The 144,179-nt window shown below is 48.3% G+C and overlaps 4 protein-coding genes across 6 annotated transcripts; 1 reads left to right on the forward strand and 3 right to left on the reverse strand.

Annotated features, from left to right (window-relative positions):
* Positions 1-31,877: 31,877 nt before the first annotated feature.
* Positions 31,878-39,274, reverse strand: LOC133342292 (reticulon-4 receptor-like 2). 2 transcript variants are annotated; one of them, XR_009755110.1, is made up of 4 exons: positions 38,028-39,274; positions 36,186-36,884; positions 33,383-34,405; positions 31,878-33,350 (listed from the first exon to the last, which is right to left on the reverse strand). XR_009755110.1 is itself a non-coding variant. In XM_061551365.1 (3 exons), the coding sequence occupies exons 1-3, from the start codon at positions 38,467-38,469 to the stop codon at positions 34,173-34,175; spliced, it is 1,374 nt and encodes a 457-aa protein (XP_061407349.1). In that variant the 5' UTR covers positions 38,470-39,274; the 3' UTR covers positions 31,878-34,172. The 2 variants fall into 2 exon arrangements, 1 of the variants encoding a protein (XP_061407349.1); XM_061551365.1 differs by having other exon boundaries at positions 31,878-34,405.
* Positions 39,275-39,852: 578 nt separating this feature from the next.
* RPAP1 (RNA polymerase II associated protein 1) lies at positions 39,853-78,000 on the reverse strand. The gene is given in 30 exon segments (XM_061551322.1): positions 39,853-40,282; positions 41,391-41,447; positions 43,183-43,359; positions 43,988-44,439; positions 45,632-45,975; positions 46,784-46,926; positions 47,252-47,398; positions 48,552-48,747; positions 49,906-50,015; positions 50,595-50,799; positions 52,076-52,264; positions 52,671-52,828; positions 53,457-53,639; positions 53,641-53,694; positions 54,782-54,916; positions 55,744-55,761; positions 55,763-55,954; positions 56,827-56,994; positions 57,945-58,046; positions 59,653-59,751; positions 62,241-62,359; positions 66,733-66,850; positions 66,852-67,075; positions 68,457-68,612; positions 71,204-71,360; positions 72,896-72,988; positions 74,540-74,715; positions 75,522-75,733; positions 77,098-77,185; positions 77,885-78,000. Coding segments are annotated over 28 exon segments (4,473 nt in total). The 5' UTR covers positions 75,706-75,733; positions 77,098-77,185; positions 77,885-78,000; the 3' UTR covers positions 39,853-40,165.
* A 5,752-nt stretch (positions 78,001-83,752) lies between these two features.
* On the reverse strand, positions 83,753-111,889 carry LOC133342289 (transmembrane protein 151B-like). 2 transcript variants are annotated; one of them, XM_061551360.1, is made up of 3 exons: positions 111,740-111,889; positions 86,512-86,952; positions 83,753-84,890 (listed from the first exon to the last, which is right to left on the reverse strand). In XM_061551360.1, exons 1-3 carry the CDS (start codon positions 111,797-111,799, stop codon positions 83,793-83,795), a joined length of 1,599 nt encoding a protein of 532 aa, XP_061407344.1. In that variant the 5' UTR covers positions 111,800-111,889; the 3' UTR covers positions 83,753-83,792. The 2 variants fall into 2 exon arrangements, with proteins under 2 accessions (XP_061407344.1, XP_061407343.1); XM_061551359.1 differs by having other exon boundaries at positions 86,512-86,955.
* A 15,566-nt stretch (positions 111,890-127,455) lies between these two features.
* On the forward strand, positions 127,456-134,582 carry LOC133342301 (NF-kappa-B inhibitor alpha-like). The gene is made up of 6 exons (XM_061551383.1): positions 127,456-127,998; positions 130,775-130,880; positions 131,245-131,461; positions 131,784-131,872; positions 132,325-132,573; positions 133,153-134,582. Exons 1-6 carry the CDS (start codon positions 127,712-127,714, stop codon positions 133,183-133,185), a joined length of 981 nt encoding a protein of 326 aa, XP_061407367.1. The 5' UTR covers positions 127,456-127,711; the 3' UTR covers positions 133,186-134,582.
* The last annotated feature ends 9,597 nt before the right edge of the window (positions 134,583-144,179 follow it).

Here is a 144,179-nt window from a genome sequence, read left to right on the forward strand (position 1 = left end):
AATATGATCAAAGGTGGCCAAATAACCTCCCGTGACCTGCACGGAGCAGGTAGGCCCTCATATTCTTAGGTTTTTTTCGGTAAAGTCACGTAGGTAAAACATTAAAATTGATACAGCTGTCGGGCTGTGACGGTTCCACCTGAAGACGGAAGCTTGTGTTGCTTCCGAAACGTCGTGATTTTTATTTAATTTTACTTTTATTAATTTTAATGTTTTACCTACGTGACTTTACCGAAAAAACCTAAGAATATGAATCATTGCAGTCACGAAAGCTTCAAATCTAGGTAGGCCCTCGCCCACTGGTGGGCCGACACAAAGCGCTGTAACTCTAGATGGACATTGCTGTGCGAGGAGGAGGAGACATAGTGACGTTCAGGCGCGCTACGGAGATGAAATGAAAAAAACACATTCCTGCGGAGTGAGCTGGTAGGAACGTTGGGTTGCTCGGTCAATGGCCAGGGTCAACGGCGGCGTGGTGTATTCCGAAAAAATGCCGGCTGTGAGGGTGGGCACAAGCCGGCGTGAGTAGGTTAAACGTTGAGTTTTATAAGGGCACCACGGGGTGACCAGCCCCTCCCCACCCAGCCCTACCCCTCCCAGCCTCCACCCAGCCCCACCCTCCCCACCCAGCCCCTCCTCATCCTTTCCTTTCCACCCAGCCCCTCCCCACCCTCCCCACCCAGCCCCTCCTCACCCATCCCCACCCCTCCCATTTTTGTATGCACGACAGACGGACGGACACAATAATCCCCTGTGGGCTGGTGGAACCAGGTGGTTCCTACCACTAAAAACTTGCTTGTTAAATGTGCTTATTTATCCTGGAGGGCCACACTGAGTCGTATAGGACTGTTTTCCAGGAGGGTCCCGTATTGGGTTTTAATTGTAAGGTCTTTTCAGACAATCTCTGAGTGTATATTATACCAGTGGGAGGAACCCGTAGCACCCAGAGAATCCCCACGTGCAACACTCTATCCCCATACAGTTGGAAACAGATGTCGATTAGTCCACTTGCTGTACTGCCTTCTGCTGGCGAGCTAGGATATGGCAACTCGACGCCCATTGGAAGGGAGTTTCACAACATAAATGCGTACATTTCGATTTAAAGCTTTCGTGACTGCAGGGATTCATCTTCTTGGTTCTTTCGGTAAAGTCACGTTTTTATTATTTTATTCTTTTCCTTCTACGTGACTTTACCGAAAGAATCAAGAAGAAGAAAAACATAAATGCGATCTACCAACCCTCGCCTCCACAGTGTGGGGTTACAAGCCAACTGCATCGCCGCTACTGTTTGCCGTAGAGAAAACTGTTAGTATTTGAATGCCAAGAGGATATTTGACCGACGCCAGCAAGGATTATGAACAGAGTAAGTGCATGGATAGGAAATTATTTGGAAAAAATTGGGGGGGGGGGGGGGGGGCGGGGACCACAGCACCGGTATCCGGTGGTGACCTCTTGATGACATCTGTCGTGCTGATGAGCAGCACGAAAGTGCTGACAAGCGACACGGAACGGGGGGCAACCCAGTGGAGGTCGCCGTCTTGGCCCCAATACGACAATGCAGGCGTCTCTCTCAGTGCGACCACAGTCGCCAATCTCAAGCTACAAACTGCATCGTGGCACCGCCGCGCGCTCGCATCACTCGCCGACAGCGTTTCAGAGATTGACCACGGCTGCTCACGGAGCCGTCTGCCGGCTCGCTCAGCAGCCTCGGCGTGGACATGGAAACGTCGGCGGTCAACTCCCCACCGTACGAAACAATGACTCGGAAATTCGAATTTCAGCACTTGTCAGCAGAGGCGGCGGGTGGCTGGGGCGAACGTGGCCGTGGCTCTCTCCACAAACACCTGAGCCAGCTCGAGTTCCCGCACGCGGCCCACACGGCAACAAACCTCCCGGGCTCGGCGAGACAGCGCGAGGTCACCACGAGTGGAGCACGTGGTGGGCTGACGCGATCGGTGAACCCGCGCCGTGCTCGGATTCATCCGCGTGCCACGTGCTCTGCTGCCAGAAACCTTGTGCTCTCTCGTTTTAGGACATTTACATTTTAAAGAAGTTGACATCACATGCATTGAATTTATTTTTAAGGTTATTTCCACCCCGAGATTGTTTTCTCCAAGCCCTAGGCCTTGTAAGGAAGTAAGAGTGCTGAAATCCAATAAGCCCCCAGCTCGGTCTTATTATAAGCATCGTATATAATCACACAGATCGAACTGCACATCGAAGAGGGAAAGTTATTCGCTCCACATCCCACATATTTAATTTGGGAAAACTATCTCTTGACGCTCCGGTCATTTGAGTGATCGCTGTTGTAAAATGTCTCGGAATTGTACCGTGATAACCTATTAGTGCTGATGATTGCCTCAGCTGTGCTGCTGGAGGTAAGGGAGGCCCAGTGCTTGGCACTGTGCCCTGTGTGTGAGCAGACAGAACAATGAAGTCATCGCCGGCACGCATGCCGTCTTGTCTTGCCGCAGCGTGCCACTGAGGCTGCGTGCTGCACCACAGGCAGCGGTGCAGCGGTGGCAGTGGTGAATAATCCCCATGACTAGCATGGTGTGAGAAGGACTTCATCCAGCAGTGGATAAACAAACGATTGCACCTTGTTTTATATCTATAGTACTATATACTGCATCATATGCAGCACAACATTCTAGATTTGAAGCTTTCGTGACTGCAAGGATTCATATTCTTAGGTTTTTTCGGTAAAGTCACGTAGGTAAAACATTAAAATTAATAAAAGTAAAATAAAATAAAAATCACGACGTTTCCACCTGAAGATGATCTTCCGCTCAGAATCTTCCGTCTTCAGGTGGAAGCTTGTGTTGCCTCCGAAACGTCGTGATTTGTATTTTATTTTACTTTTATTAATTTTAATGTTTTACCTACGTGACTTTACCGAAAAAACCTAAGAATATGCAGCACAACAGTTTAATAATAACAATGCTAATTATTTATTTTGTGGTATGGTGGTGTGTAGTGACGACACTTGTGTTTCACAGCAAGAAGCAGCTACAACACCTGGCAAGCCCCGGCTGGTGGTTTCCCATCCCAATACAAAGCAGACTCAACCAGCTTAGCTCTTGAGATTCAAGGGGACCAATTGTATATGAACACTGGGTTAGTAGGTGGAAGGCAAGGTCATTCGCAAGATGATCTTCTACTCAGAATCTTGAAAGAAGGACGTGCTTAGGGCTGAGATGGGCTATACTGAAGACGCAACTATATGGCAATGAATGTGGCGCGTGAAGTATGCACAGCTAATAAAGAGATTCCTGTTTCTTCTGCAAATAACCACCGATTTCACTCAGGTGGTGAGATGTGAGCCAAAGCTCATCACAAACTTGAAAGACTTTGCAGAAGCACCGATGCATTTTTTATTAAATCTGGCATTTGCTGCTCTCTGTGTCCTGCGACGGAATGTTACAGCAAAGAGCTTAACTTTTCATGTGCACTAATTCTGTTTCTCATTCCACACAGAAAACATAAACAAACCCGAGTCTCATATCTGTAGAAGCGGAAAGCTGACGAACTCATAAGTTTTGAGTTTTCTTTGCTGCGCATCTTGAGTTGCCGAAACTTTGTGCCAGGGAACTGTTTCAATCCCCAGTGCAGGAACACTGTGCACCAAATCACACAGCATCACACAGCATCACACAGCATCACATAGCATCACACAGCACCAAATCACACAGCATCACACAGCATCACACAGCACCAAATCACACAGCATCACACAGCATCACACAGCATCACACAGCATCACATAGCATCACACAGCACCAAATCACACAGCATCACACAGCACCAAATCACACAGCACCAAATCACACAGCATCACACAGCATCACATCACACAGCATCACACAGCATCACACAGCTCCATTAAACATGGGCTTCATGTGCAGCAAGCATGATAGTTTCCATTTTTCTTTATAGATGTAGAATTAAACACATGCCACGGTGTAATTGTGGCCATGCAAGCTATGGAACGTCCCGTATAGTAACCGACTGTTGTCTGCACTCCATCAACTCGACAATAGAAAAACGACGCGAACTTTCTCTTGAAGCCCTCTTGTTGTGGCGAACATATCTCGTCATCGGCATTTAGCTCCCGAACATCTTGCTGCCATACGCAATCATAGAATGGTGGCTTCAAGTCAGTTGCAAATCGCTGCATTAAAAAGTAAACGTGTGATCCGGGCGGTTGGGTGGCAAATTGGTAACACTTTGTGCCTCACAACAAGAAGGATCGGGGCCCCTCCGTCTATGTGTGGAGTTTGTGTGTTCTCCCCCTGTTCTGCAGAGATTGTGTGAGTGTGTGGAGTTTGTGTGTTCTCCCCCTGTTCTGCAGAGAGTGTGTGAGTGTATGGAGTTTGTGTGTTCTCCCCCTGTTCTGCAGAGTGTGTGTGAGTGTATGGAGTTTGTGTGTTCTCCCCCTGTTCTGCAGAGTGAGTGTGAGTGTATGGAGTTTGTGTGTTCTCCTCCTGTTCTGCAGAGTGTGTGTGAGTGTATGGAGTTTGTGTGTTCTCCCCCTGTTCTGCAGAGTGAGTGTATGGAGTTTGTGTGTTCTCCCCCTGTTCTACAGAGTGAGTGTGAGTGTGTGGAGTTTGTGTGTTCTCCCCCTGTTCTGCAGAGTGAGTGAATGGTGTTTGTGTGTTCTCCCCCTGTTCTGTAGAGTGTGAGTGAGTGAATGGTGTTTGTGTGTTCTCCCCCTGTTCTGTAGAGTGTGAGTGAGTGAATGGTGTTTGTGTGTTCTCCCCCTGTTCTGTAGAGTGTGTGAGTGTATGGAGTTTGTGTGTTCTCCCCCTGTTCTGCAGAGTGAGTGTGAGTGTATGGAGTTTGTGTGTTCTCCCCCTGTTCTGCAGAGTGTGTGTGAGTGTATGGAGTTTGTGTGTTCTCCCCCTGTTCTGCAGAGTGTGTGAGTGTATGGAGTTTGTGTGTTCTCCCCCTGTTCTGCAGAGTGTGTGTGAGTGTATGGAGTTTGTGTGTTCTCCCCCTGTTCTGCAGAGTGTGTGTGAGTGTATGGAGTTTGTGTGTTCTCCCCCTGTTCTGCAGAGTGAGTGTGAGTGTATGGAGTTTGTGTGTTCTCCTCTTGTTCTGCAGAGTGAGTGTGAGTGTATGGAGTTTGTGTGTTCTCCCCCTGTTCTGCGTGGATTTTCTCCAGGCTCTCTGGTTTCCTGTCATATCTAAACATACAACGTAATTGTTGTGAGCCAAACATCCCAATGTAGCAGGATCCTCCTTAGATATCGCCTTCAAACGCTGCACTGTTATTATTTTATTATTGCGATTGAGCTTGTTTTACCCAGTAAATCCTCACCGAGTCTCAAGACTCCTTTTCAGAAGGATCCTGTCAGGTTTCTGTGGTCGGGGCCGATATTGCTGCTGCGTGTAATCCCAACTGAGTAGAGTAATTTCCAGGATTTTTTTTAATATTGGGCGGTTTAGCCACGACTTTTTTAAAATTAAACTATGAGAGGAAACCTTAGAACCAGTAAGAATCCAATTGGAGAACTCTACGCAGGAAGGTTCTAAATTCAGTAATCGAACCCAGGCATTTATTGATGTAAAGGCATGAGTGTTACCACTGCACCACCCTGCCACCCAGTGTTTTGTTCTAGGTGGTAAAGAATTATCATTATGTCATCTTCATTTAATCCAAACACCCACACTCACAAGTGTGGTTTTCTACTTCTGACGATAAGAATCAACAACAACAGCAGCAGCAGATGTGTGGGTCCCTGCCCAGCTGGTCTGCTTCCGGACACACACTGGGATGCTGGAAGTATTAAAGGAATTAAAATAATTCTTCATTGGCTGGGGAGTTGGGGATTGTCCAGCAGTGCCTTTATGCTGAAACGTGGCAAACAATGTCGCATTTCAGCCTCCGATTGGCAGCTTGCGGTGAAAAAAAAACATTGGCACTTCACATCGCTGAATAGAAATAAATGAATCATCGATTTTTTTTTTTACTCATTGCCAATGGCGAGAATGTCAGCTTCTAAAAATATTTCTTTTGGTGAGAAGGTCTCGAAGAATTTTTCTTTGCAAAATTAGAGAAACCTCATTTGTTGACAAGAAGGCACCACGCGGTGTTTTGTATTGGGCGCCACGATGCCATTGAATGGAACGCACCGATGCATGCCCTGAGCCTTGCGTAAACATTCCCACCACACGTGCCCTGCTTCCTTGCAGCAAAGTTCAGCTGCGAGGAAATTCCCACCATCACCGTTAAAACTATTTGCGCAAGTGGTTGTGACTCCCGGCTACTCCTCATATTTGCCAGTCTTGGAAAACGAAATATCAATCAATGGGCCACGGCAGAAATTGGTACCACCTAATGTGTTCAAATATTTTGTACACATTTATTTACATGACCAACAACTGTGGACGATGTGACAACCCTCTCATTTCAAACGGTTATCACACAATTCACTGTAACTGGCCACACGAAGAAATTGGAACCACGAAAGTGTTGCCAAGCTCATGGACTATCGGCACTGCCAAAATTCGGGTACACGTGCAGCACGCGCGGCTTGGCCAGTGTCGCGTCGCCATGTGCCACGTGGATGTCGCCGCAGCAGAGATATTCGCTTGCGCGTCATATCAAATGGCTGAGGGCGTGGGCAGCAGCAGCAGACGGAATTCTACTGGGAAAACGCACTTACACTAATCGGCAAATCAGCCACACGCCCGGTGAATTAGTGGACTTTTAAATGGGTTAGCATTTTTTATTTAATATTTCCATTTGCCCAAGAAAGCATTTCTGAGCATTGAGACTATTTTCTAGGCGTACCCTGCATTTTAATGTTTGGCCAGTTTCGTTGATGAACGTTTGGGTTAATGAGAGGGCAAGCCTTAAAGCGCCACACAAACGGATTCAAGAATCCATCGTTGTATTGCATAACCTCACAACTTTACAGTCTAAGCCTACAACATCTGGTATTCTATGGCATTCTCCCATCTAAGTACGAACTAGGCTCCATCCAACTTAGCTTCTGAGATCCATAAAATCTGGGCACATTCAGGGCGATCTGGTTAGAAATTCAGTAATCAGCCAACATCTGATCCTGCTGATGCCATTTGTCTTAATTAAAAAAACGTAATGACTTGATTATGAATCATGAGCATTAAACAGATGCATCTGCATATGTTAATGTAATTAGCATACAGTGGAATTCTGTCAATTTATTTGTGGAATATTGTTCTGGGAATAGAACGTGTGTTTATGAGCGGGCTCCTGATAGCGCAGTTGTGGCACAGTGGTTCATGATCTGCACTTCAATCCCAGCAACCCACGTTCAACTTCCGAACACGCTATATCTGAACCTGCCCCGGGCCCGTCGTAGGTCAACGCAAGACAACTTGCTAACCTGGTGCATAACAATAGGGTTGCCACCTGTCCGAGTCAAACCCAGAAGGTTGGTGACCCTCCGAACATCATTTAACCTTGACAGCGAGGGAATTGGCATCTGTTACGAGGTGCCAAGAATGTATTTGCATTGAGATCTGGTGACAGGTGTGTTGAACGTTATCCCAGTGGATAACACGATTTGGATAGAGCTAGGCAGAGTAGAAAATATGTCCGGGTTTGCTCTGTGGAACAGGTGACAACCCTCGCCAAGTATCAGAAAACATCAGCATTGGTGAGACAAATGCGACTGGTGTGGCGTTGTACCAGCCTGAATTGGCCACACTGGGCTGAATACACGATAAGGAAAGCTCGTCATGGATTACCACGCGGTTAATTTGGAGCATAACCACAACATTGCCAAGCATGGCCACTTTGATGATGTGACATTTAGAACACACTCGTTGCCAGCTGAGCTGTAAAAAGAACGCATCTGTCATTAAAATGATATGAAGGGACACTGTCAAAGTAATTTGGCGGAAAAAGTAATTTCGGTTGATGCATTAGACTTGGATTCGCAGATCAGACCAGACACCTGAATTTAGTCTCGCTCTGGTCCCGTTTATGTTATTAGTAAAAGTCGGGCGATTGTATTCAAGTCATGCTTAGAGAAGGAGGAGAGAAAATTAATTTGTGTCAGGAACATACATTTCAACAGCGCGCGCTATGAATGCAATCTCCCCAAGGTCAATTAAGCACGCGCACTCACACGCAGGCGTTTACCTGCAACTCGCATCCAATCGCCATCTGTCCGCGTGCCGTTACATAACAGCACGGCATCTCTCGCGCAAAGAAAGAGGTTTTATTGCAGCCAAATACTCAATTAGCTCAGTCAACGTCGGCTGTGAGGTCCCGTGATGCGGCATGCATGACATTGCTTGATGTTCTCGTACAGTCGAAGTACCCCAGCGACAGGATTGTTATTTGTGTAATAAAAGGACTCGAACACTTCTTTCTGTCTTCGTGTCTTTATTCAGGTTCACGTCTTTACCCACACGGCACTCTGTTATAACTCCTGTATTTGTAGCCCCGGCTATTCACTGCTATTATAGCTTCCTCACCCCTCTGACTCTCTGCTTCATCTACTGTGACCTCCTCCCTGCAGACTTGCTGCTACCCCTATGTGCAGACCCTCTGGCTGTCACTGTATGCAGACCCGCTGCCCACTCTCTCTGTGCAGCCCCGCTGCTGACTGCAGCCTCCTCGCTGCTTCGGGTCGGTCACCGCTGGCCAACGGTGCCGATCCTCGCTCCCCCCGTGTTCGTGGCGATCTCGCCACACCCCGCTTCGCCCTTCGTGGCCTTCCTCTGTTTCTGGTTCCCCGTCACTTCCCCTGCTCTTCCGGTTCCCCTCCTTCTATACTCAACCCCTCTCCCCCCACGTGACCTAACTCCTCCCCCCCTGACGGCACCTCAGAAGGGCCGTTTACAACCGCATTACATCACCCTCCCCCCTAAAGAAAATCCAGCCGACCTCGGCTGAATTGCAACCTGAAAAGCAATGCGGGTGTAAAGGGCCAACACGCAAAAAGACACGAAGCATTGAAGAACATTATAACAATAACACAACACAACACAATCTAACGAAACGTGAGGGATTTCGAGCGAGTACGGGTAGCCGGGCCGTCCCGGACGGTCGGCGGCCCACCCGCCGAGCGGGAACGTGGAAGGGTTTTAGGGGCGACGGGCGCAAGTTCTTCCGTCGCCATTGGAGGCCCGCCACTGTCCCGCTCGCGTCCAGAAACATCCCGTACTCGCGTCCGCGGAGGGATAGGAAGAGCTGCAGGTCCCGTGGGTTCTGCGGCTCCGGTCGGCGTCCCACAAGCGGAAGGTCCTCCTCCCTGCGCTGTCACGGCCGGCTTGTCTGTGAAGGGTACGACAGGCGCTCTCGCAAGGTCAGCAGACACAGGCAAGGGCGAGTCGGCAGCAACAGACCCCGGCAAGGCAACTTGGGGAGATGACGCATCCGGCCGTGGGGCAATGTATGGCTTCAACCGGGACGTGTGCACGAACCAACGCCGTGCACCAACCTGAACACGCGCCGACTGTGGGTTAGGAACCTCAATGAGGCGGACCGGACCCTGCCAAGGTCGATGTAATTTAGGAGATGTACCTGGCCGCACCTGTGGGCAATGAAGCCAGGCCAGGTCCCCCTTTTTCCAGGGACACTCCCCCTTTGAACGTCGGGCACACCGCTCATTCCTGGCCTGAGCCTTGGCAGTAGCCATGCGGGCATTTTCCCTCGCCTCAGCGACACGCCGAACGTTGTCCTTAATATACTCAGGAAGAGGCTTAACAGGCCCCCTCGCACCGGTTCCCAACTGGTCATGAATCGGCGGCACGTTCTCACGGCCGTACATAAGGAAAAACGGCGAGTATCCAGTAGCCGCGTGCGGCGTCATGCGATACGCCGAAAGCACCCCAGGGATATGCAAATCCCAATCAGATTGGTTTTCCCCGACTGTATGGCACAGCATGGCGGACAGAGTCCGATTCAACCGTTCCACCATACCATCCGTTTGCGGGTGGTAGGGGGACGTCCGTACCTTTTTAGTTCCAAGAGCCGCACACACCTCCCCCAACAATTTAGACGAAAAGTTACGTCCCTGATCCGTAAGGAGCCTCTCCGGAGCCCCTTTGTCCATTACATACCCAAATAGAAAGGCGTCCGTGATAGACGCCGCTGACTGGTCAGGCAAGGGCCAGGCCATCGGCCAGCGAGAGAGGTACTCCACCCCCACCAGTAAATACTTATTCCCTTTAGCTGATGGCGGAAAGGGTCCCAAAATATCTAACGCCACCAACTCATTAACCCGAGATACTTTAATCGATTGTATCGGCGGAACATATGGATGTTTAGGCGGCTTACGGCGGGCACAATCGGGACACGCGCGAACGTGACCGACGACATCCGTCGTCATGCCGTGCCAATAATAGTCTCGTTGCAGCGTCAATAGGGTTTTCTGCACCCCCAGGTGTAAAAGTGTGTCACAGTGCAAAGATCGAATCAACTCATAGCGCAATGACGCAGGCACAACGAGACGCCAGTGTTCCTGTATCCCTTCCCTCCACATCAGTAACCCATCTCGGAGAGCAGTTTCCGAATTACCACCCGCACCGACTTCCTTACCCGCCTTCTCCGTTCGTTTCCGTAACGACACCAAAGAATCGTCCAACATTTGCTCCCGAATCCACACAGACCTTGGAAGACGCAAAATCCCGTCAGCCGGTCCCCCTTCAACCGGTCCCGGTGTAAGCGGAGGTTCGAGAACATCCACTGCCCGCGCGACAGGTTGAGGGGGGGGCTGAGCCGGTCCACACCTATGCGTCCCCGACGCACACGCACAAGGGGATTGTTGCGGCAACCTGGACAGTGCGTCCGCGTTAGCGTGACGCACACCCTTCCGATGGTGAATTTGGAAGGAGAATTCTTGCAACGTGTCCAGCCATCTCGCCAATTGTCCGGATGGCTGGTCCATCTTAAGAGCGTACTGCAAGGCCGCATGGTCCGTTCGGACAATAAACGACCGACCGTACAGATACGGTCGAAATTGGCGGAGAAAATACACAATAGCCAAAAGTTCCCTGCGAGTGACGCAGTAACGAGTTTCCGCGGGAGACAAAACCCGACTCCCGTACGCCACCACACGCTCAACACCACCTTTTGACTGGGACAACACCGCCCCAATCCCGGTGTCACTCGCATCAGTATCCAGAATGAAGGGATGTTCAAAATCCGGATAATCCAACGTCGGCGCAGTAGCCAGTAGGTCGCGCAGGCTCCGAAACGCCGCCTCCTCCGGCGGTCCCCACACAAATTTGTGCCCCTTCCCAGTAAGGAGATGCAAAGGCCTGGCGATAGTAGCGAAATTCGGAACAAACCTCCGGTAATATGAGGCGAACCCCAAAAACCGACGCACATCACCCACCGTGACGGGGGTTGCCCAATCCCGGACACACGCAGTTTTCTCTGGATCCGTGGCCACCCCGTCCGCACTAACAATATGTCCCAAGTATCGAACGGAACGTTGCAGTAGATGACATTTCTTAGGCTTGAATTTCAAATTAGCAGAACGCATTCTGGCAAAAACGGCCTCCAACCGCAATAAATGCTCATCAAATGTGCGGCTGAAGACAATAATATCATCTAAATAAATGAGACATGTCTCCCACTGCAACCCCGTCAATACCAACTCCATCAATCTCTGAAAGGTGGCAGGGGCTGCATTCAACCCCATCGGCAGACAGTTAAATTGGAACAACCCCTGCGGCGTACGGAACGCTGTCTTTTCCCGCGAGGGCTCGTCAAGGGGAAGCTGCCAGAAGCCCGAAGAGAGATCTAGCGTTGAAAAAAACTTAGCCCCTGACAAGGCGTCGAGAGAATCGTCCATACGCGGCAGGGGATACGCATCTGCCACCGACACTTTATTTAACTTCCGAAAATCCACACAAAATCGTAATTTACCATCTTTCTTTTTAACCAACACGACAGGCGCACCCCACGGGCTATTAGACGGAGATATAATATCCGCTTTCAACATGTCTTCCACTGCCCCTCGAACGTGCTCACGCTCAGCCGGACTCATCCGACGCGAGTTCAAGCGGATAGGGGCCGCGTCCCCCGTTTCGATGTGATGAGAGAGCAGCGAGGTGCGTCCCAAGTCCAAATCGTCCGAGCTAAACACATCGGAATAGCTCGCTAATAATTTATGAATCGCACAACGCTGCTCAGCGGAAAGGGCCGAATTTTCCGCACATAATTCGGCGATCCAACGATCGTCCACCCCTCCGTCGTGTGAAACACCACCCACCAGCCCCCCGTCCGGAATGTCACTCTGAGCCGTAAACGCCGTAGTGGCGTGTGCCACAACGGTACCAGCCGGCACACACACGCTTTCAGAAGTCGCATTTAACACCTGCAAAAACGGGCGCTGATCCGGACGGACAATGGTTTGCGCCCCCACCAGTGCCAATCCGCCCGTAACAGCGGCGGACGGCGACAGCAAAATTCCACAAGCACTCTGCCGACCCGGAACCGGCTTCCGGTATCGTAGGGGAATGAGCATCTGCGAGCCAGGTGGAATATCAACTGAAACTTCCGATAACGCCTGCACCTGGGCAACCGGAGCCGGTCGCCCCCAGGTGGACTGTAAAAACGCCAATTTGCGGCCCCCTGGCAGTTCAATGCAATTTTCATTGATTCTAATTAAAATGGGCATCTTAGCCAAAAAATCCGTGCCCAACAAGCAAGGAACCGCCAGGGACCTCGAAATTAACACAACGCCCGAGGCCGAGACCCCCCCGATAGAAATATTAGCGTCCACCTGTCCCACGATGCCCATACTACCCCCGTTCGCAGCGATGCAGGAAGCGTAAGCCGGCCTCACGGCCCCCGGTGGGATGTTCAAAAGATGGAATATGACATCCGAAATAATGGTCGCGGACGCCCCGGAATCCACCAAAATACGCACGTCCACCCCTTGGATCGACCCCGGTACAGTGGACGAACCTGTAGCGGCCGCGACAACCCGCCGAGCCAACTTACGCCACTGCGTTATCGAGCGACAAGGCGCAGATACTGGCCTCCCATATTTTAGAACATCCGCGTCGCACAACAACGGCGATGAGTGAGGTGTCAGGCCTTGCCGGGTGTCTGGTGCGCACCGACTTGCCTGTGCCGGAGGGTCTTTCTTTGGGACGTCCGCGATCGAGGCCTCCTGCTGGGGCGGCCCCGGAACCCGGGCCCAGCAGTCCCTGGCATAGTGGCCCCGACGGCCGCAGCGGAAACAGTCGACGTCGGGTCGGCGCGCAGCAGGCACCCCGTCCCGACGTGGCCGCGCCGGCGGCGGAGCCCGCGGCCCCGGCTCGCTTCGAGCCGGCCACGGAGTGGAGGCGGCCGACAGCTCCTTTGGGCCGGTCGCATCCGGCACGTACACGGCCTTTGTAGGGTCCCACCCTACGGCCCCCCCATCGACGACAGGACCGCCCGTCCACGCCGTGACTTGTTTCCAGCGGCGGAGATTGAACTGGGCGTCCAAACACTTAGCCGCGGTCCGGGACGTGAGTTTCTCGTGACCGCAAGCCGGCATAGGAATGCCCAGATCCCGGGATAACTCCAACATCTTCCCCAAGATGAGAGGTTCCAGCAGGTCAGGCTCCGTCTCCGGGTAAGCGGCCATCGCGAGTTCCAGCACGGCGCCCCTGTACGCTACAGGCGACTCCTCCGGTGCGCGTTGCCGCTGCACGAAGCGGCGATGGGCGTCATCCGGTGGCTCGTACGCGTCCGCCATTTCGTCGAACACTCCACGCAATGTTTTCTTCTTCGCAGCTTTTATAGAGCGAAAAAAACGAACAGACTCATCGTCAAGGAGAGTCGGAAGCACCTCCAGCGCCTCGGCGTCCGTCCACCTTGCCGTTCGTACCGCCGCCAAAAATCGACAAGCGAACGCACTCCAATCGCCCCCGATGGAGAACTCCTTAACAGTTGTAAGGTGACGACTGCGGCTCCTTGGCCTGCTTCCGTCCGTCACCGACTCTTCCGGCGGCAAGTTCAGCAAGGCGTCGCAACGCGGTGTCGCCAAGATGGCGGACGATCTTCGTGGCGGCCCCAAGATGGCGGCTTCCCGCCTTCCGTGGTGCGCCACGCCCAAGATGGCGTCTTCACGCCGCGTGGTCGATGGCGGCGCCATCGAAGACGACCCGGGCTCCTGCCGATCACCACCATCACCTTCCAACGCCGCCCTTGGCGTGACAAGGTCACACAACTCCGTGATGACGGTTTTTAGGGTCGCCAGTTGCTCCGCCATCCGGGTCCATCTTAAATCTTCGTCCTTCAACGCAGATGGGTCGGGCGCAGCGGCAACCTCCTCCACACCCGGGCCCTCACGGATCTCTCCCTCCGCCGAAGTGAAGCCGACCTCAGGAGGAAGATCGTCGTCGTCCGATGATGAAGCCGACGCCGGAGATGGGATATTCTTCTTCCTCAGTTGTTTCGCCATGCCGTTTCACTTCTGACTCCAGTGTAATAAAAGGACTCGAACACTTCTTTCTGTCTTCGTGTCTTTATTCAGGTTCACGTCTTTACCCACACGGCACTCTGTTATAACTCCTGTATTTGTAGCCCCGGCTATTCACTGCTATTATAGCTTCCTCACCCCTCTGACTCTCTGCTTCATCTACTGTGACCTCCTCCCTGCAGACTTGCTGCTACCCCTATGTGCAGACCCTCTGGCTGTCACTGTATGCAGACCCGCTGCCCACTCTCTCTGTGCAGCCCCGCTGCTGACTGCAGCCTCCTCGCTGCTTCGGGTCGGTCACCGCTGGCCAACGGTGCCGATCCTCGCTCCCCCCGTGTTCGTGGCGATCTCGCCACACCCCGCTTCGCCCTTCGTGGCCTTCCTCTGTTTCTGGTTCCCCGTCACTTCCCCTGCTCTTCCGGTTCCCCTCCTTCTATACTCAACCCCTCTCCCCCCACGTGACCTAACTCCTCCCCCCCTGACGGCACCTCAGAAGGGCCGTTTACAACCGCATTACATTTGTAAAGAAGTAAGAATGTTACGAATGCTGCGCACAAGTCTCACCGCGAGGTGTTGGAATTCTACACACTTTCTGTTTCACTCTCCGTTGAATAAAATCCGAACCTTCCCCGTTCACGTGATGTGCAGAGTCCTGCCTTTGTGCCCGCTGCTCTCCGCTCTGCACGTGTGGAGTCACTCGGTAACATTATTAAAAAAATGCACGCAGCCCTTGTGCTCACGCATCACTCGATCAAACAAAACAATGTCAATGCAATTGCCGGTAAGTGGATTATTTGCAATTGCTAAATATCACGAGCGTGAAAATAGTTTGTGTTAAAACAGAAGATATGTAAGTTATACACTTTTACACGGCTTGGAGGGCAGCTGTAATGGTGGTGCAATGGGCGCCGATTCGATCACTGGTGTAAGTGGGTAGCGTGTGGTGGGGTAAAGTGTCGGTACGTCCATCTTTTCCAACACGCCTGGCCAGCGTGAAAGAGGAGGAAAAACACCGTCTAAGATTTCACTCTAGCGGAGGGCCCTCCCGCCAGCAGCAACCGCGTGAACGAGCAATTGCAGGGCGGTAGCCTTACCTTTGACCCCGTGTGACGGCGTGAACTTATCGTGAGATACGTGGGGGGCCAGCCGCTGGCTCTGCTGGGAGACGCTGGCGAGCGGCAGGGCTGCCTCGGTCTGTGGAGGTGAAGGTGCCACCTCATGGGCAGCTGACAGGCTCCAGGACACATTTGTGGGTCTTTTCGGCCGGCTTCTGAACGTGGAAAGCTCTGCGCAGTAACCCGTTCCTTGTTCGAGCACTTCAATAAATGCAAACACACAATATACTGCATTGGAACCTCCTTTGCCAGTAGCAAAATATGATAATTGTTTTTTAACCCTTTTATCTGGCAACAAAACTGACACCTTTTTTTACAAGGAGTCATGTTTGCATTGACCACAATACCTGTGGTCGGAATGCAAACAAAAAACACAACTCTGATAATGTATGCACTGTCCTTGAAATTGATTGGTCCACACCCGAGACAGCTTTTCTGAGAGCCTTTTGGCGTCATCTGGTCCAATACCAAGTGAGACTAGGCTCTAATAAAAGCTGTCTCGGGTGTGGACCAATCAATTTCAAGGACAGTGCATACATTATCAGAGTTGTGTTTTTTGTTTGCATTCCGACCGCAGGTATTGTGGTCAATGCAAACATGACTCCTTGTTAAAAAAAATGTGTCAATTTTGTTGCCAGATAAAAGGGTAAAAAACCAATTAACACAATATACTACTGACTGTTCATAGCAGACAAAAAGAGCCAAAGTGATTTCCTGCTCAAATGAGCATTGAGACAGTTCTTGACTCATGTCTGCAGCCCTGGGGCAGTGTAAAAGTTCTCCATTACTATGGCCGGGGCGAGTCTATCCATGGTAAACTCGCTGTTGATGTACTCGCAACGCAACAATAATTTAATCAGTTACATATGGATGATTGGCTGCGTAAACCCCCAACCTGATGAAGACCGCTTGTGTTGCGATCGAAACGTCGTGGTTTTTTTTGCTTTCATTATTTTCAATTTATTATTTTTATTATTTTTATTTCCCCAACCAGGAGTCGAACTCGCAACCGATTGCGAGCCGCTCGCTCTACTGCTGAGCGACTTGGCCGATTAAAGTCAAACTACGCGGAAAAATACGAACAAATCTTCATTGCCGCGCCAAAAGACCTGCACAGGTAATATATGTCCACAGGAGAGTGAATAGACCAGAACCTGCTCTGAAACAAAACAGCTGCCCCAGTCAGTCTGAATGGCACCACGTGTGCACGATCCGAGTAGGCAAGGGTGAAGCGAGCACGTCGTGATGGTGTGAAGTGGCGTCTGCCCGCAGGCTTTGGCCGCTAACGGGTTCGTGCCTGCAGCTCCTGTTAACCCTTCAGCCGATTGACTGCCCTGAAGCAGTGGAAATTCCACATTCCTATGGCAGGTAAAGTCAGGGTCAACGTGATATCCTGCTCAAATGGGCATTGGCGTAATGCTCATCACCTTTTTTTATATCCCGGAGGTAAATGTGGAAATGACACACGTCTATGGCAGGGGTGAGTCAGTTCATAGGGAGACCACTGTTGAGTTTTAGCAGTGTCATGATTTCACCCCCCCCCCCCCCCGATACACCGTACCATTGTAATTCCCATCATCTTGTACTGTCGTTGTGGGGACAAATGTAAGGGCTACCTGGGGCTACTAGCGTCGCAAACGTATCGTATCCAACGCGTACAAATATCTAAACATGTTATGTTACGCGCGGTTCTTACACGTGTATCCTGAGTTTAAGAACCGATATGAAGTCTACGAATCAACGGGTCGTTTACTCCCCGTCTGAACTTCCCACCAAGGGACGATCATTTCATTGACCGCAGAGTTCCGAATGACCGTGTTGACCCACGGCGGCCGCGGTTTGAACTCGCAACCTTCTCACGGCGAGCCGCGGAGTGGCCGCTCAGCGAGATCATTATCTAATTACGACACCGCCCGCGCAAATGCACGTTCGTTGTGGAGAATAACACTGGTCAACAAAAAAAAAACTTTTTTTTCTGGCCTGGACTTTTGCAGCTGTTTTAGACTAATCTCAGGGTGCTGATTCCAAATCTGATCTCAGATTTGCTCTATCACATCTCATTTTTATGCTATCGACATACCCCATTTTCATTGATTTTACTCGAAATTAACTATGTCACTTATGATTGCAAGTTGTTGCGAGTCAGTGACTGCTTTAGTGTTAAAATATGGTGCTGTATTTTTAGGATAGTGTGTTTATAATATCATTTTATGTAGATATCCACGTTTATTTAATATTTTTCTTCTGCAGTTTTTATTAAACTACAATTTTTGATATCTCAAACAACCTGATGTGATAGACAAAAACTGATGCCAGATTTGGAATCAGCACCCCAAAATTACCTTGTGACCGTTGGAATACCTTATGCCAGAAAAAGTGTGTTGACCAGTGTAATGGTTACCGCTCGCCAGCAAGCCGGCTTTCCAGGAGCCGTCACAGCAGACGTGCGACAAGAGGCAGGAGGAGCCGTCACACGAGCAGCCATTAAGGGAGAGGCTCTTCCAGCCATGGCTATAATCAAGAGGCCCTCATTAGTTCGTGTGCCCACCCCTGCCCTTTGAGTAATACTCACGGATATTTATGAAGGCAATTATTGCACCACAGATACCATCATTTCCATGCTCACCTGAACCAAAATTACAACACTACAAATTATCTCCTTACGCCGAGTAACGCCTAACCATTTACACATTTAAATAGCCAAGCGAGTGTTCCAAAACAAGCATTAGAAGGGAGTTTTCAGGAGGCACTGGAGGCATAGCTCTATTGCAAGAGGGCACCGGTCGTGGCAGCCGTGTGCCAGGCGCTCGGTTGGGAGAAGAAGGATACCAGGCAGCCCCCCCGCGGGCCCGGGGACCGGACGGCAATGACCACGGGCAGCCCTGGCAGAGAGCAGAGGTCGCAACCGGGTACCCGATACCTGTACCCTACCCGATACCCGGCTACCCGTTTGCGACCCTGGTGCGGCCGGGTACGGGTAGGCCGTGAGTCACTGGTGGGTAACTGTTTGTCACTCATTTCCCAACATCTTGTCTCTTCTCACAATTCAAGTTCCTAGAATCAACCCACCCGCGCCTGCAACATGGCTTCATCCCAGAGGTCGCAATCAGGTACCCGATACCCGTACCCTACCCGTACCCGGTCGGGTACGGGTAGGGTACGGGTACGGCCGGGTACGGGTACGGGTGCCCGTTTGCGACCCTGGTGCGGCCGGGTACGGGTCAAGCCGCTCTTCCTCCTACAACCCAGCTTAAATATACGCTGCCAAGCCTGGTGGTGTTCATTCAGACGCTGTCTTTCTGACAGACCTGTTCTTCACCTGAGGACGGCTGCTTGCGTTGTGGCCGAAACGTCGTGAGAATTATTTTATTATGTTTTATGTTTATTATTTTATTATTTCCATTCTACGTGACTTTACCGAAAGAACCAAGAAGGTGAATCAAAACCCGTTTGTGACCTCTGGCAGAGAGTTACCCTAACCCAGCAGCCCGTTCTGGACTCGTGCCAAATGCAGCCACACACTCGCACACGGAACGAACACTCGTGAAATGTACAAACGGCGAATTGCTTTGGGTAATTTGCCATTCATTGCGCGATGATTGTAATCGAGATACAGAAACGATAACGACGTCAATGATAATTTATCCAGAAAAGCCTCTCCGTGTGTCAAGGCGTGTTTGTCAGCAGGGGTCCTGCTACATTTGAATGTTTGGCTATGAATTCCCTTGATGAGAATTTGGCTTCATGTGGGAGGAGCTGCAGAACCCGGAGAAAACTCTCACATTGAGGGGGGTCACGTTCAACAATGCCAACTCCTAGCAATCTTCTAGCCCAACACTTACTACACCCGACGTACAGATGGCTAACCCTGGTGGTCGCCCCTCCGAGTAATAACCGTGCTCTATCAACGCCGCTCAACGCAAAGCCTGAGACTCTGACATTGTACGCAAGCTTCGTGTGAATGTGCAGCGTGCGTGTTGCGGGAGCAGCCAGACGATATGGGTACGTGATGCACACAGAGGCAATGCTTGTGAAGTGCGCGCTCGCGCACCTCACAAGCAGACGCAATTTCCGCAGAAACCCACATCTCGCCTGGGTGGGGACGGCAAATAATGAGTTGTAGAAAGAAAGCGATGCCTTGAGATACAATAATGATAACCAAGCCATCATATCTGTGAGTGTGGGCAAGGTATCTCAACGAAGCCACACTCAAAGTGCAACAGGTCACGTATTCATCGAGAGAAGCACCGTGGGTTTACACTGCACCTCCTTCTGTACACCGGACGTTTATAGGACTCACGATTTATTAAAACATCCCGTGACATTCAAGCAGCGGAATTGCGTAAACAGGAAGTACTGCAGCGCCGGGTTCCTCTGTCGAGAGCACGACCCTACGAAAAACAATACAAATTGCCAACGATCCAAATCTTGTCCCATTTTTTTTACGTAAAAAAAAATAAGCGTGGGGGTGCTGATTCAATCTGTTTCGGCGGTTTTGGTGGCGAATGCTAATTTGCGCTGTGAAATAAGTCTTGACGTTGCCTTGCGAATGTGACGGCGACAGTTCAGCAGACTCCTTCGAGGTGCCTTGCAGCGCTAATCAAGCTTGCACGCGGAGTTTTGGGCGCTGCGTAATTGTCCCTGGAGAGCTTTTGGCAATGAGCGCTGGCAGGGCCCACTGCACTTGCTTCACATTTGCCTCGCAGCGAGCGCGAGCGATGGGAAGGCGAGCTGCCAAATGTCACACGCAGCAGCAGCGGCAGCGGCAGCGGCGGCATCATCATCTTCCCCGACGCGATACACTTCAGTGAAGCCGTCTCTGCGTGATGCAGACAAACGCCGAAATTATTGATGAGCGTCAAACCGCGGCATAAAATTCGTTCCGTATTTTGCCGGTTCAGCGCATAGGGTCGCTTGCGTGTCCCGTTCAAGTGGGCCTCTAGTTCCGATCGTTTCACGCACCGCGGCAGCGAACGCACCACAATCAACCACGCATTAAAGCAATGTTCACGGCACGGTGTTAAAAACCCAACAGCCGTTAAATAAAACATCCAAGCAATAATTTTTTAATGTCGTCCGCAAACATCGTATGCAACACGCATTCGCTCCGCCGCACGCGCAGAAAGACCTCGCGAGCGGCTTGGGCAATGGCTAAATATAAATGTATGTACCGTCTAACGAGGGACAATCCCTGTATTTCTGGAGACAGATGCCCAGGTATTCCAACCAAGTACACCCTTTGTAGAGCCGTGAAGGGGTCGAGGGAAAATTAAAGGGCACGGCAGCCGATAGTTTATTGACACACCAGGAGTTAATTTCGCTCCATTGTAAACGTCCCTGTTACCGGCAAAATTGATACCCACGCTTGGTCGCTCTTCTGTGACCTTTGCGATCCGTCTGCGTACTTTTCAGAGACCAGACCGTTTGTCGTGCAAAGGACCCATTTCCTAGGTGCCCGCCTTCCTCTCCCCCTGCTTCTCATCATCACAATTTCCAGGACTTGTCCCTATTATCTTTACGGCATGATGATTTAAAATTATTGCAACTATCATCCAGACTTTTGGAGGCAGGGTTGGTGGATGACGCACACGACGAGTTCGGACGTGCGAACTCGCCGTGTGATTGACACTCAAGATCAATGGCTAAATGCGTTGATGCCATCACACCTCACTGCCAAAGCCTTCTCCCCCGTCGCCAGATCTCGCAGATGCCGCACAGGAGACGGCACGAGCTCCGAGATGGGCCCCCGGTAGCATGGCACAGCGCCAACCCATAGGGTGGCCACAACACACAGCTAAGGCTCTCTGATGTCAAAGGGCCCATTCCAGCTTAGCTCTCTTCCACCCCCTGTCCAAAATTCCCTCCCTCCCCCCGGCCAGCTGTGCTGTCGACTCTTTGACCCAGTTCAAGACGGTACTTTTTTCCGTCTGCCTATGACTGTCAGCCTTCCTCCCTATGAAATAATAAGGCCAGTGTTGATGCACATCTTTAGATGTTATCACGTTTAACCCGCTATGCAAATACAAACTATATTGTAGAGTACAGAAAGTAGGTTGCGGAGCAGCCTGTCAGCGGTGACTTTAAATCCCCCATTTGCACATTTTTTTTTATTCTCCCCGGGCAGTCCGATTTCCTCCCCATGTGCGAACAGTCACGGAGAGCGACGATCCTGGCACCGGTTGTGACCGCGGCCACCCTGGCGAGGGGGTGCGGAATGCCAGCGTGGGATTGACACGCTCAGCGCCAGCTTCCACTACCTCAGGGTGAAGGTGCGAAACGCCGCGGGCACGCCGGGCGCTGAATCGAAGTTGCTGCTAATTGCAGAAATGTAATTATTGCAGTGCAAATGGAAGAACAATAATTACATTCGAGATATTTTTTTTTTATATTGTGAAAGAAAAAAAAAACATCTTACACAAAAAAGATAATTATGCAGGAAAATTACAGTCGATGGACAATCTCCATTCACGGCATTCATGAGCGCCGGGGAGCGCGCTGCCGATGGGCACGCCTTTGTTGCTGCTACGCTGCATGCCAAACCACCTTTAGTCCTTCCCCCAATGTGTTTTTTTGTATGTAAATACCAACGTGAATAGGTGTGCGCGCATTACACTCGAGTCAAAAAGTCCGAGTGATCTCCCGCTGCTCACATCAGCATTGAGGTAGTCCTCAATGCTGGGAATTCACCATTCCTATGGCAGGGGTGAGTCTATCCACGGGACGATCATTGCTGACTTAAACACAAAATGGTACTTATTATAACCATCCCAGAGGGATAATGGGATGAGTTAATCCCCAACCAGGAGTTGAACACGCAACCATCCGATTTGCGAGCTGCTCACTCTACTGCTGAGCGACAAGTCCGTACGCGAGGTAGGACACTAAAATGTATTCGATGTCTGCAGGAGTGAATCTGCACAATATAAATAAGCGGTTAATCAAAGGCTATGGGGTTCTTCACGAAATACATATTTACTTATTGAGAAAATACTGGATAAAGAAGGCATGTCAGCCAAAACGTTTAAATCCTGGTTTCCTCTCTGCTTATTCAAATCCTGTAAGTGCATTAATGCACGCTCGTATCCGATGTGTAAGGTGCTGCATTTCCTGAACGACATTAACGAGTCTTAGTGGATTCCTGCCAACAAAAGCATGGGGCAGCATTGCCTACTGAGCCAGTGGTGAAAATCCACATTCGTATGGCGGGTGCAAGTTTATTCGAAATAAACTGTCGGTGGCTTCCCACAAATTGGTACAGCCTAAACACAAATGTGCACTCTCAAATCCATCCCAGAGCCTCACCTGACTCCCCTGTTCTATATTTCAGCCGTTTGTCAATCCACTCCTCGACGAACGCCTCCCCACAACACGTCAGTCATGGGGGTGGTTTGAGCATACTTCACCACGCTGGTCTCTGCAGGTTGGGGAAGAAGATACCCAGTGCTGATTGCGATGTCACGTGCCGCTGATGTTAACCGAGCCCAGGTCGCAACGTTCCCAGCGCAGTGCACAAACCACGAAGCAATCACTCCCCCCGGCTGGATTATAAATGGATCAAATATTTGGACCTTGGGAAAATAATCCGCGAGTGGGTTGGAGGCATATTTCTCAGGCAGTGGGTTTCACCTCAATGTTAAGTGCAAGGGCTTTGAAATAATTAGCTCTGGCTCGGCAGAGAACCTTCCGTTTCGCTGCGTCAATGAATGCTTTGCAGCGCTTGAGCCTCCACCGCGTCTCCTTGCAGCGATCCGTCGCCGTCTTGTTCAGGCTCCTCAGTTCACCATCGGTCCAAGCAAAACAAAAAATACATCTTCATTTTTGGTTGGAGTACGCTCAGCGGCCCGGAAATTATAAAAGAAAGCCACTGCATACTTTGTGGGGAGATTTCACGGCTTGCGCGGATGGATCCGTCACGTGGTATATTTTGACGGCCAGCGTATCGCGCGGCTCTCGGCGTGGTTCGTAATCTTTTACGATTTTAACGTGGCTTTTCTTTTGATCTTGACATTTTTACAAGCCGACGTTTATACCTTTGCATCTCTAATGAGGTATTCTGTCGAAACAAATTTACGGTAGCATCTACAGTTCCTGCTTAAACTTTGAACGGCCCGGCCAGACCAGAGATTTCAATAATTTTCCATTAAGATTCTCACACAGCTGGGGTTATTGTGACACGCAGCTCTGTTTCACCACCTTAATTATAATGCATACAAATCGAAGCGCCGTTTTTCTGTAGACAATCCTTCAACATAAAAAAAAGTATAAAAGGCAAATCTTCATCAAGGCTGCCACGTTCCTAGAGGGTGTTGAAACAAATGGATGCCCCTCGTGCTCACGTCAATCTCAGAGCCGTATTTCTATCGCAGCGTAATGCAATATTTACGCTGCGATGTAAATATGCAATGTGGCTTCATTTCCAGCAATTAAAATGAAGAGGCAGGGGATTTACACTGGGTGCCCAACACAGCAGCGACGACCCCGTACGGCGGGTTCTCTTGTCCTGATGACACTGCAGAAGCTAGTAACCATTTCCTCGGCAACCAGCGAATATTAATAAGTATTACTAGGCTTTCATAATGAGCACATTCGAAGTTTGAAAAAGTATGTTGTGTTTGCACACCGCAGCCCCCACAATTGCATTGCACGTGTTGTCGGCACCCTGTCACGACAAGAAAATGTTCCCATTTGCAATTCACAGGCAGAAGTTTACCACGTTGTGTTAGAGAACAGCCCCGAATTATAACGTCACAAAACTGCTTCTGAAGGCCTTTCAAATGGCACATTTATCCACACTTGGGGCACATCTTGAATGTATGCCCTGTAAACAGTCTTCATTGCACATCGATGCCAACAAAATATATTTAATTATCCGAGCTGGTATGAGCCAAATTGATTGAAAAAGCGAATTTTATGACTTCTTTTCACGCGGTAATTGGTGACCAGGCTGAGACCATCAACTCGGGGCACTTGATCCATATGGTGTAATCATAGGCGGCTGACATCCGGATGTAAATACCGCACGTCAGCAGTGCCGGCTCAGTGGTCTGACCCCTGGGCCACCCGATTGTTATTGTTTTCTTGATAGTTTCATTTCATGTAATGCCACTGTAGGGTTATATACTGTGATTACGGACCGCACGAGTGTAAAACAAACCAGTGTATTATTTTTCTGGACAAATTATCTCCCTGAGACGTTGAAAATCACTGAAGGGGGTTTTGAGTTAAGTCCTGCTAAGGCACAATTCGGAACGCGCCTCAATAAATCTGTTTGGAGGTCACGAGCAATGATTTTGTGGACAAGAAAAGCACAAAACGTGATCCTCTGGGAGCCCATTCAACGGGCAAGATCAGATTCTGCTCTTTAAGCTCAAAGCTTACTCCTTTTGCATGGGTAGTCACTGCTAACAATATATATAGGCTCAGAAATCCCCGTTGTTCATATGGTCTGTCTTAAAACTGTTATATAAAACGTCTATATAATGTTAAAGAAGAAAACCATTTTAAAATTAAAATTGGCTCTTTGAAAAAAAAGCGTAGAAATGATTTGTATTAAGTGGTACTTGACAGTGACATGACATTTTCTGTAGCCATATCTATCCCCAGCAGTAAGGTTATGCTTCAATATCCTCAATTATAAATTCTCCTTGCACTTTGAGGCTTTTTCATAACGATGACTCTAAGCCAGGAGTGGGTTTGACACTTTGATGGGACATGGACCACATTTTAGTGCTTCACCAAGTGTGATAATTTTTCAAGCTTCTAATGATTCAATCAAGGCCCACTTCTGCCAATGGCCGGTGCCAGATTCAACTCGGAGGCTTCTCGTCGCTGATAACTGTGACGACCAAACCCAGCGAGATGATTGTATACGTCTCCTCCGAGGCCACGCTCCAAGCAAGCAACTCTACCGTTCAAGTCAAAATATGACGTCGTCTAATGCAATTGACGAATACCTTTAAACAACCATGAATTATATAATGAGCAAACTCGATGGCTTGCATATGTTTTACTCATGCATACTCTTGTTCGTGTACTGTCTGGCAGTTTCCCAGTGGTATTTATAGAGTCAAATGGAACGGAATCTTCGGACTGTCGAAAAAATCAAGACATGTCCATTAAGAGATTGAGATTTGGATTGCAGACGTGGCCTTGGGAAGATCGTTCGTCGACTGATGCAGACACATCGGCCATTTATAAAAGTGGGAATTCCCACCATGGGAATAAAATGAGACATTGGATATTTCAGTCTTCAGTAAACCTGGTCGCATGACGGTCGCAGCATCTGCTTCGGCAATGAATTGCGGCAGTGGAAATGTCTGTGGTTGTTTGAGGGTCACCCAATGCTTTGCTCCACGTCCTGCAGCAATGGCATCAGTCATGGCACGGAAAAAGCACACGTGGCTAACGCTACCTGCTTCAAGCTATGAGTTAAGAGGCTGATATAATAAATAACCTTCACCACGTAGGACGAATGCTCCCACGGTGACATGGCACTCTTAATAGGTTTAGAACGATACAATTTAAAACATGGTCACATACATTCGATGTCAAACTGCAGAGATTTTTTTACAATTCATCTCCTTCGTGGCGACACGGACATTCAGTGAACCGTCACGATTCAGGACTGCGAATTGAATCCAGAATCATCTCTATTTTAGGCTCCTTGGGTCTCTCTCATTCACTTCATGATGCTAAGTGTATACAATTTGCATATGTAGTGAATGATAATAATCAATAATATGTGGATTGTTGTATTCATGTAATGTGCGGATGAGAATACATTTAATTGATGATTTGACACTCAGGAAATTGAGTCTCAAGGCTCTTTTTCACGACGATCCTGCCACGTTTTAGCAATGGGAGGCTATATCGCTATGTGTAATCTAAATTGTGCAATTTGAAGGAATATCTTCAGCATTGGGATATTTGGCCAATACCAATTACAATGTATATATTGATCATCAGCAGCTTTCCTCCGACCTTATATAACCTCTAGTTGCAGCAGTTCTTTCTCACCTGATGACGGTTGCTTGTGTTGCGACCGAAACGTCGTGATTTATTATTCTTCTACCTACGTGACTTTACCGAAAGAACCAAAGAATATAAAAATCTATATATTCTCTTTAGCTATGGGAGAAATGCAGAGAACCCTGATGAAACCCACGTAGAACAGATGTCAGCTGTGACTCAGTCCCTGCAAACGTCTCTGAGATTCACTCTGCATCTCCCGAAGCTCTTGACTTGATATCAAACTTAACGTCACACTGCGAACTGCTGTTATTCTCCAATACAACATCGTGATTTTGACATTTAATGACGCCAAATGTTTGTGTTTGTCAGTACCAGTTGTCACCTTCAATGTAGCAAAACTAAATGAGTGCGGATGGTATTTACAAATAGCTCACAATGACAACTCGCACACGTTCCCCCCTGCAACACAACCTTCCCCTCGCAATCGATAAAACTTAACACCGTCAAAACAGGCCACCCCGATCTCGTACCATCACCTCCCTCGACCACCATCAACCTTCAAGAGCCAACACGAGTGTCATGAGCCCTCTCTCAAAGCAGCTGCTCTAAATCTTGATCACTCATTTCCTGTTGCACGTCAGAAATTGGAGGAATCTCGTCTCATTTAGGCGCCGCGACAATCTCGATGACGTCTGCAGTACACGCTCACTCAGACCCCCCCGGCAGGGCCAATTTTATTCCAGCTGACCTTCATTTTCGATCAAACTCCATTTGTCCGCTCCTCCTCCAAGACCGAAAACACTTGCGGGCTGAGTCCATCTTCAAATGAGCGGAATGCTGTGATACGTTTTCAAATTGCTCTCCAATCTTTGCCCGGCCCCATTATCCACAACACATTGCGAGTGCTGCTGCACAAGATGCCAGGAGTCAATGCGGTTTGCATGCAATCACGCCTCGTGCTTGCTCAACCCAAACGCCTCCGACACGCCGCGTTACAAGCTCCGCCGTGACAACAGGAAGGCAGGATGTGGAAACCCAGTGGCAAGGATTTGCATGGCTCCCATCAAAGCCTTTGATGCCCTCGACCACCAGCCTTCCACGGCTCATCTCAAACGTGCAAAAGCAGCGCTTATTTAAATCCCTTCACACGGCTGTCACGTGCCTTTTTTTGCACATAACGCCGGGGGTTTATTTAAGCCCCTAAACCGGACTGCCATTGTCTGTGTATATTTTGCAGTAATTTTGACGTTTGAATTTTGTTCAATTTTTGTCCGGTCATAATTTAAGACCATGATTCTCAATGAAATGCTAATCATGTCACGCAACACTATCCGCACCTTGCAAGCCAATGTTTAATTGCAGCACAAGAACAATCTATGCCAGTAAGTACTTTTGCCAACAACAGATCGCCCATGTCTAACCGGTAACTCTGCCAGATCTACCGTGATTATGGAAATTCTACACGGAGGATGGTCAGCGCAGCGGATACTCTGCCTCCTCTCCACGTAAAACACCTACAGTATCTTCTTGGTTCTTTCGGTAAAGTCACGTAGAATGGAAATAATAAAATAATAAAAATAAAACATAATAAACGTAGAATGGAAATAATAAAATAATAAAAAATACACTTAATAAATAATGAAATATATAATTACTTTTGTTATGCATTCTTTTTATTACTTTATTATTTCCATTCTACGTGACTTTACCGAAAGAACCAAGAAGATGAATCCCTGCAGTCACGAAAGCTTTAAATCGAAATACCTACAGTATTTACACATCCCGTCCGTGACACAACCTTTCGGTGTGCACAATTTCAGAAACATTGGTTCAACACAAGTAAATTTCGTTTTGGACATTCATTGTCGAATCAACAGTCAGCCTTGCTTAAACCAATGCTGGTGAAGGGGCCGATATTTATATTCTTGGGTCTTTCGGTAAAGTCACGTAGATGGTTAAAAGAAAATAACAAAAACTAAGACGTTTAGATCACAACGCAAGCGATCGTAATGTTTCCTCCTGATGACGATCGCTTGTGTGGTAATCGAAACGTCGTAGTTTTTGGTCATTATCTTTGAACCATCTACGTGACTTTACCGAAAAACCCAAGAAAATGAATTCCTGCAGTCACGAAAGATTTAAGTCAGATATTTATCGGCAAGGACCCCCGTGGTAGATACGGCTCTTCGTTCAACATCGCTGGCTTGCGTATTCCTCAGTAAAAAGAAGCGTACATTCTGCAGAATCTTTTCGGGAAAGGTGTCCTATTCCAAATCTGCAACATTTATGCATCAAGAAAAGCAGCGCTCCCCCGTGACCCTCCGCCACCCACTCGCCTGCCAGTGGAGGCACTGGGGGATAATCTGGCGCGTGCGGCGACTGGCGTGCGCTAAGTGAAGCGATAAGACAGCTCCACTAATCACGCACCCCCCAGGACCAGAGTCATCGGGCGGTTCGAGACACAGTCAGCTGGCCCAGAGCGCAACAGACTTTGAAGCACGAGGCCATCACGCCAGCTGCCTCGCCTGCTGTACGGCAGATGTCACCTCCGTGACTCGGACCGGAGCAGCGGACATGAACCTGGAGCTGCCCTCGCTAACACGGGAGGTCTCTGCGTTGCTGCCAGGGAGAAGACGTAGGGTTACCACCTCTCCGGGTTTGTCCCGGACAGTCCGACGATTGGTATATCGTGTTCGGGTGACAGGAAATTATTTGTGCTGAGATCTGCTGGAATTGTGCTGAGACGTATTACAGGATACTACACAGTTCTGATAGACCTAGGCTGAAAGAACAATATATCCGGGTTTGGTCTGCAGTGGACATGGTGGCAGACCGAAGGACACGGAGAAAAGTAGCGTCGTGAGAAATGTACGCGCAGCAACCTGAGAACGATTGTTTAAGGGCGCTTTGTAAATGTCAATTATCATCATCATCAAATGAGGCACGCGTGACGTCCGTCACACTCTGCACGAGCCTGCGGGATCGATTGCTAAACGACGCCCCACATCACAATGCATCCGCGACATGCGCCCTCACGCTAACGACGTCCCGGGTTTCATCTTCTTGGTTCTTTCGTAAAGTCACGTAGAATGGAAATAATAAAATAATACAAATAAAACATAATAAAATAATTCCCACGACGTTTCGGCCACAACGCTAGCAGCCGTTCTCAGGTGACTGTCTTCCCGACAGACCTGTTCTTCACCTGAGGACGGCTGCTTGCGTTGTGGCCGAAACGTCGTGAGAATTATTTAATGTTTTATTAAAATTATTTAATTATTTCCATTCTACGTGACTTTACCGAAAGAACCAAGAAGATGAATCCCTGCAGTCACGAAAACTTTAAATCGAAATTTAGACGTCCCGGGTGTTTAGTAGTGTAGTGATATCGCTGGATGGCACCACGCTGTAAGTGCAGTGCCGGCCCTACAGGACAGGGTGTGTGGGTGCCGACCGAAGGATGAGGTTGTGTGAGGCCATGGCACTTTGGTTGACCCGGGAGGACACGTGACTGGTACTGGTAAGAACCTCCTGGTTACACCAGCTCACAGGGGATTATTCTGTCCGTACGTCCGTCCGTCGTGCAGGGAGGGGCTGGGTGGGGAGGGAGGGGATGGGTGGGGAGGGGAGGGTGGGGAGGGGCTGGGTGGGGAGGGGCTGGGTGGGGAGGGTAGGGCTATACTCAACGTTTAACCTACTCACGCCGGCTTGTGCCCGCCCTCACATTCGGGCATATTTGTGGAATACACCACGCCGCCGTTGACCCTGGCCATTGACCGAGCAACTCAACATTCCTACCAGCTCCCTCCGCAGGAATGTGTTTAAGTTGACAGAGGGGCCCCAAGAGGGGGCTAGGGGGGGTCACGTGATTGGGACCCAGCTCCTTCCCGAGGATTCTAGAAGGTGGACGTGGCCAAGGGCGGAGCCGGCCACACCACGGAGAATATAAGCAGGGTCCCGAGAGAGACCAGGGTAGTTGTTCATCCTGGAAGAAACCCTTCGTCTACGATCTCCGTTCAACGAGTCTCCAACACGTGGACCCGAGCCGAAGTCGTTGGTCCCGGTCCGTAGTAGCAGTTACGTTGTAATTAATATAGTTAGCTGGGTGGTCACCACCGTAGGTTGTTATTCTGTTAAGGGGAAGCTACCCCGTGTGTTGGAACTGAATAAAAATGTGTTGCCTCCAAGTCTACGTCTGCGACTCAGTTGAACCCGTTACAGCAGTACTCTAGAAACATTTAGTAGCCTAAGCAGCGCTGAACCTGGATAGTCTTCGGATGTGTGACCACCACGCACGAACAGGTTGCCATAGTGGTGGGCTATGTGATGGGCATTAGAGGGCAATTCAGCAAAATATCTTGGCAGGTACTTGACTTCGATACTCCAAGGTCTATATGCTCCCTGCCGTCACCAACCTGCACTCACCAGAGTAGGCCTGCACGGCGTGGGGGAGGCCCTCGTCCAGTCGTAGATCGACACGACAGCCAATACGTGGACATCTCATTCATAAAAGCGGCTTAACGTTACACCCCAATCAACGGAACCATTTGGGCCGAGTCTAGATGTTGTGTGAGGTTAGTCACCATAACAGATGAAGCTCCCAGTAGCCTGGCACATTGCTGATGTCAATGTGCACCCTTTCAGAAATTCAAATAAAAAAAATAACATGTCCTGCATTCTGTAACTAATACTGTACCACGACCACAATAAAATGCATTCAGCACCTTTAAATCGGGAACAGAGATGACAGTCAACCGTAGTTTAACAGCATTTTTTTTTAAATAGCAGGCGCGGCACACAATGCATAATTTAAACGTTATTTTTTGAGACACGGACACCGTGACGTGGGCATCAACAAAGAATCACAGGGATTTCTATAAATGTGTGAACCTCACTCGTCGCCAAATTTACAGTCAACCGGCAGGGCTGTGCAAGATATCCAATTAAACCTGCACACTTATGTTTTTAATATTTAATGGCAATTTAACGATAAGCCATTTTATTATTTAAATATTGCCTTCCCTTCAAAGTATGTAATGCAGCATTATTCCCAATCCAGCACCAGTTTGTGAAAAATGCAGGGTTCCTCCGGAGTTCTCGCCTGCATGCCAAAACTATTCATCACTTCGAGCCAGAGGTGACCCCTTTGAGAAGTCCACGTGGATGTCTGCAGCCTGTAACCACTCTCCCATGCTCATTACCGACAAAACAATACAACTCTTGTGCTGCATTATATAACCGTCAGTGTGCGAATTATATAACGAGAATAATGTGCGCAGAGAGAAGTATCGCAATAATGCCTGAATACAAACAGCACAGCGTTTTTTTGAAAAAAAATATGGAGATTTTATTACACAATCAAGGGGGCGAAGTGTTAAACTCTTACAGAAAGATGTACTTCCGATTGAACATCCGCACGTGCAAAGGGTCTTACGGGTTACACCGATCGGCTGGATCCACGGTGGCCACAATCATCGGCAGGACATGCCCACGAGAATCGAGGCAATTTGTGCTGTGGCCAGAGGTGAAGGGCTACGGCCCTCGCAGGCGCACACCTAGGCAGGCCGTCCCACACAGCCTTGACGCTTCATTAATGAAAAAAATTAACACGTAAACACAAAGTTTATCACATAAATCCTTTATATGCGTGGCAGCTAGAGTCCTCTCGTCCTCTGGCTTGAGATAGCTGCCACCTATGGGTCAGATGATTGCCTGCCACCATTAAGCAATTGGTAATTAAATATTTAAAAAAAATTCCTAAAAAGTGTAAAGTTATGGAAAAAAACTTTCACGAAAATAAATTGTCACGCACAACGAGTCTGTGTGCAAAATGTCAGCTCGATTGGATCACGGGAAGTGGGTTAAAAAACGACCTGAAAGATTTGCACGGGCGTAAGCGCGCAAGCAAGCAAGCGAGTGAACTTAATATAAAGGATTTAAAAAGAAAACACTTTCAAGTGGCTCTCTGGAGCACCGTACCGCACTCGAGTGATATCACTGCCGTGCCTTTGTATCACCGATGATGCGAGTCAGCCACGGCGAGCCTGGCGGGCACTTCCACAGTCACTTGAATGTGTTTCATCATTAGCCACGTTTCAGAGTGCCCAGACGGTCTGGAACGCGCCACCGACGTGTTTATCCACAAGAAGACACTCTTTGCTCTTTGGGTTCGGTCTTTGGGTGGCAGGGTAGTGCAGTGGTAATGCTCGTGCCACGCAGCAAGAAGGGCCTGGGTTCTATTCCTGACTTAGGCATCTTTCAATGTGGAGTTTTAATGATCTCCCCCTGTTCTGCATCGGTTTCCTCTGTGTTCTCCGATTTCCTCCCATAACTAAAAATCTGTACAATGGAGCCGATATTGACCAAACATCCCAATGCTAAAAATACCTGCAAATTACTCAATTGAGATTAAACAGCAACATTTCCCTCCCCTAAAAAACTTGGCACAACCGTCCTGAAAGAGAGCATTGAGACTCACTTAGCCCTTCCCGGGTAAACAAGCAGAAGAATAATAATAATAAAAAGCCTTCTTTTGAATACAGAGTATTTCAAATATATAAAATTCTGGTGAATACAGTTACAGATGTGATTTTCAAAAATATTTATTTTAGTAAATGTAAATAAACGATAAATATAGTTAGCATTAATAATCATGTCCATCTTCTTGAAGTGTTTATTTTTTTAAAAAGCCAATTTAATTACACGTTCGCTATCTGTGTCAAATCCGGAATTGAAGAAATGTTAATTTGAACCCTCTCAGAGCAGAGCATCAGCCCGTGTTCGAGAACGGTCCACAAAAAGGGATATCACAGAACTAGTTCTGAGTACAGAGAGGGGCCTTCAAATGGCCCCTCTCTGTACGAGAGGCACTGCACGCTATCACACGCCCTGCTTAACAGATTCTCGTTATGTGGCAGCCACACTCAGATGTTTTATTCTGGGAGCTGGATTTTACCAAACAAGTGAAAAACCAAATTTTGATATAATGGATCTGGGTACAGTCATTGCTAACAATCCTGACACCATCAACTCACTACATTTGACAATCTGGTTTAATCACAGACGGCTGACACCCATTTCAAACTCAGGAATCAGCGGTGCTGGCTCAGTGCTGATCTGAAACACCCGGCCACCTCGAGAAGTGTTGCATTTTATTTGACAGATGGTGGTGCCATTATTTTTCCTATGACTGACTCTACAAAATAAATGTGCCCATTGTTTCCGTACTATATCTTGATGTTGTGTCGCATATATATGCTAAGGGGTGGCTCGCGAAATAATTTAATGTTACTGTGGACACATGAGGCTTACCACTTCAAAACAGTCTGCAAAACGATATTTATCCATCACTACACGCAGCCTAGTAGCACTAATCGGGCACTTGAGGGGAATATTTATGACCTGGCAACAACGCTGCGTGTATCGTTTCTTCTGCCACTGCAAGGGCCTCCCAACACTCGGGCAACACGCGTGTTCCCGTTAAAATTATTATTGGATAACGCTACCTTGTGTGCCGATGCGTGGCCCGCCAAAGGTATTTGAAAGTCCTATTCGGCCGGCGCAGGGTGTGAAAGCTTCCCCAGCCCTGCGCTATAAAACTCCACTACGTATCAGACGGTCCTCTGCTACGGTGACCCGGAGCCGTGCTGCTCGGCGGATTTTAGCCGCGTCGCGCGGGCAGACGGGTACGCGGAGCCGAGCGGTTGCGCTCGCATCCCAGCGCCGACGGTGACAGCGCGTGGAGGCTCCGGCCCCGAACGCCGGGGGGTGCGGCGCACACGAGCGACGAGTTGGGGAAGAGGCGCACGCGCGAGTTCAGCAGCCAGCCCAGCAGCGGTTTCGCGGAGCAGTCGCAGCGCCACGGGTTGTCGTGCAGGAAGACTTGCTGCAGCCCTGCAAGGTGCGCACAGCAGCAACACAACAACGACAGCCGCCATTCGCCACAAGCGTCGCCACGTCGTTTGTTGCCAGGCGAGGTGAGCTTTAGGCCACGTGAAATGTGGAAGGCTGGCAGATCACGAGATTGCGATGGGTGACAGATACACCACCTGCGCTGCCCACTGTGGCAACAGCGGCACACAGACACACGCAGTTGAGCAAGCAACCGACTTTACACCAATCCTTCTAAGCCATCATCATGATCAACAGCAAGGGTCAACCCACTGCTGGATAAAGGCCTCTCGTAGCTGTTACCACCTCTAATGGTGCTATGATGTGACAATCCACCTAGCACTTGCATATGAGTGGATATCATAATTGCTCCATCAATCTGCGTAGATTGTCTCATGCATGTGTTCCTCTTTATATCAATATAATTCCAAGCATGCATCTCTCCATGCTTCTTTGAGCATTTTGTCCCATTTTATTCCATAACCATGCTTCTTAACCACGTGTCGTATGAACCGATTTAAAACGTTCCTCTAAGGACAAAACATTCCTATTGCATGGAGGTAGCTGCTTAGACTTTCTTTCTCCATTCTATTCAAGTCCCATCCAGTCCTCGCATCTCATTCCACTACGGCCTTCCACAATTCTTTCTAGATGTGAAGCTATTCCACAATTCTCCCACCTCACCCTCGGTCTCCCTCTACTCCTGCCCTGCGCCGGTGGCATCTCCAAAGCCCTGCCGATTGCCCACCATCAGCACCACAAGCTGTCGACGTGCAATTGCACTGTCCTCTCTTGAGATGTTTTGAGACATTGCTCAAAACATTTCCCCTGCTGTCGTACGCTTACACTATGGAGAAGGCGGCATTTTCATATCAAAGAAGATACGCTGATTTCATACAATCTACTTAAATGACCAATCCAGGGAAATGTTGATTCCGGTTATTTATTTGGCATAAAGTACTGCCAACCCCAAAGCTTGAGAATGTTTATTTTTGTATGTTTTAGTCAGAGCGGTCTCACTAGTCTATTGCTTTCTGTGAATGGGGCTGGGGGTTAATGACACTGACAACTTGAGCCAAACCAACTCGAAAATAAACTTCAGGACTTTGAATACGGAAACCTTGTGCAGAAACAAATTGAATGCGATGGGGTTTTTTTGTGCAGTCATTGGTGACCGGGCCGAGACCTTCAGCCCATTGCAATTGAGAACACTTTTTAACCACAGGCAGCTGAAACTGAGATGCCAACAGTACTTGTCTAAACAGTCTGTTACAGGCTACATGTGGGATCTTTGTCATTATCCTTAGTATGTTTGTATACGCGTGGTCATTACGTGTTTGCTGTGTGTCACTGGACACCCTCTGGTCACCATTGCAATTGAGACGTTCCATCTCAAAGAACTTTCCAAGTAACACATTTTTCGATTTAAAGCTTTCGTGACTGCAGGGATTCATCTTCTTGGTTCTTTCGGTAAAGTCACGTAGAAGGGAAATAATAAAAAAATAAAAATAAAACATAATAAAATACAATTCTCACGACGTTTCGGCCACAACACAAGCAGCCGTCCTCAGGTGAAGAACAGGTCTGTCGGGAAGACAGCGTCTGAATGAAACATGTCGTGAGAATTATTTAATTGGTTTATTTTTATTATTTTATTATTTCCCTTCTACGTGACTTTACCGAAAGAACCAAGAAGATAACACATTTTTATTACAGGTAATCGCGATAATGAGAAGCCGCTGCTCCCGGACACGGTGTTTTCTGTGGGGGTGCGCGCTCTAACCGGACAGTCGCGCCAGCGCGCCGGCGTCCAGCGTGGCGAGGCAGTTCCCGCTCAGCGCCAGCTGTGTGAGTCGCGGCGTGTGGCGGAACGCGGCCGGCGCCACGTGGCGCAGGCGGTTGTTACTGAGGTAGAGCTGCGTGAGAACGGCCAGGCCACGCAGCGCCTCCCCGCCCACGCCCGCGAGCCGGTTGTTGTCGAGCACCAGCATGTCGAGCCGGCGCAAGCCCGCGAAGAGGCCGGGCGGCACTGCGCTCAGTCGGTTCCCGCCCAGGTTGAGCAGCTCCAGCCGGCGCAGGCCACGCAGCGCGAGCGGGGAGGCGCGCGCGACGCGGTTGTACGCCAGGTCCAGCACGCGCAGGCGCGGCGCGTGCCGGAAGAGCAGCGCCGGCAGGCGTGACACGTTGTTCAGCGGCATGTCCAGGTCGGTGAGGTTGCCCAGGCCACGGAGGGCATCGGGCTGCAGCGAGAGGATCTGATTCTTGCCGATGAGGAGGTAGCGCAACGAGACGAGGTTCCGGAAGACGCCGGCGGGCAGCTCCCCGAGCTGGTTGTCGTAGAAGTTGAGGGTCACGAGTTTTGCGGTCCCGGCGAAGGCGTCCGGGTGCAGCTCTCTCAGCCGGTTGTGCTCCAGGTTGAGGCTGCGGAGGTTCGGGATCTTTCTCAGCGTCCCCGCGCCCAGGCGCCCGATCTTGTTCTGGCCTTCGTCATGGTCACCATTGCCACAGGGGGGAGCGAGCGTGAGCGAAACGATGAGGCTGGCAGGCAACGTGCCTTCAACACCGCCGTCTACATAAACCGATGTGTAATTACATGCCACATTTACTTAACGTCTTTAATTACCAAAGTGAGTTAAATGGGCACTTGGTATTAAATTATGCTACGTGGAATAAATGTGTAGTGCCTCCAATTATGTGTAACAAAATGTGGCTTTAAATCTGTGTAAAGTCTAACTACATTATCATTAATTTAACAGTATTAGATTTTGCACAGCTGCCAAATCGCAATATTTGGCAAGGGCGCGACAACGTTGATTCAAACAACTTTATTGCGCGGCACCGTAACCGAATTACAAACGACTTATTGGATGATCTTTTGGGACAAGAATCTGGCAATGAAGTTAACATCACCTGCATATTATGCAACATTTCAGATTTTCTGTAAGTATAAGAATTCAGCAAAAAATCTGGTCCTACATAAATTCCACAAAAAGTAAAAACAGATAACGTGTTTTAATCAACGTTCTAAATGCTGCGTCACCCCTTATCCATTATGAAACTGCTACTTGTAACACATTAAACCATACAAGTTCTTCCCCATATTTTCATTCGTCTTCAGAGTTAATTTGCTACTGTTGTAAAGCATCTTCAGATGTAGTTCCATTGAGGCACTACATAAAACGAAGCGTAAAATGCTACCGTCCACATATTTCATGACCCGTTTGCCTGCACTAACTGCCCTAGGTATTCATACTCTGGTGTGTTAACCAATGACCCTAAGAATAAAGTTTACGATCCATGCTAAGACATGGATCGTAAACACGGACACTGGCAAATGAATATGCAACAAAATCCGAAAAATGCACAAAGCAGAGACGCATACTTAGAATTCCACAGAAATCCAGAACTAGGAGCACATAATATACATACACAAGTGAAAGTGGTCATATTTCTGCTAAGAAAAGTGGGCTTAGGCAGACCAAATAGTGAGAATGAAGGCCAGCGATCAAGACTAACGATGGCAACCAAGAGGACATCCACCGAGCAGCAACAGCGACGAATTGCGACCGTCAGGTAACAAACTCGAGCAAGCCCTGCATTGTGAGAAGCGGGCAAGAAGCCTCACCCATGTTGAGCACTGCGGTGGCTCGTGGCAGCGCCGCCGGCACCGCGGTGAGCCCCTGCGTCTTGCACTCGACCTGCAGGCCCGGCCGGTTGGCGCGCGGTGAGCACTGGCACGCGGACGGGCAGTCCGCCGCCCCGGCTGCTGCACACAGACCCAGCGCCAGCAGCGCCATCGCCGGCACAGCGACCTCCGGCTTCCCACACGGGGGTCGCGCGCGCCCCACGCACGATCGTGGCTTCCCCATTCTCCTCCCGCTCGCAGGAATGCCCCGACACTGACCCACCAAGCCGGTAATCGAGTCCACGGATGAGTGTATTTGCGTTAATCTAAAAATTAACCATCGCTTTGCACGCTTGAGCGTGCATCTGTTCTTCGGAGCTATTCGCTTTGGACTAAGAGCAAAGAAGATCTGAGGGCTGGCAGATCGGCCGAGTATAAACATACCTCACACGGGGTACGATCACAGTTTGCCGATGGCGGTATTTGTTTCGGTGTCTTGACAGGCCAGCCGGTGCGCATGCCTCCACATTCCCCGGCAATAGTGAGCGCATTGTACGAGCATTGCACAGCTCGGGGAAAAGGCATCATCCATTACGCTTAAATGAGCTGGCGTATACAGCCTCTGCGCCTCTGAGGAAAGGTTAGCGGCTCATCGCCGTCAACAACAAATCATGACGGCACATGGCTGGGAACACAATCCTGAAATGTGGAACTATGAATACCACTGTAAAGTTTTCTAACTTTGGACACAAACAAGAAATGAAACATTAAATAAAGGACTTAGACAAAGTCTTCCCTTGTAATGAAACATTGATAATTAAATTATTCACATGTAGGGGTGAGCGGTGGTGCAGTGCTTCAAGCATTGCCCTACGAACCAGGCGATTCCCAGCCATGGCTGTATGTTGAACTTCTTTCGCACCGTACGTAGCCAATGGTGCTTATCGGAGATGCGATAACGTCGGGTGGCGAGTGATATCCCAAATGGTTCTTGGCCCTCCTTCACCAACCCAAACCAGTGTGGTGTTCAAACAATTCCCACACTAACAGTGCAGCGTAGGAAGGCCTTCATCCAGCAGTGGATTGACAATGGGCTGAAAATATATTTTTATATTTATTCTTGTTGGTGGCTCATATAGATTTGCGAAACATCCAAACCCAGTGTGTTGTGAGGTAGCTCAGAGATAGCAGTATGCGAAGTAGGTTTATAAACCGATCTATTTGGATCTCTGATATCCATATTCTTGGGTTTTTTCCGGTAAAGTCACGTAGGTTAAAAATAAAAATTAAAATCACGTTATTTAATTTTAAATTTTTACCTACGTGACTTTACCGAAAAAACCCAAGAATCCTTGCAGTCAAATCTAGAACTCTGATATCCATTTGTGGGTGAACTTTTTCCAGCAACTCCGGTTTCTTCCTTCCAGCAAAACACTCCGGCAGAGGGATGTGTCAAACATCCCAATGCAAGACCCTCCTGAAAAAGTCTTAAGAAGACTGAAGATTTCCGAAATAAACTATGGCCCGATTATGATAAACAAGAAAATGTATTTGATCACATGATGCACACACCGAGTGCTTTCGGTGTTAACATTTGAGTGAACGTAGGCTGCAGATACAACGATAACTATCGTCTAAAGGGCCCCGAGCGAAAACTGACTTGAAAATGCCAATTAAAATAAAGTGCCGCAATAATTAATGAAAGCTCTGTTCCTACCAGGTCTGACACAAAAAGGAGGTGGTGAAATTATTTTACCTTCAAGTGTTTGAATGGGTGTGAACATGCGCACGTCACTTACATTGAACAACGCACATCATGAAGTGCTGAGGAAACACTAAAATAGTTTATTATTTTAAGCACAGGAAATAGGTGCAGCCGTTTAAACTCAGTCGTTAACTTTTAGCAATTTTTTTTGGCAGGTTCTAAGAACAACGTCCACACAAAACATACAAAAGTAGGTTACAATAAAGCCGCCGTACAATTTTCCATTCTTGCTCGGATTGCTCTCTTCCAGGGGGTGCAAGATCAAACTAAATCTCAGTGGTTTCTTTCAGTCTGCGTGTTTATAAATACTCGCACCTCAAACATGCATTCTAATGTAAAGTTCACATTTCTTGATGCAGTTTCCCATCGTCGATCACAGGATGCTTTGTAGCCACTTGTGCCGGATAGGTGGCAGCTGCTCGTACAGATCAAAGCCCAGGCCATCGGAGGCATTGGGGAGCTTGTAGAGAAGCAGGTGGCTTCGCAGAACCTGCACAAAGCACAGAAAGAGAGGACATTCAGCAATGTCCTTCATCTCCACTACCGCTCTCAAATGTGTTTGGTCAACCCTGCCCCAGCTCAAGGTACTCAGCAATTACACATTCCTGCGGAGGGAGCTGGTAGGAACGTTGGTTTGCTCGGTCAATGGCCAGGGTCAACGGTGGCGTGGTGTATTCCGCAAATATGTCCGACTGTGAGGGCGGGCACAAGCCGGCGTGAGTAGGTTAAACGTTGAGTTTTATAAGGGCACCACGGGGTGACCAGCCCTTCCCCACCCAGCCCCACCCAGCCCCTCCCCACCCTCCCCACCCAGCCCCTCCCCACCCTCCCCACCCAGCCCCTCCCCACCCTCCCCACCCAGCCCCTCCCCACCCTCCCCATCCAGCCCCTCCCCACCCTCCCCTCCCCACCTTGCCCCACCCTACCCACCCAGTCCCTCCCTCTCCTCCCCACCCAGCCCCTCCCTCCCCACTCAACCCCTACCTGCACGACAGACGGACGAACACAATAATCCCCTGTGGGCTGGTGTAACCAGGAGGTTCCTACCAGTATTACAACTATTTCGCTGCTTCCAGCAGAAGGCATCCCTCGTCAAGTGAAACGCTTTGATTGTTATTCCAATGGGACACAGGGTGATTGTAACGTCTCATGCTGGTTTTAGAGTAATGTGTCTTCACGACAAATAAGGCTGTACATTTTAAATGGAGGAAAACAACAAGTCTCATTATTTCCTAACTTTACGCTTGGATGCCCTTCATTACAGTCATACTTTGTAGTCGATCTTGAAACGTTTGCCTAATTTTTTGCACCACTGAAGGCTGACTGGAACGTTTAGCATAACAAACGCTAATGGTTCCAAAAACCTGAGCAATTCGTACTCGTGAAACCTACTCAAAGTGGTCACCACCTCTGTCAATCCAGTAGTGGATTGACGAAGCGTTGTCAATTATTTTAGTTCGCATTAGTTTATCTGAACACATACTTTTACCAGCAATATGGTTTTCTTGCCTTGTTTTGTTAGGAGTGTCATCTGAGAGTATTAGCTAAGATGGTTAAACCAGGTGGTGAGATACATTACAACTCAAAATTAATCTTACCTTATCTTGAAGTGCATTAATTTGCCTCAACATGCGCTTCTTCATTTTCAGAACGTCCTTTGGAAAAAACAGAACGATGGAGACAATGTCGTAAATGCTAATCGGGTAATAGTGCTGAAAGGAATACAGCACGATGACGAGCAGAACATTTAATTTGAGCGAGGTGCAATTCCACACATCCGCTAAACGCTTGCAAAAACAAATGGGCTTTTCCTTGCATTACCAAAAATACCACCCAGCTCCCCAGGAACGTGCCACCCATTGTCACATTCAGCCCTGCCACGTGGGGTCTCATTATTGCATTCAAGTGACACGGCAATCACAGCCCACAATGCCAGGCACCACGTGACACCACTCTCACGACTTATGTCCTTGCAGAACACAACCCACGAATCAACAGAAGAAACATCAACCAAATGCCACCTTCGTTTTCAAAAGAATTCAAGTTGAAGCTGTTTCCCCACTCAAACCAGCATGGCTCGTAGCTCACCTGTCGTTTACAATCATGTGCTAGTGGTGAAAATTCCACATTCCTATGGCAGGAAAGAGACTATCCAGTGGGCAATCACTGTCAACTTCCTGCAAACTGGTACCAATTTTAGTGACCCCAAAGCTGGCTCTGTCGGTCAAGCGAGGTCGTGGTAATTTATTTTGTTTAAACAGATTAGAAGTCAAGTGACCAGGACAATCTCTTCATTGGAACCTCATTTGCCAGAAAAAAATATAATTGTTTTTTACCCTTCTATCAGGCAACAAAACTGACACCTTTTTTTTTTTTACAAGGAATCATGTTTGCATAGACCACAATACCTGCAGTCATAATGCAAACAAAAAACATAACTCTGATAATGTATGCACTGTCCTTGAAGTTGATTGGTCCACACCCGAGGCAGCTTTTCTTAGAGCCTAGTCTCACATGGGTTGGAACAGATAGAAGGGTAAAAAAACAATTATCATATTTTTGACTGGCAAATGAGGTTCCAATGATGTAAATGCTTACCCCGAGCTCTCATACTCTGATGGTGAATTGTCTTTGAGTTGTGCGCCATTTGGCGTCATCTGGTCCAACCCATGTGAGACTAGGCTCTAAGGAAAGCTGTCTCGGGTGTGGACCAATCAACTTCAAGGACAGTGCATACATTATCAGTTATGTTTTTGTTTGCATTATGACTGCAGGTATTGTGGTCTATGCAAACATGACTCCTTGTAAAAAAAGGTGTCAGTTTTGTTGCCAGGACAATCTCATTTGCAACAGTGACCTCGGTCACCAAAATGACAAAAGCAGAACAAATAATAAACAAGCAACTGTATCACAAGAGGAATTTAAAATATTGCAAATGTAATTCCCGACAGCGCTGGCAGTTTACCTCCAGATCGAACACCATCTGGAGCATAATCTGAACCTGCCGTTTGTATATTTCGCACCTCCAATTAGCACAGTTGGCTATGTACGGCGCAAACGACGTTCAGCAGTAGAGTGAGAGACTCGCCATAGAAATGTTGCCCGTTCAAAATCCCGGTTGGGGGTTGACTCAGCCCATCATCTCAGAGGAGTGGATAAAAATAAATACCACTTTGTGGGAAAGTCAACAGCAGTCGACCTATGGGGGAGTCTCGCTCCTGCCATATATCTCACCAGCTCAGGGCTGTAAACGGCAGATGAGCACCACCTCAATGCTCAACTGAAAAGCAGGAAATCGCTTTGACTTTCGAGTTCTTTGTAGCAAAGATCACAAAGACGGGAGTAGAGGGCCGACGGAGTTTTGGCGACGCTGCCCGTACACGTACTCACCTGGTCGCCGTGCTCCTGCGAGAAGATGAAGGCGTTGATGTGATGCAGCGCCACGGCATAGAGGACAGGGCACCAGGCGGTGCGCAGCGAGCCCATCACCAGCGTGCGGAAGTAGAGCCGCAGGAGCCCTACGTGCGTCTCCGCCGGCTCGGTGTAGCGCCCCAGGCCCACAGGGAACTGCGCACACACGGGCGGCGTGAGCTCTCCCGCCAACCACGGTACACGCAGCAACGATTTCCTTGCATTCATTCACAAATACACTTACAACACGCACGATTTGAAAAAAAAAATTTGCGTTATAAAGTTTCTAGTCGTTGTTTAACCGATATATATTTTAATAATCTAATTTTAATTGTTTACCATTTCTGACATAATTACAGGTGTTAAAATGTTCAAACACCAAATAGATACCAATTACAAAGGCATCAATGTCTGCGTAGCCACACGTACTTGTGGTAAAAACTACAAACACATTTTTTAATAGTGTATTCACTGTCCTTATTCAATAAATTGGTAAAACGGTCCCATAGCCATTTGTTTATTCTGTAATGCAATGGAACAAAGCTGTTATACACAAAAAACTTACTTAAATAATAATAGTAAGGATATGCACTTCATCTCCCCAGCAAAGCCTCAACGATTCTCAAGATTTGAGTGTCAAGACTTTTTGAGGAGGGTGCTTGACTACGACAATTGGCAAGCGCCATACAAGAGATAAAGTGATCAATTCACAAATTAAATAATCAGCCTGAACAGTGACAATTGACTGAATCGTCACGTCGTTGCGCGCAGCCGGAGCGGCCACCTGCTTGATGGGCACGCCGAGCGAGCGCAGCGCCCCCTCGTGCTCCCCGAACAGCGCCAGCTTGAGCCGGACGTCGAAGCGGCGCTGCAGCGGCAGCAGCACGAAGGCCCCGAAGAGAGCGTCGCCGAACGACGTGGCCTCGAACTGCTCGAGCAGCTCCACGTACAGGTCGTAGAAGGCCGGCACGCCGGCGACGGGCCCATCGAGCCGCAGGACGTCGAGCGCACGGGGGCGGCAGTAGAGGCTCAGCAGGGCGGCCAGCCCCGCGCGCACCGGCGGCTCCAGGAAGAGGCTCCCGTCCTCCGCCAGGAACACGCACGTCAGGCGGCACAACTTGGCGGCGGCGGAGATGCCGGCCAGCGTCCCGTGGCGCCACGTCTCCAGTAGCAGCAGCCAGCGCAGCGCGGCCACGCTGGTGGCCCTGGGGTCCACGGGAACAGCGGAGGCGTCCGCTGGATAAATGTGGCGACAATTAAAGTGTTTAAAAATGAACGCGAGACTTAATGTTCTTTTACAGAAGTAGAGGACGTGGGCTGTTTAACTGCCTGTGAAAGCGTTATTTGCCAGTGTGACATGTAGTGCATGGTCAAAGTTAAATACACCGTGACATCATTATCAAAAGTGTACTGATGTTATAGCTCATATCTCATGATGAAACCACAACTCCAAAACCAAATAACTGATTAATGTGCATTATACAGCTACGTTCATCCATATCTCCGATGCCACAGAGGGAATAGTTTTCATTGGGCCCTAACTTGACAAAGTCTAGGATACTATCCACATTGACGACAGAATATTCTCGCTCAGAGGATTAAAACACATTCCTGCGGAGGGAGCTGGTAGGAACGTTGGGTTGCTCAGTCAATGGCCAGGGTCAACGGGCGGCGTGGTGTATTCTGCAAATATGCCCGACTGTGAGGGCGGGCACAAGCCAGCGTGAGTTAAACGTTGAGTTTTATAAGGGCACCACGGGGTGACCAGCCCCTCCCCACCCAGCCCCACCCTCCCCACCCAGCCCCTCCCCACCCAGCCCCTCCCCACCCAGCCCCTCCCTACCCTCCCCACCCGCCCCTCCCCACCCAGCCCCACCCTCCCCACCCAACCCCTCCCAACCCCACCCCACCCTCCCCTCCCCACCCAGCCCCTCCCTCCCCACCCAGCCCCTCCCTGCACGACGGACGGACACAATAATCCCCTGTGGGCTGGTGTAACCAGGAGGTTCCTACCAGTAACAAAAGGATCTGTTTGACATGCAACGAGCATCTCTACAGCACTTCATGTGAGAAGGCACGCCACCTAGCGTCCCACACAGGCAACTGCGGGACCTCAGCAGCGGTGCCGTCACCGTCACCGTCCACAGTACGTTCTCGAAGAAGGGGCGAGATCGGAGATGTATGAACGGAAACGTTATTGTCTCGCGACCTGATGTCGGAAGTACAATTGTTGAATGGGAAGAAAGGAGAGTGGTGACACTGCTTAGGTAGTAGTGCACAAGTACAATAACACTACTAAACACCTTCATCAGTAACAATGGTCCTTCTCCATTTGCTATGAGAAAGGGCCACCGCCTGAAACTAACAAATGAAAAAAAACTATCAAAATAATCACCTAAACTATAATAACCAACTTTTCCATGCATACCTGAAGTACTGCCAGAGGTGGGCTGGCCTGATGCTTGGTACAGCCGCACCAGAGGCAGGAAAGCCCAGTCCGCAGGGTAGAGAGGGCCCTGCATGGGCGGGAGGAGCAGAGACGCAACGTGCTTGGTCTGGCCGAGGTATCGTGCCTGTGACCTCTCCAACGCCTTCTCCTCTCCCCCGAGCAGCAATGCGAGGTAGCAGGCCCTAATCCCTGCCAGATCCTTCCAGGCTGCGGTCAGGAGCTCGCCGCCACCTTGGCTGCCGAGGGGCTCATGGCCTCGGTCCTCCTTCAGCGACAGCATGGCCTCCATGTCAGCAGCTTCTGGACCACCCACCCTGCCTTCCCTTCAGATAGAACATTCACGAAGCATCAAGGAGAAATCTTGATGACACGGCCAAAGTATGTCACCTTCGTGATTTGACCCATTAGTGGCGATGGAGAAATCGGCATATTCTTGCTCTGCCCAAAATTAACTCATCAACTCCATGCACACATACTCAGCGGTGACCAAGCCAAACCACAAGGCTATTGGGCCTGTGAGAGTCCAATATATACATGTGCATATGAGTTTTATGACCAAAGCATAAATTGGTACCACCTCAGTTGGCACAACTTTAGCAGCAACTTTTTCTTTATATAGCCAGTACGAGTATATTTTGACAACCCACTCATTTAAAAACATCATCACTAAGTTCACTTTTTGAGGCCATGTAAATAAATGCACCGGTTATTGTGGAGGTCACGACAAACCACGGACTTTAACAAGGCCCTGCAATTTCTTGCGCACACCATGGCTGACGGGAGGGCCTCCACAAGAGGTGTCCCTAGAGAGCCCTCTAAGAGAGTTTTTGGCCTACTCTTCCAAGCTGGCCAGACATCTTGGAAGAGGTGGGAGTACCCAGACTTTAGCCGAGTGGACACAGGTAGGAGGATTTAACAAGCTTGTCCATCTTTTCATGTGCCGTGCCGGGGGAGGTCAAACCATCAACCTCTGTATCGCAAGTCCAGTGTGCCAACCATTGCACCACGGCAGCATCTCCGTGCGCATTAGTAGCACTCTTAAAACTTTCGCCACCTTCAGTTGTTTAGAAGAAAAGACCATCTGTTGTGGGAAGCACGGACTATACGCGAGCGGGAGGGTTGGTGACCCACGGGGTGAAGTCGGGATTGAAGAGGATCCCTGACAGCAGCTGCTGCGCCAGGTGCTCGCTGCCTGGCAGGAGGCGTCCGACGAGCGCCAGCGCCACCATGTGGCAGAGCGGGGCGACGCGGCGCGCGGCCTCGCTGAACGACACCTGCGTCGCACAACAACGACAACAACAGGGGCGGCAGCCGCCGATCGCCACTAAGCGAGGGTGACATCAGCACAACGCTGGTGCCAAGCTAGCTGCACATCAAGGATGGGCGAAGCGTCGAATGTTCGTTGCATCGTACATGTACGCGCGCTCACTGCACGGCGCTGCGACGAGGTAATTGAAACCGCGATGCGCCTTAACCTCCCTTGGGGGTAAAGGGCCCTGGGTGGCCTGGCGTGGAATGGAAACTTGTAGGTGACACGCATCCTGTGTTGAGCTTGCGCCTGATGAGACATCTTTAAAAATGTGAGCGGCGCGGACTCACCGCCATGCGCGCCAGCTCCAGCGTCAGGAAGAGCAGGTGGTGCTCGTGGCGCAGGAGCCAGGCCGAGGCGTGCGTGATGCTCGCTGCGCCGTCGCAGCTCGCAGCCAGGTATTCCTGCAGAGCCGCGCTCTCCAGCAGCACCGCAAACTACGGGGGGTGAGGGGGGTATAGAGCCAGCCACACACGCATCCGCAGATTCAAATCCATGCCAAACATGGGTATTTATCCCTATTGCTGCGTGTAATCCCAATTGAGTAATTTGCAAGAAAATGTTCAGTATTTGGATGTTTGGTCAACAACTGTTACATTGAATGCTCTTTAGCTACGGGAGCAAATCAGAGAAACTGGAGAAAACCCCATGCGCAACAGGGGAGAACACAAAACGTCTCCACAGAAAGGCATCTTGAGTTTGGAATCCAACCCAGGCTCTTCTTGCTGTGCGACTCCCTGTCGCCCAATGTAACAGGCTGTTGGGCAAGTGCTGTGAGAGAGCGTCTATGAAGGCCCGCACAGAGCATAAGACGGTGGTTTCACCAGCACCACCACTGGCTCAGTGCCATCGATAGAGATGAACATGCCCATTGCTAGAAGGCAGGCTGTTATCTAATAATGATTATGAGTCCATAATCATGAAGTAATATTTCTCAAAATTCAGCCTTTGTGCTCATGCATATGATATCAAAATTCATGGTACATGTCAGCAATCACTCACTGCAATAAGCACATAAAATCTAATTCGCCAATTCAAACCTGGAAACTGCAAACAATGAAAATTTTACAAGAAATAACCTTTCATCAATGTACAAATGAAAGGCATAACACTGCATCTGTGGGAGCGGTGGCACAGTGATTAGCACGCTGTTGGTGTGATACAACTGACCCTGAGCATCCCCTTCAACCAACCTTCACTGATCAGTGTGAATTATGACCAGACCAAGTCCCATGACCAGCACAGTATGTGGAAGCCTTCATCCATCAGAGGATTGACAAAGGGCTCTCAATCATTACCATGAAAACTGCACCGATCCCGCAAGGCACAAAGGGTTCGTTCGTGCTGCCCTGGCTGCCCACGCTGTCCCCAGGGCTCGCTGTTATTGGCACGAGGCCACGGATGTCTCCTCCTGGGCTGTGCTGCAGTGCTGCTCTCTCTTCCCTTTCTCCTGTGTTCCCCTGTCCAGATCTCCCCTAACACTCACCTTCCCATCCAAACATAGTTTTCTTCTCATTTTTGTAAAACGTCTTGGGACGCTACTTAAGCAAAAAAATTCGCGTTATTTTTACAGAGCACATTGTAACGCACCTTGGCCGTAAGCCCCTTATGAATGGAGGCTGCGGAGTTGAGCACGAGGAGGACAGCAGTGAGGAAGGGGAACGGGGAGCGTGAACCTGCCAGGCTCAACGGGGGCTTCCCGCCGGCGCAAGCCAGCGACACGAGGCTGCGCATACTCTCCGGGTCCGGCGAGCACGAGTTGGGGTTGCACAGCGCCGAGCACACCCTACCAAACAACCGAGCAAACGATCGTGGATTAACTCATTGTGCATTGCCGTCGAGCAAAATGAAAGATATTGCAAATAATAAGACACAGTCAGAGTGATTTCCTGCTCAAATAAACACTGAGCTGGTGATCATCCATTGACAGCCCTGGGCCAGTGACAGAGATTCCACCTTCCTAGGAGAGGAGCAAGTGATCCATACAACTGCTTTTGACTTCCTCCCAAAGTGGTACTCATTTTATTGACCCCGGAGGGATAATGGTGGACTCAGACCACCATCCAACCAGGATTTGAACTCTAAACCTTCCAATTCCGAGCCAATCGCTCTTCCGCTGTGCCACTTGGCCATGTTATGGAAAAAGCAAATAAAAGCTGAACTCCGTTTTGTCCCCGCAGAATATACAAAATATTTCTTGGGCCAATTGCCAAGGCCACAATGAAGAGAGTGCACGGAAATTAGGGCCTTTGCATCAGACTCAGAGAGTGTGACGTGAAAGTAAACCACAGCCACCCGGCATGACTCTCCATGACAGCTCTTGGCAGCAGCTCTGAGCAAAGCGACTTAGTTTGAATTATGCACCAAAAGCACAGCGGCTTTTTCTCACTGCAACCGATTCACGGAGCTATGCTGTCCATTTTAGAATTCTTGACATTTTTGCATTCGAACACCAAGCTGCAGAAAAGCCTGATGTTGGATGAGTACAGCATGTGCACTCACATGTAGCCTATGACCAAACCACCCTCAATGTGCCCGACTTCCCTGGATCTAGAATGCTAAACGCTTCTTTACCCAGTAAGGTCTCACTGAGTCTCAAGATAATTTTTCTGGAGGTTCCTGCCAAGTTTTTCACAGTAGCTGGTGACATTGCTATGTGTAATCTCATACAAGTTATTTGGAGGTTTGGCTAATGCCAGTAACATTCTATGTTTTTTTTGCTATGACAGGAAACTGCAGAACCTGAATAAAACCCATGCACATACAAAATCCACGCAGCGTCTGAGTCAGCAATCAAAGCCAAGACCTTCTTGCTGTGGGATGGAATCGTTACCACCGTGCCATCCTGCAAACCCATCTGAATTCTATAAAGAAACAAAGCTACATCGCCTGCCACCACATCAGAGTAGATGTTGCACGTGAAGGCGAAGACCGTGGAACCTACTTGAGTTTGCTCAACATGGAGCTGAGCGATGGAGAAACGAGCAACGGGCAGAGCGTCTCCTCCGAGAGTCGCTCCAGCTCCTCCAGATGTTCCACCGGGTCGGTCGACGGCTGAGAAGAACAGCAAAGCACCACGAGATTGCGAGTTATCTCACTCGCCTTAAAGATTCCCTACAGTCGTTCCTCTGGAACAACAGCCATGGCATAAAAGTAGACTACATACATATGTTCCTTTTTTTAATGGTTGTATATATGTCATTACATTTTTGCAATGTATCATTTGACACCCTGAAAACCCTTGCGTTACAGGAATGTGAGAGATGGCAATGGCTTGGGGAGGTCTTCATTCAGCAGTGGATTGATAATGGCTGATGATGATGGTAACTGGGCATGTGTGATCTTGCAGGTGTGGTTGTTTAACTGTTCTGATTGCTCTGGTGTGGCGCTAAAGCGGTATGCGACTGCGTAACCTAGTTGGACTGGTGCGACTGCATGATGCAATTGGGCTGGTGCAATTAGATAATTAAATTTGGAATGCGCACCGTCTTCTGTCACTCTCGGGGAGAAAAAGAAAACGATACAGAGGCGTGGGAAACCAGATTAGAGGGCAATTAGCGAGAGGCGGTGCCAACGATTTCCCGGGCTCCGTGGTCCTAAATTGGGATGTTTGACCAACTCCAAAACATTCACCTGCTGTGCCTTGCCGGTGTGGTGGGCAGAGAGGTGGAGGAGCAGCGCGGAAGCGAGCGTGCGCGCGCCCTCACCGGCGGCCGAGCACGACGCCGCCTCCTGGAGGCAGCGTCGCAGGCAGCCCTCGGTGACAGGCGCCAGCCCCGCCACCTGCTCCCAGCTCACGAGCGGCGCCGGCACCTCCTCGCTGGCATTCTCCTCCGTGCTGCACCCGACGGCACCGTTCAGTTAGCCAGTTGCCCCCTTGAGGACTCGGTCTACCAGTGATGGGCAGCCTAAACGCGTTAGTGGCCCTCTTTAGCTCAATGGGCCGCAAGCTGGGCATTGTACTTGTGCACTAATCATGACCTCACGGATCGCCCCTAGACACACTTAGACCAGGCCACCACGAGGGGCTCCATGGGCTGGATGCGGCCCACGGGATGCAGGATGCACACCAGACTGACTGCTTTGTCTCATGCACACTGTGTTCAATCGCTACACCTGCAGGTCACAACACCCACTCAAAATTATTTTTACGAACCCCATAGAGATTGGTAGGCTGCAAATCAACTCTGACACCACAGACAAAAATAACTCCAGAATGCTGAATGGATTGTCAGACTCTTAGTGTTCCAAAAAGTGCAATAAAAGTTTTAAGTTTGTAGTGAGAGTTCTCCAATATACGTAAAAGGTTAAATGAACTGAATAGGTCAGCCATGGTGCGATGGAGCCTTGTGTTAATACGGCCACAATCTTGCCTCTTCCGAGTATGAGGACATGTGCATTACTCATTGAGTATGGTGATCTGATGCCACGTGACATGCAAGGCATAATATCAAATCATTAGTACATTTGGTATTTGCGCCATCCTAATAGCGCTAGGCTATCACCAAGGTGCTGTGCATCACATGTGAATATCTTCTGCAGTAGCTTCACAGTTAGGGTAATGCGGCGAAAGGGAAAACATGTACATTTGAGTGGAATTTTTTATTTGACAAATGGATCACAATAGCACCGATTTGCAGTCTATAAATCACCGTGTGCCCTGATTTGTTTACTCCCTGTACTCACTTTTCTGCCTGATGAGTTATTTAAAATTTACAGAAAGTTAAAGTTTATTTAATTTAATCAGATGGGAACTCGAGAGACCAATAAGGACAGTCTCATTTGCATAAGTGACATGGGTGGCAAAATAACAAAATCAATAACATAAAGTAAAGTACAAGAGTGATGTAAATAGAAATTAGAGAAAAAAACAACCAATTTACATGAAAACGTAAAAATAGTGCACAAACATAAAAGAACATTTCAAGAAATTATATTTCCTTTCATGAAAGTTCGCTCAGACGAATCACTTAAAAAAACTTTTCCAAGTGCAATCAAGTATAGACATACAATGGAATTGTGGTGCTTGCCGTACGAGTATGCAAACAGACAAGGGCATATGTGAAATAGAGTTGCGATTGAAGTGATGTCGAAGGCGAGTGCTGGAGGCTTGCCTGTCTGCTGTTCGTGCGAGCCTGTGCAGGCCCAGGCTGGCTGAGTGCGTCACGGCTGTGAGGAGAGACACCAGGGCTTCGGCGCGCTGCAACGGCAGGCCCCTCTCATGGGGCCCGTGGGGCGCGTGAGGCTGAGCCGCGTCGCCCGGTAGGTCCTGCACTTGCTGCACAAGCACGGGGTACAGTTCCCTGGGGGAGACAGCAACAGAGTTAGTGGGGATGGAGGAAACCAGAAGATCTGGAGAACACCCACGCAGAACAGGAGAAGAAATAAAAGACTCCCGACACAGAAAGGCACCATGGTCGTTCATTCTAACCCAGGCCCTTCTTGCTGTGAGGCACAAGTGTGCCTGGTTGTAATCCACCAAAGCGAGTTAATTAAGCGAGGGGCCCAGAAGAGGTTCAGATATTGCTCACCACTGATATTAGCCATGGGCTAGGATTCAAATGCAGGTCGCCGGGTTAATAGCGTATAGCACAAACCACTACTCCATTCACCCACCCCTTAATGTTTAACCCTCCAGAAAAAAACAAAAATCTTCAGACTCGTGAGGCTTTCCTGGATGAATCCAACACGTTAGAAGACAACATACACCTGTAGAGGCTGCACATCTGTCCATAGCTGGCCGCCACAGCCCACAAGCGCAGTGCCTCCACCGACAGCAGCTGAGCCTCGTGGAGGCCAAGGAGCAGGTCCTGGGGCTTCTCGGCCACAAAGCGAGCTACACGCGACCGCAGGTCAAACTTGTTGACCTGCGAAGTGGGAGGCACAAAGTGTTAGCAGTGCAAACGACACTGCACAATCAAGTTCATGACATAGCGTGACTTGGGTTTTGATCATATCGGTAGTGCTCGTACTTGCGACAGCCCTTTTGATAAACCACTGTTGGATGAGGGCTCCCACATGCCGTGCGAGCCGTGGGGCTTTATTTAAACATACTTCACCAGATTGGTCAGTGCACTACCTTCTGCTACCCACAACATTCCACCGTATTAGCCAGGTTCAACCCTACTTAGGGAAGTTTATTGTTGCTGCCCAGCCCAATACCACATTAACACAGGCACTTAAAACATGGTAAAAGCCCAATCTCGCCGGCAGGTATGACTTCACACACAGCAGGAACACCGCTGAGAACCGTCTAATCACTCACTCTCTCCCCAGAGATTCAATCTGTTCTCCCAATTCGAGGTTGCGATTCAATTTATCCCTGCCTCATTTTAGTTTGCTATTGCTATTTTTTTGCATCTCGTTCATTTGTTAACCTAAAGATGACATTCTAACACAGCTGCACAATAAGTAAAAATTGGCTTCAAATACGTACAATATCTGTCGATTTAATCGACGGATAACTGATCAGTCGACACGCGCCTAGGCACGCACCATGATGGCCGACATGTTACGGCCGGCCTGGCAGAGCACGCGAGCCAGCTTCATGGCGGCAGCAAGCGGCAGCCCATACACGCTGGTGGGGATGCCTCGCCCAGCCTTGCCCGCCTCGTCGCCCCCTCCCTCGTCCAAGGACTCCCCCACGACCCCCACCGGGCCCCCCGTGGGCTGCCAGGCCTGTGGGCAGGAACTCCGACACGAGCGACTCCAGCAGGCGGGGGCACTCCACGATCTGTCGGCAGGAAACAAGACACCGCCTGCGCCCTTCAAGCAAGCAAACGACCTGTCGCCAAAAACGGACCGCTGGGTGGCAGTGTGGCACAGTGGCAACACTTGTGCCTCACAGGAACAAGCGTCTGGTTTCAATTACTATCTCGGGTGCCTTTCTGTGTGGAGTGTGTGCATTCTTCCCCTGACCTGCATGGGTTTCCTCCAGGTTCCCCGGTTACCTCTCATGGTTAATAGACCATGTAACTGTAAGTGATATTTAACAAATATCCAATGCCAAAACATGACCTGCAAATTAGTCAATTGGGATTACAAATAGCAACATTGTCCCCCTCCTGTGAAAACTTGGCAGGACCTTTCTGTAAAAAAGGTCTTGACACTTAGTGAGGCCTTCCTGGGTAAACGAGCATAATAATAAAATAATACCCAAGCAGGAAAACAACCATCACCTGAAATGCAATGTGTTACTCTCTATGTGTTAATGTGTCAGGGTTGTCAACAGGTGAGCACTGGCTCAGACTCAATAGAAACCATGCTGAATTTGAGAGTAAGCATGACTTAGTGTGATGAGGCATAATTCATCTGCACCAAAAATAACAAGTAGAATAAACAGAGTTGTCGATGTAGAGTAGAAACTCAAAAATCCAAAGCGGGTAGGCAATAATATTTTCTGGACCTGGAAAACACACTCCCAATAGCAGTCACACTGTATGTGTTTTGGCTATGGGAGGAAACCCACGCAGAAGATTGGGAGAACATACACATTCCACGCAGAAAGGTTGCCTGAGTTGGAAATCAAACCCAGATAACTTTTTGCTGCAAGACAAAGAGTGTTCATTAGGACGCTGTCTTTCCGACAGCTCTGTTCTTCACCTGAAGACGGCTGCTTGTGTTGTGGCCGAAACGTCGTGAGAATTTTATTTTGTTTTAGTTTTATTATTTTATCATTTCCTTTCTACGTGACTTTGCTGAAAGTTCCAAGAATAAGACAAAGAGTGTTACCACTGGGCCAGTCTGCCACCCAAAATAAACGAAGGCTAACAAAGTGGGTTATTATCAGACCGCCATCTCGAATCGCTACAGGAGCTCACCTGGCTGGCGGCGTGCGTGGAATGGCGCGCGATACGCGTGAGGATGTGCAGCACCGCCAGCACGACGGCCGGCACCGGCCGCACCACCTCCACGATGTAGCGCAGGCGCCGCAGCAACCCGGTCTTGAGCAGGCCCTGCCGCACAGGAGAAACCGCGATGTGCACGCTGCCACGCTCGACGCAGAGAGGAGAGATTCAATCGCACCAGCTTATGGCAGCTCTTCACGTGTCGTGTGCATGTACAGGCCTGACCAAGACACGGCTGGGTGTGGGACTCGCCAAGCCATACGGGTCGTGGGGGTTATTTGACCGTGCTTCTTCATGCTGGTCATTGTGGGTTGATACAGGCAGCCAGTCTTAGATGTGAGGACATAGAAGTGAGGTACATATTCTTTGGGTCTTTAAGTCAAGTGCAGTGCAACAATTTATTTTGCTGCATTGCCCTCTGCTACGCACGATGTGGCCCCTTCGGACTGGATTGACAGGGCAGGCTTCTCGGTAACCTTTTGGCACAGTAACAGCTACATTGGCAAATACACCAGCAGGTTTGCCAACTTTGTCTGGATTCTGCCTCCTCTGACAAACGAATCAGGCCCTATGACGCCAGAATGCCATGATGTCATTCATTTATCCAGGAAAGCTCGAGTCTGAAGACTCTTTTCCAGAATGATATATTGGGATCTTTGCCAATTCATATTATTTTAGCTTTGTAAACTGAAGGGTCACCATATGTGCACTCCCCGAGAACAATCTTTAATTTTTCCCTCCAAGTCTCTTCCTTGTCTCCAGTTAAAAACCAAATAATGCCACGAGTGTTTCTTATGGTCCCAGTAAACTACACCACATTGCAGTATGCGTTAAACAATGACTGTTTAAGAATGCAAACCCAATTGTGAATTGGTCATTCTCGTCTCAGGCATGTACACACAACAGGTGTAAAGAACACACAAGCCACTCGTTACCTTAATGATGTCATGCCTTCGCCACAAGGGGATCAGGCTTCTTCTCATCCTTGGCTTTTCTCTTTACACTCTCTTCACCCTCGTCTGCGGATTTTGCTTCACCATCACTATCTTCATCTTCGTCGTCATCAGCATCTTCCTCCTCTTCCGTCGGAGCAAGGGGAAATGACGAAGAGCCCTGATACCAGCTGAAAACCTGATCCAGCGCCTCCTGTGGGAGGCAGTGAGGTTGCACACTTGTCACAAGTTTCATCTGACATTTTAGTCATTTAAAAATGTATGCGATTAGGATGCAGAGGGGTGGCCCACAGGTCACAGTGCTTATCTCCACTGAGATCCTGAGAACAGCCTGTGACATATGACCAGACCAAGAAACCATCATATTAAGCATGCTTCTTTGTGGACCGGTTGATTGTCATGTGACGATCGTTACTCTCGGTAACAGGTGTCCGCAAGATTGTGGGAAGTGGTCCGCAAAACTGTTGCAGTTATGAAGGTTTCACCAAACACAGTACCCTTTAGCTCATGGTGGTTCGCAAAAATGTGTTAAGGGTTGTAGTAATAGGTTTTTACTCTTTCAACTGGTACAAAAACTGACACCTTTATACAAGGGATCATGTTTGCAATAACCACAACACAAGCAGTCAAAATGCAAACAAAAAGAAACAACTCTGATAATGATATGCACTGTCACCAATGGAGACTAGGCTTTAAGAAAAAGCTGTCTCGGGTGTAGACCAATCAACTTCAAGGACAGTGCATATCATTATCAGAGTTGTTTATTTTTGTTTGCATTTTGACTGCTTGTGTTGTGGTTATTGCAAACATGATTCCTTGTATAAAGGTGTCAGTTTTTGTACCAGTTGAAAGGGTAAAAACCTATTACTATATTTTGCCACTGGTAAAGGAGGTCTCATAGTGTGTTAAGGGTATTCAGTGATCTGCAGGTCCAGAGGTTGGGAACCAGTGATCTCGGGGGCTCTCTGGAGCTTTCTCTATTGCCAGCAGTGGCGTGAGCAAGCAATTGCAGGGCTGCACCCAGGGGTCTGTAAAGCATCCAATGGTCACTGGAGAGGAGCACACCTCCTCCGCCGGGCATGAGAGCAGCGCCTGCAGGGAAAGCACCGCGGCAGCGATCACCCCCTCGGCCGAGTCGTCCAGGGCGTAGCGCAGCAGGAACACGAGGCCGGCGTCCATCAGCGTGCGCAGTAGGCTCACACGCAGCTCGCCCGCAAACTCGCCCTGCCTGGCCTGCATCGCCAACCCGCAATCAGCACAATCAGCGCAATCAGCGCCAAAAGAAGATGACATCGGCCAGGGTGAGAAACGCATGCCCGATAGCGAGAAAGCATAGAGATCAAGCACGCTTGGACTTCTGGTCGCAGCCAACGTGGGATCTTTAGCTTGGTTTTGCATCATGCCCACCAACGTGTCAGTTACGTTTTCATGTTGTGTTATTATTCCACTTGTCTCAAGAATCGATTTTAGAAGTGCCCTGACACGTTTTTGCATTCGAGCCCAACAAATGCTGTGTAATCCCAATTCAGGAATTTGCGAGAAATTGTTAAAATTTGGAAACCACAGCACAATGGACCACCCTTCCTAGAATTACATCACAGGAGCCCTAACGTCTACTATGAAGCAGACGGCACAGATTTTTTACGACATGTATAACCGCAGCCTCCTGGATTTAAATCTCGGACCTCTGTAAGAAGTATTTCTCATTCAATACAATTTGGATTTTCAAAGCGAATAAATACAATAGCACCTAAAAACGCACGTGCACCTGAAGGGGACTCGTGGGTGGTGGGGGGTGCGGCACATGTTGTTACTAGTGCACACCTTGCAACCCCAATTACAATGCTGTCATCGATCAAGTTCTCCGGATAATAAAACACGCCGGAAAGAACGAAGTGTCCCCAAACTTGTGCCAAATGTAAAATAAAGTTGTACAAATCTGCTCACACACAGACAACCAACAGATGATAAGACACACCCACACAAATACGTGGAAAAAATTCCGTCTCACAATCCGGAGAACACAGTGGATGTGCCTACAAAAACATCAGTGTGTCTTGCTTTCTATCGAGGAGCGAAATTGTTCTTGCACAATGGCAAAGGCAGAGCACGGAAACTCGGCCCAGACGACCTCAACACGCCGCGCCCATGCAGAAGACGAGGGCCGCCGGGAGCAGGCTCACCCGCATGAGGATGCGGGCGAGGAGCTGAAGCGCCAGCGTGCGCTGCTGGATCACCTGGCTCCGGCACAGGTGGAAGAGCTCCTCCAGGGAGTAGCCGGCTTGCTGCCAAGGACAAAAACCACAGACACGGCCAGACAAGAGTAACGCTTGGCAATAACACGACAGAGCGGATAACACAGGGACTGGGGTGGAATATATAAACACCAGAATGTTGCTGCTTGAGTACTGAGGCTGCGTGATTTATTTTATTTTTCTATCTACGTGACTTTACCAAAAGACAAAAGAGTGCAGAGGCTGTCTTCATTGGCTCTGGAATTTTGAAAACTGTGCGTTGCTTTCAAGCGTAGAACCGTGAGGATGGCGTGGGGGCTCGCTTGGGGGCTTTGCCAGGAGGAACCGGGGGTTGGCGCTGGAGGGCAGATGCTGCCACGTGCCATCTCTGAACCTGACTTGAAGTTACTATGCTATGTTATGTCGAGAGAGTATCCTCACATAACTGCGGGAGCGTGACCATATAATATGCGCCATCCACGTCACAATAAACGTTAAAGATCCCATGACGCCATTAAAAACGAGTAGGCCATTGATCCAAATGTGCCAATTTTAAAAACCTACCTGGAAAATACTCATTTGGGCTTACACATAGCATCATCGTCCTCCTACTGTGGAACTACTGCAGACCACGTCTATGATAGCCTTCACTCTGAGAATGGAATGAATACCAAATGTATAGAAATCATTAGTGTATACCACTTACACCTCACGTTAGATTAAAAGCGATTCCCTCCAAATCAGATTTTAATAGGCAATAAGACTAATTGCTTGAACAAAATTAATGTGAGCGTTTTTGAAAACATACCTATGTATAAGACACCTCGAAAACCTAACATATTCATCAAAAAAGTGCCCCCAAAAGAAAAAAAATAGGTGACATTTTGGGTAACAGCCCTTCTCTCTGTCATGAGGAAGGGCCATCACCCGAAACATTGCCTCTCATGTTTTAATCCTTTTAGGGGCACAGTGTGATTGATGAATATGTTGGGTTTCTATAATATATATAGTGGACAATTTCCTTGAACTTAGGTCCATTTAATTTGCTCAAGGCCAAACGTTTCTCATCCCAAACGAGCACACGGAAACACTCATCTCCACTGGCAGCCTTGAGCCTGTGGCAGAAATTCAACTTCCGTCTAACAAGGATTTAATTCTAGATTTAAAGCTTTCGTGACAAGGATTTGTCTGTGCAAAGGACAGCCACAGCTAATTATTTCACCCACTAACAAAATAAAAATTAGATGAAAGCAACAACTTTGACAATAGAATGTTTAAGAATTGATTATTGGGTTAGGTCACATAATGATCAGAACAAATTTGTGAATTGGGTTTTGAGAATTGTTCTCCAACTTACCGGTGAGCTGACACAATAATAACTGGCGAATTTCATGCTTGTACACCACGTGACAAGTAATTCATTTGGTTGCGTCGGGCAGTGGGGGTTCTTATCGACACAAATTTGGTCAGGTAATTATGTGGCTTAATCCAAAAATTAATTATAAATCGTTTGCGTGTTGATAACACACCTACGTGTTAAGTTGATAATGAAATGTTGGCCATATTGCCGAAACCTGCTTCTTGATTGCTAGACAAGTGATGAGCGTAGTTCACAGTGAAGATTACAGACCGAAGAGTCAGGGGACGGGGCCGGTACCTCGGGCTCGGCGCCATGATGATGCAGGCCGAGGTATGAGGGCACGTCCGAGTCTGGGGGAACCAGCTGGCCATGGAAGTCAAAGCGAGCCTGCATCTCCTACAAAACAGACGGATGGTCAGTCACCTCCTCATCACTCTTCTATCGCTACTACCACGGCTGCCGTTCCTAGTGAACTTCGCTATTCAATTCCTCGAACCATATTGAGGATTCAGTCTACACGACTGATGACAAGCGACTTAAACAAAATACCCCGATTCAGCATATAGAGGAGTGCTTGAACCACAATCTTTCCTGTTGATTTAAGGAAATTAACGCGTAGAATCCATTAAGTGCAGCAGGCAGCAACAAATTAATGCCACAGATGTGGCCACTAGCCAACCAGTATTGTCTGGTACTTAAAAAAGGCACTGTGTAATCCCAGCTAGAAAGGGATCACGCCAAGTAGCCACATCCTGGCCAGTTATTGGCACATTAAATAATGCACAAGGGGGCAGCAGTGCTGAGCTCTTCGCGGTCACGGCCGCCCCCAAATGGGTTCCCCCGTTTTGTTTAATATTCAGGTGCTGGCACAAGCACGCAGGCTCCCACCAACGCAGCGCTTAACTCACTTAGCCGCTTCATTTCCATTCTGTTCACACAGCCGATACAGAGGTTTCACAGATCTACAATGCATCCACATGCAACGCACATGTAGCATGACTGCTGCATGAAAAATAGATAACATGTTTGCTTGTGCATGTTTCAAAAATGCATAAACATGTTTACGTGCATTTCTTAAATAAATAAAAAATTGAGTAAACGAATAGGAGTAATTTTCACATGTTGGGCTCTGCAAATGGTGAGAGATTAAATGTAACTTTGTCCGGCGTATTAAAGCGCCATTCGTTTAATACTTCACAATTTTTCTATCAATAAATCGTTCATTCTACCACCGCCTCATCAACAAACGCTATATTTGAAGATGCAATGTATTACCGACGTATTAATCATTCCATATTTCATACACTAACAATCCTGGAGGATATTATCGGAGCAGCTATTTCATGCACGACTGCAAAAACGTTTCTAAATTCGGAGCGGACTCGTTTACTCCCGAGATTCGGGCTTAATGTGTGTGGGGAGCAACACAATGACTTTCTTTGTGTAATTCCTCTCAAGTAAACAGCATTTGTTTTATCACACTGTCATAAGGAGAGCACTGTAGACAATTCCCGTGAGCCGCACATGCCAACACATCTCATTTTAGCCTCTTTTATACAAACAGAAAACAATCCTAAAATTGCAGTTTTATTAACAGATCATTGCTGCTTTTTTAAAAACAATAATCAACACTTCTGGCAATTTTCTACGCTTTTCTGGCCACAAAACTGCACCCTCATTGTGGCGAGATTCATTATAAAATTAAGTAACCTTCCATTTTTCCCTAATGGAAAAAAAGTGTGTCCCAGTGGCCCCAGGTGATCACATCACCCCAAGTAGGCTCGTGTGAAAATGCCTTTGTGGATCAATTAATACTGTTGCTTTCCCACCGAGATTGGAAGCGTAAATGCAATAGTTCAGTCTGTCTCTCTGTAATGCAGGGTCACAATATTTCGTGTAAAGATGATTAATATGAACAATACGTGCGGATGAAGTTGTGTTGCTCTGAGGGACTCGCTGGAGAGAGCCCCGGCCACATCGATCGCAGGGTGCGTGCCGAAAATCAGGAGACAAAAATCACCGCATACCTCCCCTCACAATGACGTCACGCCCCGTGAGACGTCACCTTATTGCAGGGCTTGAAACGTAACGTCGTTATCGCCAACTGTCTATTCCTGAAAAACGCGGGCTGAGAATTGCTAGGGAATGCAAATGCACGAGTTTCCTTTCCGCAGCCACTGGAGGGCGCTGTATCCGGCATGTTTTTTTAAAATCCTTTATATTAAGTTCGCGTGCTTGCGTGCTTGCTTGCTTGCTTAGGACCGTGCAAATCTTTCGGTCGTTTTTTAACCCACTTCCCGTGATCCAATCGAGCTGACATTTTCCACACAGACTCGTTGTGCCAGACAATTATTGTTCGTGAAAAAAAATTCCCAAAATTTTACACTTTTTAGGCAAAAAAAATGTATTTTACATATATTCAAATAGAACGCATTCATGGCTTTGGCTGAACGTCAGAGTGTAAGAGCCCAGAGCGTAACCCCTCCACAGGCCGTGGCGGAGTAGCGCAGTTGGTAGCGCCCTCGCTTCCCATGCCAAAGGTCGCGGGATCGATCCCCATGTCCTCCACAGGCGAATATATTTTTAAATCCTTTATATTAAGTTCGCTGCCACGCATATAAAGGATTTATAGTGAAAAACTTTGTTTTTACGGGTTATACTTATTTATGTCTTGTCCCTGTAATTTTATCCCGATTGCACTATCCGCGTCACGCCATGAGACAGAATACCTATTCAAAACTCCCACAGAGCAGTGCAACCCTTTGTGTTTGAGAATGGCCCACAGAAGTGGACATCAGGGCTACATCTGAGGCCTGCTCTGCTCTACATTAGGGGGAGCACTTTCCTACCAGGCGATTACATTGCAGCACAAATGTCCCGCGAACCTGTTTGGTCTTGCGTCGCTTCGGAGAGGGCTTAGGAAGTTCACGCATCCACTCCATCTTTTCGGACTCCACCTTGTCCATGTGCATCCACTCCTTCTGGGGCTTGATGGGCAGTCCATCTGAAAGGAGAGCAGTGGGAAGCATAAATGTTATTGAGCTCCCCATCACCACAAGGTCAGGCCACGCTACAATGAGTTATAGGGTTTATATAAGCCTCTGAACCATGCTGCAATTACAAAAAAAAATCCATGATAATTTAAATGACAACCCATGCCGAATTAACACCAACAATAGGCCCATTAAATCACGCGAGGCAGTTCCACTTATGTGGGCATTGAACGTGAGCCAAGCATTACGCTAGTTGTTTAACAGCGATAACGAAAATATACATATATTATAAACGTAAAAAATTACTTTCATAACCGGTACGCCCGTGTGCTATAAATGGTTGGCTGCACAGGAAAAAGTGACCGCATCAGCACTGTGGCCGCAGTTATATATTTAAACAGCCCAAGGACAAGCGGACGTTGCAAAAATACGGCGAGCGCCGTCGAGCGCAATGAGCCGTGCAAAAGGCAAAGTGGTCTTGGAAATGCGGGCAGGCTGCCCCGCCATCTGTTCCCTTTCCCCACCGCTTGGGGCACCATAACCTACGATCACCCAGCAGAAGAAGCAGCAGCAGCAGCAGCAGCCCGAGCTACTCAGGCAGGCAGCCCGCAGAGTACTTCACAAACACCGCCTTCCTCTATCTACCAGCCTCAGCCCGCCGGTACTTAAAGTGGCTCGCAATTGCAAGGTCGCCGGTTCAATCCGGGTTTGGGGTTTAACTCAGTCCTACATAACCTTCCGGTGTCGATCAAATGAGTACCATGTTGTGGGGAAACCGACAACGGTCGGCTTAAAGAGATTGCCCCCCCCACCCACGCACCGTCATTAATACGTGGAATTTCCACGTACTAACGTTTATAGATCTGAACTACCGCTGGCACAGAGCTATAAACAGCACAAGTACATACTTTATCAACTGGTGGTGTGCAACATGTATGTATTTAAGTGTTTGACTGGGTGTGATATTTATGGTATAAATTAAAAACGAGTAATAGATTTTAAATGTGTATATACCGTCAACGTGTGTTTTCATCTTCTTGGTTCTTTCGGTAAAGTCACGTAGAAGGGAAATAATAAAATAATAAAAATTAAACATTCTATAATAAAATTCTCACGACGTTTCGGCCACAACGCAAGCAGCCGTCCTCAGGTGAAGAACAGGTCTGTCGGAAAGGGGGTGGTGCTCATTCAGACCCTGTATTTCCGACAGACCTGTTCTTCACCTGTGGATGGCTGCTTGCGTTGTGGCCGAAACGTCGTGAGAATTGTATTTTATTATGTTTTATTTTTATTATTTTATTATTTCCCTTCTACGTGACTTTACCGAAAGAACCAAGAAGATGAATCCCTGCAGTCACGAAAGCTTTAAATCGAAATGTGTGTTTTGCTATATGCTAGTCGACACCCACTTGTAAATGAGATCTTCAATCTCAAGGCATTTTCCAGGTGAATATTTCAATCTAAAAAAATAGATGAGTATGCCTCAATGGTCATTTGAGCAAAATATCACTTTGACTTCCTCCCCAGATCCCCGCAATGTGGTATAAAGGGAGACACAACCAAGAAAGTGAAAGACCTGCATCTTCCAGAATAGGAATGTAATGGTGTACCAATCCTCTATCAATTCAAAGAATCATCACAATTCACGCCCAGAGTTTTTTAGTAATACCCAAAATAATGTATGACGGCCTGCCGAAAGTAACTGTGTAATTTCCTTTTGTCATTATAGAATCTTAAAAGATGTATCTGATAACCTGGCACACACGTCGTAGCTACGAGGCATTGAACAATTCATTCCCCGTCATCATTTAATGGATCGTCACGATTCAGAGCCATGATTAGATCCCACACCAGATGTTTTACATTGTTCTTTTTCTTCACCCATTTCTTTCCTTAACTTGGCCCTCAAATGTCTTCCCTTTCCTTTCAATGGTTTCAGTCGTTTTGAGAAGCAGTGGCATTGACGCAATTATAAATGCCAATCTGTATCCTTAATGTAGGGCTTCCATTGGCTGCAGGGGTCATATGATTTGGAAATAATTTAAATTAATTCACGCACAATTCGCTACATGCATGCTGATTGCAAAAATAAATCTTAACTAATGGATAAATGCATCGCTAGATGTGTTCTAGGTATGTATCTGCATGTTCTGGGCTATTTGCAGTTTGGGTCGTGTCTTCCTTTAAGAACCAGACAACAATAAGCCATGCTAGGGTCTCCGATAGTGCTTTGAAGTGAAGCCTATGCCGAATAGAACAGCCAACCACTCATGAGCCAGGCTGTGGCACTTAGCGTGGCTGCAGCATTCCATGGCCTGCACTTTTTAGAACAGCGGCGAGTGCAGTGGATAACAAACTGGGCTACATGACTCTTTGGTTCTTTCGGTAAAGTCAAGTAGGTATAAAATAAAATCAATAAAATCACGAAGTTTCGATTGCAACACAAGAAATCATCATCAGGTGGGAAAACCACAGCAAGAATTTTTTTGCTGAAGAACCAAAGAGTATGGATCCCTTCAGTCAGGAAAACCTCAAATCTAGATTGGGCTACATGAGTTTGAGTCCCATCCATGGCTAACATTAGTGGTTAGTGATCATCGAATCAGTCTTGTGTACCCCCTTTGCCAACCTGAACTGACCAGTGTGGTGAAGTATGGTCAAACAACCACCTTGATCGTCACTGCATTGGGAGGCCTTCAGCCAGCAATGGATGGACAAAGGGCACATACATTTCTAACGTACTGTATACAAATTCATATGAATGGTGCAAAAGCCAAAATATAACACGCAAACTTTACGTTTCTGCTGAGCTAATTACCAACAGGGATTAAGGCCAAGTTAATTTTAGCGCAATTGCATTAACATCAGTGACAAATGTACTCCCAAATGCCTCGAAATGAATATGATGGGAAGAATGTTTTTACCTAAAAATAGCCTCCAACATTGACAACACATTCTGTGTGGCCACTGAAGTGTAAATTACAGCACACAACACAGCTAATGGAAAAGACCGTTGCTAAATAGCAATAAGAATCGCTTGCTTTGCAATATCAATGAAATAAGTAAATGTATACTTCCCATGCTTAGTACTGTACTGTCTTTGTATTGCATGGGCTCTAAATGTGGCTGTAGAGAGCCACTATTGCTTCCGTGGTACCAAATACCCAGTGCCGACTGAAATGGATTACAATGCCGGGTGGCAATCGACCACATATATCTCCACTTCAGTTGCCTTCCCATACCAGCGCCTGAGTGCACTGTGCCCTCCAGGGACAACTACATGCCATCACGTGTGCACAACTCAGAGAATATCACAGATCCAAGCTTAAAAAACAGCTCAGCATGAAGCTGAACATTGTGTATTATCCCTGCACATGAATACTAGCAACCTCACTTCCTTGGCATTTGTTGAAGATTACGTTTTTAGATAAATGATGACGATGGAGAGTGTTACGTGCCGGTAAACATTCACATACACCCCTTCTTTCAATCAATTGCTTGATGAGGGCCACACCATGCCCTGTGGGTCATGGAGGGTTATTTTACCGTAGTTTACCGTGCTAGTCAGTGTGGGTTGGTGAAAGCAGAGTATAGACGATGGGGAATATAGTACAGTACAACAATATATTTGCTGCAATGCCCTGTGCCCACAACGTAGCCACGCAGAAGCCTATGACTGTTTTATGCAGGGTTGTCGCCCATTTAAAAACATTATCCAGACTCAAAGCTTGCTTAGCTTTAAAGATCTGACGGACCGGGAAAAATCCAGGTGATTTTTGTCATATGCATGTACTGATACCCATACTAATAATACAAATGTAAATTTACGTGGAAATGGAATATTTACACTTCAGGATAACTTCAAAGGACAGTTACATAAAACATGCCACATCAAAGGACGCAACTCAAAGTGGATGCCATTCCCGTCTATTTCAGTGCATCACGGTGTCCAGTTACTGTGAAAAAGTCAGTGATTTTCTGCTTTGAGGATTGAGGTAGTGCTTCATCTCCTTTTTTACAGCCTCTGAGCCAGTGGTAAAATTCCATATTCCTATGACGAGGATAAGCCCATCCATAGGACAAAGTGACTTTTTAAGAGGCACATATTTTATCGACCCCGGAGAGATAATGGGCTGAGCCAACCCCCAACTAGGATTTGAACTCACAACGTTCCCGACTGTCAACCGCTCGCTCTATCTCTGAGCCACCTTGCCACTTACATTGGCAGTGACAGCGTGGATTAGCAGTTGGCTACGTACGGTGCGAAAGGATTTTAACATACATACATTAGCCCACAAAATGTTCAATTGCATGTGACACATTACCACCAATTTAGCATTAGCAACAAGCTTTTTCATAAAAGAGAACAATAAAATAAAAATACCTAATGTTGATGTTTTATCCTCTTCTTCAGCGTCCATGTCGCTGTCGGTCACGAGGCTCTCACTGGACTGCCCCGTGCCCTTCTCGGTGATTGTGTCAGCGGGCGCTACCTGCATCCTGGGCAGCCTTCACATTGTCCCCTGGCTCGACAAATCGCACTCTCTTGGCTTGGTGCCTCCCCGTCGAGTCTCTTCGAGCTGGAGCATCTTCCTTGAGCATGACATCAGCACCCCGAGGAGAGATTCCCACGGCCGGCTGGCCCAATTCGGCGTTGAGATGTTTCTCTGTGTCCGCGTCGCTGCTTCCACACTTCTTTGATCTCAGAAACGCGACCAGTTTGGGGTCTGCGAGATGTTGGACCATGGCGCAGGTTTCATGGAAGAGAAATAAGGAAAACTGTTAATTGGGACTGTTACGTTTTAAGGGCGCATTATTATGAATTAAATGTTTGCGGGCAATTGCATCTTTTTTGAAAAAAGTAATGCTTAACAATCTTTGACTTGTATCTAAAACTAAGTTATCCAAGATGGCACTCCAGACTTTTCACCAGTATTTGTAAACGAGGACAGATCACCACAATACTTCCATCCCTCCACTGGTTCTCAATCTAACACCAGATCAATTTCAAGATCACACTCACCACATTCAAGATCCTCCTTTAGACTCGACCTTGCCTACCACTCTCCTCATCTCATTCCACTCCCCCCCACACACACTCTGCTCCAGCAACCAAAGCTTTCTATCAATAACCCTATTCAACCTTTGCCCAATGAGAGATCACTCTTTCATATAGTGCCCATATCATCTGGAATTCCCTTCCCCCTGACATCTGTGTTGCTGACTCTCTGCTCCTATTACCAGTTGCTTCTATCTACAAAACAATATACATCCCCACTGTTTCTGTCCAGCATCCAGATGTGTGACCGATTGTAGAGGCTGTATAAATCCACAATGTACTGCATTGTGTGGTTTATTGTTAAGGGTACACATTTGAGGTTTCTAAGAAATTGGGTGGAGACTTCACTGCAAATGCAAAATTTTACTTACGCTCAGTGGAATTGTTTTTCTTCATGAGAACGCCTGATTTGGGGCTGGATTTGACCTTTGGCGTTAACCTGAAATGTGATGTGGCTTCATACTGAGAGTGACCCGTGTTCAATAAGTAGATTTTCCCATTCACCCATGTAATTTCCCAAAATATAGCAGAGGTTGGAGTTTTGAAAGTTTTTTGTTAAGTTCAGCTTTCCTTTTCTTCTCTCTTAGCTACTTGTGAAGGTCATCGACCCTACACCAATGTGGCCACAATAAAAATATCAACTGTATTGCCTTTTGAACTTGAAAAATGTACATACCACAAAAATGAGATAATTTTGAGCATTTTTTTACCGAAAGCGCATCACCCCAAGGCAACATGATTTCACATGAAACTGTAAAAATTTAGCACAAATCTCTCTCTATAAATCACACCCAAGTTTTTCTAACGTTCATATCTTGCACCAGTTAGTGCTGTAGCTGAGAAACCAACTTCGTGAATATGTTTCGTTCACCAACCCACACTGACCAGCGTGGTGGAGAACAGTCAAATAACCGCCATAGAATACTTGGTATGCAGAGGCCTTCATCCAGCAGTAGAGTGACAATAGAGCTGGGCACGTACATTCAGTGTTGGGCTTAGCGAGTATTCCAGAGTGCACGGTGTGCGAGAGTAACGAGCAGGAAGGCCACCTATCTGAGCCAGCAGCCTGCTGCGCTCCTCGGCGATCTCCTCGTGCGACAGGGCCTTGAGCAGCTCCATGTTCTCCTTGTGGATCTTCTCTACCTCGGCCTCTGCACTGCCCACGGCCAGGCCCGTCCCTGTCACCAGCCCACGGCCACCGCCTCCTGACGGCACGTGACCAGCGGCACGACGGTTAAACACACGTGAGTAACAGTTCCACGTGTGACCCGTGACACGATATGAATGTGATTTCTTTTTTCCCCCAAATCTGACCCTGATTGTGGTATCAGGGTCATGTCATGATACCAACAATAAATTTGGAACTCTCACCGAGCAGTGCAATCCTTTGTGAGAATTGGCCCATAGTTAATTCTAAGCCAGAATTTAGCATAAAACGAAATATAACATGACATGTAATTTTTATACCATCACTGGGGATCAGGCTGAAACCATCATTGCACTGCACTTGAGAAAGTGGTTGACTCAGCAGCGGCTGCCATGATTCAAACGCAAGATGTCAGCAGCGCCAGCTTGACGCTCTGACCATTGATCACCGTGGCAGCCCACGATGGTAGAGGTTACAGTGGTAGGTCACAATTTAACCTGTGACCTGGGGTACAAAGGCAGAGCTTTAGCATGAAACATTTCTCCCCCAGTGATTTGTCAGAAAACACGATTATGATGGAAATTATTATCTTTCTTGCCATCTTATGAATATTGCTCCTTATTGTTTTGCCTCGAATATAGAGTTCTGTTCGTTCAATGATCCTAAATGCAAAATTGGCCTAACATATGCATATAATTTACAAACAGTGCTCATTATTATTCTGCTCATTTACCCAAGAAAGCTTCACTGAGTCTCAAGACTCTTTTTCAGGAGCGTCCTGCCAAGTTTTCAAAGTAGGGGGCGACAATTGGGTTGTGTTCTTTGGTTTTTTCGGTAAAGTCACGTATAAAAATTAAATAATAAATTAAATAATAGCATACGACGTTTCGATTGCAACACAAGCAATCATCATCAGGTATAATGAAATAGCGACATAGAATATAACCAGAAAACTATAGACAGACATATAAGCAGACAGATATCACCAAGATACATACATAGAGAGAGCAACCCAGGTACAGAGAGAGGTGATCGTCTCTGTGGGGTGGCCTTAAATAGACAGAGGGGGGCAGAGGCAGAGAGAGGGAGGGGGTAGGGAAAACATTTACATGTCAATGAGTACGAAGGGAGGGGAGTAAGGTAAGCAGGCTTAGAGGGAGACAGAACACACTAAATTAAATAACCTAGCAAAGTATCGAAATGTTATGTAAAACGACACAGAGTCGGTCAACACACAATTAACGCATTGCCTGGTCGATTACGTATTTCAAAGATTGCTAAGTTAGAATTTAAGTGTGAAAATTCCAAAGAAAGACAAAACATAAAAAAAGAGGAACGGAGACACACAGACAGAGCAGAACCTAAGAACGATACAAAACGAGTGTAGACAGAGAAAATTACACTAAATATACAGGCAGAGAGAGAGAACAAGAAACCCAGAGAGAGAGAAAAAGGTAAACTTGGAACTTCCCCGTAGAAGTGGTTCAATCTTAATTTATCTGGGTTGCTCTCTCTATGTATCTTGGTGATATCTGTCTGCTTATATGTCTGTCTATAGTTTTCTGGTTATATTCTATGTCGCTATTTCATTATACCTGATGATGATCGCTTGTGTTGCAATCGAAACGTCGTATGCTATTATTTAATTTATTATTTAATTTTTATACGTGACTTTACCGAAAAAACCAAAGAATAATTCCTGCAGTCACGAAAGCTCCAAAATTAAGATTGAACCACTTCTACGGGGAAGTTCCAAGTTTACCTTTTTCTCTCTCTCTGGGTTTCTTGTTCTCTCTCTCTGCCTGTATATTTAGTGTAATTTTCTCTGTCTACACTCGTTTTGTATCGTTCTTAGGTTCTGCTCTGTCTGTGTGTCTCCGTTCCTCTTTTTTATGTTTTGTCTTTCTTTGGAATTTTCACACTTAAATTCTAACTTAGCAATCTTTGAAATACGTAATCGACCAGGCAATGCGTTAATTGTGTGTTGACCGACTCTGTGTCGTTTTACATAACATTTCGATACTTTGCTAGGTTATTTAATTTAGTGTGTTCTGTCTCCCTCTAAGCCTGCTTACCTTACTCCCCTCCCTTCGTACTCATTGACATGTAAATGTTTTCCCTACCCCCTCCCTCTCTCTGCCTCCGCCCCCCTCTGTCTATTTAAGGCCACCCCACAGAGACGATCACCTCTCTCTGTACCTGGGTTGCTCTCTCTATGTATCTTGGTGATATCTGTCTGCTTATATGTCTGTCTATAGTTTTCTGGTTATATTCTATGTCGCTATTTCATTATACCTGATGATGATTGCTTGTGTTGCAATCGAAACGTCGTATGCTATTATTTAATTTATTATTTAATTTTTATACGTGACTTTACCGAAAAAACCAAAGAATAATTCCTGCAGTCACGAAAGCTCCAAAATTAAAATTGGGTTGTGTTTCCCAATTCAGTGGTGGAGCTGCAAGACCCTACTCTGCCATCTGTCCAGGTCTATAAGCAGGTCCTTGTAAGCCTGGTCATAGCAATTATAATATTCAGTGACACATCCCATGGACATCCTTAGCAACAATATATCTTGTACCATTGCACGAGACCTTTAAAGGTCACCACACAGTTACTTCATACACCCATGTCCATTATACTGTTACCTGCTATAGTGCTCATTATCTTTGACTGCTCAGCAGCAGCGGTGGTGTCAGGGCGTGGAGGCGCAGTACAGCTTTGTGCAGATTTGGAAGTGGAGGTGCCCTTTCTGGCTGCGTACTGCTGAGCAAACAAGCTCCGCTTTCCTGGAAGACCTGTGGGCTAGAAACGCATTTCAAGGTTTACAACAAAGCATCGATGGGAAGATAAGGCAGTGTCACACTAATTGGAACGCATTCATTCATGTCCTCTATTACAAGGTCCACATTAAATCGGATCCGCACGTCTCACGGAAGATACGCCCACTAGCCTCATGAGGGGAAATTGAAAGAAAGCCCAAAATGCAATTGTGGAAACTGAACACGTGGTAGAGCACCAATATGAACCATATGCGAGTTTGTGGGTTTCTATATGCCTATGGTTTTGTCTGCGACTCTGAGTGATTATGTGACACCACAAATTAGTGCATTTAAAACCCTTGTGAAAAACAATTACTCTAATTCTAAGTAAAGAGTCTGAGAGTCGTTTGAAAAAAGAATAGGAAGTAACATTTTCTCAAGTAATGCAGACACGATATTGCTCCACATGTAGGAACCATCGTGTGTGAAAGAAAAGCTGCCAAATTATGGAACACATTTTTGGAACACGATGCATAAATGTAGAATCAAGTCTCAAGTGGCGAGTATCTATCTGTGTGGTTAGAACATTAGTTAGATGTAACAGTAATATATGCGTATGCCTGAAAGACATAACCATACATGTGCAACTAGCTTGTCAAAAGTGGTGTTTGATCAAACATGCGTTACGTTCAATAGTTTATCTTATAAAACTTGTAATTGTCTATAACATACATGTATAAACATGTTTCTTTCGTGACTGCAGGGATTCATATTCTTGGTTCTTTTGGTAAAGTCACGTAGAAGGGAAATAATAAAATAATAAAAATATAAAACATTAAAAACAATAAAATTATCACGACTTTACGTAACGTCGTGAGAATTTTATTGTTTTATTTTTATTATTTTATTATTTCCCTTCTACGTGACATTACCGAAAGAACCAAGAATATGTATAAACATTTCGATTTAAAGCTTTTGTGAATGCAGGGATTCATCTTCTTGGTTCTTTCGGTAAAGTCACGTAGAATGGAAATAATAAAATAATAAAAATAAAACATAATACGTCGTGAGAATTATTTTATTATGTTTAATTTTTATTATTTTATTATTTCCCCTCTACGTGACTTTACCGAAAGAACCAAGAAGATGCATAAACATGTTTCTTTAGGCAGCACATTATTACGTATTTGACACAGGAAAGCCTCACAGCTGCTCATAATACGGTTTTTACAGAGGGTCCTGCCAAGTTTTTGCATAAAGGGAACAATGTAACAACGTGCAATCCCAATCCAGTCTTCAGGTAATTATTCAGCAATTGAGTATTTGGAAAATACCAATTAATTGCATTTTTTTTTTTTAGATATTTATGGAAATGGGAGAACTGGGAAGAAACCCATGCAGAATTGGGGGAGAACATAAAAAAAAAGTCTACATAGAAATATGCCCAAGTTGAGAATCAAAGCCTTTTCCTTTTTCCCTTTTCGCTGCAAGGCACACATGTTACCACTGTGCCACTCTCCAACCCACATTCAAACGTAATGTTTAAATTGCATACGAGAGGCAGCTTGTGTGCAATACCTTGGTGGGTATCTCCGAGCGATGCATCGCCTTGGGAAAGGGACCGTCGGGTATCTGTGGCGCATTTATCGGAATGCGACTCGTGTCCCACTCCTTCAGGAAATTACAAATCAAATTAGACACGATGGCTGAGACCGATTCTTGCACTCAACACGTGTAAAATACCGCCAACCAAGTGCGGGGCAAAGCACTGTCCAGTTTATCAATTTGCAAATTACTGTTATGTTCAGAGGAATACGGCGTTTCAAGATATGAATGCACATCTGAATACAGTTAAAATACACGTACTTTACAGGCTGCTGGAATAAATTAGTACAAGAAAAAACCTTTGGTTTTAACTTGGCTTTGATTAGAGGATCTCATAATAGATATATAATTTAGTAGTAATATATTGCAGAAAAAAATAATCACGTTGCAAAAACTGTGACTAAATAAACAAGAATCCACCGCATCGCATCAGGTCTTGGAAGCTAAACAGGATTAACAGCCTGGATAGCACCTGGATGGGACACCACCATGCACACATTATTATTTATTCACGATGTACTTACAAAAAAATCAGCAGACTACCTGCTGGATCTCCTCACTGTTTCGAAGAACAAATGTGACCTAAGGTCTTCGCTCATTTACCAGCTTCACATTCCTTACTGCCGTACAAATACTGGAGGAAGGGCCTTTTCTATTGATGCCCCCAGGGTCTGGAATGCTGTCGCCAATAAACTGCAACTTGGATCACTACCTGTGAGATCTTCACTCAAAACTGCTCTAGAGGAGTTGTACACCCCTAGCTGCAACTGCTATTCAGAATGGCCTGAAATTAAATGTATCATTCTGAATGACCGCTGCAAAGTATGGTCTTGAGTTTTGATTATAGTGTGCTGATCATTAAAGGTGCATTGAAAAATTTCGATTCTGCTACTGATACTCCAGCTGTTTAAGAGTGACTCATGCTGCCAGCTATGGCTGCAAAGTTTGGTCGTACATGTTATTTATATCGTTTATTGTTAAATTTGAATCGCAGTTCCTATGATCACTGTTACATAGTTTTTAAAGCTTTATTTTGGTGATTTTGAAAACGTTTTGGTTTAGCCATGTTTGTTTTTGTAGTACAGAGTTAGCCTGATAACTTTAATCTACATTGTCTTATGGTTGTTATTGTTTGACTTGCATCCCACTGGGATTTTTTGCACACAGCGTTGAAATACGGTGTTTTTTTCTGGAAGACTTTGCTGTTTGTTCCAGGATTTTTCTATTGCATGTAGTCACTTTAAGATGTTTCTTGTTCATGTTTTTTTTGTTGCAGTTGCACCCGAGTCAAGAGCCGCATGGCTCACAGGGTTACACCTAATAAATGAAACTGAAAAACTGAAACACAAATTGTCAGAGGGCTTCCGGGCCTACGTAGTATTGGGCAGCACAGCATAATCCATTGTTGTATTGTACTTCTGAAACTTTATTGCGCGTTTTCACCAAGTATCGTCGAAAGACCCTCAATATCAGCACGACGTGCGGAGGCAATCATCCAGCAGCGGATTAACAAAAGAACTGTAGAGGTGAACATGTAATAGCTGCCGAGCATGTTTTTGGAGGACATGCACAGCAGTAGCGGCTGCCACTGGGTGACACGCTGAGCGGACGACGTACCACAATGTGCGAGAGTACGGCGGTGATGTGCGTGTCACGCCGATTCATCCGCGCCTCCGCATCTCCCTCCGAGCCCTCGTCCGTGTCCATGGCAGCGGCTCGCTCGGACATCTCCACACGGAACCGCGACTTCTTCACCGGCACCGAGTCGAGTTGTGGCGCCATCTCCGGTAGGGCTACCGAAGCAAGTTAAATTGACACTGGGTCTCACATTTGAGTGCCAGGGTGGTGCAGTGGTAACACTCGTGTCTCACAGCAAAAAAAGGACTGAGTTCCATTCCTTACTCAATTGCTTTTTTGTGTAGAATTTGTATGCCTTGCCCCTGTGCTACATGGATTTTCTGAGTTCCCCAGTTTCCTCCCATTGCTAAAAACACGCATACAATGTTACTGCTGTTGGCCAAACATCCCAATTCTGAAAAATTTACCTGAAAATGACTCAATTTGGAGTTCACACAAAGCAACATTCATGAATGTGAAAACTTGGCAGGGCCCTCCTTAGAAAGACTAAGTGAGGCTTTCCTGGGTAAACAAGCTAATTATAAAACATTTTTGATAAAACATGAACAGACATTTTACCAGAAAACCTCACAAAGCCAGACTTATTGGTAGGGGGGGGGGGAGAGCCTTTTCCAGTTATAGGCAATATCGAGCATACTGAAAATACTTCAAATAATAGTAACTTTACATAGATTTACATATAATTACGCCGAATGTATTTATTCAGTTATTTGTTAATATTTCCACTTTAATGCATTTATTTACGGATATCCTTTCCATGCATGGTTATTTGCTACGTGCGTGTGTTAGCATGGTGGAAACTTCCAGTCTCTCCAGGCTCTCCGATTTTCTCCCACATAAAAATAGAATTGGCCAATCATCCCCATGAAGGACCCTCCTCCTGAAAGAGCTTTGAGACTCGGTCAGACTCTCCCGGACAAATGACGAACCTGAATGAGCGAATCAATTACTTATACTTTACCTTGCGGAGAGACGACGTCACGGCCCGCGGCTCCCTGGGAGCCGGCACCTCCGGCCTCGCCGCCCTTGCGCTTGTCGGCACGTTTGAACACTGACACAGCTGGCGTAGCACCCGCTGCCAGGAACTCGTGCTGGAAGCGCAGCAGATCGTCCTCCGACTCCCCGGGCTTCGGCCGGGCGAGCATCCTTGCTGGCTTGCCCGCCGCGCGCGGTCTGTTGACGAGCAGCACGAGATTTGCCATGAGACAACTTCACTTGACATTCGTATGGATTGCTGAGAGACAGATATCTCTTTGCCACAACACGACCGAGTCATGCCGGGGCCTTGCTGAGCCAGCCCAGCGCGGCGCGGCTCAGGAAGTGCCAGGATACTTTTCCACTGCAGAAGCAGAGCCATACCACTGCCATCATATGTGATGCACGACTCGAGACGCATGTGGATGATGCAATAACTTTGTCTTCTGTGTACTGAGATAAAATGTCCCGATAAATGCACCTGGCCCTGCTTGGCCCCTCTATCTAGATTCATACGTCTGGTGAGGTCGATTTATCATGGCTCGATTCCGGTTCAGCATGGCAAATAGAGGAAAACGACTCGTACTGAGGGGCCTACCCTGCCTCGGCGCGGATGTGTTAGAGGAAACGGGGTAAGAGATGCAGCGAGAGACAGAGACACGGAGAGACAAGCACAGAGTAAGACATATATAAACAGGCACGCACAGAGCAAAAGAGACGTAGAGAGACACAGGCAGACAGATGCAGAGTGAGATATTGAGACAAACACAAACAAGGCGTGGAGCAGGACACATCGCGCCACGCAGAATTCCCTCCCCTTACCCCCTTTTCTGGCGGCCACCCCTGAGTACAAAGAAGGTGCCTCATAGCCCCCTAGGGGCCATCCATTTAGTACGAATGGAGCGGGGGGGGTTAACCCAAATGCGTACGCTTGCGTATGGGGGGTGGTCTACTGACAATGTACGTACGCATTGGAAACGGAGGGGGGGGGGGTGGTGAAGCCTCGATAATTTGTCTACATTGGCCTCCAAATGAGCAAATGAGTTAGTTAGTCCGGCGGTGAACTATCTATTTGCTTAAACACGTGTAATATTATTAATCATTGATCTATTCTACGTGGATTAAATATCAACCATTCTATAGGATTTGGGGGGGGAGGGGGTGCGTCAGGGGTACGTACGCAGGTGGTGGGGGGTGTAAGAGGTTCGCGTGCGTACAGGGAGAGGGTGAGGGGTCAAGTTTTGACAGATTTTTGCGTCCCTACTAAATGGATGGCCCCCTACCTCGTACTTGGTGATCAGCCCTGTTGGCGAACACTGCAAGGTGTAGCAGGAACACAAAGTTGTGACCGAGCACTTTGTAAACTCCCAAAGCGGTTGTGCTGGGAGGTGGGCAGCAACTGGCAGTACAGCAAGCAGGTTGCAAACGTATTCTGTGCGGATCTTTGTTACCATGCCGCGTGATAACGTCTTCCCCACGTCGTGTCAGTCATGGGGGTTGCCGTGTCAGCTCACCAACGCCGATCAGCGTGTGTTGGTGAAGCGGGGAATGATCCCACTCACTGCTGATGTTATCCGCGGCCTGGAATCCAACTCGGCGCTCATCAATTTTCTCACAGCTTAGGGGCCGTCCATAAATGACGTCACGCACCTAGGAGGGGGGTGGGGTCAGACATTTGTGACGATGTGTGACGAGGGGGGGGGGGGTTTCAGAAATGTGACTTCACATCAATATACGCAACTTTAAATAAATATAAACAACACGTTCTACTTAGACTTTTTGATGTTTTCTCTTACAACATCAGAGTGCAGCGCCACATTAAACACGCACTACAATGACAATAGTTTAAAGCGATTTGAAGCATGTTTTATTTTTGGGGGGGCAGAGCTTTGTGACGTCATATTTGAGGGGGGGGGGGGGGAGTCTGACTTTTTGTGACGCCATTTGACGAGGAGGGGGGGGGGGTCAAAAATCGCGTGACGTCATTTATGGACGGCCCCTTAACCTTCGAAGCTCTCGCTAGAAGCTACGCAAGGCGTACGAGCCAGGGGCAGCGCCCGTATGGGCGAATGTAATCGTTGTTGCTGCACTATGCTCCGGCGTTCGCTCATTGACAAAGCCGCTTTTAATTACAACCGCTAACTTTATAGTCGTGAATATGGCGAGGCTGTAAGAGCCCTAAACCTTCCTCCTCACAGTGCGAACCATCCACACGCGACGCAGGCCGCAGGCTTTGTGAGCACTGCACCAAAGCAAGCGTGGGCTCGCTGTACGAATGGCACACGGCTGTAAGCCTCGTAAGGGCTGGTCGGATAACGATGGCGATAATAGGACATCGCAAACTATCACCTGGAATTAGTAGACTCCCAGATTCCAACATAGAGGCGGCAGCAGCAGGCAGCGGCAGCGGCCGTCAATGTGATCTCAGCTCGTGCGCGCGATTCCTCCTTAGACGTCGTAACGATTCGATTCCGTTAATATGGCTGCAGGTGAATCGAAGTGCGCGCTTAAGGGAATCGATTCCGAATGTTGACAACTCGGAGTGCTGGGCGCGTGTGTGTGCGGTGACAATTCTAGATTTGAAGCTTTCGTAACTACAAGGATTCATATTCTTAGGTTTTTTCGGTAAAGTCACGTAGGTAAAAATAAAAAATAATAAAAATAATAATAGATATCAAAAATACAAATGATAGATATAAAAATAAAAATTATAGATATAAAAAATAAAAAATCACGACGTTTCGGAGGCAACACAAGTCTCCGTCTTCAGGTGGGACCGTCACAGCCAAATTTACTGTATCAAAGTGAGGAAAAATCCAAGAGACAAGATCTTATATACAAGTTAAGGGGGAGGGGGGAGGAGCTTATCTGAATGTGGTAGCCAATGGATGGAACGGTGGGGGGAGGGGGCGGGGCTAAAAGAGAACAATGGTGCACATCGACTCGGGGTTGTGGCCGGTGTTAGATGATAATAAACATAAAAAAGTATAACCCATAAAAACAAAGTTTTTCACTATAAATCCTTTATATGCGTGGCGGCTAGAGTCCTCTCGTCCTCTGGCTTGAGATGGCTGCCACCTATGGGTCAGATGATTGCATTGCACCATTAAGTAATTTGTAATTAAATATAATATTTTTGTCCTAAAAAGTGTAGAATTTAGGAAAAAAATGTTCACGAACATTAATTGTCACGCACAACGAGTCTGTGTGGAAAATGTCAGCTCGATTGGATCACGGGAAGTGGGTTAAAAAACGACCGAAAGATTTGCACGGTCGTAAGAAAGCAAGCGAACTTAATATAAAGGATTTAAAAAGCAGCACTGTTAAACGCTGGGGATGTCAACACTCGGTAAAGTAGAATAGTACCTGTCAAATAAGATGGTACAAATATGCGTAGTTAAATCTTTTTTTTACGTGGTTAATAACATCTTTCCAAATGATTGCTCAATTTGTACCCATCATCACGGTTGAAGTTGTGTTTGTATATCTGGATGGCCTCGTGTACAAACCTTTGATGATGCGGAGACAATGCCAGTGTGATGACCGTGCAAAGTCATCAGCAGCAGCAGCTGCAGCAGCAGCAGTGCTCCATCCACTGTTGGATGAAGGCCTCGACCTGCCACGGTGATGCGATGCATCAATCCAAGCTAGCACCTGCACAAAAGCTGCTTGAATCGCTCCGTCTCATCCCCCCCTCCCCCACCAGGCGTCTTTTCAGACGCGAATCAACCAAAGTGGTGAAGTATGGTCAAAGGCGCCGTCCATAAAGGACGTCACGCACCTAGGGGGGGGGGGGGTCAGATATTTGTGACGATGTGTGACGAGGGAGGGGGGTTGGGAAATGTGACGTCACATCAAAATGCGCAACTTTAAGTAAATATAGACAACACGTTCTATTTAATTAAATAGACTTTTTGATAAATGTTTTCTCCTACAATGACAATAGTTTAAAGCGATTTGAAGCATGTTTTATTTTCAAAATGGAAATATGGTTTTGGGGGGGGGGTGGGCAGAGCTTTGTAACGTCATATTTGAGGGGTGGTCTGACTTTTGTGACGCCGTGTGACGAGGGGGGAGGGGGGGTCAAAAATCGTCCAAAATCTCGTGACGTCATTTATGGACGGCCCCTAAGGAGGCGATTGACTGCCGATGATGAGTGAGCGACTGTACCAATACCTGTTGATTGTGAATACAATACACTGAACGCCCCTGACTTCGTTAGTTCTCAGAAGCTAAGCAGCTTTGTAGTTATTACTCTTAGTTTTTTTTGGTAAAGTCACGTAGGTAAAAAATTAAATTAAAATTAATAAAAGCAATAATATAAATAAAATAATAAATCACTTCTTTATTTTACTTTTATTTAAAAGAAAATAATAAATCATTTAATAATTTTATTTTTTACCGACGTGACTTTACCGAAAAAACCTAAGAGTATGAATCCTTGCAGTAACGAAAGCTTCAAATCTAGAATTGTATTTATTGGTCCTTGGATGGGTGACCGCCACCACGGCTTGCCAAGTGTTGTACGACTGGGGTACAAGGTGGCCAGGAGATGGCAGTGTTGAGTGTCACCCTCTCGTGTCCATACACGGGTCTTCTCTGGGTGCTCCAACTTCCTTGCCAATGCAGAACCCCCCTCTGTGGCAATTGCTTGGCATTAGTCTCGTATAATTATGAATCTCATCTTGTTGAGAACTATGACACTAAATAACGCGTTGACGGGTTGCTGGAGTGAACGTGTTTTAAACATTAACTGGCAAATGACGACTGGTGAGGTCATTCACAGCAGTGGTAGAGGAGTGTGGTGCGAAAATGTTAATGCACCCCCCCCCCCTCCTCTCTTTGTCCAATGTATGACCCCTCTTCATTGCCCACTAACTGGGACCCTCAGGCCCACCGGCCCCGCTGCAGTTGCACCGCCTACACACTGAACAGGCATGCCACTGGTCCATATGCGATGCCAGTACACAGGGAGAGACGGAATATCCATCTTGAATTCACGCACCGATAATGAGAGCTGCAACAGATAGACTACAATTCAGATTTGTAACACACTTTTTTTTAACCCCATAATTTACCTTTTAGATGACAAACTACATAAGCAAAATAATAATAGATTGACAACCGAATACTTTGATTTGTTTTTATTGCCCATATCAGTAATATTCAAAATTAAATAACTTTACACATTTTACGTACATGACCGCATTTGACATTAAGTTGGACTGTGAATTGTGGATACCAGTGTCCTGAGATGTGAGTGATACATGCATCTCCACAGCTGCCAAACGATAAATTAACCACAGATACAGAGTGCGCATTGAGCGGTCTCAATTACTAACAGACGTCTCATACGATAAAGTGCATCCTGGTGCTGAGAGAGGTACACAAACAGCCACGGCTCAGCACAAAATTGCGTCCTCGGATGAGATTTTTGGATGAAAGCCACGTGGCTGGAAATACCGGAGTCTGCAGTTTGTTACACCACACAGCAACACTACATCGGCTGCACTATCTCAAGTTACGGTGGCGCGATGGTAACACTAGTGCTTTACAGCAAGCAGAGCCTGGGTTCGACTCCTAACGTGGGTGCCCTTCTGCAAGGAGTTTGTATATTCTCCGACCGTTCTGCATGGATTTCGTCTGGGTTCTCCGTTGTTGTTTTTTTCTTTCCCATAGCTAAAATTATCACACAATGTAACGGTTATTGGCCAAAACATCGCAATGCTGAAAAAATTACCTGAAAATTATTCAATTGGAATTATACAGAGCAGCATCATCGCCACCTACTATGAAAACTCGGCAGGATACTCCTGAAAAAGTATTCAGGTTCAGTGAGGCTTCGCTGGGTAAACAAGCATAACAATAAAAAATACAGTGTCACTCATGTGCAGTTAATTTCACACACACAGACATAATAAACACAACATCTAAAGACAGTGTTTAATCTCCTCTTCAACATTTTGTCGCTCTATGGCCACAGAGCTTTGGAATGGTTATGTTAAGTTAATGATAGCGGCATCCAACTCCACGGACCATCGTCTGGTCAAACAAACGACATTTACATACAGGTGCCTCGCAAAACCTTGGCCTGGAATTTGCCATCGACTGACTTTGAGTTCTGATTGCATGCACTTTTGATAAACTTGATTAGCAAACGTCACAGTTCATCAAGAACAAAGTACTGTGGGTTTTTCACACCTTTTTTTTCCACCGAATTCACATTAACTTATAAGCAACTAAATAACAACAAAGGTCACTAGCTAAGGCGGAATTATTCTTTCGCTTTACGTAACACACACGCGCGCTTAAACACGACACATTTGTGTTTCTATGTAATAGAATAAACATCAGTTACCTTGGGTTCTTTCCTCGTTTTAACGCAATAAATTGTGCGCGTGCCGTTATCGCTAGAAATGCGTCGTCTCGTTTCTTGTGCCACTTTGCAGCGGTGCGGTTAGCGGCAACCTGCGTGGACGTCTGCCGCTATGTTTATACTCCTTTTGCTTGTTCCATGCCTTTTACTATTTATAATTGTTCATTTAGCTCAATACATTGACCCATTGTACACATATTGACCCCGAAATACATCACCTTCATAATGCGGTTCATATTTTAAATCACTTATTGAATTTCACAAAATTCCCAGATGATGCTATGTTAATATCCGCTCTTCCGATCCCCACTCCGACTTCCCAAAGCATTATTCCATGACGAGGCACTCCTGACTCCCAAAAGCCCATGTGTCACGTGATACATACCGATTGACGGCGACGCGTTAACAGTTAAACGTATGTCCCGATGTGCCAGTTTCTCACTATAGACAGCTTACTATGACAACATAAATCACGCGCGAAGCATGACATATTTATGGAAAACAGCCAAACGGCAGACCAGAGCAGTTAATTTTTTGCCACGGCAATGGTTGTCCCGTTTGTCTGCACACGGGTGTCCAGAATAATTTGAACTGCAACTCAACATGCGTCCAAACACCGCTAGCTGGTTCTTCAGTATTAATTTGGGAATTGTAATTTGTTGAATGTTAAAATAGTCATATTTCAGGGGGAAAAGTGATGATATTACACATCTTAAAATTGGTTTAAAGAAAAATTTGTACTGTATAAATTTTAATTAAACGTCGACACAGTATTACAAAATATGTGAAGGAAAAATGCATCAAATCAAAGTTGTCAATGACATATACATATCCATTTTCATGTGCTGTGAATTTATTATATAGGAAAAAGCACTTTGACTTACGTGAGCCTTGCTATAACGATATCCCATAAGTCTTAACATACAGCATGTTCTTTACTCTTCGTTAATTGGTGAGTATATTTTAAATTCAAGCTACTGATAAATTCGTCAATAGATATCAGGAGTACAAAGACGTGTAATCATGCTTTTAGGGGGCAATCATTCTAAACGTGACATACCATCGCTCGATAAATGCCCCTCAGATTATACCCAAACGCACTTCCGCTGACCCCACTGATGATGCAGCATCCCATCGTTGCACTCTTCTACGTCGTGAACCCTCTCGCGGTTCCTCGCTCTTCTTAGCGGTGTGCACGAGCACGTTCTGCGTACAACGTAGTGCACGAGTGGAATTCATTTGAAACCGTGGTGTGTGCAATAATACATTTTTTTTTATAAAGTAATGTAAAAAAAAAACAGGTTCAAATTTTTTTTTGTAACTAGTATATAGCAACATCGTCATAAAACTCAAGTAAACATCTTTGTGTGTGTGTGTCATTCACGACGTCCATTCGGTTCCAAGATCAACATCAGTCGCTGGCACCTCGTGTTCATCTTGCTGCCGAGAGAGAGGCACCACCCGATGTAAAGGCGAACGTGTTCTGTATCGCAATGTGGAGCTGCGCTGTGTGCCATGGACCCAGTACGAAATCTAAGAACGCTATTTACAACACATGTAAGATTTGGTCCTATTTTGCTGTTATAGTCTGCCTTGCTTATCGTATCGTCGGACAGCCATCGCCGCATCGCGGCGTAACGGCCACAAGCTGATTCTCTCCATCATCCCAAACATGGGTGGCTTCTGGTGGGCGAGCGGCAGAGTGGGGTTCAGGCCAGTGCCTCGGCTGTGGGTGGCGTCGGCCCTGGTGCGATGAATGAATTAAATGGGGTCCCCTGTCCGCCGTCTCCGCAGACCGGGCTACAGAACACAGCGCTGCGGTCACGCCGGCCTTCCCGCGTGCTCACTTCGACGGCTCCGCCCCGCCGAGTTGGGCGCCCGCTACAGAATCGTCTCCATGCTGTGTCCGCGGCTCTGCAGGGTTTGGGAGGGCGTCTGCGTGGACGCCGGCTCGGTGCCGACGCAGCCCTCGGTGCGGTGCACGATGAGCACAGGGAAGTAGAGCGCGTCGCAGTAGGCGGGCGGCGGCTCCTCGTGCGCCACGATGTGGTGCCGTGACACGCAGCGCGAGTTCTCGCCGCCGCAGCTACAGTCGCCGTTGGCGTCCGCCACCCGGCCGCCGCTGCCGCACAGCCCGTTGCGCCACGAGCCATAGAGCCGCGCCAGCGAGAAGCGGCTGGCCGCCAACGAGAAGCGCGAGCCGCACGTGGTGGTGTTGGTGGCCGCCGTGTTGCCATTGCTGTTGCTCTGCGAAGCGCCGCGCGAGAAGATGCTGAGGCTGCTGCGCGTGCGGTGGCACCGCTCGCAGTGCCGGATGAAGCCCGAGCCGCTGGCGGCGAGGGCGCCGGCGCTGCCACCGGCGCCCCCGCCGGCGCCGCACGCCGCGCTCGCCGCCCCCACGGTCATGAGCACCGCCTCGGAGTAGCTTGGCACCAGCTGACGGTTGGAGCGAATGCGCCACTCGAGCTCGATGCTGTCGACGGTGCTGACGCGCGGGATGCGGCGGCAGGGCGCCGGCTCGTCGGACGGCGTCACGCCGGGCACGTAGTCCAGCCCGAAGAGCTTCTCCACGTGGTAGTGCACGTAGGCCGTGCGGAACTCGATGAGCACGCGCAGCGGCCACGACAGCATCACGACGGCCGCCAGCCAGAAGACGCGGCGCGACACGTACCACGGCGGCCGCTCGGGGTCGGAGAAGGCCACGACGCACTCCTTGAACTCGACGTTCTTGAGGTGCATGCCCTCGCGCGCCTCCATGTAGTCGTCGAGGCCCTCGTTCTCGGTGAAGAAGCGGGCGCGCTGCGTGAGGTACGCGTTCTCCGACTCCACGTTGGCGAAGCTGAAGCACTTGGTGAAGCGCAGCTTGGTCACCGGGTGCTGCTCCAGCTCCATCAGCCCCTTGGAGATGTCCTTGACGCCGCAGTTCACGTAGTCGAACTCGGCCTCGGCCACTCGTGTGTTAACGCGCTCGTAGTAGACCTGAGGAGGGGAGAGACATGCGCCGCGCACGCGTCAACCCACGCGTGAACCCACGCACCCATTGATTTCCACACATGACGACGATGACGATGGCTAAGCGTTTGTAAATAACAATTGTATACTCTTAGGTTTTTTTGGTAAAGTGACTAAGGGGAAAATAAAGAAATAAATATATATATTCATAAATATAAGTGATGAAGGTAAAAATAAGTTAATAATTACATTTATTAAAAAATATATTTATTCAGAAATATGTATTTATTTATATTTACCTACGTCGCTTTACCGAAAAAAACCTAAGAGTATGAATCCTTGCAGTCACGAAAGCTTCAAATCTAGAATTAACAATTGTATATCTAAAGCGGAGATCTGATTTCCGTTTCAATGAACAGTGCAAAGTGATTTCTAGTTTGCTCGTTGTTGTTGTTTGTACTTGGTTGCTCTTGTTAGTGCTGCCCTTACTCGGAAACGCTCACCCAACTGCTGAAGCGATTCGCGAAAGAGATGGCTCAAGATGCTGTACACGAGTGCAGAGTGCAGAGCCGACTGTCAAACACTCTTCACAATGTGGAAGGTGTGTGTGTGTGTATCTCATTGATGCCAGATAAGATATTTAATCTGAAGTTATTGGTATCCAATTCGTTCCCTTATGTAGGCTTCCTTTAGTTAAGTCTTCACAAAGTTTCAGTGGCGCATCAAGCTAAACATTTTGAAGGGGTAAATTGGATCATAAATACGTGCATCAAAAATTTTAAGTAGACGTAATAATTGTGTTTTTGTGCATCGAATAATTATTCATTTACAGGCTTATATTCATCTTTAAAAAGCGGTGTCCAACCGTTCTGGTGTGCTGACAGCTGGTGCTCTCAAAAAACTTGGGGGTGTGGGGGCAAAAGGGGACATTCGCCCTCCCCTACCCCACCAATATTTATTTTAGAGCCTCTTCGGGTGACTTCACGAACGGAAACCATGACAGAGATGATGGTGAGAACGCTCGGACGGCGGCTCCGTGAGTGCACGCGTCCGTGAGTGAGCGAGTCCGTGAGCGGGCGAGTGATTGCGCGAGTGAGTGAACGAGTGAGCGGGCGAGTGAGCGCGCGGGTGAGAGGGCGGGTGAGCGGGCGGGTGAGCGGGCGGGTGAGCGCGCGTGTGAGAGGGCGGGTGAGCGCGCGGGTGAGAGGGCGGGTGAGCGGGCGGGTGAGCGGGCGGGTGAGCGCGCGGGTGAGAGGGCGGGTGAGCGGGCGGGTGAGAGGGCGGGTGAGCGGGCGGGTGAGCGGGCGGGTGAGCGCGCGGGTGAGAGGGCGGGTGAGCGCGCGGGTGAGAGGGCGGGTGAGCGGGCGAGTGAGCGAGCGAGTGAGCGCGCGGGTGAGCGCGCGGGTGAGCGCGAGTGAGCGGGCGAGTGAGAGGGCGAGTGAGCGCGCGAGTGAGCGAGCGGGTGAGCAAGCGGGTGAGCGCGCGGGTGAGCGCGCTAGTGAGCACGAGTGAGCGGGCGAGCGAGTGAGCGCGCGGGTGAGCGCGCGGGTGAGTGAGCGAGTGAGTGCGCGAGTGATTGCGCCAGTGATTGGGCGAGTGAGTGAGCGAGTGCGCGAGTGAGTGAGCGAGTGAGTGCGCGCGCGCCGACCTGCGTGGTGGTGTAGGCGTCGCCGTTGCGGTAGCGCGTGACCTGGCGCGTGCGCCGCACGTAGTGGTAGCTGATCGCCTTCCACCAGATGCACGGCGTGGCCGCCTGCATGCGCTCGACGCGCTCGTACACGCCGCCCGTCTCGGCGCGCTGCTGCGTCTGGCCGCGCGCGTAGCAGTGCCAACACTCCACGAGGTACACCACGTAGAGCATGAGCAGGAAGGCGAGGGGGATGTACACGTAGCCGCTGGAGCACGGGCTGTGCTGGTAGGCGAGCGGGCGGCCCGCGCGGAACGGCCCGTCGAACGTGAAGACGGTGACGCGCGTCAGCTGGCACCATGCGAGCGCGCCCAGGCAGCCGTACATGAGCACGGAGAGAACCAGGCTCTTCCAGTGCGACTCGCGGCATAGCGCCTCGCTCAGGGACTGCCGCACAGGCCGCTGCTGCACGGACGCCGGGGGGGGGGGGGGGGTTGCGGGGAGGGAGGGGGGCAACACGGAGTTAGGAGGCAATGTGTCACGATCTCTCTGATGCACAGCCTCGGGCACTCACGTGTGACACCGTGTCCGTAGTCGCGGATCGGCTCAGCCTCGAGCCGCTTAATTGCTCTCAAAGATGTGGCTCAGCTCGTGGGATATCTTGTACATGGCTGGCAGCATGGCTCAGAGCCGGCTTAAGTTGAGTGCATGGCTTTGAGCCGGCTCAATTCGAGCCTGAGCCGGGCAGTGACTAAGAAACACTGGCTTCTCAACATTGTCGGTGTTGTGGCCTCCCAGTCAAGATCAGAGGTCACCCAACCGCCCCCGCCCCCCCCCCCCAAGGATACCAAGACCACAACTCAAGGAGAGAGATCACGTCTCGAGTCAACTTGGTGTCAGTAAGGCGCGTGCATCACGTGGTGTTTTAGTGCAATTTGTCACCGCACCTCGGTGCTGACGTTCCCCATGGACATTCAATCATTTCCCTGCACGGTATCCATGCCGCAGCTGCGCTTCCCCATGACAGGCCAGCGGGAGCCACGACACGGGTTGAGAACGGCTGCTCTGCATAGAGTTTGCAGACTGCGCAAGCAGCTTTCCGGCTGATTGTTTTCAATCAATTTCATGCAAAACGCCTCGGTCGTTTCAGATGATCAGTCTTCTCGTGTGGGTGAAACGAACGCCATAAAGAAAATTGTGCAAAAGTGTCCGTCCGATGGGTATATTGGCTCCCGTCGTAGGAATGTAGAATGTTACCCTTAATTCTAGATTTGAAGTTTTCGTGACTGCAAGGATTCATACCCCTTGGTTTTTTCGGTAAAGTCTCGTGGGTAAAAAATGTAAATAAATTAATTCACGACGTTTCGGGCGCGACATAAGCGTCCTTCTTAAGCGGTTGTGCTTTCGCTAAGTTGTCCCCACCTGAATAAGGATGCTTGTGTTGCGCCTGAAACGTCGTGATTAAATTTATTTTAAAAAATTTACCTACGACACTTTACCGAAAACACCAAGGGGTAGGAATGTTACCCTTGGCTGGGCTTTGCCGGTTGTTGAGAAAAATCAACTGGTTTGCAGTTGCTTGGTGATCCGTGACATCGCAGGACTATGAGAGATGGTAGTGGCCTGGGGAGGCCTTCATCCAGCAGTAAATAGAGCGTAGCTGATGGTGACGGTGGTTGAGCGGTAAAATCAGCACTGCCTAATGTTGAAAAGCATGCGGCATACATTGCCTTTTGTGAGATAAATATAGAATGATATTTTTAAAGGCAGAGGGGGACTTGACTTAAATATTTATGTTTGCCTTTTCAAATGTTTATAAATTAAACATAGCTTTAATGGTACTGTACATTGCGTTTATTTGTACGCGCACATACTTGGGGTTGTCAACAGCATCGCAGGGCTCGGTGTTGACTCAGATCCCAGTTTGTTCTCTGGTATCATCACCCTGAAGGCGTTTATCCACTCGCTCCATCATGACATTACCGTAGACCCCACACCAAAGATGTAATAAGAAGCCCAAAATTAACTTCCGATGAATAATACAAACATCCCGATTGTCCATTGCTTGCGTGAATAACGAATTATTTGATCAGAAAGGCTCCACACACTTAAATGTGTATTATTCCACAGAGAAGATCGTTTTAAGTTAGGGGCCGTCCATAAATTACGTCACGCGATTTCGGACGATTATTGACCCCTCCTCGTCACATGACATCACAAAGCTCTGCCCCACCCCCCCCCCCCCAAAAATAAAACATGCTTCAAATCGCTTTAAACTATTGTCATTGAAGTGCGTATTTAATGTGGTGCTGCACTCTGATGTTGTAGGAGAAAACATTTATTAAAAAGTATATTTAATTAAGTAGAACGTGTTGTCTATATGTATTTAAAGTTGCGCATTTTGATGTGACGCAGCATTTCTCAATCCCCCCCCCCTCGTCACACATCGTCACAAATGTCTGACCACCCCCCCTAGGTGCGTGACGTCATTTATGGACGTCCCCTTATTCTCTGTTTTTTTCCTCTTTAATTATCCACGCGAGTTCACACACAAGTACACCGGGCGTGGAACGGGCAACTCTTGTATGCCACTTAGCGATCCCGACCTCTCGCCCTCTGCCCACGCCTCCTCTCTCGTCTGCCACCTCCCCCACCCCGACCGCCACCGAGACCCTCATCCGCACGCCGTCGTCACATCCTACCCCGACTCGACGACTGCGACCCTCTCCGCGTCAGAGGTCGCAAACGGGTTTTGATTCCTTACCCGTACCCGGCCGCACCAGTGTCGCAAACGGGTACCTGATTGCGACCTCTGGGATGAAGCCATGTTGCAGGCACGGGTGGGTTGATTCTAGGAACTTGAATTGTGAGAAGAGACAAGACGTTGGGAAATGAGTGACAAACAGTTACTCACCAGTGACTCACGGTCTACCCGTACCCGTACCCGGCCGCACCAGGGTCGCAAACGGGTACCCGTACCCGGCCGGGTACGGGTAGCCGGGTATCGGGTAGGGTACGGTTATCGGGTACCCGGTTGCGGCCTCTACTCCGCGTCGGCCTTCCCCACGTCCCTCACCTCTCGTCGCACCCTGCAGCTCGGGCTCTAGAACCCAGTTGAGCAAGGGACAATGGAGCGATCGTTGCAAAGGAAGGGCTGCCCCTTGACCTCGTATTAGAACCCACTGTGCTGCAGCCATTCACACGGCTGGGTGGACAGAGACGGTGGATTTTAAGAAACTTGCTCCGTCGTTTCAGCAGCCGCGCCCGGAGAACGAACAAGCGACCTCCTGATTGCGAGTCCCACCCGGTACACCACATCCGGTACACATGTCGCTAGGGCTTGGGTAACTACCCAAGTCGACCGGCGACTCGGAAAATATCCCATGAGAAATTAAGCCCTGCTAGTCCTCACATCCTTAGCTCAGAGGGGACTGATAAATTATTCAAAATCCGTTTCGCTCAGAAGCGCGGTTTATTGTGTTTCTTGGTTTTTCCCCTCTCTCTCTCTCTCTCACTGGATCACGGTGTGGTGGTATTGACAAGAGATTATTTTCAACAACAAAAAAATGCAACCCTCCACGTCGATCCTGCGCTCACCGCGGGCGAGCGAGCGGGCGGGCAGCGATTGATTTTGGGGGGTTGCATCCCTGAGAGCACCGCCACTCCGCACGGCCACTCCCAGCGCAGACCCCCGCGGCTCTGGGAGAGCGAAGCGGAGTGACACCCCCCCCCCCCGCTTCTCCCGCCACCCCACACGCTGCCAAGTGGAGGTTTCATACTCTTAGTTTTATTAATTTTAATTTCATTTTTTACCTACGTGACTTTACCGAAAAAACTAAGAGTATGAATCTTTGCAGTCGCGAAAGCTTCAAATCTAGAATTAAGTGGAGGTTTATTTAACAGAGCTGCTGAGCGCGAGCCAAAATGTCCAAAAGCATCAAAGATGCCAGAAACAAACATTGCAATAGATAATATGAGCATACATATTGTATTAGGGTAACTTCTGTATCACCTACAATTTGTTCTTCCTGGAGAAACCATCACTTGGTGTGTCTTTACCCTTAAAGTCCTTTCAAACACATCTGGCAAATATGTAAAGGACCTCCGAACTCCATAAATTCTCGGCTGGGACACGCGGAGTGCCTCCTTTGTTCTGACTCAAAACACAAACCGGGCGGCTCTTCACACTCCACGCTGCTGCTGCTGCCCCACGTTACCGCCCTCACCGTTTCCAAAGACTTCGAGTTCCTGGAGCACGGTTCGATAGCTGCACCTGCACGCAATCCGCGTGCTGCACTCTCGTGCCGTCTGCCGTGCCCACGGTGACTGACGGTGGCTGTTGTTGTTGCTTTATTCTCTCGATCGCGTTCGCTCCGCACGGCGCTCCTCTCCGACCGTTAATCATCACCTCCATCCTGCTCCTCGTTGTTGGCGCAATGTGCCTGTTGGTATTGTTTTAATTGGTACCTTTTTGTATTTTTTTTAACACGTGTTTTATGAATTTTGCTATTCTTTGTTCTTTATACGTGAAATTTGTCTTGCACCTCCGACGCATTCTGTCCCGATGTTGCCTGCTCCTCTGGACGGATCACTCTGAGGCTGTCGTTCTGTGCTGACGCAGCACGGATCTCCCTCGCAAGCTGGCTGGGTAACTGGCTACACGGGAATTTTTGTGCAGCAAAAACAATTTTGAACGATTCATTGAAGCATTAAAAGAGACGACGGGAGGGAATTCAAAAGCGGAGCAGTGCGAAGAAGCAGAGAGAGAAGTGTGACCCGCAGTGTGGTGAGTGAGTGATGTTGTGGGTGAATGAGTGGTTGAGTGAGTGAGATGTTGTGACCCGCAGTGTGGTGAGTGAGTGATGTTGTGGGTGAATGAGTGGTTGAGTGAGTGAGTGATGTTGTGGGTGAATGAGTGGTTTAGTGAGTGAGTGAGTGATTTTGTGGGTGAATGGGTGGTTGAGTGAGTGAGTGATGTTGTGGGTGAATGAGTGGTTGAGTGAGTGAGTGAGTGTGCTGTTGTAACCCGCAGTGTGGTGAGTGAGTGATTTTGTGGGTGAATGAGTGGTTGAATGAGTGAGTGATGTTGTGGATGAATGAGTGGTTGAGTGAGTGAGTGAGTGATTGTGTGGGTGAATGGGTGGTTGAGTGAGTGAGTGTGCTGTTGTGACCCGCAGTGTGGTGAGTGAGTGATGTTGTGGGTGAATGGGTGGTTGAGTGAGTGAGTGATTTTGTGGGTGAATGGGTGGTTGAGTGAATGTGCTGTTGTGACCTGCAGTATGGTAGTAATTGAACACAGGGATTAATGAGATAAAACGGTCAGTCTGGTAAAGAGTCCTCGACAAAGGTGGAACATTCAATGAGTAAAGTAAAATAGTAGCAATCGAAGAGTTTAAAGAGACGACTGCCCGACAGTGAGTGAGTGGTTGCAGTGACTCGGCGAATGCTGGACCATCAACCACCCTGACTCTTACTCCACTCTGACTCCTAACCTGGTCGTGCACCAGTGAGGTGAGTGCGAGGTGCTCCACCCCGGCTCTGACAATAGCAGCAGCAGCAGGCTGGATGTGCACTTCGTGTGAATGTGCAGCCAACACCGATAAACATTTTCAATGCAAGGGTCAAGTGAATCAACACCGCGCAGACTCCAGTGCGGCAGGGAGATGCTACGTGCATGTTACGACTCGCTCAGGTCCCTGACGTTATTGCTTAACCTTGCACACAAACCGCATCCGGTCTTGACGCTGTCCAATACCATCGCGTGGATGAGGCAATTAAAGTGACATAATGTTGACACCATCTTTTGAAGGTTTGCCCTCCGCTCTGACCTTTGGGCTTCTCCTGCCTTTGGGGATAACGATGCATCGACGAGTTTTCATAATTGCCGGGGTATTTAATGGTCTCCTCACCGTCCACGTGCATTTCAAGGCCACGTGTCACTCCGTGCGTTCCCTGCGTGGACGCCCTTGCAAACGAGACGTTCCCTCTCAAGGGACTGTCCGGGTGAATTATTGAAATTTTAATTTTGCACAATGCTTGCTCCGCAAATCACCTGTTCATATTGTTTGTCGAGGACTGCACCGTCGCTGCTGTTACTGGATAATATTGCTCGCGAGAGTGGGAATTATTAATCAGAAACAAATGCATCTTCTCCGAATGAACCAAAAATGCCTTTGACCAATTCACCGGGATTGAGCCACCTAAACAAAACGTGCCAATTCGTTACTATTTCAGCACACCGGTGTGTTGGAGAGTCAACCCACAACATTTTCAATTCGAGTACGACGTTTCGCTGGTGATCATAACCAGCTTCACCAGGCTATTAACCATTATTGTGACGAAGTCCTCCTGTTTATTATGGATATTATTGGTCGCGAAAGCCGACGTGTAGCTGCTGATATTGTGAGAATTATTAATCAGAAACAAACGCAGCTTCTTCGTATGAAACAAAAAAGCCTTTGACCAATTCACCGGCATTGCGCCCGATCTCATCAGATGTCAAAAGCTAAGCAGGGTTTAACCTGGACAGTGCTCGGATGGATCTACCAGCACCACGATCGTTTGTTCCAGGTTGCCATCGGCGGCTGTGGGGTTGTGCTACTCGAGCCGCTACGGGCGTGTACCCGTGGCAGCAGTGCGCGGTGCGACGCTGGGTTTATCGCGACCGCCGCATTAAAAGTGACAACAACGGCAAACCAAGCCGAGTCAGCGGGCCCGTACAGCGCCCACGCGCCCGTTTCGCACAGACGGACACACCCGGCACGCGTAGCTATTACAGCCGAGGGGAGGCAACGCGCCCGGTAGGAAACACGATCGCACAGAAGATGAAGCGATGAAATCAGCTCACGTGCAGGTGCCATGCAGATCATTGCGTTGCAGGAATCACGAGAGATAGCGACGCCTTGGGGATTGATCACGGCTGAAGATGATGATGACGATCAGATATTAGAAACGACTGAAATTGACTATTTCTGAGATGGGGAGTGATTGTGTTTGTACACGTGTACTGTCTGTACAATCCAGTGCTGCACGGTGGCCTCCTCATGCCCCGTGGGTCGTGGGGTTCCTTGGCCACGCTGCTCGCTGTGGGTCGGCGAAGGCTGTGAGCGTAGACCTGGGAGCGTATTGCAACAATGGAAATACTTGCACTGTCCTCTGCTGCCCACCACGCAGCCCAGCAGCATTCTATAACACCTGTTACGCATGGCTACCACCCATCCACGCACGATCCAGGCTCGATCTTGACATTTGACGAGACCGGGCACGTTCCGGGTGAGTCGGTCAGCAGCATTGTTATTTAGCGTGGCCACAGAACATCCGTTGCTTTGGGAAGACGGAGGCTTGGTGTTGGGGAGGAGGAGGGGGGGGGTGATCGAGAGCGCCGCTGCGAGCCACCCTCGTCCAAACGGACGACGAATTTTGACGCGCGCCGAGAACGAAGCAGCGGTGGGGTCGCGCTAAAGGTCAATTTGAAAACAAACGGCTTCCCTTGCCGTGCTCGGAATCTAAAGTGACGGTCATCGATCAATGTGGAATTTTATAGCGAGCAACCCAGCGTATCGCCCACAATTGAATCTGTTGCATCGACAGCTGTCGGGAAACCTGAGTGTGGTGATTTTTTTGGGGTTAAAACGATCGATAAATTTAGATGGGCGATGTGAACAGATTGTTGATGTATACAGTGCATTCCAAGAAATTAACCGTGCAGTATAATTAAGATGCGTACAAAATGCAAACTCATTGTGCAAGGATAATGCAACTGGATTATTAAATGGAGATTGGGATTTAAGATTAGCACGGTGGGTTTTTTTGGCAATTATTTTTTTAGGGAGAACATTCTGTAAATGTTTGTGAATAAAATTGATCTTCTCCCTACTCTCCCATCGCTAAACTCTTCCTTAATCATCAAAAGAGGAACCTCCTGTTCGCGCGCACGATATCACCACCTCCTCTTTCCTCTACGAGCCTCGAGATGCGACTGTCATTCGCAAAGGCTGCGTCTCACAAAGGTGCAAAATAATTCCTCTGAAATATTCTTAGGTTTTTTTCGGTAAAGTCACGTAGGTAAAAAAATTTAAAATTAATAAAAGTAAAATAAAAAATACTTGATACAGCTATCGTGCTGTGACGGTTCCACCTGAAGACGGAAGCTTGTGTTGCCTCCAAAATGTCGTGATTTTTATTTTATTTTTATTTTAACTTTAATTAATTTAAAAAATTTACCTACGTGACTTTACCGAAAAACCTAAGAATATGAATCCTTGCAGTCACGAAAGCTTCAAATCTATAATTAATTTCTCTGAAAATTGAAGCCCACCCAGGCTGTTGGGGCAAGCGCTGTTAGTGAGCACCTACGAAGGCTGGTACGGCACACCAAGGGGGTAGCGTGACAAGTCCCACACCCGGCCGCCTTTGTCTCTCTAGTGCTGATGTATTAAACACATTGCCGCTGCCGGTTCTCAGCAGGTATTCGTGTAAGCGGAATTGGGGACCGAGGCATTCGCGCGCTTGATCGCCGCAGCCTCGGCTCGCCCTCCATGTCGAGCAGAAGGCGAACGTCGCTAGCCGTGAAGAGACGCTTCATCGCACGCCGCCTCCACATGGCGCAGCCACCAGCCGGGGGCTGCCCTCTCCGGCCCAACGCGGCTCCATTTCACCGCCGCCCCGAAGCGCTCCGTCTGCTCCGCCGCGTCCCGGCCACGCGCGCCGCCAGCGCCTCCCGGCGCGCGGGGCCGGGGCTCTCGTCTGGAGCGCGCGTGCACGTGTGTGTGTGCTCGCGCCTGCACGTGTGTGTGTGCTCGCGCCTGCACGTATGTGTGTGTGCGCGCGTGCACGTATGTGTGTGTGCGCGCGTGCACGTGTGTGTGCGCGCGTGCACGTGTGTGTGGCGGGTTTAACGACGCATTTATATTTACGCGAAAAATGTAATCAAAACTTTGTTATGGATCTAGGTGAACTTGTTTTCGACAGACTTGACTTGCAGCGCCACCGCGGGGTGCCACCTGCGGTTGTGAGGACCGCGATCGCGATCGCTCCCCCCAAGCTTCCTGGGGCTCCGCATTTCTCTTCATTTCTTCGCTCTTCGCGGCCTCTTTGATGTCACCCATCCGCACGCTTCATCATCTTCCTCGTTCCTTTGATCCCACTATTCGTCCCCGCCTATATTCACGATCGCATTCCCACTTCATGCGCGTACCGCGTGCTCCGCAAATGCCACTTCAGTTTGCGTGCGCGCTAATTGTTAAAATGCTCATTCGTTTATTGGTAATTATTTTTAAAACGTTTCATTATTGTGTCCTTCCAGATGATTTACAGCATTCTTCTATCACGCCACAATGTATTTGAATCTGTTGCTATTATCCTTGGGAACACGATTCGTCGTAACTGTAGAGGACCGATGACAACATTAAACAACTCACAAAGATTTTGTTAGTCGTGACAGTTTACCTGTTTTTCCAAAAACTATATTGAACTTCATCTCACTCTTGCACCTATTGTTGTTTTGACATTTACTTTCCTAAATATTTGCACGAATTAAATTGTTCGGCCTGTTCCCCATCTTTTATCACCATCGCTTTAGATGTATTTACGTACAAAGCCATGACATATTTGTTTATAAATATAATGGGGTGATTGTATAATTTGCCGAACTCTATCGCACTCAGACATTACAGCTGCGTCATTACTGATCCCCATGTTCTTATTTATAATGTCTGCAATCAAATGTTCCCCGCAGAGATTTAAGCCAAGCTGGGCATATAATTTTGCCTTGTACTTACGCCTCTTCGCTAATGACAAAAATTCAGACCATAACTGCAACACGCACCCACCAAGTTCTTCTCCGAACCTCTCCGTGCCTTCTCCTGTCTTGGCCACAAAATTACCAGCTGCCGTCTCAGATATCTGAGCTTAACGTGCCAACAACTTATTTTCAAACTGCTTAGATGCAGCTCTCTGACCAGCACAGCAAAACGGATATCGCTCCCTCTTCACGTCCCACTCAAAACTTGAATCTCTCTGCTTTCAAGGTGGTTGAGTTCAGGGTCAAGAGGATGTTCAATTCACACAATCCCATCAGTGCCACCGCTCAGCTTTTGCGATCGCTACGAGCAGCCGCACATCGTCGATCACTTTCCACGAGCTTTCAAAATCCGTCCGTAGATGTTTAAATCCCACGAAATTTTATAAAAGGGCGATGCACACGCCGGACTGTGGACGTGCGTGGTCACCGCGTGGAAAGTAAGTAAGCTGTCCAAGTGAAATGACAAAGCGTCGGTGCCCAACATCCACTCTGCCGCTTTTCCTCATGGACACCGTGTAAGCTCTGCATGAGGACTAAGTAGCCCAGACGTAAATGGGTTTTCCACGCTTTCAAATTTCCGTCAAGATTGTGCATTTATTCTCGAGTTCAAATTTTAGCGACGAGCAGCTCCGATGCGTTTTGTACCAATCACACATTTTCAGGACAGGAACCCTTATTTCAATTAATCGATGCATCATTGCACCCCTTCCTACCAATAAGACGTGCCAATGGATCGCGTGGCCCTTTGATCGCAGACTTTCACTTGACGCCCACGATTGCTGGCAGCCTTTCCACGAGTCAATACGAGGAGTGCTGCCCGGTATCACGTGACCCGCTCTAATGCTGAGCCCAGTCGCTTTGAGCAGTAAAACGCAACTACTTTAGCCGTCATCAGCTAAGCCTAATGGCCTCCCTGATCACATTGAAATCAATCGTGAACATCGCAGGAATGGGGAAAAAAATATTCTGAATGCACGCTATGTCGACTGAGGGGAGAAGGTGTGATTTTAAAACATGCCAACCTACAAAAGTAATAATGAAACTATTTTAGATTATAAAATCAAATTAAACTGGCGGCAACTATTTTTCATTATGCTGTAAGCGTATCCCAAAGCATTAGTGATTTTCTTTTTCTATCCATCAGCGCCTGAGGTAGAGATATGGGTCGTATCGAGTTTCCCGTTTTAAGAATGAAGTAATAGTCCGGGGCGCTGCGGGGCGGGCGAGGGGGCAGCAGCTCCCACACTCTCGCCACGACGGCCTGGCGAATGGATGTCATTCCCGTGGCCCACACAGAAGCTGCCAATCACACCCCGCTCACCCACACCGTTACCTGCCCGCTCGTCTATTGGAATATTTCACCTGGAAAATCCTCTGCGAGGGAGTTCGGGGGATTCTGCCTGGCACGTAACAACATCACCACCACCATCATCATCATCGCCTGCATATCCCTCGGGGTGTAGCAGTCTCCACGAGTCGCCACCAGGCAATACGATCCTGCGCTCGCCGCCACGCTGAACGCAAGCCAAGGCCGTGGTGTCGAAGATCAGCCTCGATCGTGCGTGTCCATGTCACGCGGCAAGCGCCTAACCACGCGCGTGCGAACATCGCACATCTGCAACCTGTACGGTTTGCATCCACACAAACAATGTCACAGTAATCACAGCTAGTTGCAATTACTGGCGAAACGTCGTACTCAGATTGTAAATGTTGTGGATTGGCTCTCCAACACACCGGTGTGCTGTACTAGTATACTACACTATACACTACACTATACACGACACTGCTATACACAATGCACTACACTACTACACACTACACTATACACTACACTACTACACACTACACTATACACTACACTACTATACACTACACTATACACTACACCGGTGTGCTGTACTAGTGACGAATTGGAATGCTCTGTTTACGTTACAACCCTTACTAATTGGCTGCGTCGGGTGGTGGCGGGTTTAACGACACATTTATATTTACGCGATCTAACCCCAAAAAAAACCTCTATTATGGATGATATTGGTCGCAAACGCCTACCACGTGTTACACTAACTTATGTCACACGCAGTCAAAGTCATAAATAAATATATGATGATTAAATGGTGCACACCATCAGTTCGTACAGCACGTTCTCTCGCTGTCACACTTGCGCGCGCAGTGCGAGTGGGTTTTTAATGAAAGATTCTAGATTTGAAGATGTAAGTTGAGACCGGTGGGCCGTGTGGGCGAGTTGGGGATCGCTCCGTGCCGACCTCTGAGCGAGAGGGCGCGACTCGTGGAGGTCTCTGCTCAAGGCAAAGTGAAACGGATTTGTTGCTGGGAACGAATAGCAAAGTTATTTTTTTTTACCATTGGAACCTCATTTGCCAGAAGAAAAAATATGATAATTGTTTTTTTACCCTTTTATCTGGCAACAAAACTGACACTTTTTTTTACAAGGAGTCATGTTTGCATAGACTGCAGGTATTGTATGTCTATGCAAACATGACTCCTTGTAAAAAAAGATGTCAGTTTTGTTGCCAGATAAAAGGGTAAAAAAACAATTATCTTATTTTTTTTATTTAAAGCTTTCGTGACTGCAGGGATTCATATTCTTGGTTCTTTCGGTAAAGGCACGTAGAAGGTAAACAATACAATAATATTGTTTAATATTTTTATTATGTTATTGTTTCCCTTCTACGTGACTGTACCGAAAGAACCAAGAATAGCAAAGTTATTGTTCGGAATATTGCATGGGGAAATCACGGCTTAATTTGAAACGACAAGCAAAGTTATTGAAAGAGGGAGAATTGAAATTGAAATATCACCCACAGCAGGTAAAAAAATTGCAAACGAATTTGCCTGCAAATGTAGGGTTGTTAATTCATGGTTGGAGTGCTTTTAGAAAACTCTATCAGAGGTCGCAAATGGGTTTTGATTCCTTACCCGTACCCATACCCGGCCGCACCAGGGTCGCAAACGGGTATCGGGTTCCTGATTGCGACCTCTGGGATGAAGCCATGTTGCAGGCGTGGGTGGGTTGATTCTAGGAACTTGAATTGTGAGAAGAGACAAGACGTTGGGAAATGAGTGACAAACGGTTACTCACCAGTGACTCACGGCCTACCCGTACCCGGCCGCACCAGGGTCACAAACGGGTACCCGTACCCGGCCGGGTACGGGTAGCCGGTTATCGGGTAGGGTACGGGTATCGGGTACCCGGTTGCGACCTTTGAACTCTATTAAGAGAAGGAAGATCAGCGTCTCACTGTGCCCAGAGAGAATGTTCACTGGGTGGGCACTACCGGCTGTGGCTTGTGTGAGACTGGTCACGGAATGGTAGCCAATGGAACGGATGTGCAATGTAAATAAACTCCGTGTCGTGCTGGAGTGAGACGAGGTGTAGCATTGCAGGGATATTAGGGTTGGTGAGGACATGGCGAGGCCTTCATCCGGCAAGTGGACATATGATAACGATGATGATGAATAGTGGAATATAAAAAAATATATATTATTCACGCATTGCGCCGGTCAGCAGAAGCCTCGCACTTGTGTTAGAAATCTCTCGTAGTAGAGATCATCGCAAGACACCCGAACTGCTCGGTCGATGGTGGCGGAGGATAAACGAGAGTGAATCGCCCGTCCCGCCACCCCCCGTGCGAGAAAGAGTAAATATAGTGCCTGGCGTCAGCTCGCCTGCACGGATTCCTCCTGCGGAGAGAGAGAGGGGGTAGGTGGGAGGGGCGTCTCTCGATTCCGCTGTCGCCAAGCGTCCTCGGGACGCGGCGAAGGACGTCCGTGTTGACGCTTCCCCTTTGTCCGTAACCTCCACAACAACAGTGGACACAACCAAACGCTGTGCCACAGCAGTGCCACAACCAACCGCTGTGCCACAACCAACCGCTGTGCCACAACCAACCGCTGTGCCACAACCAACCGCTGTGCCACAACCAACTGATGTCCCACAACCAACGGCTGTGCCACAACCAACTGATGTCCCACAACCAACCGCTGTGCCACAACAACAGTGGCACAACCAACCGTTGTGCCACAACCAACCGCTGTGCAACAACCAACCGCTGTGCCACAACCAACTGATGCTCCACAACCAACCGCTGTGCCACAACCGACCGCTGTGCACAACCAACTGATGCTCCACAACCAACCACTGTGCCACAACCAACCGCTGTGCCACAACCAGGTGCTGTGCCACAACAACAGTGGCACAACCAACCGCTGTGCCACAACCAACGGCTGTGCCACAACCAACCGCTGTGCCACAACCAGGCGCTGTGCCATAACCACCCGTGGTTGACTTACGGGTGAACTCGCCCTCATTATAGGAATGAGGAATTTCCACCACTGGTTTAGGCCTGTAAATAGGAGACTGAGCACGAAATAACTATGACTTTTAACTCCCGAGTTTGATCTCTGCAGGACATCAAAAGGCCTCGACTGGTGTGTTTTAAAATATTCAGTGAATGTTGGCCTTGTTGGTGATAACAAAGCTGGAAATGGCGTGCGTGTTCTTCCAGTGTGGCCTGGATACATCTCTCCCATGAGTTATCGGGTCTTGCCGCGTGTTGTTCGGTACCACGTCCGACGTTTCGCTCCGCGCGTCGGGAGCTTTCTCAGGAACTGAATTCATCATCATGATGAACACGCGGTTCGACCTGGAACCGTTGGAGATCTAAACACCACAACCGAGATGCCACGTGGTAGCGTGGAGGGGACATCGTGCACATTTAAATCTGCGCCGTCATGGGTAATAAATCCTGGGTAATATTGTTTTTTTTTATTGTGGGTGATGAATTATAAATGAACAGGAAAGAGTGAATCTCTCCATGTCGCAATAACGCCACATTCTAGTCCATCGACATATTGGCTTTTGGACCAATGTTTCGAGTGGGATTTGTTTAGCAGGCCTCACTCTGTGGACGAGACTCACCAAGTGAACACCGTCCACAGTTGTCCCGCGTGAACAAAGAGGGCACCACGGGGGCTAGGAGATGTTAACTCCCACGCCTGATATACAGGAGGTCGTGTGTTCGATATTTTGCGTTTGCATGTTCTCTCTGTGGTCACGTGGATTTTTGTCCTGCTCCTCCAGTTTTTCCCTTCACATTTAGAAGAACGTGCTGAGAGTATTCGGCTGATATCGATTTCCACATGATACACCACTTCGTTGAGCTATCATTTGTGGCCAGGTCGCTCAATGGGCGTTACCTGGCAAAATAAAAAAAAACATATTTTTGTTGAAATGCTACTGGAAAACATTGGCCCAGAAAGCACGTATGCCGATGAACAATTATGACATTTTTACAATGCAGATTAACTATTTTCTGTTATTTAGAGTGAAATTAATCAAATGAAAAGTGGATTAGATTTGCATCATGACAAAACATCTCATTCACATAGCCTCGACTATCTTTCCCCGTGGTTAGAGCAGGTGTTCTTCAGTCGCTGCCTGATGAAAATATGCGATGGATGGCGATCAACTCAACCGGCGAATCTGAATCAATTTCGATTTATAGCTTTCGTGACTGCAGGGATTCATCTTCTTGGTTCTTTCGGTAAAGTCACGTAGAATGGAAATAATAAAATAATAAAAATAAAACATAATAAAATAATTCTCACGACCTTTCGGCCACAACGCAAGCAGCCGTCCTCAGGTGGAGAACAGGTCTGTAGAGAAGACAAGAGTCTGAAATAGAGTCTCATTCAGACTCTGTCTTCTCGACAGACCTGTTCTCATTCAGACTCTGTCTTTTCGATAGACCTGTTCTCCACCTGAGGACGGCTGCTTGCGTTGTGGCCGAAACGTCGTGAGAATTATTTTATTATGTTTAATTTTTATTATTTTTTTATTTCCATTCTACGTGACTTTACTGAAAGAACCAAGAAGATGAATCTGAATCAATTGATCAAAATTCCAGATTGCAAATACAAGCATCCATCGGGCCGTACATAGCCATCGCATTTTATATATCAACATCATCATCAGCAGTAGCGGCCATGCTCTATCCACTGCGGGATGAAGGCCTTCCTCCGCAAGTCGTCGCCACCTCTCTCTCACGATATCTGCGATGCAACAACCCTCCTAGCACCCGCGCACGAGCCGCTTCCACCAAGACACGTGAATATATAAAACTGATGCCACGTGCAATGCGTCGTCCTGCCCACGATTGCCTTCAGTGCAGGACTGAGCGCGCCAGACCCAGTCTCCCGCACACCTCTCGGCCCTGGCGAAGCGTGGCACACGATTCTAGATTTGAAGTTTTCGTGACAGCAAGGATTCATACTCTTTGGTTTTTTCGGTAAAGTCACGTAGGTAAAAATTTTAAATAAATTAACTCACGACGTTTCGGAAGCAACACAAGTCTCCGTCATCAGGTGTACCTGCTCAACTGCTCATCAGGTGTAACTGGAGCAGTTACACCTGATGACGGAGGCTTGTGTTGCTTACCTCCGTGACTTTACCGACAAAAACAAAGAGCGTGGCACACGAATCGGACTCGAGAGCGGGATCGAGGGCGCACATGCGATCAGACTCGGGCACAAACAGGAGGAAGAGGAGGGAAAAATATGCCGGCCAGCCTGTGGAATACAAATCTCCGCCTGTCTCGGGCCAACGTGGCAGGCGTTTGCCCGTGCCCAGTAAATAACGCGAGCGGGTTAGTGTGGAGCCCGGCACGCCTCGCGGCAGTGAGCGCGATGCGGCTCTCTCTCTCTCTCTCTGTTTGCCCTGGAGACAAAAGACTGTCCGGAAAGACGCATGTTCGTCAATTCCCCGGAGCGCCGGTTTAATTAGCGCAGCGACGAAGGCCATTGTTGGTGAATTCCCCACGTGGAGTGCCCTAATTACGAACCGAGTCTGCCGGGTAAACGAGAGGTGGCGGGCACCGGGCGTGAGGGCTCGTCCCCGCGTCCACATCCACCCAAGGCCTCTCCCTCCTCCTCCTCCTCCTGCTGCTCCTCGCTACCTCTGCAAGCTACTCCACCCCCACATCCCAGCGTCTCTGAGTCTATGGGTCTCTATGTAAGTGCATAGGTTTCAATGTGAGTCAATGGGTCGCGAAATGAGTCGATAGGTCTCTATGTGAGTCTGTGGGTCTTAATGTGAGTCTATGGGTCTCAATGTGAGTCTATGGGTCTCTATGTCAGTCTATGGGTCTCAATGCGAGTCCATGGGTCTCTTTGGGCTGGTGACCCCGTTCACTCTGGAACACCCTCCGCAGGCAACACCGCCTGCTCCCCCCTCTCTCTCTCTGCCCTCGAGTCTCTTCTCAAGCCCTCCCTCTACACTCCGTGCCTCCAGGCCCCCTAACTCACTTCCCTCCCTCCTCCGCGTTCTCCCATTCCCCCCGTTTCCCCGCTGCGCTCCGGAACGCGTCCCTGGCTATAGGCGCATGACACGTGTGTACGTTGTTGTTGTTGTTGTTATTGTTGTTGATATTGTTTTTGTTGTTATTGTAGTTGATATTGTTTTTGTTGTTGTTATTGTTGTTGATATTCTTTTTGTTGTTGTTGTCATTGTTGTTGATTTAGTTTTTGTTGTTGTTGTTGTTATTGTTGTTGATATTGTTGTTTTTTTTAGTTGTTATTGTTGTTGTTGTTTTTGTTGGGTATGGCTGTGCCCGGCCCTCGCTCCGCGTGGGCCACACGTCACTGTTCCACACACTCGAGGGCGCCCCAATGACGCGTTCCCATCACCGCATCACCACGCCGCGTCCACTTCTCCGGCTCACGGCACCTTCGCCAAGAAGCTGACGAGTCGGAATCGCTCCCAGGAGCCATTCCTGCACTGGGCCCACGCTCGGGCATTTTCTCCCCGCTCGTGGGGGTCACCTCGCCATCCGCACGCCCGCGACGGCTGGGTCCGCGCGTCGTTTGGCACGGCCGTACCAACTTTGTGACCTCGGCAAGCGGCGACATCGGAACGGTGGAGATTTGAAACAAACGTAGGAAGTACAGGGACTTGTAAACAAACACGTGCGACTGGCTCGCGGCCTTCAAACAGTCGGCTGACGCGGTTGTTTGGAATTGTAACGCCGCCGTAGATGGAGCGCGTTGACCCTCCGTAGAGAGGGTGGATGAGGAGCGATGCGGGCGAGCGGCGAATGGTCCATCTTGAGCACGCTACGACGATTGCCCTTCCTCTCCCCGGTGCGTTTGGGTACACTGGCTCTGTATTTTAAATCAGCTAGAGTTGTATAACTCTGTCTCATGCACCGCAATTTGCGGTAAAATATTTCACCATTCATTATTTTGGGGCATTTATTTAAAGACCAACTCGGTCACAAACGCTCGCACGTAGCCGGCTGCCATCGTACTGCACAGAGGGCGCAGAACATCCGCAGGTATCGACTGCACTGTAGCAACCACAAGGGCAGCAGCCCCCACGCCGCATCATCCCCCTCCCTTGAATCTGCTGCCATGTATTATTGAACACACAGATAAAGCTCCGTCTTCTTCTCTCGGTGATCGCAAAGGGCACGGGAACATCACCGCGCAACGTACTCGGACACGTCTTCCCCTTTTCGTTTCCAAAACGACACAGCAACAACAGCAGCAGCAGCAGCACTCATCACACGCGTCTCATGATAGGTGTGCGCTCGTTACGAGCGGGTCCCATAATTTATTCCGCTGCCATGACAACTCGGCAAGACTCTCAATGCATCGGCAACAGATCGGCGGCGTCAGGGCAACGGGGTAAAGCGCCAGCGCTGATGCCATGGGGACCCACCCGGGCCGAGCTCGGGGCCAGGACCGCCCGCCCCAGGTGAATCCCGCCGAGAATTCCGTGTCCATAAAAAAATGACAGAGACGACGGCGAACGCGCCCCAACGGCAGCCTCTCTCTCGGCCGAGAGATAACCGGTGGGAATTCGCGACGACGCTCGCTTACCCGGGAAATCATCAGCGAGGTTCAGAGACTCGTTTTCAGGAGGGTCCTGCGAAATTCTTCCCAGTAAGGGGGGAGTAGGGGCGATGGTGCTGTTGCGTAATCGGAATTGAGTGATTGTTGGCAGGTCATATTTTCAGCATTGGGATGTTTGGTCAAGCAAGAGCAGTTGCATTGTATCTGAGAACAGGGGCAACCCATGCAGACGACGGGGAAAGCACCCATACTCCACACAGAGAGTCGCCCAAATCGGGAGTTTCACTCCACAAATTATTCCTGAGACCATCATTCTAACCACACGATGCGGTGTGTCACGTGATAAAAGTGCTACTGATGATGACGATGACGATCTGTTGTTTCATGTAACACAACGCAGCCATGGCTGACATCAGTGGCGATTGATATCTGAACTGGTCCTGACGAGGAGCAGTCACGGTCGTGGCCACACAGCCCCTTCGTGTGCCGTGGCCGACATGAATGGTTGCTTCCTATCAGCACTGGCTGGGGGAGTCTGTATGGGGCTCGGTGTCTCTGTCGTATGCATATCTGCACTTGTGTGTGTGTCCTATACATTTCAGATGTTTACATACCATGCCAGGTACTTATCTAAGGCTAAGTTGACTTAGAGGACGCCCAGAACCAGTTCAGATATTCACCACAGACGTTGAACTTGAGTGAACCGGCATCCTACCGCAGTGCGCTAACCACTACCCCACTGCCATCCACTACCCCGGTGCAGACAAAGGCAGCTGGGCTTCGTGCAGACCACACCACCCCATCGTGCACTGTGCCGGCAATAATATGTAGTCAGAAACAACACTTTCCCCAACCGCCTGTGCACGAGGGGTGGCTGTCTGTGTGTCTGCAAGCACGCGCGTGTGTGTAGCGGATAGCGCGCTGCGATACGAACCCGGCCACCCGAGTTCAATTCCCGCTCGCGGCCAGCACCAGTGACGAATATCTCAACTCATCGTGGGGAGACAAAGGCTGTCAGGCGTGGTGCTGGCCACACACACCCTCGTGCACCGAGCCGGCCCTTCCTACGTAAGCTCGCTAACAGCACTTGCCCCAGCAGTCTGTTAAGGCTACGAGGGGGATCTTTGTCTGTGATATCCACACGGCGATGTGAGCCCACCGCTCGCGACGAGTGTCATTTTCACCTCCGCTGAGCTCCCCGCTCGCGCTGTCGCACAGGTACGGGCGCACAGAACGCGCCCACGGCCCTTAGTTATTATATAACGGGCTGCCGTTGAATAATTGAAACGGATTTCTTTAAATGATTTTTGCACTCAGGATGGTTCGGAAAAGCATTCCTTTTAAGCCACATTAATATTTATAGCAGGGGTACAGTAGCCCACCGATAAACATTGCCGTTTCTCCTTCTCCCTGCATCCTGCGAACTCAGCGTTTTGAAACAATTTCAATGGAGTCGTTTTGACGTGCGATTGTGTGTTTCGGCAATCCATCAGCGGAAATGGAAGGGTCTCCATGCCCCACGTGCACGCTTTTTACGTTTGAGCGGAGTGCGCACGCGAACGTTTGAGCTCGACGCGTTGTTCCGCGCACGTTATCGCTGCTGCTGCTGGGTTTTTTTTTGCCGCGTTGTTAGTTTTTTTATTCTCTTGCAAATCGAACGCGAACCAAGGTGCAGTGTGCGCAGGGCATATTTGTGAAGCGACAACCCGCGCGCGCGTGTTCGCAGGACTTAGATTAAAGCCGGCGCAAGGGTGCCAAATTGTCAGATCGTGTTCTCAAAAATACGCCGGGGAAATGGAGAAGTTGTGGGACGCGGCCAGCTGTGTAGCTAACGAGTTGGCGGGATTTGCACTGGTACCGTGCTCCCATAGCCACGGGGCTGGGCTACCAAGATGATAATTTGACACCGGGTCCCATTTATTTCCTTGAGCCAGGGCCCATGGTGACCGCACTCTGTCACACGTCTCCGACTGATTTGAACAATAATATGATTATTCTTGATGCCCTTTATCCGGGAGACACACACGAGATTTGTCAGATGAATATTTGGAAGGGTTATGCAATGGGATGTTTGTACAATCCCACGAATGAGGGCTTTTCATTTTGGAGGAAACGAGAGAACCTGGTAGAATCCATGGCTGTAAGGCGGCAGCAACCGAATCATTAGATGAAATGCATTGTTATACTGCCATCGTCTGGGATTAGTCAAACTCCTACTCCTACCTGCGTTGTTTTTCAGATTGGACGTGATCGGGCGCGCCCAGGGTGATATCGTCAAAAGTAAATGTGGCAGTGATTTTGTTGATCATATTGCATCTTCTTGGTTCTTTCGGTAAAGTCACGTAGAATGGAAATAATAAAATAACAAAAATAAAACATAAAAATAATTCTCACGATGTTTCGGCCACAACGCAAGCAGCCGTCCTCAGGTGAAGAACAGGTCATTCAGACTCTGTCTTCTCGATATTTCCATTCTACGTGACTTCACCGAAAGAACCAAGAAGATGAATCCCTGCAATCACGAAAGCTTTAAATCGAAACATATTGCATCTGTTGGCACGCCGGCTCACAGGCACACAAAGGGGCACACATCCCATCATACATATGCACACACATCCCCCGTGTGGCCTACACATGCTGGTCGGGCAATTGCTGTTAGCGAGCAACTATGAAGGTCGCCATGGCGCTGCAGGGGTCGGGTGGTGTTGATAACAGCCCCACGCCCTGCTGCTTTTGTCTCCTGAATGGCGATGTTCAGACACTGGCACCAGCTACTCAATGAGGCTGAGTCGACCTCGGGAAGAGCCAGGACAGGTTCCAATAATCGTCACTGATGTTGGCCATGAGCAAATCGAACTCGGGTCACCGGGTCCATACGTCAGCGTGCTACCCACAACACTGCCACTGCCACTACACATTGGCATACATCCACATTGGCACACATGTACGCATACACACACACCATGACACCAGCATAAACCCATCAGCCACATCAGCACCAACACTGGGATGCAGGCACGCACGCACAGCCCCATATTTGTCACTTTTACTTTTCAAGGCCTTAAATCTGTAACAGATTCAGGGCACACACAGACATGTATTTCACAGGAATAGTGGATCCGAGCAGATCTGCAGTGCAGCCATCATGAACAAAACCATACATATAATTCTCACCAATGTGAATGTACTAAGTGAGGAGTAATTTGATAACAATAGTTGAAATAAATTTAATTTAGTTCAACAAAAATAAAATGTGCTCATATTTGTTCACACCAACGATATGAACCAACACACACACACCAACATGCACCTACCAGCACACACTAACCCACGAATACTAATCCACGTATACCATGATATGACGTTCAAAATCTGGATATGTCAGACTGCTATACACACCAGCATACATCTACAATACTCACAAACTGACACACGTATAACATTCTGACACACTGCTACACACACACTCGCATATATCTACTAGTACACTGACACACACACATACACTTGCACACACAGACATACTAGCATACATCAATCGCCACACCGACACACATACATATACTATTGAAATGCATTTTATGACACGCCAACACATGCACGGACCTACACGCCGGTGAACATACACACAGACACACACATACACACCCCGATACACAGACACATACAGACACACCGGCACACACAGACACACACCGACACACCGGCACACACAGACACACACCGACACACCGACACACACAGACACACACAGACACACACCGGCACACACAGACACACACCGGCACACACAGACACACACCGGCACACACAGACACACACAGACACACACAGACACAGACACACACAGACACACACCGGCACACACAGACACACACAGACACACACAGACACAGACACACACAGACACACACAGACACACACCGGCACACACAGACACACACAGACACACACGGGCACACACACACAGACACAGACACACACAGACACACACAGACACACACCTGCACACACAGACACACACAGACACACACGGGCACACACACACACAGAAACACACAGACACACACAGACACACACCGGCACACACAGACACACACAGACACACACGGGCACACACACACAGACACACACAGACACACACGGGCACACACAGACACACACAGACACACACAGACACTCACCAGCACACACAGACACACACAGACACACACAGACACAGACACACAGACACAGACACACACAGACACACACAGACACAGACACAACACAGACACACACGGGCACACACAGACACACACAGACACACACAGACACAGACACACACAGACACACACCAGCACACACAGACACACACAGACACACAGACACACACAGACACACACCGGCACACACAGACACACACCGGCACACACAGACACACACAGACACACACGGGCACACACAGACACACACAGACACAGACACACACAGACACAGACACACACAGACACACACAGACACACACAGACTCAGACACACACGGGCACACACAGACACACACAGACACACACAGACACAGACACACAGACACACACAGACACACACAGACACACACCAGCACACACAGACACACAGACACACACCGACACACACCAGCACACACAGGCACACACCGACACACACCAGCACACACAGACACACACAGACACACAGACACACACCGACACACACCAGCACACACAGACACACACCAGCACACACAGACACACACAGACACACACAGACACAGACACACACAGACACACACAAACACACACAGACACACACAGACACAGACACACACAGACACAGACACACACGGGCACACACAGACACACACAGACACACACAGACACAGACACACACAGACACACACAGACACACACCAGCACACACAGACACACACAGACACACAGACACACACCGACACACACCAGCACACACAGACACACACCGGCACACACAGACACACACCGACACACACCAGCACACACAGACACACACCAGCACACACAGACACACACAGACACACACAGACACAGACACACACAGACACACACAAACACACACAGACACACACAGACACAGACACACACAGACACAGACACACACGGGCACACACAGACACACACAGACACACACAGACACAGACACACACAGACACAGACACACACAGACACACACAGACACACACCAGCACACACAGACACACACAGACACACAGACACACACCGACACACACCAGCACACACAGACACACACCGGCACACACAGACACACACCGACACACACCAGCACACACAGACACACACCAGCACACACAGACACACACAGACACACACAGACACAGACACACACAGACACACACAAACACACACAGACACACACAGACACAGACACACACAGACACAGACACACACGGGCACACACAGACACACACAGACACACACAGACACAGACACACACAGACACAGACACACACACACACACAGACACACACCAGCACACACAGACACACACAGACACACAGACACACACCGACACACACCAGCACACACAGACACACACCGGCACACACAGACACACACCGGCACACACAGACACACACAGACACACACGGGCACACACAGACACACACAGACACACACAGACACACACAGACACACACCGGCACACACAGACACACACAGACACACACGGGCACACACAGACACACACAGACACACACAGACACAGACACACACAGACACACACAGACACACACGGGCACACACAGACACACACAGACACACACAGACACACACAGACACAGACACACACAGACACACACAGACACACACCAGCACACACAGACACACACAGACACACACCGACACACACCAGCACACACAGACACACACCGACACACACCGGCACACACAGACACACACAGACACACACCGGCACACACAGACACACACCGGCACACACAGACACACACAGACACACACCTGCACGCCGGTGAACAGGGCGTGCTTTGCGGGGTCACTCATGCAAGGTCACGGTGCAGACATCGCCCAGACAAGCGCGGACCAGTCACCGCTCACACACACACAACCATCCCATCATCACCATCACTATCATCACCGCTCACACGCACAACCATCCCATCATCACCATCACTATCATCACCGCTCACGATACACAACCCTCCCATGATCACCACAATCGTCAATGCAACCGCTGCTCACGCACAACCAGCGAATTTTCCCACCATCGGCTAAGACTCGCACACAACACACACACATGTACATATCCAAACACACACGTGCATGTCCATGCACACACACGTACGTACACATGCACACACACGTACGTACACATGCACACACACGCACGTACACGTGCACACACACGCACGTACACGTGCACACACACGAGGAGAACATTGGCATGTCGCGCACGCTCCAGCGACGTGCCGGGGTAGAATTCGCATCGAGACGCGGCACACATCACAACCCATCCTCCACCTACTCCTCCTCTCTCTCTCTCCGCGTGCGAGATTGCAGCTCTCACCTCTTCTCTCGTGTCCGTCTCTGTCTGGCTCTCCTCCATCCCAGCTGACGACGGAGACATGGTTCCTACGAATTGCTGCTGCTGCTGATGTTGTTTGTTATTGTGCGGGCTGCATGTGTATGCTCTGCTCTTCTGCTCGCTTTGCACGCTCGCTCCCTCCCCCTCTACCCCCCCTACCCCCACCTCACGTCCTCTCCCTCCTCCCCTGCTCTCCTCCTTGGTCTCGCTCGCATGCGCTGCTGCCTTGCAGCTCAAGCCAGAGCTGCTGCCACTGCCCCCGCTTTGTCGTCGGCTGTTACCACCCCGAGGGCACGGGAGAAGGGCGAGGGAGGGACGCAGGTCCACTTTGCCCTGTGCGCATGCACACCACGCCTGTGTGCGGTGTGCTGAGCTCCGCGGGCAACTTGCCTCTCTTTCCCCCCCTCTGCACTCACCCCCCCTCCCCCCGACGTCAACCACAGCAACCAGCAGCTCAATCATGCACAGCCCCGCATCACCACCAGTAGCAGCAGCAGCAGTAGCAGCAGTAGCAGCAGCAGTAGCAGCAGCAGCAGTAGCAGTAGAAGCAGCAGCAGCAGCAGTAGCAGCAGCAGTAGCAGCAGCAGTAGCAGCAGTAGCAGCACACCTGTGCTTAAACGCACCAGGCTCGTGACTCGGTACCAATCGCACCAGCCCACCCACATCCCGCCAGTCACACGCTGCTGCGTGGAGGCACCACCACAACCAGAGCAATCGGAACGGTTCAACAACGGCGCCTGTAAATTCACGCATGCCACAATTACCGACATTATCGTCATCAGTTTAACACGTAGGCTTTCGCGACCAATATTATTCATGATAAATGTTTTTGGGTTAGATGGCGTCATTAATAAATGTGTCGTAAACCCTCCACCACCCGACACGGCCAAACAGTTAAAAAATGTGTCACGTTTACAAAAGACAAATAGTTCACTACTTTAGCCCACCGGTGTGTTAAATAACCTTGGTCTATCCGCTGCTGCATGGAGATCTCCCCAAGCAGTCGGGCACTCGCACAAACCGCCGAGTTGTAATCTGTGTATGGCGAAGAAACACATGGCAACGGGATAATACGTGCAGGCTGGGAGCAAAGAGAGGTAACAGTACACCGAGGTGTGCAGCATTGCGTGTGTAAGACCACCAGCTCGTTGCTGACTACTGCACCGATGGGATGGCCACGTTTTCTCAACTCTTTGAGTTGATGGTCTCAATAAAAAAAACTGTCTGCACATTCAGTAACTTTGGGCTGGTGGTCTGGATAAGGCTGAAATCGTTTGTACACGCGATGCTGCCCGCCTCTGTGTGTTGTTAAATCCAATCCACCCAGTGCCTGGGTGGCACTGGGTATGGAGTGTCAGTCACAGGATAACACATTCCTGCGGAGGGAGCTGGTAGGAACGTTGGGTTGCTCGGTCAATGGCCAGGGTCAACGGCGGCGTGGTGTATTCGCAAATATGCCCGACTGTGAGGGCGGGCACAAGCCGGCGTGAGTAGGTTAAACGTTGAGTTTTATAAGGGCACCACGGGGTGACCAGCCCCTCCCCACCCAGCCCCACCCCTCCCACCCCCCACCCAGCCCCACCCTCCTCACCCAGCCACTCCCCACCCTCCCCACCCAGCCCCTCCCTACCCTCCCCACCCAGCCCCTCCCCACCCTACCCACCCAGCCCCACCCTCCCCACCCAGCCCCTCCCAACCCTCCCCTCCCCACCCAGCCACTCCCTCCCCACCCAGCCCCTCACCACCCTCCCCACCCAGCCCCTCCCTACCCTCCCCACCCAGCCCCTCCCCACCCTCCCCACCCAGCCCCACCCTCCCCACCCAGCCCCTCCCAACCCTCCCCTCCCCACCCAGCCACTCCCTCCCCACCCAGCCCCTCCCCACCCAGCCCCTCACCACCCTCCCCACCCAGCCCCTCCTTACCCTCCCCACCCAGCCCCTCCCCACCCAGCTCCCCCCCAACCCTCCCCTCCCCACTCAGCCACTCCCTCCCCACCCAGCCCCTCCGTGCACGACGGACGGACACAATAATCCCCTGTGGGCTGGTGGAACCAGTGGGTTCCTACCGGTAATATGTGCCTGATGGAATGCTCACTGTTGCAGAGGCCGCCATGGTTTTCACTGCTTTGTGTATTAACCAAAGAGACGCACTGTCTGCTTCCGAGTAGGCCATTGTGTGCAGGTGTCACGACCCAAATTAGAAAAACTACACCGCAAATTACTCAATTGGAATACTGCATACATAGCAATCATCGCCCCCTAAGGCAAAAAAAAAAACTTGGCAGGACCCTCCTGGAAAAAGCCATGCGATCCACAGTGAGGCTTTCCTGAGTAAACAAGCGGAATGACAAATCGGTTGAGTACATGCCCGAGTAGATGACCAACATCTCCGTGGAGTGAAGAGCTTAGCACGGAATCACGAAACCGCGAGAGATGGCGGTGGCGACGACGTGGAGAGTAGATTGACCACAGCCGCTGATGGACAAGACGAGAAATTGCTCGTTGTAAATATATCACCCTCCTATTCCGATATACACACACACCATTGCTTGCTATCATTGATTGGCACGTATTGATGCACCACCGCACCCTGAAAGTCAATGCATTGGCATGATTCGAGGTTACGAGTCAATGATTGAGTTATTTTGCTCTAATGTTCAATATCCCCATCATGTTGTCTGTCAAGTGTGTGTTTTATTTTGCTTCGTCTGTCTCGTTCCACTGGCCTGCAGGTAACAACATGCCTAGAACGAGCAGGCATCATAAGTAATCGATTCTAACAAGCACAATCCGATGCAAGTATCATGATCATAAGAATCGATTTGAATCTATGAATCGTTACGTGACCAATTACTTAGATGCTGTTTCTGCACAGATGGTGAATATCTACGCTAATTGTTGACAGAGCGCAACACCGATTACTCGGGTCCCTCCAGTATAAAATAAAGATGATTATTTTGACTCTTAATTGTGCATGGCAATTGTTCGTGGATCATATCCCTCAAACGCTGGCTTTTCAGCAGCCCAGACAACACTGACGTTCTCTCACATGTCCTTCTGTGGGCAGCAGCGTCATATGCTCTACAATAAACATACAGCCAGCTGCTCTAACCCAACGTCCTACATGTACACGTGTCCTCTGCAGGGTAAATGTACAGCCCTGCAATTGCTCGCGCACGCCACTGCTGGCGGAAGGGTCTCCACTAAAGGGGGCTGTGGAGAATGTCTTCTAAGTGGGTGTTTGGCCTACTCTTCCGCGCGGGATAGCCATCTTGGAGGAAGTGGGAGTACCCAAACTTTAACTCGCCACACACGATCTGACTACCGATCGACTAACTGTGCTGTACCCATTTGTAATGCTGGTGGGTGTAGGGATTTAAGAAACTTGCCAATTACACTGGTCAACACACTTTTTCTGGCATAAGGTATTCCAACGGTTTAAGGTAATTTTGGGGTGCTGATTCCAAATCTGGCATCAGTTTTGTCTATCACATCAGGTTCTTTAGATCTCAAATATTGCATTTTCAATAAAAACTGCAGAAGAAAAATATTAAATAAATGTGGATATCTACATAAAATGATATTATAAACACACTATCCTAAAATACAGTACCATATTTTAACACTAAAGCAGTCACTGACTCGCAACAACTTGCAATCATAAGTGACAGAGTTAATTTCGGGTAAAATCAATTAAAATGGGGTATGCCGATATATAAAAATGAGATGTGATAGAGCAAATCTGAGATCAGATTTGGAATTAGCACCCTGAAATTAGTCTAAAACAGCTGCAAAAGTCCAGGCGAGAAAAAAATGTTTTTTTTTTTGTTGACCAGTATTATATGAACAGCCGAGTGGGAAAATTGTATCAGACCTCTGGCTGGATTGGAAGTCCAAATGTGCGGTCCCGACATGCACCGCGTGCATCGTAGTCTGTCTCGCGGAAAGTGAGCACCAATTTTTGAGATCAAGACGCATTATTAAAGAAAGGCAAAACCAGCCAGACATGAGGCGCATGCTGAGACACGACATATATCACGACAGTCCTGTTATACGGAAACTTATTAAATAATGATCACAGAGTGACCCGCGGAAACACACACGTGCATATGCGTGCTTATACAATGCTCCACCAAACAGCCACATTGAAGATGGACTTTCTCGATTTACATTATAGAAAGCAATGTCTCCTTAAAAAAATATTGTTTTACTTAAAAAAATAGTATATTTTTTACGTGGAGACACAGATATACAAATATAAAAATTATTGTTTATTTGTTGCATATGTGAGAGCTGGGTTTATGAAAGAGGGGGATTGTCAGCTTCTCTTAGTTGCCTCATTCCCCACCATGACGCGTCCGGTTGTTTTGGTTTTAACATCGACCAATGGATTACACAGACAAAGATCCCCCGTATAGCCTTAACAGACTGTTGGGGCAAGTGCTGTTAGCGAGCACCTATGAGGGCTTGAACGGCACACAACGGGGTGGGGATGGCCAGCACCACACCCGGTCGCCTTTCTCGCCCAAGTGACGATATTTACACATCGCACCAAATACTCATTTATGGCTAAGTCAACGTAGGGGAGGTTCAAATAATTGTCACTGGTGTTGGCCGTCGAGCAGGAATCGAACTCGGGTCGCTGGGTTCTCAGCGCAGCGCGCTAACCGCTGCACGACCGCACTACCGACATGCCGACCCGAATTTGATTCCCATCATCGGTGACGAATATCTCGAAACCGGTTCTGGGCCTCCCCTAGGTCGCCTCCGGCGCAATGACTACCTGCTGCGGTGTGTAAACACCACTAGGGTTACCAGGGAGACAAAGGTGATCGACCGTGATCGCACTGCGTTGGCCTTTACCGGTGCTCGCTGACAGCACTTGCCCCAAGAGGCCGTGAATCTCAGTTGCAGTGCAGGACCTCTCTCTGCAGTGGTCGAGGAGACACCACCCATTGTGTGCGGTCTGGCCGCCCACGATCAATACTCGCGCACGTGAGCCATTAGAGCCATTACTACGCTACTGCCTCCTCCTCCTATCTCCTCCTCCCGGGCTTTGCCTCGTGAGCGAACTGGGGGGGGGGGTGGGGTGCTGTGTGTGAGGATGCGGTTAGCGCGCTGCGCTACGAACCCGGCGACCCCAGTTCGATTCCCGCTCACGGCCAACGCCCGTGACGGTTATCTGAGCCTCCCCTCGTTCGACACAGCCTCAAATGAGTGCCTGGTGCAGTATAAACATTGCCACTGGGGAGACAAAGGCGGCCGGGTGTGGTGCTGGACACATTATTGTGTGTGCCATGCTGGCCTTCATAGGTGCTCGCTTATAGCACTTGCCCCAACAGTCTGTTAAGGCTACACGGGGGACCGTGTGTGTGCGTACCCCCCCCCACCCCCCCCCCCCGTGTGTGCAACTGCGGGGGCTCTTTACTCCCCTTCCGGCAAGCAAGCTCGCATTTTTTTTTCATTTCATGTTACTTTATTTTATGTTTTATTTACTGCATTATTTATCACAGTATCACGTGCAAATGTACAATATTTCTTCTTATTTATGAGTTGAACGATGCTTCCCTTTTTTGTTGAGCAATAAAATAGTGCATTTTTGTGTCCTGACTTACGAACCGTTCGACTTATGAACGGGTCTCAGAAACGGAGCCAGTTCGTAAGTAGAGGGCTAACCATATACAGTTCTGTTAATATCCAGTTTCATTCTAGATTTGAAGTGTTCATGACTGCAAGGATCCATACTTTTTGGTTCTTTCGGTAAAGTCACGTAGGTGAAAATAATAAAAAAATTAATACAAAATTCACCTACGTGACTTTACCGAAAGAACCAAAATAATATCCCGTTTGTTAATTTTACGTTTGTTGTGGCATACCTGTTGGACACGAAATGGATCGCGAACAGAGTGGAACAATTTAACACGTAGGCTTTCGCGACCAATATTATTCATAATCAACGTTTTTGGGTTTAGATCGCGTTATTTATAAATGTGTCGTAACCCTCCACCACCCGACACGGCCAATCAGTAAAAAAGTGTCACGTTGACAAAAGACAAATAGTTCACTGCTTTAGCCCACCGGTGTGTTGAAGCGTGAAACCAAAACATTTACAATTTGAGTACGACGTTTCGCTGGTAATTGCATCCAGCATCATCGGGCAATTCGCCAGAATTCAGCATCATCGGATGCTGGATGCAATTACCAGCGAAACGTCGTACTCAAATTGTAAATGTTTTGGTTTCACGCTTCAACACACCGGTGGGCTAAAGCAGTGAACTATTTGTCTTTTGTCAACGTGACACTTTTTTACTGATTGGCCGTGTCGGGTGGTGGAGGGTTACGACACATTTATAAATAACGCGATCTGAACCCAAAAACGTTGATTATGAAGAGTGGAACAACGCGCACGTCCAGAATCAACTCTGTGTTCGAGACACAACCATTGCACCTCCTGGCATTCACATTCCTGGAAGACACCGGTGGTGTAACCATCAACTGCATCAGAACATCAACCGGCCGATGCGCACATCTCCTTCATGAATGGAAAATTAAGGACAAGCCGCAGTAACGCTGTTGTGGTCGTGCAACCAGAACGATGGACCATTTATTAAGCCACTGTAGTCCACTTTCAACTACACGAACTCTTTCCTGTAGCTCTCCCGTCGTGGCCAGCAGATATCGACGTTGGCATTAAGCTTCTGAACATCTTGCTGCTGCCAACATGTGCAATAATCGACTCTGCTTCACAGTGTACGTCATAGATCTCGTGATGTCATGTGAAAAGGAGTAGGCCATTGTGTATCGATCCCGATTTGCAAAATGCTCTCAAATTATTTAATCGGGCAGCAGCATATAGCGATCATCATCATCCCATAATACTATGCCAGACACTTGGCAGGACTCTCCTAGAAAAAGCGCTGAGACTCAATTGCAAGCTTTGTAAAACAGGGGCCGACATCAAAGCAGAATCTAGGTGGAGATGGTCGGGGGCAAACACCCCCCCCCCTCCAAAAAATTAGATTAAGCGTCCCCTCGGAACTCACTCTCGCCTAGGAGTTTCGCCACATGTGCTATGAAGGGGCACGCACTGTGTAAGTAGATTTCACAGATCTGCTGCGGAAACGTTTGCTCTACGCGCTCGGGGGAGGGCTTCATCGCACACAGACGTCCCCGAAGCTGATGTCTCCTTGCGAGCAGAGGGCATTGCAGCTCCCGCCTGCCGGCTACTAACGGGCAGCTATCGATTTACGGAAATAATTCGTTCCTGAACCGCTCGTAAGTTGGAACACCATAATGTCTTTAATTTAAATTCCTATACGGCCATTTTTTTGGGAAACAACTGTAGTGGGTTCGAATTAGGTGCACACACACGCAGCTTGGAGGCAACACTATTTATTAAACGGTAAGTAATATAACACTGTACATGAGGTGGTGACCATCTTCCTCAACTCACTAACACTCTGGAACACGACACAGACTGGACCAGGCAGGCAACGGCCTGCCTGGCCCAGGACGACGACTCGGGACTTGACGACCGATGATGTCTTCACTTTGGAGTACAGTACAACAGCCTCCCTCTGCGTTCACACCACGCTTATATCTGCTTTGGCGTGGCCGGCTCCGCCCCGGCGTGGCCGGCTCCGCCCAGGCCACGCCTCCCTTCCCAGGCCACGCCTCCCTTCCCCCACCTCTGGGAAGGTCCGGATCCCTCCACCACGTGACCCCCCAGGCACCCCCTTGGGGCCCTCAGCCCTCGTACGGACCGACACAGTAGTGACCGTTCTATGTCACTACACAACCACGCGAGCCATTTGCGTGCACTGTCTCGGCTCACGATGACTGATCATGGCTCTGCATTGCACGGACCATGAGCCATTGACTGTACAACCACCAGCCCACACACACACACAGACCCCTGCACGCTCGTTGCGGTGCCCGTGCCGTTGTTTGGCAGAGCAGCCCAGCCTGCTGGCCCTAAGTCGTTCCCGTGGCCGGTCCCACGTGGAGAATGAAACACGCTCCTTAATTTGTTGCTGACATATCTCGCGCGCGCTGTGATAGCAGCCACCTGGGGCACAGCACCTCTGAAGCAGCATTTTCAAGCAATTTGCATTGTTGATGTGACTCCGAGTATTGAAACGTGCGCCCGCTTGCACGACAGCTCCTGTCAAGACCCGGAGACCAGCAGGGGGCAGTGCGACACCGCACGGTGATCGTCGCGGCCACGCCGTCCGCCCTCGGAGTGAAGGGCATTTCCGAAATCTCCGCAGATTTGGCGTTGACTTTTGAGGCGTCGCCAACTCTCCGCGCCCTGCACTACAGCATCGCTGTGTGCATTGGAGAGACGAATGTGATATTTTTTATTTATATGTCAAGGTCAAATGCCGACTGTACGAATCTGCCAGTCTTTCTTGTCTACGTGTTTTTGTTTCCGCTCGCTTAGCCAGGAAAGCCTCACTGAGTCTTAATTCTTTTTAGGAGGGTCCTGCCAAGTGTGCGCGTTAGAGGGCAATGTTGCTGATCTGTGTAATCCCAAATGAGCAAGTTGCAGGTAATTGTTCTACAGTGAGATGTTTGCCCAATACCAGTTCCACTGTGTGTTTAGCTACGGGAGGAAACTGGAGATTGGAAAGGAAATCGAGTGGATGTGGCAACATACAGCGACAAAGATGCTGCCGTGGCGAGACGGTCAGAGCGCCGTTCTGGCAATCCAAAAGTCACTCATTTGATGTCACGGAGCAGCACTGGAATCGACAGGACCGTTTATCACATCCTGTACAGCCAGCAGCAGTAGAAATCGTTTCACCACCGTTAGTCGATAGGTAGGTAACGGCGTTGTGGGGTAAAGTGTGGGTACTCTAATCTCTTCGAATATTTTTTGACCAGTGTGGAAGAGCAAGCGGAAAATACCCTCCAAATTACCAAGACACCGCGAATTATATACCATAATCTAGATAGCCACATACAGCAACATTAGCCATGCATAGGTCATACGTTAGTGTGTAACGCCATACGCATTAGGAAGTCAATGGATGGGTAAACCAGAACAATGGATATTATATGAAGATTCACTTTTAATTTGTCCACAAAAATATGTTGAGCTTCGGTTAATGTAAACCCAATTGCAAGAGTCTGGGTTTTCAACAGATCTCTCAATGTGCATCATGACCTTCTAAGTGGCGCAAAAACACATTACCTTTAGAAATTCAAATGTGGGCGTTTGGATTGCACCCATCTTTGAAATGTGCGAAACGTCTTTCAAAGTAAATTTTTTAGTTTCTCAATCACGTTGCGAAATGCGGAGGTTAATCCCGAGCGAGGGTTCCTGTGAGAATCCCCTTCAGTAACATTCTGTAAACACCACTGAGGAAACCCCTGCATGCCCGCTCCACTGATGATACATTCCTCAGAATAATCATTGGGTGGAGAAACGATGCACTCCCAGCAAGACGTGTGGCAGAGGGGATGTTAAATTTCGATTTAAAGCTTTCGTGACTGCAGGGATTCATCTTCTTGGTTCTTTCGGTGAAGCCACGTAGAAGGGAAATAATAAAATAATAAAAATAAAACATAATAAAATAATTCTCACGACGTTTCGGCCACAACGCAAGCAGCCGTCCTCAGGTGACTTTACCGAAAGAACCAAGAAGAAGATGGGATGTTGTAATACATGTGGAGGGACAGATTTGGTGAAAGAGGCCTATCGTCTGTTTATGTATGTTTTTCACCCTTCGCGGTTGGTGAAGCGATTGCTTCCAAATGTTAGTGGGTGCTAATTAAAGACGAGCCTCGTACAGGTTTCACAAGGCACACACCATTGTTATTCTACACCTGCCCTGATCAACATTCCAAACGACAAGTATTGTGACAGAACTGTATCAAGCGATGCCTCGACTGATATGGCCACAGCCATTCCTAAAAACGAAACGCAGTTTTGGGAGGATAACAATCTCAGTGGTTTGAGAGGTGTGACTTTCGAAAATGCTCGAATGATCCGTGTCAAACAAACGTGGTCGTGTTCACAACTCCGAACATTAACACAGGCCATATGCTATCACTGTAAGTTAATTGGCATAGGAATCATTCTTATTATTGTACATAGTAGATTATTTCTATTGTAGTTATGTTTTGGAGTCTGCGGTGTGGTCACGGGTTGTATGATATTACGTCTAATTGTTGCTCAGCGGTAGGGTGAATGGCTTCCAATCAAAAGGTTGCGAGTTCGCATCCTGGGTGGGGATTGAGTGAGCATCATCCCTCCGGTGTCCATCATATGACTTAGTACCACCCTGTGGTGACGTCAGCCATGGTTGTCCTATGGATAAACTTGCCCCGCCATAGCAATGTGGAATTTATACCACTGGCCCAGCGCTGTACTAAAGAAACGAGCGCCGCTTCGATGCTCATTTGAGATGAATATCGTTTTGATTTTGAGCAACAAAGAGGATCGAAGTCGATTGGTTGTCCATCCATAGAGGGGTAGAGAGTGGGCTTGCCGTGCCTCGTCCCATTATTACAGATTCCTCATTACGCCTCTCGCCTTTTCCTGGAGTGGCATGACGGCATTGTGTGGTCTTCTTGGTTCTTTCGGTAAAGTCACGTACAAGGGAAATAATATAATAATAATAAAACATACAAAAATAATTCTCATTATTATTATTATTGGAATTATTTTTTTATGTTTTATTTTTATTATTTTATTATTTCCCTTCTACGTGACTTTACCGAAAGAACCAAGAAGATGAATCCATGCAGTCATGATAGCTTTAAATCGAAGCATTGTGTGGGTTACGCATTTGTCTAACTTACAGACACGCTGCGAAATGTGTACCGCCACAGTACAGCAAAGGCAGGAGGGGTGTGTCGTCACATGCTGTGTGTGGATCTGTGTCAACAGTTAACATGGCGAGTGGGATTTTGGGAATTGTTCTCAGGACTTGCTAACGAGTGCGTTGAGCTGTTTGACTGCTGGATTAGGCGTCCGGCTCAGGACACGGGGTGCGCATTTAACCGAAGGATGCCCCGCTGAGTGGAGCCTGAAATATCCGGGTTTTCCCTGAACGTGCCACTGTGAATACAGTGCGAGTGGGACGGAATGCAGCCGCGCAGCCTCGTAGCACGGAGGGTGCCCAGGGGTGTAAGCCGATCGGCCAGCGCAAGCAGCCACCCCAGCCCCGCTTGTGTCCACAATGCACTCATCACTGCACCTTTCCCCACGTAAGGTGGCGGGGTGGTTTTTTTTATTTGCACAGTTGTGGCGCACATGGCCCAAAACGTCAAGAGATTAGCAGCAAACAGCACGATCCAAGTTGTAAGAACTCAACAAGTAGGTCTTCGTACACAAGTTTTATGATAGTTTTTTTTGGGTGAGGCCACCTCACGTTATGCGGTGAACTGTTATTGACTGACAAACCAGCGAAGGCGGGGCAGGATCTCGAGTGAAGATCTCGAGTGAAGATCTCGAGTGAGAATCTCGAGTGACGATCTCGAGTGAGAATCTCGAGTGAGGATCTCTAGTGACAATCTCGAGTGAGAATCTCGAGTGACAATCTGGAGTGAGGATCTCGAGTGACGATCTCGAGTGAGGATCTCGAGTGAGAATCTCGAGTGAGAATCTCGAGTGACGATCTCGAGTGACAATCTCGAGTGAGGATCTCGAGTGAGAATCTCCGGTGACAATCTCGAGTGAGAATCTCCAGTGACAATCTCGAGTGAGTTTCTCCGGTGACAATCTCCAGTGAGGATCTCGAGTGACAATCTCGAGTGAGAATCTCGAGTGACGATCTCGAGTGACAATCTCGAGTGAGGATCTCGAGTGAGGATCTCGAGTGACAATCTCGAGTGACAATCTCGAGTGAGGATCTCGAATGAGGATCTTCAGTGACAATCTCGAGTGACGATCTCGAGTGAGGATCTAGAGTGACAATCTCGAGTGACAATCTCGAGTGAGGATCTCCGGTGGCAATCTCGAGTGACAACTATGAGTGAGGATCTCGAGTCACCACAGACTGCCGCTAACCCCCCGTTCTTCTTTCAAAAGTTGGGGGACGTCAATTCTCTTCACCTTCCCTTCTTATGGTCACGTGCCCCACGTGTAGACATGGAGAGCTGGGTTCTTAGTCGTGGCTCCGCTCTGACTCGAGTCGCTCAGGTTGATCTCAGAGATGCATGAGCGGCTCAGCCGTGGCTCGGCTCAGCCGTGGCTCGGCTCAGCTCATGGGTCTCTAGAGCGTGGCTTGGACCGTGACCAGAGCCGCACCGTGACCAATAAGGACCTAAGAGAACACAGTACGCTGCTTATAATTGAATCAAACTGGTGTACTTAAATACGAAAGTCTTCAATCAGAGCGTGCCACTAACTGCTGTGACACGAGCATTAGCAAAGATAACGATAATTAAAAGTGTGAGCATAATTCCTTTGGAATTACACCGAGACAGACATAGGAGCACAGGAGCCAGAGAGAAAAGCACACGCGGTCAAGGACTTCGCGTTGACCGATGAGAGAGATAACCCTTCTGCCAGATAAAAGGGTAAAAAACCAATTATCATATTTTGCTACTGGCAAAGGAGGTTCCAATGGTGTAAATGCTTACCCCGAGCTCTCATACTCTGATGGTGCATTGTCTTCGAGTTGTGCGCCTTTTGGCGTCATCTGGTCCAACACCATGTGAGACTAGGCTCTAAGAAAAGCTGTCTCGGGTGTGGACCAATCAATTTCAAAGACAGTGCATACATTGTCAGAGTTGTGTTTTTTGTTTGCATTCCGACCGCAGGTATTGTGGTCAATGCAAACATGACTCCAGATAAAAGAGTAAAAAACCAATTATCATATTTTGCTACTGGCAAAGGAGGTTCGAATGGTGTAGCCTGATTCTTAACCTGAGTGAGCGTACTGACAGTCTATAATGTAGACTTATTCTTGGTTCTTAATAACCATTGATTACAGTCTACATTATAGACTACCAGTACAATCACTCCGATTAAAAACCAGGCTACAGTCTACATTCATTGTTATTTGGTTTTAAATTTTATTATTATTATTATTTTATTCATTTTATTATTTTTTTTCTATCTACGTGACTTTACCGAAAGAACCAAAGATTATGATTATAGCGTTAGTATAGCTTCTACTACAGCCAGTAACTGCTATAGAGTTAGTATAGCTACTACTACAGCCAGTACACACTGCTATAGAGTTAGTATAGCTACTACTACAGCCAGTACACACTGCTATAGAGTTAGTGTAGCTACTACTACAGCCAGTACACACTGCTATAGAGTTAGTATAACTACTACTACAGCCAGTACACACTGCTATAGAGTTAGTATAGCTACTACTACAGCCAGTACACACTGCTGTAGTGTTAGTATAGCTACTACTAAAGCCAGTACATAATACTGCAGTAATAGTAGATACTACTACAGCCAGTACATACTACTGTAGTGATAGTAGATACTACTACAGCCAGTACATACTGCTGCAGTGATAGTAGATACTACTACAGCCAGTACAATACTACTGTAGTCATAGGAGCTACTACTACAATACTATACAGTCAATAGATACTACTGTAGAGCCAGATACTACTATAGAGTCACTCGATACTACTCACTCTATTGTATGTAGGGTGTGTAGGTACATATGCCTATGGGGGGGGGGGGTAAAAATATATTTGTGGGGGGGGGGGAGGTCGACAATTTTAGGAAACCTTTTAGATCAACTATTTACCCGCCACTTTATTATTTTTGGATTCAGGATTTCTTCAAGCCTCTTGTAATTTTGTTGATGGACAAATGAACAAACAGGACGCCGGGCTTTCACAATAGCTTAGTACTTGTGTATGTACATGTTCTGTTTTTAAGAGAAGTTTTGAAATATATTTTTCTCCCGGGCAATGCTGGGTACTTCCCGCTAGTTGTCTACATATTAGAACACTTACACTCGTACGCAATGTCCCAATGGTCCGGCGAAGAGACAATGCCAATGCCAAGGCGTTGCTACTACAGAAATGTCAACAAGCGCTCGTGCAAGTCACCGGGAACGAGTCATGCGTACAGTGGGGCTATACTCGCACAAGTCTAGTCAGATTGAACAATGCATTTCAGGTTTGCCAATAATTAATTACTCAACTCAAAAAAACTTGAGTGCGGTGACACATTCGTGCCCAATCAAGTGGACATTGGACTGCCACCTACCCTCCAAACGCACAGCCCACGACTCGCGTGGCCAAAGTTTTTTTCGGAGTGGGTGAGAACGCAAGCGGTGTGTCGAGCACTCTGTATAGACCCAATGGGTAAATTCCCTGCCTATCTCTGCGCTATCAAAAGCCTGATTAAGTTCAGGCAGCAGAACCCCGGCCAAGCCACAGGGCGTCACGCGCTTTCTGCACGCTACCCTGCGGGTCCTTCCTGAATGGCTGTCCTGGAAAAACCTGACAACTCGATTAACGCGGCAGCCAGAGTTCGATTCCTGGCCATTAGTCCATGAATCAGACCAGGTTAGACTAACTATTGATGCCAGATGCTACATATGGCTAATACCAGTGGCCATTAGTCCATGAACCAGACCAGCTTAGACTAACTATTGATGCCAGCTGCTACATATGGCTAATACCAGTGGCCATTAGTCCATGAACCAGACCAGGTTAAACTATCTATTGATGCCAGCTATTACATATGGCTAATACCAGTGGTCATTAGTGCATGAACCAGACCAGGTTAGACTATCTATCGATGCCAGCTGCTACATATGGATAATGCAAGTGGATTACTTGTTAACCCACGTGCATATGTGTATGTACTGTTGCCGCATAATTGTTATCGGCAATTTGAAGATGTTGATACCACTCCAGCTGTTGCCAACCTCAGTGGTGAGTGATGTCTGAACTGAGCCTTCACTTCACCAACCCGCAATGACCAACGTGGTGAAGTATGGTCAAAACAACCCTCACGACCGACACTGTGTGGAAGAGGCCTTCATCCAGTAGTCAATTGACAAAAGGGCTGTGAATACTGATTGATGTATACTGCATTGCATTTTGGATCTTTACAATGCAGGATCGTGGGGATGCCTTGATCCAGCAGTGGATTGAGCATGGCTGATGACATTATATATTGAACCTGCAGTTTAAGATTGCATACTTATTTTATGACCCAATAGAGATAGTTGCACAAGTAACTTAAAACATCTACTCAATATCATGCAGTGTATAATACGTGCCGTCAAATACTAACAACATACTAAATCCACCACCGACACTTAAATAACAACCTATGACAAAAAAAAAGCTTTTGAGTTATATAAACGCTAACGTTTTTTAATTATTATTCAACATGTTGATACCGGTGAAAGTGTTCAAATGTGTTTTTTTGCGTTACGCAAGCAGTTTGTTGTTGTCAATACTGTCCTGTCAAAGGTGTTAATTAACACAGTACCACGTTCCCCAGTACACACGCAAAACAAACGCCGGCCTAAAGTTGCGTTTTGCAAAAGCTCTTAGGTCCCGGATAATGTTGCCTTTGCATAAAGCATCCCTGTTGCCCGGGGCGGTGGTGGGTGGTGTGACCCGTTGACAAGCACGCAAGCAGACCGACCCCATCACGAGGGCCCTGGGGAAATTCCCGTGAATAACAAAGAAGCAAGGGCGGACTTTCCCTCGGCACTGGGCGGTCACATAAAACTTCCGCACAGCTCGCGAAGCCCTCACACACACAGCCTCCTCCTCCTGCCTTCCTTCCTCCCCGCTCGAGCGAGACAAGGCCACACGGATCTCCGATTAATTCACAGCACGCAAACGCTGCGGCCAGACAAATCCTCCCGACAAGCCGTATTAGCACACGCAGCCGTTTGTCGTCGGGCAGGCACTTTAGGATTTCAGCTTTTTTTTTGGGGGGGGGGGGGGTCGAGGGATTTTCATCTCGTTTCTCGGATCGTATTTTACTTCGCGGCAGACATGGAGAGCAGCGGTGCTGAGTATCGCCACGACATCCCGACTCGGGCTAAAGACGCCAAACATCTCGACGGGTCCATGACCAACGAGGATCGTGAAGACTCCGGCATCTGCTCGTTGCAAGATTCGGTCGACCAGGACGACCAGAGCGTGAGGGCTCTGCGACTGGAGGTCCAGCAGCTTCAGCAGTATCATCAGCAGCAGCAGCAATGTCAACATCAGCAGCAGCCGCAGCAGCAGGCGCACAGCACGGACAATCTTCTCAGGATGGAGGATGAGAATGGGGATACGTGAGTCGCTTTTTCTCCCACGTTGTGTCGTGATCGCCTTGTCGTCGATTGTGTCAAGAGTTGATCAAGTCTCGTCTAGACCTGGCTTCATTGATATGTAAACACAGTACAGTACGTGTTAAATATTTAAATACGTTTACAGGTTTGCAGTATCTTAAGAGATGAAACAAATATTCAGTATATACTTTCATAGCAAGCCGATCCTTTAATGGTTATTTCGGCATATAATTGTGTTGTTCCAGTTAGTAGAGATGCTAATGAACTCGAGGGTTTACAATCAGCACATTGGAACTGAGTGGGGTACCTCTCCACTGTGGTCATGTTTAGACTTTTAGTGATCCAGTGGCCCTCATCCTGCTATGATCACATAGCAGATGATTATTCAAATGCTGGCCGCATTGTGACACCAAACCAAAAGCGGTGCGTGGCAGTCACTTCTTACACAACAGTCGAATCAGGCAAAATTCCTGCTGCGCCAAAATGCGATTATAACTGCAACCACTGTGTGCCCACGGAGGTGTTCCGTCAACAATCGTAGACGCTAAACATTGCCCCGTGGCACGACGCCTTCCCACCGGGGCGCGAAGGAGCCGTGGCGCAGAGGGGGCCCGATCTGCCACCCGTTCGTGAACGTGGCATGGAAACTCCGCGCGTGCGGTGGTGGAGCCATCGACTTCGCGACGCCACAGGGGATGTTGTTGGTGGTGGTGGTTGTGGTTGCACAACTAAGGGGCCATCCATTGAGTGCGTACGCATGGAGGGGGGGTTAACCCAAATGCGTAGCTTGCGTATGGGGGGGTCTACTGACAATGTACATAGCATAAGAAACTGGGGGTGGGGGGGTGAAGCCTCGATAATAATTTGTCTACATTGCCCTTCAACTGAGTTAGATCGTCCGGCGGTGGACTATCTGTTTGCTTAAACACGTTAATATTATTAACCTTTGATCGTTTCTGCGTGGATTAAATATCGGCCGTTCTATAGGATTCGCGGGGGGGGGGGGGTGTAAAAAGTCCGCGTGCGTACAGGGAGGGGGAGGAGAGGGCTCAAGTTTTGACAGATTTCTTTGCGTACCCACTACATGGGTGGCCCCTAACTTCTGCCCTTGCTGTTGTGTGCGAGATGCGTCTGGGACATTCCGTTCCTTGTGCAAGCCTCAGAACACGGGCTCCTGGCCACGCTTCCTGCTGGGATTTGTCCCAACGCCCAAGTTGTTGTTTTTTTAATTCATAAAGTTATTTCCTGCTCATTTGAGAATTGCAGACGGAATTCCGTGTCAAGTTTTCACAGCCTTTTGAGGCAGTGGTGGTAATTCCACATTCTTATGGTGGGCGTGAATTTACCCGCAGCCAGCGACTTTAACTCAAGTCGTTTTTGCACGAAAAAATGTCTGCCGGCCTAAACGCCCGCCACTTTGTTTTCATTTCGCCACAGTCCATTTCCCCTTTTCTATACTGCACGCAGTCTACACATATTACTGTGGAGCCCATGGGGATGCTACTCCCAACACACACCGTGGCCAATGATGACATTTTCAGAATGAACAAGAGTTTCGTCCACTGCCAGTTCGGTAAACAACATTTGTGGAAGCATTCATGTACTGTAATGAGCAATACAGACTCAACAGCGTCTGCTCATGAGTGGCTGTAACTCGTTGCAGTACTTATTGGGAGGCAGGAGTTGGCACAAAGGTGGTAACCAGACATAAAAGCCTCAGCTGCCATCTTCGTGCCAGAAGCAGCAGCAGCTAAGTGTTGGTCACCAATGTGGTGGTCTAGTTGCTGCACTGCACTTGTGTAAGACATCTGAGCAAACTGTCCAACAGCGAATGGCCCATACCAGCTATCAATTATGTTTTGCGTTTTACCCTCATGGTTAATTCCTGAATACATTTGGCCTACATTAGGATTATCTTGTGTAAGTGGTTTGAGAAATCAGCTATTGTGCTGCAGCACCGCAAGACTGAGAGGTGGCGTGGAGAGGCATTCGTCCAGCAGTGGATTGATAGTGGCTGATGATAAAAAGCAAAGAAAGATCACGACCAAAGAGGATATGTTGTCGATTACAGTGACGTGCTTTCTAAAACACACAATGTATTGTGAGTTGTGTAATGTGGACGTATCAGCATTACTCAAGGTACTTGGGGAACATTTTTTAAGTGCATACTTGAAAGTATTTGGTTAATTATAGCCACACTGTACTGAATGTAGGAATGCTGCACAATTTCGACATTCGAGTTGCACAATGTTCACTTGTCATGGTGCAACATTGCAGCGTTACTGCTTTAACATGTTTAGAATATTAACTGACAAACATGTGAAAATAAAATGGTTGCTGCTGATGTCAGTTGCTATATTTGGACCTTCGTCATGGGTTTATATGGCACCAGGGCGATAAATGATAACGACACTCTTGTTGCCAAACAGCCTAGCCATAAACAAGTAAATTAGCTTGGTCTGATGGCGATGCATATTATTTATTCGTGACGAAACTAATTCATAATCATATGGTTCTTTCCAAAATATACTTACCGACATAAAGATGTGACAATTACAGTACTGCCTGCATAGTATTAACATTTATATCGCAATTGAATCTTGCCAAGTAAGGTTGAGGGCAGTAGTCCCCAGATGTTCTATACCCGTGGGCCACTCCTCACGGCCTTGCCAACCGGCGGTGTTCCGCGGGCCTCGTGTTGGGAACCACGCGCATAGGGAATACTTCCGTACGTACTTGACTGTGCATTCACGTACAATCTCCCCTTTGTGCGCCACAGGTTGCTGCACCTGGCAATCATTCACGAGAAGCCGGCGCTCGCCCAGCAGATCGTCTCCAGCACGTCAAACACCTCCCTGCTGGAGAAGCAGAACTTCCTGCAGCAGGTGTGTGTGACTCGTGACCGGAGCGTCGCTCTCGCGTGCATGCATGTGTGAGGCCCCAAGGGAGTCGTTGCATGCAAGAGGCGCCTCCACTTCGTTTGGTTGCCTCAAGATTGGCGGGGCTAATCGCAATTGACCCGATTCGTAACTATACATATCCAACTCAGGATAATGTTATTAATGACGGCGGTGAAAGTAGACCGCCGACGGAGTCGGATGACGAGAGTGGATGCCGATCAACAGATGGTTGTCGGTGATTAACGGTGGCTTGTGGAGACGGAGCTTATTTCTACGAAACCGAGCAGCGTCTGACTGTACGATGACGAAGTCTCCCACCCACCTACCCCTCTCTCTCCGGCTCCCGCAGACGCCGCTGCACCTGGCGGCGGCGGTGGGCGACGTGGCGCTCGTGCGTGCGCTGGCGGAGGCCGGCGTGCAGCTGGACGTGCCGGACCTGCGTGGGGACACTCCGCTGCACGTCGCGTGCCGCTGCAGCCAGCGCGCCGGGGACATCCTGCGGGCGCTCGCTCTCCCGACGCGACCCCAGCAGTTCCAGCGAGCCCTTGGCACGCTCAACTACCGCGGTACGACCACTACTCAATATACTCTTAACCCTCGTATGTACACTCTATGTATACTTGCATTTATACACGAATGTATGTTGAACTTCTTTCGCTCCGTACGTAGCCAACCTCACGAATCAGAGGCGCTAATATCGGTATATATATATAGCCAACCACTTGTTCAAGGTGATTTTTACTAATGTATATTATTTTAAATCTCAAAATTCTGTATAATTATAGCTTAACAGCGATTTACACTATTAATGATAATCGGTTACACCTTCAGCTATTTACGGTTGGTTATTTTAAGCGCGCGTCTCACACAAGTTTACTTGCTCCGTAGGCCTTACGTGCTTGCACTTGTCCGTCCTGCTGGCGAAGAGGGACGTGATGGACTGCGTGCTCGAGCTGGGGGCAGACATCAATGCCCAGGTTGGTATAGTTAGGATAGCTAATTAGTATGACCAGTTAGTATTGCTACGTACACACACGCAAGACACCCAACACAAGCTACAAGAGAATGAACATTCTTCATAGCAGGGCTGGGGAACCTCTTCATTATCCAGGGCTAAATAGGAACTTTCAAAAACCTTTGGCGGGCGACCACCCAATAACACACGCCTTAGCATGATACAAGAACAAAGCGAGGAAATTACTATGGCTCAAATGTAGCTATCCGATGTGTTTTTAGTTCGTACCACGTGCTCTTCAGCACGATGTCTGACGTTTCACTCCACATGCCGGGAGCTTTCTTCAGACACTTAATTAAGTTTCTGAACAACGGGGTTGGGAGCGAATCGTCGAACATCGTTAGGAACACCGTCGCCATGCGACTCCGCCAACGACGTTCCTTTTCCGCACCCTCCTCGCCCGCTGGCGCGCAGGAGCTGAGCAGCGGCCGCTCCGCCCTGCACCTGGCGGTGGAGGCGGGCGACGCGATGATGGCAGCCGCGCTGCTGCGGAGGGGCGCCGACCCCAACGTGAGGACACGCGCCGACTGCACCCCGCTGCACGTGGCGGCCGGTCGCGGGGACACCCGCCTCGCCGCCGTGCTGGTGCGGCATGGCGCCGACGTCGAGCAGGAGAACTGGGAGCACGAGACGCCCGCCGAGCTCGCCCTCAACTGGCCCGAGGTGAGCACCGGGGCGGCGAGGGGTGGGGGGGAGACCCTTTAGCAGCAGGCGGGCGACTCGGGAGGACCCCGCGTGGTGCAAACATGGGGAATATCTTGAAAAGGGAGAACGTCTTGGGACGTCTCGCGGACGCATTGTCCACTGTCGAACGTTCCTCGGAGAAGTTTTGAGATTCACCCCGTGACTTCCAAAGCTGTTGACCGATTATCAAAACTTAACGTCGCGCTGGGAACCGTTGCTGTTCCTCCACACGGCATCACCGATTGTCGCCTTGTGCAACAAATGGCACTTCTGGGGCTTCCTATGTCGGTTGGAACCGCTGTAGGGTTGTTATTTTTATTCAACCATTAATGTATCATTACCGAGTATTGTCGCGTGATGTTAACAGTTCATACATTACTCAATTGTCAGTTTCGTTCATGCCATAGTATCGCACTGTACGCGCCCACTGGCCATGCAGTTGGGACCACGCGAGATATAAGAACAAGGGCGCATTTGTGTGGACACGAAGCGACGTCCGTGCCGATGTCACTCAAAACGGCCATGCAGCTGAACACTTCTTTCCCTTCTCTTTCGCAGATGAAGTCCGTCTTGTGCTACGACCGGAGGTGAGAAGAGCCAACGCCTCACTGAAGTCGTGCGGACGTTTTCAAAACATGACGAATCGAGGCACCCTTGGTGCTCGGAGACCTGGGAAATCTCCGGGGTTTCCCGTCCCGGTTCTACGAGGCGAGGCGGCTACCCGAGGTGGAGCAGGGTGCATGAAAAACATTCGGCTAGAGTGACGTGTCAGCCACCGATAGGATCCCGAGGCTTCCATGCGCGACAAGACCTCGTGCTTCTGTCTCAACCAAAGTCTGAAGGAGGGATTTTCGTGTGTGCGCGCGCACACGCAGTTCTGGTCCTGTGTAAGAAGAGCCGGCGGAATTCAGCCTCCTGTTTAACTCTTGTGGAGACGGGAGAGGCTCACCACGACGGTGTTGCTGGTACCTTTCGGAGCCCATAGCACAGCTCACAGTCGCCACCATCAGAGCTCTGCGATTCGTTACATGGAGTAAATATGAGTAAAACATATTGCTGATATGTATGTAAGTTGTATTTTTGTTGTAAACCAAAACATACTGAACAAGTGGGGTAGTCACAATGCCATGCATGCACAGTGAGCCATTGGCCACTCACCTTTGTCGATGTTGCATTAAACTAGGGCTGAACGATGTGGGGAAAATGTCGAATTGTGATTTTTCTGACAGATATTGCGATTTGATTTGCGATTACATTTGTTTAAGTCAAGCTTCAGTTCAATATTCACTGTGTAATAAATTTAAAACATGTGATGGAGCATTACCACATAATACCATCAAAATATGAACTGCTCTATACTAATGCATGGATGAGAACTTAAAAGATATGAATTGCTTCCAACGTATATTTATTAAAATGTTTTAATTGAAATAGAACAATCAAACATAAAACAATTGTTAAGTTATATAAATAATATTATAATAAAACATCAAACAATTCCAATAACAACGTAATACGACTTTTTAAATCACAGCCTTTGCGATTTGCTAATCGCATTGTTTCAAATTGCGATTTGATTTGAAATCGATTAATCGTTTAGCCCTTCATTAAACCCTGGGAATGTACTCTGAATATTCTTCCAAAAAATGGTGGAAAAGGTAACAAAAAAATTCGTGGGATTCTTAAGGGAACCTTATTCCTCACTACTTAGAAATAAGATTACATCCTTAAATTGTGTATTATAGTTTGTATATATTACGTGTAAAAAGTTGCGTACAGTTTTAAGGCGTGTTGTACATTGTAAAGTCCAAAACAGAGTTACGCGAGTTAAACTGCATTGTGCAGTATTTTTACGGATTTCACATTTTTTTTAAATTCCGTACCATTTTATAACTGCGATGTAAGATATTGTAAATGTACTTTTCCCATTCAACCTAGAGGGTTTTTTTTTGTCTTATGTGCAAATAAATTTAGGACCTGTTAATTTACTTTTGTGAAAATGTTTTCTCATGCACGTGTGCAAGTGATGGTGGTGTGTTAGTGCCCGAAGCTTGACAACGCATCCCCATTGGCTGGCTTCTGCACTGCATGCTGAACGATGCCCTCAACTCGATTGGCTTATGCGCAATCGGCGAATTAAAATTCTGCGTGATCTAACGTGGGAAAATACATCGTCCTCATTGAGAAAATCTGATGTAAGGGCCGAACATTTTTGTAAATGCGTGGGATTTTACCTGATGATGTCACTAGCACAAAAACGGGAAGAGAGTGGCCTATATACGTAACTCCACGCAACTCTTAGAGAAATGCTCGGGGATTTTTCCCCCCCACCAATGGTGGGCTATTTTTTTGTGAATGAAACATTTATGAATGGAAAAATTAACTCGGAGAACTTGTTCACACCTTTTAGGGCCATGCATCACCGTGTCATGTCAACGGGAAGTAACATTTTAACACAAATGGAAAAAAATAATATTGCTGTAAAAAGTTCTGCAGTGCAACGATATAGTAGTGTTCGTCCGACGCATGGCAGTGGGGTCTCCAGTTCAATCCCACTTCCTGGCACTCCAGTTGAAACAATGAGATGGGTATCTTAAATTCCCCCCACAGCCTCTATCCACCCTGCAGTGTACATGGGTATTATCGTCAATGTGGCGGGGTAAAGTGTGGTGACTGCCACCTCTTCCAAGATGTGTGTGGCCAGCGTGCAAGAGTAGGCCAAATACCCGGTAGATTGGCTCGAATGCTAGTCGAGGTCCTGCGAGCACGAGCGTGCAACTGCAGGGCTGCCACTTAACCCATGCCAGGAGTGTACTGAACATTCATACAGAATTGTCCCATGGGATGTTGGCTATCAACAACAAGGCAACTCCTATGACTAATTGGGAATGGGACGCAAGCGTAGGATTGATCACCCTGTCGCTGGCCGCCTTTGGGGAGGGTGTATAGTGTGAAAGGCCGAAACACCCGAGGAACCAAAGGTACACTACTGACGATGCGCTCCCAAAATTTCACCAGGCTCACTGTTCATGAACTCTTGGAAGTGCTTGCACAAAGGATAGTAACATCGCATCCTGTGTTCTTGAAATCAGGTGACAATGCCATCTCTCGTGGGCAAGAGTCAGCAACCTGCGGCTCTGGAGCCGCATGCGGCTCTTCAAAGACTGCCTCGTGACGTTTTTCATTATGGACCCACCGCCTCGTAATCACGTGTAAAAAATTTTTCACGTGGATTTTTTTTTGCCGAATTCGAAAATATTGGCTCTTTGTTATTTAACTGACGACCCCTGCACGTGATCCTACGAAGTAAGAATCCACCGTGCACCTGCACACAAACTGAATTTATCCATAAAAGAGGGGGGTAGGTTAGATTGCGTAAATATAAATGTGTCGTTAAACCGCCAATGACACAGCCAATAGTAGTAAGGTTTGTCACGTGAACGAAACCTGCCACTTCGTTACTAGCTCAGCACACCGGTGTGTGGGAGAGTAAACCCACAACATTTACAATTCGAGTACGACGTTTTGCCGGTAATAAATGAAGCCTACTTGTTAAACTGAACTGATTTGATCTCAATGCCACCCCGCGGTTTTCGCCAATTCAGGCACTTTCCTCTGTCTCTGGGCTGCTGCCATCTCCTCAGTGGGTCTCCTCTTGGATGCCCTCCATTCCTCAGCTGCCATTTGGTCCTCAGTCTCGCCCACTGGTCACCATCACCTCCCTCCTGAACCGTGTCCAGTGTTGTGGAGTCAGCAATGTCTGAAACAAAGTCCGTAGTATACTCTTTGGTTCTTTCGGTCAAGTCACGTAGGTGAAAAAAAAAATAAGAATAAAAATAAAAAATGAAATAGAAATAACTAAAATAAATCACGATGTTTCGGAAGCAACACAAGCTTCCGTCATCAGGTGGGACAAACCACAGCAAAAAAAAACAAAATTACTGTCGTGTTTTTTGCTGTGGTTGTCCCACCTGATGACGGAAGCTTGTGTTGCTTCCGAAACGTCGTGATTTAATTTAGTTATTTATATTTTATTCTTTATTTTTATTCTTAGGGTTTTTTTTCACCTAAGTGACTTTACCGAAAGCACCAAAGAGTATGGATCCTTGCTGTCACGAAAACTTAAAATCTAGAAAATCTGTAGTAACCTGAGTGTTTTCTCTAATCCACGTGTTAATCTCTCCCTCAATGGAAAGCCAAGAATGCACGTCTCCATGCGTATTGTGCAGATGCCCTGCTATGAACCGAGATCAGAAACAACGACAACGAAGATACAAATAAAAGTCATCTGAAAGATGCGAGTAGATGTTCTCTCGATTACGACTGAGCCTAATCATGATGAATTAATCACAGTCACAGGCAGCTATTGTGAATTTTACATTTTTACTCGTAACCTGCACCCTATGGAATTGTTGGTAACCTTGGCCAATCCGGCGGTCGAAGTGCCACATTCCACCACGGTAACGTGGTATGTTTGCGCTCATCATCAGGCGCCAGTCTGGCGGTTTAACTACTCGATTGTCGCCCGTTGAGATTAGGGGCCGTCCATAAATGACGTCACGCGATTTTGGACGATTTTTGACCCCCCCCCCTCGTCACACGGCGTCACAAAAAGTCAGACTCCCCCCCCTCAAATATGACGTCACAAAGCTCTGCCTCTCCCACCCCAAAAATAAAACATGCTTCAAATCGCTTTAAACTATTGTCATTGTAGTGCGTATTTAATGTGCCGCTGCACTCTTATGTTTTAGGAGAAAACATTTATTACAACGTCTATTTAATTAAGTAGAACGTGTTGTCTATATTTATTTAGAGTTGCGCATTTTGATGTGACGTCACATTTCTCAAACTTCCCCCCCTCGTCACACATCGTCACATATGTCTGACCGCCCCCCCCCCTAGGTGCGTGACGTCATTTATGGACGGCCCCTACGTGCATTTACGTTTGAACCGGCCGGGTGGCTCAGCGGCAGAAGGTCGCGAGTTAAAAATCCTGGTTGGGGTTTTCTCGGCCCATCATTCCTCAGGGGTCTATAAAATACGCTACCACCTTGTGAGGAAGTCAACAGCGCTTTGTCCTGCGGAGATATGAGCACCGCCCCAACGCTCATTTAATGAGAACATCATGGACGTTTGTTTGAGTGGGCTGATGCTCTGAGCATACAGTGAAACTTTCGTCAAAGCAATGGGTCGCTTCCTTGTTTAACTCAAAAAAATGGGCCCTTACGGAGAGGAAAGATGACCGCAGTTAATCATCAACTGTGACCAACGCCGGGTAAAGCGAGGGGTCGGAGACAGACGGACAAAAATACAAACACGGCATTAAACGGTAGCATAGCAACGCAAAGATTACGCGAGCCCTAAAATAGCAATGGCTTTTTTGAAGACGCACTTTGGAACAGGGTGCAAGGATGTAAGACGTAAATCAATTGCGTTAGCCGTGTGGGTCAGCGGTCAGGGCTGTTGTCTGGCACGACAGAGGCAGTGGGTTTGTATCCAGGCAACTGTCTGTGATCAACCCAGGTTCTCCAGTGTAGTAATTTGACGGTCTCAGCCCAGTCACCTTCATATTACAGGTCGTATCTCTCCATGTACGAACGTTCGGTTCATGACATTTCGCTTTAACGCAAGTGACAAATTATGGACACTTTTCGATGAATGAAATCGAATTTCCGCACGAACGAAATGTCGCGCTGTACGCACCACGAGGTCATTAAACAAAAAATAAATCACACGGGAGGCTGTGTCGCCATCCAATCCACGACAGCATCCTGCAATGCAACAGTAACGCCTTCACATCGCCTTTACAGTCATTGCAACATGCAGCAGGTCTTTTGGTGAGCTCCCTGAAAAGGTTACTTTAGTTTAAAATTAATTATTCAAACGTGTTCATGCTTATGTTCTTCATTATTATTATTGCATTGTGAAAGGTGATATCGGTGTATATGTTTAGGTTAGTGGAGTTGCAATACTGTCTGAAACACAGGCCTAAATTTTTCGTCTTAAATTAATGGGAGAAGCCTTTCCGATTTACGAAGTTTCGTTTCACACGAGTTTGATTAAGGGACTTCATCCATTTCGTATATCGAGGGATAACTGTACAATGTGTTCTCCACTTAATTTAAATTCTGAGCATTAAAAAGATTAGTTTTACCTTTCATGGAATGAACATTGCTATTCATATGGTAGGGCAGGTGCAAGAAGATACTGGCCCTGATTTGTGGACCAGAGATCACTGAACGGGATCTCAGAGGTACTTCTCTGATATCCGCCTCTGTGAGCTGTTCTGTAACATGTCCAGTTCCACTGCTCTGCAGGAATTCCGAGCGGATGATTCATCTCAAGAGACGAAACCCAAAGCCAAATTTGAGACAGAGCCCATAGGACAATAATACAGGTAGGAACAATATGTTCCACACTGCCCACCAGGGATTTTTTGTCTGTCTGACTGTCTGTCGTGCATACATATATATAATAGAAACAGCTTTTTGATTGGTGGAGACCTACTGCCGGGTACGGAGAGGGGAGGTGCCTAAGGGAAGGGGGGTCAGGGGAGGGGCCTAAGGATATGGGGGGGGGGGGTGGTCAGGGGAGGGGCCTAAGGGAGGGGGGGGGGTCAGCGGAGGGGCCTGAGAGAGGGGGGTCAGGGGAGGGGCCTAAGGGAGGGGGGGGGGGTAAGGGGAGGTGCCTAAGCAAGGGGGAGGGGCCGATAGTTAAGGGGGCTGGCTACCTGGCTGGCTGCCTGGCTACCTCAAGTCACGTGATCTTGTATACAGGTAGGAACAACAGGTTCCACACTGCCCACCAGGGATTATTTGTCTGTCTGTCGTGCATATTTGTCTGTCGTGCATGAATGCGCTGTCCAACCAAGTTCCTACCTGCCCACTCCGAAGGAACGTGTTGAAAGAGCATCTAAAGCAAACACAAACCTCAGCGTCTACAGCAGGATTCTCCGTGCAACGCGCACGAATGTGCCACTCGATATTCAAAGCGTCCAGAAATATTTGATCTATATCAGAATGAGCAAAAAAGTTAAAAATGCGGTGCAACGCCTTAATCAGACATGACGAATTTTGACCCAAGCCCACGCAGTAGGAGCACACACAAACACGCGGTCTGTTGATGTTACACACACACCCAGCTCGTGAAACATTCCCACTCGCGCCCAAGTGGGCACGCGTCAAAGCGTGCACCGAGCCTGACGCACCGCGGCCACTACCATTTCAACAGATTTACGCTGCTGTGGACGTAGGTGAATGTTTTTGAGTGCATCTTGCAAGTTTGTTAACGTGACACAACGCACTGATTCGTTAAATTCTGTCCATCTGGAGTCACAGTATTAATAAAGTGACGTGTTTGTGAAACGACGTAGAAATTACTGTACCGCATGTAAAAACATCGACGGAAGTGTAAGCAACTTGGAACTTAAAGATAACGCTTACAAATGTACGATGATCGTCTATAATCATGTACTTTACAGGGTATGTGTGTAAGGCAACGTTTGTGCAAAATGAATCAGTTACTGTATGCTCGGTTTAGCAAGGATCAGAATCAGGAGTGTATTTCCCACTGGGCGAAGTCCACGGAGCGAAGAAGTTTTTTTTTTTTATGGGCCAACATCAAAGCGTTCCACAGTCACGGATTAGCAGCCCCTCCCAGTCAGGCCCCCTATTAGCTCCTCATCATGGTCTCAATGTGGTCTGTCGGGTGCCACTTAAACTTTCCTCGTTGCAATCACGAGTAAATCCCTGGACTTCTCTCGCCGTGCCAGCCTCAGTGTCACTAAAGGCCACAGCAGAGACTAACGCCCTTTCTCTCAGCTCTAGCGCGTGTTTACTCGGGCGTAGTGACATCCAGATGACACCGTGGTCAAGGATATCGAGGCCACCCGGTGTTTGCTGTCGGTGGCTGCAGCAATGACACCGTCACTCTGTAAGCCACTTGCCTCCGAGAGGCTCCTCTTCCTGAAGGTGTAGTTACTCGAGTGCTGGAATGCTGCGAGGCCAGTTTGGAGATTATACACTTTGTAACAACAAAATAAAATTGTTCCTGGGTAGTCAGTGTTCATTCCTAATTGCGTATGCATCAAAAGTACAAAAATGCCTATTATTCCCCACAAACTTTGTTTTGTGACCAGGACAGTGCTATTTTGAAATGTACCTATTTTCAATGAGAAAACGTGTGTATTTTTGTCTTTCACTCACATTAAATCCTGGTCACAAAAGCAAAATTTGTGGGGATAGCCATTTTCTATACTTTTTAGGCATAAGCAATAAAAAAATAACACTTAGTACCCAGGAACAAAAATTGTGTTAAATAGTGTTATCTGGCGTAAGGCACTGCCACAAGAGCTCAAGGTACGCCTATCCATATTCATCCCATGAATAGGTTGAGGACAAAATAAAGCGAGATGGATAAGGCTTGTCAAAATGATTCCGGCATCAGTGTTCCGGACTGTCCTGGCTGAAATTCAGCACTGGTTCGCAGGCCATCAAGGAATCCCGGACCTGTAAAGCAGAGCCCCATTTGGCCCCTCCAGCCGTCACTTTCAGAAAGACCGACTACTCATGAAATCTCCCACCTCCCACGAACAGAACATGGGTTAGATCTTGGACGTCACTGTTTAGCACGGTTGGCCATGTACGGTGCAAGTGAAGTTCCACATGCATACGAACAATGGCTCGTGTGCATAGTATAAGGATACAGATGCTGAATTTTACTTTGTTGCATATACTTGCTTTGTGTATTTTCCACAGTAATCGGTTGTTGTTGTTGTTGTTTATAGACCTGCTGGTATTCGGTTAACATGTTGAACCGTTTTTATGCGTTTCTAAATATGAATGTGCATCGTGCATGAACAAATATTAAACGTAACACAGTGCTTAACATTAACCGTTCAGCTCATGATACAGGACATGCATTGAATGAGCGGTATACGAATCTATGTTGTTCTGGTGCGTACGTGCTGCACGCAATGGAGGGTATTTCACCCCGGCAGCCACTGCACCAGAGTGTAGAATTTCTAACTTACTACTGTCGAGTCGAATTGAATCTCGACCCTGATTCGTGACAATTCACCGGATCACTCGAGTGGCGGCGGCGAGTCGTCCCACGATTCCCCGGTGTTGTCGAGTCCTGCACAGACACGTGGGCACGGTGACCTCGTGCGAATGGTGGCCTCCGTGTGTCACCCACCCATGCTGCCGCGCCTGGCCCCGAACACGCGGCGTATGTGGGTGGTAGCTGGCCCGCTTCTCGTTGCGGCCTGCCGCGTAACGGAACTGCCTACGCTGCCCCACTGCCCAGCCTCGCTCTGCACGGAGCCCTCTGGGCGTTTGGCTCTGAACCGCGGGAGGATTCGAATTGTGGCAGGAATCGTATGATGGGAGGAGATAATATAAAGATGGAAACTATGTAATGCAAGAGTCTGGAAACGGATCAGCTGTAATGTGTATTTACGTATGGTGAACTTTTTTCGCACCGTACGTAGCCAACCGTGCTACTCGAAGCCAACCGTGCTAATTGGAGGTGTCACCGTCTCGAGCCAAGCCACGTTGTTTCGCATTGTGTATTATTGCATTGTCTTCACAACATGTAGTTGAGGTTCTAAATGTCTTCTAGAAGGTCCCATGATACAGCCTGTGACCCTCATGAAAGTCTGTTGAGGGGATGGGGGGGAGATTCAAGGGTTGAAAGTAGGGCTGGACGATTGTGGAAGAAAAAATTTTCTGACAGGTATTGCGATTTGATTTGCGATTACATTTTTTAAAGTCAAGCTTCAGTTCAATATTAATAGATTCAAAGCATGTGATGGAGCATTACCACATGATACCATCAAAATATGAACTGCTCTATATATTATAATGCAAGGATGAGAACTTAAAATATATTCATTGCTTCCAACATGTATTTATTAAAACGTTTTAATTGAAATAGAACAATCAAACATAGAACAATTCTTAAGTTAAATAAATAAAGTTATAAGACTAAAAAATAAAACAATTCCAATAAGAAATAGGACTTTTCAAATCGCAAAAAAATCTCACCCTTTGCGATTTCCTAATCGCATTGTTTTAAATTGCGGCTTCGATTTGAAATCGATTAATCGTTCAGCCCCCAGTTGAAAGGCCGCCGGCGTTTGCCGAGTGCCACCACCGGTCGGAGCGAACATTTGTCAGCGAAGGGGGCATCCTCGTGACTCGTCGCGGGGCGGTTTCGCAGGGGCGATGGTGGACACGATAGCACGCGCGCGCGCCCACAGCCACCCCCGCCTGTGGCCACGCGAATCAGAGGCGCCTCGTCACGTGGCCTCCTCATCGGAGAGCGCGGGGGGCAGCTGCTGGAGTTCGGGGGTCTGCGTGGGAGTAAATGTGTGGAAAGAAGTTTTTTTTAAATTATTATTACTACTATGAATGTAGTAGCCGCAAAGTGCAAATGTCACGCAGAATTCATTATTTGGCTGGGGTTTTTTTTTGTTTAAAGTGGCTTCCCACATGGCAGGGCTGGGTAAGATTAGATGTTTTCCATTATTTTTTAAAACGCAGACTTTCAAAAGCTACAAATGGAAAGACTGCATAGCTGCACCCGCTTCAAGTAGGTAATAGGGCATTTTCCCGGATGATTTAAGCGTCTGGATGATTTCAGCGTCGGAAAGGCAATGAATGGGTGGGAGTGCCCGAACTACAAGGCACTATGAGCTTTCCCCATTCGCCTGCAACCTGTCTGAATCCACTCACCACGAGACTGTCTCTACTTGCAAGCTGTATTTGTTTTCATTGTTGGTTTTACACTTTACCTAAACAAATGACGATGTTAATAAACTGAGAAGCCTCGCTGCTATTAACGCTCCGTATTTTCCCCGCACACGCTACCTCAGTGATTGCACCCTTGTGTTTGTTGACTTTGTGCCCGTAACTGTGGCCAAGCCCTCAAAGGAGGAAAATACCCGCGGTGCGTATAAAGTTATGAGCAGCCGATACGATTCGATCTGCATGCAAACATTCACGCGGGGCAAACCGAAGTCACGCGCGCGCCATAATAAACTCTTTCGGAGTTTTCTCGCATAACCCGAAATTTGAACGCCGCCGGGCGTGGCACACGGAAGGTCACTGTGGGTGTCGCACAGCCGTGCAAACACCGCGACCCCGAGGCCCACGCACGGCAGGGCAGGGCCGTTGCATCGGCCGCCACTCGTGAGCTCGAGGACATTAATTCTAGATTTGAAGCTTTCGTGACTGCAATGATTCATATCCTTAGGTTTTTTTCGGTAAAGTCACGTAGGTAAAAACATTAAAAAGTAAAATAAAATAAAAATCACGACGTTTCGGAGGCAACACAAGCTTCCGTCTTCAGGTGGTAACTCCTGAAATCTCTCATTTACTTGATACAGCTGTCGTGGCTGTGACGGTACCACCTGAAGACGGAAGCTTGTGTGTTGCCTCCGAAACGTCGTGATTTTTATTTTATTTTACTTTTTAATGTTTTTACCTACGTGACTTTACCGAAAAAACCTAAGGACTCGAGGACATTCTGGCTCCCGACACGCGCCACTCCTACGCGCCATGTACGTGGGGTTAGCGACGTGA

The sequence above is a fragment of the Lethenteron reissneri genome, chromosome 14, assembly GCF_015708825.2.
Source record: "Lethenteron reissneri isolate LAM-NWPU_2019-01 chromosome 14, ASM1570882v1, whole genome shotgun sequence".
Lineage (NCBI taxonomy): Eukaryota > Metazoa > Chordata > Hyperoartia > Petromyzontiformes > Petromyzontidae > Lethenteron > Lethenteron reissneri.

Bases quoted from the DNA above. Each gene is read 5' to 3' on its own strand.
- LOC133342301 (XM_061551383.1), top strand. From the start codon at position 127,712: ATGGAGAGCAGCGGTGCTGAGTATCGCCACGACATCCCGACTCGGGCT. The intron at 127,999-130,774 runs GTGAGTCGCTTT...TGTGCGCCACAG, and splicing joins GAGGATGAGAATGGGGATAC to GTTGCTGCACCTGGCAATCA. The intron at 131,462-131,783 runs GTACGACCACTA...CTTGCTCCGTAG, and splicing joins TGGCACGCTCAACTACCGCG to GCCTTACGTGCTTGCACTTG.
- LOC133342289 (XM_061551359.1), bottom strand. From the start codon at position 111,799: ATGTCTCCGTCGTCAGCTGGGATGGAGGAGAGCCAGACAGAGACGGAC. The intron at 86,956-111,739 runs GTGAGAGCTGCA...GCGTCCGTGCAG, and splicing joins AGACGGACACGAGAGAAGAG to CAGCGGCCTGTGCGGCAGTC. The intron at 84,891-86,511 runs GTCGGCGCGCGC...TCCCCTCCTCAG, and splicing joins ACGCCTACACCACCACGCAG to GTCTACTACGAGCGCGTTAA.
- LOC133342292 (XM_061551365.1), bottom strand. From the start codon at position 38,469: ATGTTTATACTCGGCCGATCTGCCAGCCCTCAGATCTTCTTTGCTCTT. The intron at 36,885-38,027 runs GTGAGGCTTCTT...ACCATGACGAAG, and splicing joins CACCGCAGTGCTCAACATGG to GCCAGAACAAGATCGGGCGC. The intron at 34,406-36,185 runs GTTAGAGCGCGC...CGCACCTTGCAG, and splicing joins CGCGCTGGCGCGACTGTCCG to GGCTGCAGCAAGTCTTCCTG.